This window comes from Notamacropus eugenii, chromosome 7 (assembly GCF_028372415.1).
Source record: "Notamacropus eugenii isolate mMacEug1 chromosome 7, mMacEug1.pri_v2, whole genome shotgun sequence".
In the NCBI taxonomy this organism is placed as follows: Eukaryota; Metazoa; Chordata; class Mammalia; order Diprotodontia; family Macropodidae; genus Notamacropus; species Notamacropus eugenii.
Window position 1 is genome coordinate 16,704,597 of NC_092878.1, and position 144,179 is coordinate 16,848,775.

The 144,179-nt window shown below is 37.1% G+C and overlaps 6 protein-coding genes and 2 pseudogenes across 6 annotated transcripts; all 8 read right to left on the reverse strand.

Annotated features, from left to right (window-relative positions):
• Positions 1-9,867: 9,867 nt before the first annotated feature.
• On the reverse strand, positions 9,868-11,294 carry LOC140513178 (olfactory receptor 4F3/4F16/4F29-like). Its single transcript, XM_072622577.1, has one exon. It carries the CDS (start codon positions 11,283-11,285, stop codon positions 10,347-10,349), a length of 939 nt encoding a protein of 312 aa, XP_072478678.1. The 5' UTR covers positions 11,286-11,294; the 3' UTR covers positions 9,868-10,346.
• Positions 11,295-25,907: 14,613 nt separating this feature from the next.
• Positions 25,908-27,347, reverse strand: LOC140514896 (olfactory receptor 4F3/4F16/4F29-like). Its single transcript, XM_072625371.1, has one exon. It carries the CDS (start codon positions 27,336-27,338, stop codon positions 26,400-26,402), a length of 939 nt encoding a protein of 312 aa, XP_072481472.1. The 5' UTR covers positions 27,339-27,347; the 3' UTR covers positions 25,908-26,399.
• Positions 27,348-38,897: 11,550 nt separating this feature from the next.
• Positions 38,898-40,558, reverse strand: LOC140514861 (olfactory receptor 4F3/4F16/4F29-like). The gene has a single exon (XM_072625281.1). It carries the CDS (start codon positions 40,535-40,537, stop codon positions 39,599-39,601), a length of 939 nt encoding a protein of 312 aa, XP_072481382.1. The 5' UTR covers positions 40,538-40,558; the 3' UTR covers positions 38,898-39,598.
• Positions 40,559-54,644: 14,086 nt separating this feature from the next.
• On the reverse strand, positions 54,645-56,424 carry LOC140514954 (olfactory receptor 4F15-like). Its single transcript, XM_072625470.1, has one exon. It carries the CDS (start codon positions 56,116-56,118, stop codon positions 55,180-55,182), a length of 939 nt encoding a protein of 312 aa, XP_072481571.1. The 5' UTR covers positions 56,119-56,424; the 3' UTR covers positions 54,645-55,179.
• A 14,390-nt stretch (positions 56,425-70,814) lies between these two features.
• On the reverse strand, positions 70,815-79,306 carry LOC140514627 (HAUS augmin-like complex subunit 2 pseudogene; annotated as a pseudogene).
• On the reverse strand, positions 79,280-80,282 carry LOC140514931 (olfactory receptor 4F3/4F16/4F29-like). The gene has a single exon (XM_072625435.1). It carries the CDS (start codon positions 80,256-80,258, stop codon positions 79,320-79,322), a length of 939 nt encoding a protein of 312 aa, XP_072481536.1. The 5' UTR covers positions 80,259-80,282; the 3' UTR covers positions 79,280-79,319.
• A 30,867-nt stretch (positions 80,283-111,149) lies between these two features.
• LOC140514629 (HAUS augmin-like complex subunit 2 pseudogene) lies at positions 111,150-117,479 on the reverse strand (annotated as a pseudogene).
• Positions 117,480-121,360: 3,881 nt separating this feature from the next.
• Positions 121,361-123,987, reverse strand: LOC140513449 (olfactory receptor 4F3/4F16/4F29-like). Its single transcript, XM_072623139.1, has one exon. It carries the CDS (start codon positions 123,961-123,963, stop codon positions 123,025-123,027), a length of 939 nt encoding a protein of 312 aa, XP_072479240.1. The 5' UTR covers positions 123,964-123,987; the 3' UTR covers positions 121,361-123,024.
• Positions 123,988-144,179: the final 20,192 nt, after the last annotated feature.

Consider the following 144,179-nt stretch of genomic DNA (forward strand, 5'->3'; position numbering starts at 1 on the left):
CATTCAGACAACATCAGTTTCTTTTTCTCTGAAAGCAGATAGCATTTTATTGTGAGTCCTTTAGGACTGTCTTGGATCATTGCATTGCTGAGAATAGCTAAATAATTCACAGTTTTTCATCATATACTCCTGCTGTTACTGTGTACAATGTTCTCCTGATTCTGCTCACTTCACTTTCTATCTCTCCATGTAAGTCTTTCCAGGTTTTTCTGAAATCACCCTGCTTGTCATATCTTATAGCAGAATAATATTCCATTATATGCCAATTAATGAACTACATGCCAATTATATGCCAAAACTTCTTCAGCCATTCCCCAATTGATGGGCCTCCCCTCAATTTCCAATTCTTATCCACCACAAAAAGAGGTGCTATAAATATTTTTGTACATGTGGGTACTATCCCCTTTCTTAAAAATCTCTTTGAGGTATAGACCTAGCAATGTCTTAGGGTACGTACAGTTTTATAACCTTTCAATACAGTTCCAAATTGCTCTCCAGAATGGTTCATAACTCCACCAACAGAATATTAGCATCACAGTTTTCCGACAGCCCCTGCCATAGTTATCATTTTCCCTTTTTGTCATATTAGCCAGTCTGAGGTGAGGTGGTACCTCGCAGTTGTTTTAATTTGCATTTCTCTGATTAAAAGTGATTTAGAACATTTTTTTTCCATGAGTATGGATAGCTTTGATTTTTTTGTCTGAAAACTGCCTGTTAGTATCCTTTGATCATTTATCAATTAGATTCAGTTCTCTATATATTTGAGAAAATAGGCCTTTGTCAGAAATACTTCCTATAAAAAATTTTTTTTCCAGTTTTCTGCTTTCCTTCTAATTTTGGTTGCATTGCTTTTGTTCATGTTATATGATTTTTCTTGATTCCCCTAGTTCTCTCTCTCTCTCTCTCTCTCTCTCTCTCTCTCTCTCTCTCTCTCTCTCTTCTCTCTCTCACTGTCTCTTCCCTCCCATATCCAAAACAAAAGCCCCAACTGACTACTGTCACTTCAGTGTCCCTGCAGGAACTCAATCTCAATGTTTTGATGTTCTTTTTCAGCCTTTTAAGAGATTTGCAAGCTGACTACATACTTTCTTCACTGCCATTTTCATCACTTTGTTTCTGAGGGTATAAATGACTGGACTGAGAAAATAAGTAACAGCTGCATCATAAATGGCAAGAAACTTATCTATATGTGATGTGAAGAATGGCCAAGTGTGGAAAAAGATCAAGGGGCCAAAAACCAAAATGACACAATGATGTGAGCTGACAGAGTGGAGAGAGCCTTGGAAGAACCACCAAAAAATGCTTCTGAACAGTGACCAGGATAAAGATGTAGAAGATGATCAAGATGATGAAGGAGCCTAAGGAAATGAAGCCACTATTGGCAGTGACCATGAATTCCAATCTATATGTGTCTGTAGAAGCAAGTTTGATGAACTGAGGGAGGTCACAGTAAAAACTATCCAATCCATTAGGGCCATAAAAGGATAGGTTTACAACAAAAGCCAATTGGACCACTGAGTGAATGAGGTCAATGGTCCAGGGAGCCACCAGGAACACGATGCAAATTCTTGGACTCATAATAGTCAGATAATGGAGAGGTTTACATATGGCCACATATCTATCAAAGGCCTTGGCTATAAGCAGCACCATCTCAACACCACCAATCAAGTGAATAAAGAACATCTGAGTGAAGCAGTCAGAGAATGAAGAGATTGTGCTTTTTGAAAAGGTCACACATCATCTTGGAAGAAGTGACAGAGGAAAACCCATGATCAGTCAAGGAGAGGTTGGCCTGCAGGAAGTACATGGGTGAGTGTAAATAAGGATTCAGAAGTCACTGTAAGCACAATTAGGAGGTTTCCCAACATACTTCCTACATAGAACACAGAAAGGAATAGAAAGGTGAAAAACTGCATTTACCAAGAATTGGTGAGTCCAAAGGAACACAAACTCAGTCACCCTAGTGTATTGATAATGTATTTTTTGCCTTATTATAATCAAGTGCCTCTAATTGAATAATGTGATTTAAAAAGATCTTCTCCACTCATTAGTGAGCCTGGGAAGATTTATAGGAAGTCCCACACCTTTTCCTAATGAGGCACTGATTTCAAGGATTGTGATGGTCTCTGGCTCTAAAAAGGGTATTAAGACTCTGAGATGAGATTTTACTTTGGGACTTACTGATTGGAAGTGTTTGTTTGGCCAACCAAGACTCTAGGCAGAGTCTTGCTTAGGAGAGCCCTGCCTTTGAAAACCCAGATGTTGATGCTTCTCTTTCTGGTAACTATGTATGTATATAATGGACAGACAGTTGGATCAGTCTGTAGATCTATGATGTATGTATTGCTTATGGCAGACAATTGGAAGCCAAGTCTGTTGATTATTATTTCTTTGTCTTTTTTCTGAAGTTCTTTCCCCTCTGAACTAAGTGAATGATACATGTGCTTGATTAAAGGGTTTGTTGACCCCTTGAAAGTTGCTTTTCTTTTAGAAATGCAAATCTAAGAGCTTGTACAGCAGGCCCTGCTATGTATGCTGGAGTCCTTACTTTTACATATGGTGTGATTCTTTCTGCCCATTGCCTTAGTCAGTAACACCAACTTGATAGTCATCTTTAAGGAAAGAATGAAGGGTGAATCCAAATTATTTTGAATATTAGTTCTAGAATTCAATTCAACAGTCATTATTAGGCACCTATTATATGTTGGACACAGTCCCAGCTACCTTTGGATACCAATTCAAAATACTGACCTTGCCTTCAGGGGCCTTGCATTCTATTGGGAAGAAGCAACATGTTCAGAAAGATATAAATGCAAAATATGTGAAATTATTTGGAGGGGCCAGATGTAACAGCACTGAAACCTAGGGTCATAGCAATTACTCTACTTTCTTACCACCTTCCTATTAGGAGCTTCCTTTCCTATAATTAGACTGCAAATTCCCTCTGAAAGTTCACCAGTAACATTCTAATTGGCAAAATTGCAAACCCTTTCTAAGTGTAAATCCTCATTGCTCAGCTTCTCTTTCTACCTCTCTGTCTCTTTTTAATTTCTTTCAATAGCTACTTTCTTCCTTCCAACTCATGAAGGTGAGGATGCCACAAGATTACAATCTTACCCTCTGTGGTAGAAGCAGCACTCATTTTATGTAGCCTGAGCAGAATTTCATTTTATTTTGAAATTCAGACCCACATACCAAAATGCCTGTGGTTCTTCTCCGCCTGAAGGTCCTCCAAGCACATTACAACAAACACATATAAAACTAAATTTATTTGTCCAAACATTTTCTTTCTCCTCTTTGTTGTTCTTGTTTGGTCATTTTTCAATTGTGTTCAACACTTCATGACTACTTGGGGTTTTCTAGGCAAAAATAAATGACTTACCCAGGTTCACACAGCTAGTATGTGTTTGAGACCAATTGCTTAAATGCCAATTTATTTGTAAATAGGCCAATAAAGAGTCATTTTGAGGAGAAGATTTGGTACCTGATAAAAGAAGTATACCAGGAAACCTTTAAGAAGGAGTTGACACATAAACTGGGTATATAATGAAAACAAGGAGAGAGAGAAAGAAACAGATGAGGGAGAAATTCATTTCAGACAATGGGAATGCCTTTGCAAGAAGGGAGAAGAAATGTGGAATTCAAGTAACAGCTAATAATATACTTTGATTAGAGAGCAGAATCTGTGGAGGGCAGTAAATGATGTGAGCTGAAATGAGCTAAGTAATAGAATGCTGTAGAGATCAGGCAAAGGAGTTACATTTTATACAAGAAGCCAGTGAAGACTTCTGAGCAGAACAGTAACTTCAACAAATTTGTGTCTTAAAAAGATTATAAAAAGCTAACTAACAACATAAGAAAATATAGAATAATGATTGTTGAATGAGAAATAAACCTCAGAAGGTTTGAGTTGAAAGGTCCCTTAGAAAGCGCTTAGTCCAGTCTCCTCATATTATAAATGAAGACATTGAGGCTCAAAGGGGTCAATAACAATTACAAGGAAAGTCAGTAGCAGAACTTGAGCTTGAACCAAGGACTCCCAACTGCCAGTCTGGAGGGCTTCCTACTGCACCACATACTCTAGAAAATAGGAAAATTAAGATTGCTTTGATTTGGGGTGGTACACAAGACTTCATCAAAGTAAAGAAATTTGGTTTGAGCCTAGAAAGATGGCTATGGATTGCCTAGGTGAATATGGGGGAGTTCATTCCATAGTAGAGTAGAGTTAGAGAACCTAGATTCAAATCCTGGCTCTTCAATTTGCTACCTATATTGAATTTAGGTAACTTAAATTTAGTTAATCTAAACAATCTGAACTTCAATTTCTTCACTTGTAAAATAAAGGTATTGAACCAGATGGCCTCTAACATTCCTTACATTTCTAATTCCTATGAGCTACAGAATTTTTTCTCTACAGCATACAATTAAACCCTTTTGTGTATCCTTCTTAATCTTAAATTGCTTTGCTGGTATGCCTGATTTCTTGATTAGGTATTAAACTATAGGACCAAGCCTTTTGTTAATGAGGGTGGTTCTCAAGGATTGTGATGCCCTCTGGCTCTAAAAAAAGGTATAAATATTCTGACTTGAGGTTTTACTTTTGGGCTTAGTTTTTGCAAGGTTTGAGTACCAGATGAGGACAATGGTAAGCCATTAAGGAGCCTTCCAATTTGAAAACCCAGATGTTGTGCTTCCCTCTGTGGTAGCTACGGTCAGGCACTTGTACATGTCTGTTGAATTACGGTCAGGGAAAACAAGCCATGTCTGTGGATTACTTTGGGGTTTACTGACTGGAAGTGTTTGTTTGGTCATATGAAAACTCTGGGAAGCCACTAAAGGAGCCCTGCAGCTTTGAGAACTCAGATGTCATGCTTCTCTCTCTGGTAACAATGGTCAGAAAGTTGGGGTCCAATTGTCTGTTGAATTCAGGAAGAGGAAGACATGTCTGTTGATTTTTTAATTTCTCTTATTTTCTTTGAAGGTCAGGGTGCTGTCTCCCCTGAAATAACTGAATGGTGTATGTACTTGGTTAAAGTAATGATATATGTGCTTGATTAAAGTGATTGTTAACCCCTCAAAATTCCCTTTCCTTTTATGAATGCAGATCTAAGAACTGTGATAGCGGCCCCCATGTGTATGTTGTGATGCTTATTGTTTAACTCCTCAAGGAGAAGCTACTAAAGATGAAGAAACAAAACCAAAGAGAAAAATCACAGGACTGCTCCATCTCAAGAAGGATTGGACAAGGAGTCAGACTTGAAGCAAAGGCCATTCCAAGGCATCCACATACAAGGAAAGGAGGACAAGGTCAGCGTGACTAACTGATAGGAGACCTAAGAGACAACCTAGAAGCCTGGCCTAAAGCCAGAATAATCCGGGGGTCTACTCCAAGATTTGAAGGGTAAAGGCATAGATTTACAAGCAGAGGACACTGGAAGAAAACAAAGTAAGCCTGGCCAGGGTGGAGAAGTGTGTCAGGAGACAGAAGGAAGCAACAAATTGTGGCAGTGGGCAGAACCTGTACTAAACCACTGAGTCCAGTTCCCAATTTCAGGCAAGGACTGTAGGGACAGGCCAAGTTTAAGAAAGCAGAGCCACCTTCTGGTAGATGAATAGATAGACAGAGAGACAGATGATAAATGCAAGATACATATATACCTATACCTATATTCATGTGTGGGTCTGTGAATTACTTAGTTGGCCCGTGAGTCATTTTTCCAGACATTGCCTAGATATGATTTGGGATTGGTGGACAGAAAGTATTCCCTTTGGACTTGTGTGAGGGGGAATCCGTAATGAGAGAGAATAAACTTTGGCAGGAGGACATACAGGGATAAGTCAGTTCCTCATCATGTCCCTGATTTCCAAATTCTATTGTCTCTCCTCAGATCTTGCCCTAAAGGAAGTCTGGACCTCTGTGTATTCTCTTTCAAAGCAATAAATAAGAATTTTTTTCCTCTCTAAAGGTCTTATGCTAGCCTCAATCCTCATGCGGTCATACAGCAATTAACCATTCTTTCTACCAGTTCTAAATCATACCTAAGCAAAAACATGCCCCAAATAAATGTCTTTGAGCAGGTTACATAAATAAATTAGAAATTTATGCAGAACAGCCTATCCAGACACTATAGGAAGCAATGACAAGATCAAAAGCCAACCACCTCATCCAGGATTGAGGCAAAACAGTGTCTTCCAGACTGTAGTGGGTACAGGACCTGGCGTAAGCATATTCTCCAACCACTCTGAGATATTAGCAGTGCTTATAGCAACAGACTAGGGAGCAAACATGTAGTCTGACACAATCTTAGGGAAGAATATTAACAAATATAAAACTCTTAACATGATAAATAAATACTATGCAAAGTCAGTTACCTGTGCAAAATCAGTCCCAGTGACTCCATTTTAAACCTTGTTTAGATGGGTTCCTGGACAGCCATCCTGCAGGACATGGGGGTCAGAATGCACACTCATTCCACCTCCCCGTGATATTGTAATGAAGTGGCACTAATCCCATCTCCTCATTCATGGCATATACCAATCAACATACTTTTATATGGAAGTTGTTTATTCCTGTCTATAAAAAGCAGCAGAGTCACTCACTCCAACTGCTTGCTGCCTTGAAGTGCTAATAAACTCCTTTGTCTTACTTTCCGAAGTTTGCCTAATTGATCAGGGTAAGGCTGAATCAAGATTTTCTCGTAACAATATAGTGGTAAGATTAAAGTACCAGAAGAAAGAATTACTCCAAAATAATAACAAATAAAATCTTAACCACCTTGAACCTCATGAAAAGTCATTTCAACAACAATCTCCCAAGAAGCCTTAAAATCACTCATCACCATGACCTTCCTGACCTTTCCATTTTGCTCTTCTCAACCCTAGAAAACTATATTCCCAGATTCTTCACCTATCTTCCAATGGACTCTTCCTCCTCCTCCCAGAATTTCATCTTCATTTTTACCCTTACTATTTCTGAAATTTCTTATTATTTGTCCCCAGGATCAAAGCAGTCACAGAGTTTTATAGATTTTAACTCTACACTATTTCTTATATCCTTCCCCTCTTTTTATTCCCACCACCAAACTAGATAAAACTTCCAATAACTCTCACTGGCCTGTTACAATAACTCCTAATTGCTATTTCTATATCCAGTTTCTCTCCCTATAATCCACCCTGCTATCTAGCTAATCTTCCTGAAGCACCACTCTAATATCACCTTTCTTATCAATAAACTTCAATGGCTCCCAATTGTTGACCAAACGAAGTCCAAATTTCTTTGTATGACATTCAAAACTGCCATAATTTCACAATAACCTACCTTTCCAGTTTTATCTCTTACCATTCCCCTTCTCTTCTCACACACACACACACACACACACACACACACACACACACACATATTTTTCACAAAAAAAGACTATTTTTCCCATTTCTAAAACATTGCTCCATATTTCTTCACCCTTTAGCTTCTTCTCACATTATTTCTGATACCTGTAATTGTTCTGCCTTACACCATAGCTCAGTTCATATACATTCTTTTTATCCATGCTTCACTTCCCACTTTAGGTACCACCCTTTCCATGAAGCTCTCTCTGACTCATAGTGATTTCTCCATCCACTAAACTACCAACATTCACTGACCAGAGCTACTACTATTTGGCATATATCCTAAGATTTACTCCTCTTTTTTGGCATATAATCAAACACTGCCTTTTTTTAGCTCTTGCATTGCTTACACATTGTCATTTAACATCTCTAGTGTCCTTTAACTTTTTGTGATTGCCTGCTTTCTGTCTACAATTAGATTATATAGTCCTTGAAGATCTGACAAAATATGATTCTTCTCTGCATATGCCACAATTCTTTTTAAGATATAGAGAACATGGCTTAAACTCAGTAGGTTTTGTGGAATGAAGTGATGGAATTTGATAGCCCCATGAATGAATGAATGAATGAATGAATACATAGATAGATAAATAGGTGGATGAAGAGTTAAAATATGATCACAATTTAAAGAAGTGGAATGACAGATTATAATGAAGGTTTGGAGTAGGGAGAACTGAGGAAAAACAAGGAAGGAACATAAGATTTAGACTGATAATGCATAAGACCAAAAGGATCCAAAATAGTAAGAAGCAATTCCATGCCTTGCACAACATAAGGAAAGTAGTTCATCATCTCTGCTGAGACAAATACAATTCCTGGCTTCCTTTAAAGCACAACTTAGGTCTAACTTCTACCCATGGTTTGTCCTGATCTCTCCAATACTATCACTATCTCGCTCTTAAAATTAATTTGTGTTACTTTTTGTGGACTTATTCTTCCTATGTTTTTTCCCTCTCCCTAACTCAAGTACACGCCTAGCAGTATGTAAATTTCTTGAAGGCAAGAAACATTTTGTTTTGGATTTGTATCCCTAGAAGATAACACAAATGTCCTGTTAACAGTCAGCATTTCATAAATATTTGTTCATTTGAATTTGTAGCTAGGTGGCACAATAGATAGAATAATGAGCCTTGAATCAGGAAGACCTGAATTCAAATGGAACCTTGGTAACTTATTAGCAGTGTGAACCTTCGTAAGTCATTTAATCCCTATATGCCTCTGTCATCTCAACTGTAAAGTGAGGATAGTACTACCTGTGTCATAGGGTTATTGTGAGGATCAAATGAGATATTTGTAAAATGCTTAGCGTAGTGACTAACACATACTAGGACTTAGTAAGTGCATGCTGCCTTCCCTTTCTTTTCCTCTTTTAAGTATAACAGAGGCAAACTATGAACCACCAAATTAGGATAATAAGAATGATTTAGAAATGATGAATGAATAAACTACACTACAAGACTGTTAATAATTAGAGACTTCAATTGCACAAAAAAAGATTTACAGAACTCATCTGAACAGAAATCAAAGGGGATTTACAAAGGACAGATGAGATCATTCTAGTATACCAGTGGTAATCCAAAAAAAAAAAAAAAAAAAAAAAATACAAAACATTTTACTTTGGTCCTTATTAGTTAATAAGAAGTAGTATTAGACATTAATGTGGATAGGTATCATTATAATAATAATAATCACACAAAAAAATCATTTCCAGGCAAATCAATTCATGAACAAACAGCGATTAAACACATATTATGTTCATGACACAATCCCACTACTACCTAACAAACACAAAGATGAAACCAACTGTCTCAAGGAGCCTAAACTTAATTGGATGAGAGGATGGGAAAGAACAAATAAAAATTTTGGTGGCAGATGGAAAACCAAAGGAATCTCTTGTGAAATTATGCAATTTTAGAGGAAACCATTTAAATGCAAATTTTAGTTTGGGAACTACTGATCACAAAAATTAAAATTCAAAGACTCGCTGAAAGGCTGGAGACTAGTTTTACAAATCTTATTGGAAGTCCAGAGCAAATATATGTGAAAGAGCAAAAGTAGTAGATACATGGAGTACCAAATGCAAACAAGGTAATACAGAGTACAATATTTCACACCACCTAAAAAGTTGATAAAATCTCGTGGGCAAAAAAAGTCATCTTCAAAAAAAAGTGGTGGAGAACCTAACTGAGCAGAATGGAGGAATGTTCTTTGTTGGGTACAAAGTAAATGTATGGCCAGTCAAAACCGAATCAAACAACTTCACATAGGAACTTAAAAGCAAACAATCGTAAAAATATTTTAAGATATCACAATTTGAATAGCATTAATATCTCAATTATCCAAAAATTGATCAACAAGCTTCTTTATAGGAATAGACAGAGGCAGGGAGTTTGCTTGATTATTTTGTATTGGACAAATGACTGTTTCCTAGAATAAATAATCTTAGAAATCACAAGAAAGAAGAACAAACCAAAGATAGTAATAAGGAGTTAACCCTTAGCCCTTTGCTCACCTTGAAGTATGTGAAACTGTTAAACATCATCTCTGTCTTGAAACTCTTTACATTGGAATTCTGGGGACAATACATTCTTTGTATTTCCTTTTGCCTTTCTGAACAGTGTATCTCTGTTTCCTTCTTTTGCATTTTTCCTCCTGTAACTTAAATAGAGCTGTTCTCCAAGTTTTATCATCAAATTCTTTTCTGCTCTGTCTATGCTTTCTCCTGGTAACCTAATGCAAATCTGGTTTTTTCCTATTTGTTTTATGTAGACAGTTGCCAAATGTACACCCTCAACCATTCTCCTAGCTCCAGACCCATGGTTCCACTTGTGTGCAATTCCACTTTAATATTCTTCCAGAAATTCAAACAGTGTATCTCAAATCATCATCTTGTCTTCAAATAAGTTCTCCCAAGTTGTCATCTATAATCATTAAAGATGTGTGTGTCCTCATCAAGTCATTTAGGAGATGTTACTGAAACTCACAAGCTGACTGCAGACTCTCCTCATTGCCAACTTCATATCTTTGTTTCTGAGTGTGTAGATTACTGGATTTAAAAAGGGAATCACAACTAAATCAAAGATAGCAAGATATTTATCTAAGTGTGATGGGTTGAATGGCCATGTATAGAAAGAGAAGCATGGAATAAAGAACAAAATCACCACAGTGATGTGAGATGAAAGAGTAGAGAGAGCTTTAGATGAACCACCTGATGAAGTCTTTTGAACAGTGACTAGAATGAAAATGTAAGATATGATCAAGATGAGGAAGACACCTATAGACATGAAGCCACTATTGACAGTGATCATGACATCTAGTCTATATGTATCAGTACAGGCAAGTTTGATGAACCGAGGGAGATCACAATAAAAACTGTCCAGCTCATTGGGACCACAAAAGGGCAAGTTAATTACAAAAGCCATTTGGACCACTGAATGGATGAAGCCAATAACCCAGGCAGCAACCAATAGCAAAGTGCACATTCTTGGACACATAATAATCAGATAATGGAGAGGCTTACATATGGCTACATATCTGTCAAAGGCCATGGCTATAAGCAGCACCATCTCAACAGCACCTATCAAGTGAATAAAGAACATCTGGGTGATACAGCCAGAGAATGAAATGACTTTGTGCTTTTTGAAAAGGTCACACATCATCTTAGGGGAGGTGGCAGAGGAAATCCCCAAGTCAATAAAGGAGAGGTTGGCCAACAGGAAATACATGGGAGAGTGTAAATGAGGGTCAGAAGCCACAGTGAACATAATGAGGGTGTTTCCCAGGATGCTTGCCAAGAAGAAAACTGAGGCAATCACAAAGAGCAGAAGTTGAATATTCCAAGAATTGGAAAGTCCAAGGAATACAAACTCAGATACTGCAGTGTGATTCCCTCTGTCCATTGACTCAGTCAGCAGGGCCATCTCTGAAAAACTACCTTAAGAAAAGAAAGAAGAAAGAATCCGGATTACTAGATATGCAAATAATACCCCAGAATCCAAGTCAATTCAGCAGATATGTCTTATGGGGCTACTAGAATAAAACCAATTTATATCACTGAAATTTACCTGGAAAGTCATTGACATAGAGCACTGCTCCAAGTTAATACCATGACCTTTTATGGCACTTCTCTAGCTCTTTCCTAGAAAGGCTTTCCTGAGAGAAAAGGCATGACAGCTGCATAGTAAATGGTTGAGGAGGTGGAGGAGGGGGAAAGCAGTGCAAGAGAACCAAGCAGAATCTGAAAAAAAAAAAAAAAAAAGAAAGAAAGAAAGAATTAATGAATTCATTTATTTCAGCTTATAATAGGTGATTTTGTTGATGAATATTTCCACAGAAAATTTAATGCTCTTTTCTTCTTCTTGTACTGTAGACTCCTCCTATCTTATCAAGCACATTCAGGGCCTCTGATTCACACTCTCTCCCTCTGTTAACAGAGGATCCATAGGACTTGGATCACTCATTCAGACAACAAGCATTTATTACACATCTATTATATATGTGTCAGGCTTTGTGCTAAGCACAAAAAAAGGAAGAAGGCTTGCATCAGTGTCAAATTCTGCTGTTTGCATCAGTTAGCCATGTATATATGTTCCAAAAAGTGATGTTGTTCTGATTTTTATTTCTCTTTAATCACATTCTATTCAAAGGTTGCTGGACATCTGTTTCCAAAATATTTCTTAAATTCATCCCCTCCTGTTTCGCTCCATCATCATGATTCTTAATGTTCACCTATGCAAATTGTTGAAGTAACCTCTGATTGCATTTGTCTTTTCTCCTCCACTTTCTCCCCTTTCCAATTCCTCTTTCACATCTCTTCCAGTTTATGCTTCTTGACCTATGGATCAGATGATGCGAATTAAGTACCCATAAGAGTTCAACAGGTCTAAATTAAATCCAGTCAAATTTAAGATCCGTAGACTAGAATTCAAAATTATTTACAATCTGCCACTACCCTACATTTCCTGGCTTATTTTATACTAGTCTCTTCTTAATGGCATACCCTTCTACAATACTGAACCTCTTACCCAACCTAAATATACTCTGTGCTTTGGAACATTCATAATGTGGGAAAGTCCCTAATTAAATGAAAGTTAGCGCAAGAAGTATTCCCAGCCCTTGCCCCTGGAAGAAAATAATGGTACTCTAAAACATAGCCTGATACTTTACTTGCATTTTCTTTCATCAGTTCAATTTAGTACATATTTATGCATCCATAAGAATTTGTTAGGTACCTACAACCTTGCAGCTAGGCTAGGAACTGGAGAAAAAGAAAAAAATGAAGCAATGTCTTCACAGAAGAAGTTTATAATCTACTAGGGCACTAGATCTGTGCATAATTAAGTTAATAGAATATAATTTAAAGAGGGAGAAACAACTGGCAGTTGGAGTGAGGACAAGTTTGTGAAGGATATGGCAATTGAGCTTATATTTTAAGAAAACTGAAGACCTCAAGAGGCAGAGATATGGAAGTCAGCACGTATAAGGGTGGGAGATGAAAAGAGAAAAACCTAGAGTAGCTTGATTAATGAGTTAATTTTCAATTTAACTGGAAAGGAGATTTAGTGAAGGGCAGTAATGAGGAATAAGTCTAAAAAAGGAAAATTAGAGGCAGAAAGTTGACTGAGAAATTTGAATTTGATCCTAGAAGCAAGACAAAGTCTCTGAAGATTTTTGAAAAAGGAAATAACATAGTCAGACTTTTGCCCTTAAAAGATTATTGGAAATGAACTAATAAAATAAGTAGAGGAAGATAAGTGAAGCACAGAGTTTTAGGGCTGGAAAGGACCAGTCAAACTCCCTCATGAATTATCAGCTGCCCACTGGATTTTTCTCACTGTATATCTGAGGGATTTCTACATTTTAACAGGCTCATAAAAGAACTCATCTTTCTCCACAAAAATTTGTCCTATTTCCAGCTTCTCATTTTCTTTTTCAAAAGTACCAATATTCTTCCACTCTTTGAAGTTCATAACTTTGGCATTATCCTCAACTCATCACTCACCTTCACCTCACATATCTAATTAATTGCTAAATCTTGCCATTCTGCATCTGCAGCACATCTCTTCTCTTTCCCTTTCTCTCCACTCACACAGCCAGCACCCTACTTCAGGACCTCATTACCTGTATCCTGGACTGTTATAAGTGCCTCCTTACTCAATCGAATCAATCCCACACACAGTTGTCAGTGATTTTTTTCTTAAATTCAAGTCTCAATCTATCACTCACCTACTTATGAAACTTACTTCTATGATAAAATATAAACTCTATAATTTGATTTCCAAAACCTTTACAAGATGTTCTCCTTTTTAATCATCACAAAAGTCATTCCACCACCTTTCTCTGTTCCTTAGCACTGGCCATTTTGATGTTGAGAAACCAACTTTTCCTTCAAGATGCAACTCAAGGTTCACTATCGACTCTGTCTTTTCTGATCTTTACAATATCTGTGCCCTCCCTCCCTAACTATCTTAAATTTATTTTGCATTCTTTCTATACATATACGTATATGTTGTCTCCCCACATGAAATGGAAATTCCTTGAGAGTAGGAAGTATTTGTATCAGCAGTGCCTAGAGTATTTGGTCATTGTTAAGACATTTTTCAGTCATATTCAACTCTTCATTACCCCATTCTTGGAATGGTTTGTCATTTCCTTCTCTAGCTCATTTCACAGATGAAGAAAATGAGGCAAATAAAGTTAAGCAAGTTATGAGGATCACGCACAGGTGGTAAGTATCTGAGGCCAGTTTTGTTCTCATGAAGATGAATCTTTCTGACTGTAAACCAAGTGCTCTAACTACTGTACCTAGCTGCCAAGTTTCGAATATAGCAGGTGCTGAATGAATGATTGCTGATTGATTTATTGACTGATTATTATTGTCTATTGATGGGAAGATAGAGATAAATAATAATGATGATGATGATAGCATTTACATAACTAAGATTTGCAAAGCAATTCATATATATGTATACGTATATATATGTGTGTGTATATATATATGTGTGTGTGTGTGTGTATGTATATATATTAGCTCTTTTGATCCTCACAACAATCCTATGAGGTAAGTATGTGCTATTATCCCCATTTTACCTATAGGAAACTTAAGCAAAAAAAGTTAAGTGACTTGCCCAGGGTGCACAGCTACTAAGTGTCTGGGGTAGAAGGCAAATTCAGGTCTTCCTGACTCCAAGTCAGGCAGACTGCTCCACATAGCTGCCTCAGGAAGAACACTTCATACTGTGAGGGAAAAAAAGAAATAACTTACAATTCTGGCTAACTGTTGCCTGTATGATCTTAAAAATTTCTGGGATTTCATTTGTTTCTCTATAAAATACGAGGATAATACTAAATGACAGAATAATAATAGTTAGCATTTCCATATCATTTCTATGTTCCAGGCACTGTGCTAACCATTTTACAGTTAATGCATCATTTGATATGAACAACAACCCTGCAATGTCGATACTATTGTTTTTCTATTCACCCATTTTACAGGTGAGGAAATTGTGATTGAATATCTTGCCCAGGGTCACATGGCTAGTAAGCATCAAGCGTTCTATCCATTGTACCATTTACTTCCTAATACCTAAGGTCTCTAGCTATTCTATCCCTGGGATAGACTCACCTCCTTGACATAGGGACTTTTGGTTCAGAAGCTCCCTCAGGATCTGTCAGAGATAAGTCTTGAATTCAGATCTTCATGACTCTCAGGCCAGAGTTCTATCCATCTTGTTATGCTCCTTACTTACTTCAACATAGCGGGAACTTAATGAATGCTTGTTTGATTGAATTGAAATTTAGTATAAGAAGCATTTGTTAGAAGTTTGGTAATAGAAAGAAAAAGAGAAACTAGTAAGTTACACCTCTGCCTGTAGCTTGCCTCCCAATATCAATGAAGCAATGAATTTATCACATAAGGAAGACTTCACAGACAAAAGAAAAGAATCAGTGGAGAGAGAGGGAAAAAATGAAGATACTAGAGGGGAGCTAATTAAGCACTTAAAACAGTCAATGAAGCAAAAGAACATGGTCTTACAAGTACAGGAGGAAAGATTAACCTTGCAAAGGAACTGTCTTGATCCCACCTTCTCTGATGACACAAAAGAGTGAGTGAAAACAGGGACAAATTTTGAAGTGGTAAGGAGGCAAGGAGACAAAGTAAAGGGGGAATATTAGGATGCTCTCAGTAAATGTTCTCTGTCTTTTCGGTGAAATAGGAAACAACATCACCCCATAGGAATGAAAGAATGTGTTCACTTGAACCACCTACTCTGTAAAAATAGAATAACAAGAGATTCAGTATAGTCTTTTGGACTTTTCCAGTAATGTTAAGTTAAATGGATGGACAGCAAAGAGCACAGATAATGGAGTGTTCCCATGATGGGGAGCTATCAGCTGGTTGGGGGGTGGGGTGAAGTTCTAAGGACCAGTGAATTTACCATGGATATGGTCACTCATGAGATCCAGACTACACAGAGAAACAAATTCTGTTTGTTTCTGTTTGTATTCTGAAATATACTGAGAAAATAGGACAGATATTTCCATGAAAAAAAAAGTCACAATCAAGTAAATTAAGAGACAGGACATAATCTTAATTCTTCCTTGACTCTTGTTTTTGATCCTTAACCTTGGGTTTCTGATAGCCCTCGGATCTTATAAGGAGATAAAATAAGTTCACTTTCCTGATAGATATCTATCTCCATAATGTGGAATACGTATTGACTATCCTGTTCTGTGTGAAATAGCAAAAGGAGCATTGCCTCAGCAGTTAGAGGACTCAGAATTCAATTCTGCATTTTGTCCTCTCTGTGGTATCATATTCAGAGAACCCAATTTCTCTGAGACTTCATTTTCTCATTAGTAAAATGACTGGATTGAGCTAGTTGTCCTTTTAGGTCCCTTCTGGTCTATATAATCATGTAAACTCCATCCCCATTATATTCAGCAACACTTTATTATTCTGTGCCATGGGTAAGCTTGGTCTAATATTACTTCTTCATCCCTAAAGCATTGGCATTTGGAATATCTGTATTTCCTGCATGAGATTGTATTTCAATCTCTCTCACATACCTCCTTTGTCATATTAGTCCTTCTCCTGTATCTTCAGTTTTCATCTCTTCATTTATTTTTTTCTTCTGGCTGACTTTGAAAAGTTGTCAGGAAGTTGGATGAGATCCTAGACCTCAGCCTGTTCCTGCTTATAGTGTCTAGAAGCAGGAAGAAATACATAAAACACTGCCATAGGTGGAAAGGCATCTCATTAACAACACTAACAGGGAGCAGCCAGATGAGGCTACAGAGAATGGGGTTGCCAGCCTGATATCACTTGGCCAAAAATGTTCTCTCCTAGGATTCTATTGGTTTTCCCATGATAACTCTGGAAGATACTGTTAATAAAGAGTTCTTAGGGAAGAGGTGTGAATGCTTCCTCTGAAAAGGACCCTTTGATCTTTTGACATACATACATACACACATGTATATGTTTGTAAGCATATTACGCATATATGTGCATGTGGGTACCCATAATATGTTTGTATACCTAATTATAATATAAAAACATATTATAAAAAATATTATATGTATGTTCATTTGTACATATGTATATATATGTGTGTGTGTGTGTATATATATATATATATATACACACATAGAGAGAGAGAGAGAGATTTATAGCTATATACACTTACATGTAGTGCCACCAAGGAAGAATTTACAACTTATACAACTACACTCATCTACCCATATTTGGTAGATCTGCAAGCCCCATGATTGTGTTCACAATAAGTTGGGTTTTTTTATTTTTAAGAAAGAGAGGATAATACGCTATGATCAAGGAGGATTCATACCAGGAATGCAGGGCTGGTTTAATACTAGGAAAACTATTAGCATTATTGATCATATCAACAACCAGCCTAACAGAAACCACATAATTATCTCAATAGATGCAGAAAAAGCTTTTGACAAAATACAAAACCCATTCCTATTAAAAAACACTGGAGAGCATAGGAATAAATGGAACTTTCCATAAAATAATAAGCAGCATCTACCTAAAACCTTGAGCAAGCACTATATGCAATGGAGATAAGCTAGATGCATCTTTAGTAAGATCAAGGGTAAAACAAGGATGTCCATTATCACCACTATTATTCAATATGGTACTAGAAATACTAGCTGTAGCATTTAGAGAAGATAAAGAAATTGAATTAATTAGAATGAGCAAAGAAGAAACTAAGTTATCTCTCTTTGCAGATGATATGATGATATACATATAGAATCCCAGAGATTCAAGGACAAAACTACTTAAAATAATGAACAACTTTGGCAAAAGTTGCAGGTTACAAAATAAACCCAAACAAATCTTCTACATTTCTATATATTCCTAACAGCAAGAGATAGAAAGAGAAATCCTATTTAAAGCTAGGGTAGACACTATAAAATATTTGGGAGTCTACCTGCCAAAACAAATCTAGGAACTATATGAACACAATTACAAGACACTTTTTGCACAAATGAAGTCAGATTTAAGTAAGTGGGAAAACATCAGTTGCTCATGGGTAGACTGAGCCAATATAATAAAAATGACAATTCTACCTACATTAATTTATTTATTTAGTGCCATGCCAATCAAACTATCAGATAATTATTTTCTAGGGCTGGAAAAACTAATATCAAAATTCATCTGGCAAAACAAAAGATCCAGAATATCAAGGGAACTAATGAAAAGAAATGCTAGGGAAGGTGGTCTAACTCTACCAGATCTCAGATTGTATGATAAAGCAACAATTACCAAAACCACTTGGTACTGTCTAAGAGACAGAAGGGTAGACAAGTGGAATAAGCTAGATACTTAAGACACAGTAGGCAATGAGTATAGCAATCTATTGTTTCATAAATCCAAGGACTCCAGCTTCTGGGATAAGAACTCACTGTTAAACAAAACTTGCTGTGAAAACTGGATAACAGTGTGGTGGGAACTAGGCATAGACCAATAACTGACAGCTTACACAAGAACAAAGTCCAAATGAGTACACGATCTAAGTATAGAGATTGATACTATAAATGAATTAGTGGATCAAGGAATAGTGTACTTATCAGATTTATGGAGAAGGGAAGAATTTTCGACTAAAGAAGAGATAGAAAGCATTATGAAGTATAAAATGGATAATTTTGGTTACATTAAATTGAAAAGTTTTGCACAGCCAAACCCAATGCAACCAAGATTTGGAGGGATGCAGAAAACTAAGAAAGAATTTTTGCAACTTGTGTCTCTCATAAAGGCCTCATTTCTAAAATATATAGAGAACTGAGTCAAATGTACAAGAATACAAGTCATTCCCTAAATGATAAATGGTCAAAGGATATGAACAGACAGTTTTCAGAGGAAGAAATTAAAGCTATCTATAGTCGTATGAAAAAATGCTCTAAATTACTACTGATTAGAGAGATACAAATCAAAATAACTCTGAGGTACCACATCCCACCTATCAGATTGGCTAACATGACAGAACAGGAAGATTATAAATGTTGGAGAAGATGTGGGAGAGTTGAAACACTAATTCATTGTTGGTGGAACTGTGAGTTAATCCAGCCATTCTGGAGAGCAATTTGTAACTATACCCAAAGGAATATGAAAATATGCATACCGTTGGACCCAGCAGTAATGCTTCTAAGATTGTATCCCCAAGAGATCATAAAAATGGGAAAGGGTCCCACATGTACAAAAATATTTATAGCAGCACTCTTTGTGGTGGCCAAAAACTCAAAATCAAGGAAATGTCCATCAATTGAGGAATGGCTGAATAAATTATGGTATATAAATGTAAAGGAATGCTATTGTGCTATAAGGAATGATGAATAGGAAGACATCAGAGAGGACTGGGAAGACTTATATGATCTGATACTGAGCAAAAGGAGCAGAACCAGGAGAACTTTGTGCATAGCAACAACCACAATGTGTGAGAGTTTTTTCTGGTACACTTGGAACTTCATTGCAATGCAAGGACTTAAAAAATTCCCAGTGGTCTTTTAAGGCAAAATGCCTTCCACATCCAGAGAAAGAACTATGGAATTCAATTGCAGAATGTAGCAGAACATTTTCTTTTGTGTTATGTTTTGGTTTGTTATATTATTTCTCCCATTCATTTTAACTCTTCTACACATGACTGTAGTGAAAATGTATTTAATAGGAATGTATATGTAGAACCTATATAAAATTGCATGCTGTCTCAGGGAGGGAGGAGTGAAATAAGGGGAGGGAGGAAAAAAAATCTAAGTTATATGGTAGTGATTACAGAACACTGAAAATAGATCAAATTAATATTAAAACAAAGAGAGAGATACAAAGAAAGGGACAATAATAAACTATACCTAGGTGACTGCATACCATCATACTGTTAGTCTAAATCATATGAGTTTCTGAATATGATTTCACACAAATTATTGAATGAGAACTAGAAACTGTTTCAAAAATATTGACTTATAAGTCATGTAACTTTATTCTTTCAATACCTTTCTTTTTTAGTCTCAATCTGAAAATATAAAAATATGAAGTTAATTAATCAATAAATATTTATTAAGTGCCTGCTATATGTCCAGCACTAAGATAAATCACAAAATTATTGCTCAATGTATGGTGCCCCTGGGAGATGGGTTTGGGTGTTTTATTCCCACGGTATATAATAGGTGCCTAAAATATGTTTATTGAATTATATCGGATTGGATTGAATTAAATTAATTGAGATTGCATTGGATGGGTACTACTTCAAAAGTAATAAAACATTTTATGCTTGGTGTGGATACTTTCATTAATAGCAATCATAATTACTCCCTAACCTTTATGCTTTAATTGACTATCTTTAAAATGTTTTTTTTTAAATTATGATACACCATCATTCTAGTTATGAGCCTCCATGTACTTAATTAAACTGCCTTCAGACAACAAGTATACTATTTCTCACCGAATTTTTGTCATTCACTCCCAACACTGAAGAAGCCTGGATGTCATAATAAGGAATCTGAGTAAAAGTATAGTAGAAAAAAAATGCTTTATAACTTCACAAGGTCAAACTGACCTTCCTCACACCACTTCCTATTGTGAATGGTTCCAAGTGAGAGAGACTTTGTTGTCTTTACCACATTCATATCAACCAAATACTGTATTTGGCTGCCTTACCATAAGGTATGAAGGACTTTGATAGTCCATTTTTCTCAGAGATGGAGGTAATGTCTTCTACTCCTTGTTTAATCCTTACAAGTTTAGTGATTCAAGGCAGCTGGTATCACAGTGGATAGTATGCTAGACCTGGAGTTAGGAAGACCTGGATTCAATTCTAATTTCACACACTTACTAGCCTTGTGACCCTGGGCAAGTCATTTAACCTCTCTCTCAGTTTACTGAACTGTAAAATTGGAGGTGGGGGAGGAATAGCAAGTACCTTGTAGAATTGTTGGAGGATCAAATGAGACAAAAAGCACTTAGCTAAGAACCAAAAACACAGAAGGTATTATATAAATGGTTTCCCCCATCTCTCTCTCTCTCTTCCTTGATTAGCAGAGATGTCCCAGAAAAGGATCAGAAGGTCTAGGGTAGGGACTTTGGAAGTCCTAAGTAGCAGCAGTGACCAGCTATACAGCAATACTTATAGGAGGACAAGGTACCTAGCACTTTGTTCTGTGATTCCTTAGAGGACCTACATAATATAGCATTGTAAATCTCAAACTTCAGAGTGTGGACGGGCTAACCTTGAGAGGTGAAGGTTAACATCAGGGGATCTAAGATAAGACAAAATGCAACAAACCACCTCACCTATAAGCATATCCCAAAGCCATGGCCCTGAGACAAAGCTCCAATTCACGAACTATAATTGAAAAAATGAATAAATGAAAGAAAATCCAAGAGTGTTAAAAAAAAAAACTATCTTAGATCCAGAGACTCCATCCCTGAAAATTTTTTTTAAAAATGAGCAAGTAAATCTGTAACAACTGAAAGCAGGACTCAAAGGAAAAAATGGATTTTCCAGTGAGATTAAACTGATATTAATATGAAACTAAGCAAGAAACAAAAAATGAAATAAAAGTCCTTAAGGAAATATTTCAAAGGAGAATAAATAATTTAAAAGGAAAAGTAGTGAATTTTACCCAAGTAACAGACTCCACCATCATACATATCAATGGCTCTATGAGAAATCTCAAAAGATTGAAAAAAAGCAAAAAAAAAAATAAGATATCTGATCATAAAAACAACTGACCTAAGGAAAAAAACATATAAGAAATAATTTGAGGAATCTTAGGATTCTCTGAAAACTACAATTAAAAAAAAGTCTGGACCCAGTCAAAATTGTCCAGATCTCTTAGAATCAATGGGCAAAATGAAGAGAGAAAGACTATATTGATAGCCTTCTGAACGAAACCCCAAAAGGAAAAATCCTAGGAATGATATAACCAAAATCAAGAAGTCACAAAATGACAAGCATCCAGAAACAGGTAGTTTCAATAACAAAGGAACACAGTCAGAATCTCAAAAGAAGAGCAGATCATGGAACACATTCTTCCAATAGACAAATTATACAGGTTTACAAACAAAAATAACTTACTCTAAGTAGCAGAGAGAAAAATTGGACTTTTAGTGAATTAAGGGGCATTCAAACCTTCCTGATGAAAAGACCACAACTAAGAAGGAACTTAGAAAGGTAAACTTATTTGAGTAGTTAAAAGGTATTGTGTGATGGTGTAGTGATCACATTTTCATAGGGGGAGAAAAAATAACTTTCTCTTCACAACCTTAACATCTTCAAAGAATACTGAGTGAGTTAAATTGAGAAAATGGAGGGCCTGGCAACTCATTAGTTCTTTTCTGAATGTTTGAAGGAAAAGAGAAGAGAAAGTAAAATGTAATACATTCGTGATAAAAGGAGGAAAAAAGGATTGGAACCTCCCATTTTTTACAACTGAGGTGCGTGACAATGGTACTCAAACATAGAGGAAAGAAGGAGGAAACGTATCAAGTTATTCCTATTCAGATATGAACTGAATTAAAGGTGGCTGAACATATGCAACTCTACAATTTGATGTAGACATACATTGAACAACAGGAAAATAAAGCATGGATAAGATGGGATGTGAAGAAGAATAACCCTGAGGAAGTAATAGTTTCATGCAAAACAGACTTCAAGGTCTTGTAGGGAAAATTATGAGGGGAGGATGAAAAAGAAAAGAATTAGATTCTAACAATGTGCCCATCATTTGAGGAATGGGTAAACAAATTGCTTATATGAATGAAATGGAATGTTATTATGCTATAAGAAATTACAAATGAAATTATTTCAAAGAATCTTGGATAGTATGAATTGATGCAGAGTGAAATGAGCAGAACCAAGGGGAAAATTTGTGCAAGGTGAATATTGTAAAGAAAAGTAACTTTGAAAGATTTAAGAACTCTGATCAATGCAATGACCAAGCATAGATACAGAGGACATTTAATGAAGCATGCTGCCCACATCCTCACAGAATGGTGATGGATTCAAAGTACAGAAAAAGACATAGATTTTTTCATTTTCTCAATTTTTAATTGGATACAGGACTGCTAAGAGGGAGGAGAAGGAAAAGACCTTGTTAACAGTAGTAATTTTTTAAAAAGAGAAATATTGAAATATTTTAGATATGTAGAATGAAGTTCAAAAAGTTTGAAAAAATAAATGTAATTTTGTAAGTTTGTGTGTACACATATGTAGGTGTTTGTGTATATATACATATATTTTTTAAAAGCAAGTGTGAAATGGAAATAGTTTCATGCATATTTTGTATTGTATATATTGAGAAATACTATTTTTTGGAATTTAATTCTAGATAAAAATAGTATTTAAATATAATTAAAATGTATTTTAAATTAATATTTTGATATATTTAAATGTATAAGTTTAAGTAATATATTTATATTAAAAATGTATTTAAATAAAATTAAAATTTAAAGACCTCTTAAAGAGATGTAGCTCTCATTTACACCAACTAAAGAAAATAATCATATCAAACATTCTTGCCCTTCAGAAAATCACAAAATCACAGAATCTCAGAGTTACAAAGGGCCTTCCAGGCTATCTATTACAACCTCTATTTTACTCAGGAATCCTACAATTTTCTCAGAAGAAGTCTTTTTATGATTTCCTGAAAATTCTCCATGGAAGTGAATTCATAATCTTCTGGGATAGCTCATTTCACTTTTGTATGGCTAAAACTGTTAAAATTTCTTCTCTTATATCATAGTATTCCTCACATGTCATAGCATCCAGTCTCTTATCAGTGCTCTTCAGATTGTCAATATCCTTTTAAAACTGAACTGAACTGAATTGAAATGAACAAGTATTGTAAATGCAGTTTGTTCTGTGTGGAGTACACTAGAACTTTCATCTCCCTCATTTTGATCACTATATATGCAGTAAGGAAGTCTAGGAGAGCATTTCTTTGTTTGACTGCCATCTTATATGCTGACTAATTTTGATCTTATGGTCCACTAAACCCCAAAATCTGCTTCACACATGCTATTTTCTATGAAGTCCTCCTCCATCCTAACATTATTGTTTAATTGATATCTAGGATGTTACATTTATTACTATCAAATTTCATCTTATTAAATTAATCTCATCATTCTAGCTGGTCAAAGCACTTTTTGTGCCAAGTTTATGGTATCAAATATGGTCCTTGCAGTTTGTGTTTAGCTTTAAAATGGACAACTATATTACATAAGCCTTCAGCCAAGTCAGTAATTGAAATGGTGGATGGGACAAGGATAAGGGGACATTCCTGGGCCAATCCATTAGCAACATCATTCCAAGAACAAATAGACTCATTAATAAAAACTCCTCTGTGGGTCAAGTCATACAACAAGTTCGAATGAACTTCAACATGAGTCAATGTATGAATGAAAATTTCTTCTAAGCTAAAAAATCATGAGGAAAGGAGAAGCCAGAGTTGGGTTCTCTGAAAGATGCCACCTTTTCACTTTACTTGTCCTCCTAAAGATCTTGAAGCCATCATTTAGCTCTTTCTTTTATGTTCTACCTAGGACCCTGCAATTGTTCATCAACATATTCTTCTTGACTATCCACTCTGCTGTTCCTAAACTTCAAAAACCATCCTACATGGTTTTCTGCTTTTTCAATATGTTCTGGTCCAAATAAGCAACTTTCCCCCAAAATTTGATCCTCATTTAGAATTTTCCTGTTTCTTATAATATTTCCTTATCATGTAAACTGAATGACACTTGATTCTCCTATCTCCTATGTACTCAAGATCAAAACAGTTACAATTCTGTCAATATTAAAACCCCATCTTATATATTTCCACTCCTCTTTAGTTCCACTACCAAACTAATTCAAATCCTCCCTGACTCTCACCTAGGCTATTACAACTAAGCACTAGGGAATATTCCTATGTCTAGTTGCTGCGTCCCACCCTCCATTAATCCACTCTGATATGATATTGATATTTCTAAAGCATGGCTCTTCTCAATGACTTTCAATGGCTCCCCATTATTTAATAATATTAACAAGCTTTTCCATAGTGCTTTAAGATTTTTTAATTATTTATGTACATGACCTCATTTGAGCAGATAAATTTATCAGATAAAATTATAATTCCTTGGGATGGCACTCAACACAGACCCCAGGTTCATTCCAACCCATCTTTTGAGATTTATGTCCTATTATTTTCAAATGTGTATGCTATTTTTCAAGCATCCAGGATGATCTTCCTATTTTCTATAATTATTTTTCAACTTTTACCAGGCCCTTAGCTTTTCTTCTATCTTCTCTGCCTGCAATTCTCTATCTCATATCCACAATCGATCCATACTACAAGATCCATGTTAGTTTCCACTTCCGTCATAATGATGCTCCTGACCATCCCAACCCATAAAGATCTCTCCTTCCCCTAAATGCATAGCTTTCATTACATTGTACATTCTGCTCCTTTGGTATTGAGTGATATATACTGCTTTTGGGTGGTTCTAGAATTGTTCTTATTAGTACTCTTGTTTGACATTTTCTGGGCTCCACATATCACTAGATTGTAAATTTATCAAGAAAGTATTATCCTGTACCTCCACCACTGCTGCATCCTCCTCTTCTTTCTCTTACTCTTCCTCTTTCTCCTTCTGCTTCTCCTCCTCTTCCTCACCATCACCACCATCATCTTCCTCCTTCTCCTGCTGCTACTCCTGCTCCTGCCACTGCTGCTTCTCCAGCCCCCTGCCACTTTAAAGAAAATCTAATCTAACAGAATCAAGATGACCTACAGTATGATTCGTGAGGTACACATTAAATACATGTATTAAATAAACAAAACAATTTCTTAAGTATTTTTTCAGGGACTTCAAAGTGAAGGTTTTTAAAAAGATTGCATACCTAATATTCATAGTAGTAACACTTTATTGAAAGAGAGATTGACAGTCTTCCTAAAAGGAAGCAAAACAGATAAGGATTTGTGTTTTTTAATGGCCTAAATTATTTTTTTCCTATAATTAATGCACCTAGAATCCACAAGTAAGGATTCTGTACTGAAGTTAGTGATGAGTCAACAAAAACCCATAGCTATTTCTTCATTTTTAAATTGTCAACAAATATCCTTTTACAGAAATTCTCCTCATGGTAAAGTTTTGTGACATGGAAATCTCAATCTAGTCTTACCTTTATGTCACGATTTCTTTCACTAGCTTTCATTAGCTCTCTTTCATATCAAAGTTATGGTAAATTCCCTCAATTTCCTACCCTGGATTTTCTTTTTGCTATATCTATACTCTCCAATGATGATTTAATGCATATTTATTGTTAGAGATATGTTTTTATGTAGACAATATTCAAAGCTCTCTCCCATCTCTACACTCCTGTATCTAAATCCAAATTTAAAATTCCTATTTACATTCCCTTAGGATCAAAATCTAAGTCATCCTCTCCCCTTCCACCTTCTGTTTCCAGACATTCTGATTATGGAAGTAAAAAGTTCTTGTCTTCTCATCAAGCCATTTAAGAGATTTTCCTGAAACTCACAAGCTGACTACACACTCTTCTCATTGCCAACTTCATCTCTTTGTTCCTTAGTGTGTAGATGACTGGATTCAGAAAGGGAGTCAGAATTACATCAAAGATAGCAAGAAATTTGTCCAGGTGAGATTTGTTAAATGGCCATACATAGAAAAAGAAAATTGGACCAAAAAACAAAATCACCACGATGATGTGAGATGAAAGAGTGGAGAGAGCCTTAGAAGAATCACTTGATGAATGTTTTTGAACAGTGAATAGGATGAAAAGGTAGGATATAATCAAAATGAGAAAGACACCTATAGACATGAAACCACTGTTGGCAGTGACCATGAACTGAAGTCCGTATGTGTCTGTGCAGGCAAGTTTGATGAACCGAGGGAGATCACAATAAAAACTATCCAGTTCATTGGGACCACAGAAGGGCAAGTTAATTACAAAAGCCATTTGGACCACTGAATGGATGAAGCCAATAACCCAGGCAGCAGCCAGTAGCAAAGTGCACATTCTTGGACACATAATAATCAGATAATGGAGAGGCTTACATATGGCTACATATCTGTCAAAGGCCATGGCTATAAGTAGCACCATTTCAACACCACCAATCAAGTGAATAAAGAATATCTGGGTGATGCAGCCAGAGAATGAAATGACCTTGTGTTTTCTGAAAAGGTCACATATCATCTTAGGGGAAGTGACAGAAGAAATCCCCAAGTCGATGAAGGAAAGGTTGGCCAGCAGGAAGTACATGGGAGAGTGTAAGTGAGGGTCAGAAGTCACTGTGAACACAATGAGGGAATTTCCCAGCATGCTTGCCAAGTAGAAAGCTGAGGAAAACACAAAGAGCAGGAGCTGAATATCCCAAGAATTGGTGAGTCCCAAGAACACAAATTCAGATACTTCAGTGTGATTCACTCTGTTCATAGATTCAGTCAGCACGGCACCCTCTGAAAAGGCCTACAGAAAGAGAATAAAGAGAGAATTCAAATTACTAGATAGATAATTCAATTCAATTCAATTAACACCAGCCAAGGGCCTACCATGTGCAGTGCTATGGGAATCCAATCTCATCTCACCATTTCATAGCCAGAATAAATTCTTAACCTGTGATCACATAGAACTGCAAAGTTATTGCCATATTCTGTTAAAACCCTGTCCTCTGGCACTTCTCTAGCTTTTTTCCTAGAGAGGACTGGGTGAAAGCAAAGGGATGACTGCTACACAGAAAAGAGTTAGGAGAGATAGGCAAGGCAATGCACCAGAACAGCATCTGAGAGGAAAAGAGTGGTGACTTCATTCATTTCACTTCCCTCCATTGATTGCTGAGGATAATTTGCGGAATTAAAAGCTCTGGATTTCCTTTTATTCTATTGTCTCGTATCTCATCATGAACGTCTTCTGATGCCCATTTGCCTCCCTGTGGTAGCAGAGAATGGCAGCGTCTGCTTCTCATGGAGTTGGAAAACCTGAAGTGATTGCACACTTTGCTGTTTTTTCCAGCCTGTGAGATTTTAGCCAAGTCACTTAAAGTCTCTGAGGCTCAGTTTTCTCATATGTAAATTATGAATATCACATCTTGCACTCCCTACTATAATTCACAGGATTTTTGTGAGAATCAGGTGAGATAATGCCTATAAGTGTGCATAGTGACTAGAAGGTTCACATCAAGCTATTACTATTCATACTATTTTTTTATCTTCTCCTACCATTGCACTCAGTGTTCACACAAAAACAAAATGAAGGACATTTAGTTATATCTAGCAATTGTAGCCTGTTCTAGGAGCTAGAAGGGGATTCAGGATATGAAGTACGACCAAAAAACTCTTCTATATTAGTATGAATGATTAATCTCTTGACATAGTAGCATTTTTCCAATTCACTGTGTGTTGCCATTGGTCTGGAACAAATTAACCTAATAATTTCAAAAAGTCAGATTTTAATATACAATCCTTTAATCTCACTAATCAGGACACAGCTGTTGGATATAGACAGTACTAGATTTAGAGAGAGGCAGTAAGAGGGTCAAACATCTGGTCAGGAGAATACAGGAGTGTCTTTACTGTCACAGGGAACAGGAGTCTATTGTTTTACCTATACTTGTGTCTCAGTCACAGTCCTGAGGGATAGACCCGGGGGAAGGAGGAGCACTAGCACATTAGAGCTTGGGGTCACAGTGGAACAAGAACCCTAGCCACAGACACAGAGCAAAAAAAGAGTGCTTGTGTTGACTTGCAGATCAGAACGCAGGGCAACAGAACAGGAAACACATCTCTCTCTAAATCATACCACCCTAGAAGAACGGAAATCTTATAGACCTCCCAGAGCTAGCTCTGAAAACTGCCCAAAACCCTTGAAGCTTGAGATAATGCCCCTTCCACTCTGGAAGCAGAGCCCACCTTTAGCAAAGAGTTAAAAGTCAAGAAATAGACTGTATGCAGCCCTAGCAAGTGCCAAAGAAGAAGAAATGATGGAGAAAAGAGAAAGAAAAGAACGAAAGTAAATATGGTGAGAATAAGGAAATGAAGAAATCTTCAAAAGTACATTTTGAAAAGGCAAATTATAATAATAGTAAGGAGAAAAAAAGAACTGAGCCACCAATGGGGGGGAGGGGGGAGGTGGCAAAAAAGTCCAAAGAGCAGTGAAGCTATACATTTAGATTGCTTTTGTCTTCAAGGCTTCCTAATCAATCCATAAACATTCCTTAGGCTTTTACTATGGAATGTTCCTTCCTAATTACATAATTAAGAGTCAGTTCCCAATGATAAGTAGGTGCACTCCATTCTCGTCTCTAATCTAATTCTGTGACTATTGTCGTTCATTCTGGAAGAGGACCAAAATGACACCACCATGATAAATCAAATTTTCAATGTGTCTGACAGTGACTGATCAGAGCAATAGGAGCTCGCAATGCTTTACTAAGGATGGGGCACAGACAGTCCGTGTGAATATTTGGGGCTCTTAGTCCAAATGTGTGTATCCTATGTTTCCTTTGTGCCATTTCAATTCTGCTTTGACAATAGAGTACAACACCTTTTATATCTTTAAGGGAGAAGTGTGACCACAGGTATTCCATTCTCCCACACCAGATTCTATGTACTCTCACCCCTACATCAGGTCTTTTATGATTTTAATTGACATTTTAGCAATAATCTCTTTACTGGAATCCCTAATTCCTGTCTATGGTCCTTTTCATCTCAACCATACACTAATAACACGCAATCTTCTTAAGAAGCAGCTCTAATCACATCACTCCCTTGTTCAAAAAACTCCAATAGTTTCTACTCTAGCCTCCATTACCTGATGAATAAAATTCATATGCCTTAAATGGAAGGAAAAGGAGAGGACAGGACCAAGAATGTGACCATCAAATATTCTGTCTTAGATCTTTGTATCCAGATGACTATCACAGAGAAGTACATATTTTTGATGGTTGGAAGTGGCAGGTGGAAAAGGACCTGTGATTTTATACAGATTGGGGACTACTTGCAGTGATATAATTTGGCTACAATGTACCAGAGGCAGAATTTAGCAGTGTTTGTAATATAGTAGGTGTTTTATGATGCTTGGTGCCTCTTATTTACTTGACTCAAACACAGATCTTCATGAGACCAAGTGCAGGTTTCTGTCCACTTCACCACACTACTTCTTGACTTCACATTACAGGTACTCACTGAATACTTCTGGGATAGAATTGAAATTATCTTACAACACATGTTTTGTAAATAGAATAAGCAGCAGCCTGATCACATACATCAAAGGGATTTTTTTGTGTGTGTGGTTTTTTTTATTACATGAGAAGTTTGTATATGGAGGAAAAGGAATGAATGAAAAAGAAAATTAAACATCCCAAAAGAGAGATAATGGATAAATCATTTGGAACAACTGATGAAAGCAAAAGGAGATAATCTCAAAGACACAGATAGAAGAATTAACCAAGGAAGATGTTATCTCCATAACTATTTCTCAAAAAAAAAAAGAGAAAATTGAAGAGGATAAAAGAGCTGCTTACTGAGGTGATGAACAGGTATGGTTGAAGAGAAGGAGGCTCTTAATAGATGGTCTCACTTTTTTTTTTATTAAAGTAGAAGAACAGGTCATCTACAGTATATTATAGAAAATAAGATGGGAGTTTGAACAATATGGAAAAGGCTTAGAATTACAAGGTTTACAAGAGATGATTAATTAATAGCTATAGCATTTCAGTTGAGTTTGAATAGGATAAATTTGCAATAAACCTGGCATTGGGGCTTTGTGACATTCCCAAGGAATATTAGACAGAAGAACTGAACTAAAAAAATCAGATAATAGGACATTTCCACTTTCATTACAGACAGAAGAAAAGATCTGAAAATCTTTAGACTCTAGTATTCAAAAGAGATTATCACAGAAATGCTCAACCATCAAATCCAGATAACATAAGAGAGAAAGTTAAGATGAAGAAAGGAGATAGACATTCTCAGAGAAGGAGGACAATAGGTATTTTCATCAAGAAAAAAAATTCTGTAAGTTTTGAGGAGATGGTTAAATTTTTTTTATTTTTATATTTCCATCTTACTCATTTTCTCTGCTATGTCCATCAGGAGATGAAATTAAGTTCTGTTTCCAGGTATGTATTTCCATATCTCCATAACCTGGAACCCTTCATATTAACCCTCCCTTTGTGTATTTGGCTTCTCCCTGTTGATTCTTTTCCTAGAAGAAGGCAGTTCCAGACCTGTCTTCATCATCGCCCCATCAGTGTGCCATGTAATGAGTCATACTGCTCCCAGTATCATCTATTCACTCTGAAACATGGAGGTCTGGCCACTTTAATTTTCTTACTCCCATCTCTCTCACTTACCTGTTCTATCACAGGAACTGATAGAGGAGTTGTGACAAAGGGATCCCAAAACTTGGCCTACTAACCATCTGTAGTGACTAGAAGCACTAAGAACATAACAAAATACTGCTTTAAACAGAAAGATAGCTCATTAGCAGCCAAATGATGCTGCAGAGAATGGTTTTGCCAGCCTGAGATCCTTTGGCCAAAGGACTTCTCTCCTAGGATTCTCTTGGTTTTCCCATGATACCCAAGAGTAAATGTTGTTAATAAAGGATGACTAAGAACAGAAATGAATGTTCCTAGTGAAAAAGATCCTTTCACCCTTTTCTGGATGATTTTAATGAAGTTTGAGCAAAAGTATATCTGGGAAACATGAGAAACAAACACATTTTCACACTTTTAAATGAAACCATCACTTCTATTACATGAAATTCCTTCTGGCATCCTTCAGTGAATCTGATCAAGTAAAAGAAAAAAACATAGGAATTACAGACAAAAGATTAATCCTACATTGTGGGGTCTATAGCATGAACCACACAAGCAGTTAAAAGACCTATGCTTTCATCAGCTTGGAGAAACTCCCAGTATGAGAACTTCCTCTACTCACCATAAAAAGGAATCAATGACTTTGTACAAAAGTTCTGAACTCCTTTTTAGTCTCATTGCTCTCTATTGCTTCTTCCATAGAACTGGAAACCCTAAAACCCAAGTCTGATCTTGACATTGCTGGGTTAGTAAATTTAAGTGGTTCCTGAATGTCTCAGTGTGTGTGTGTGTGTGTGTGTGTGTGTGTGTGTGTGTGTGTGTGTGTGTGTGTGTGTGTAGTGTGTGTTCATCCTTCATTGCCGAAGAAAACCATGCCATTAGAGAAATGATGACATGACTTGCACATGACTTTGTTTTGAGTGAGGGAGGGCTGTGCAGGTCACCAGCCTCACTTCTCCTCCAGAGCCATCTGAATCCAGTGACCACATATTCATCAGGATGACTGGAGGTGACCCAGGATGAGGCACCTGGGGTTATGTGACTTTCACAGGGTCACACAGCTGGTGAATGTCAAGTATCTGAGGAAAGATTTGAACTCAGGTCCTGCTGACTCCTACACTGGTGCTCTATCCACTGCACACCTAGCTGCCCCCCATCCCAAATGCCTCAAGAATAAAATATAAACTCCTAGATAATCTGCACGATTCCTATTCCCCTTCCAATCCAAGCTATGCCCTGACAGACAATCTTCCTAATGTGAACCTACTTCACAACAGTTCCCTGTTTAAGGAGATGACATAGTCAATAGAGTGTCAGACTTGTAGTCAAAAAGAACTTAGTTTGAATTCTGCCTGAGACACTTAGTAACCTTGTGACCCTGAACAAGTCACTTAACATCTTTGTGCCTCAGTTTCCTCACATATAAATAGGAATAATAATAGCACTTACCTCACATGATTGTTGTGAAGATAAGTGAGATAACATATGTAAAAACTCCACTTTCACTTCAACTGGACCTTGTACTCCAAAGACATTCCTCATTTCAGCCTGTAGAGCAAGGATTCTAAAAAACCTTCCTTCCAGGCTTACCTTAGATGACATCTCCTACAGAAAGTCTTCTCTGATCCCCTGGGTTGTTAGTGCTTTCTCCTTTCCAATTATCTATGTGTACTTACAGGTTTATATATTATATTTTAATCACATTGTGTTTTTTAGAGATTTGGTAAATTTAAGCTGGTTTTCTGCCATCTCAAATGTATGTGGAATGGGAAATTGTCCACTAGAAAGAAAATTTTAGTCAATTAGTATTACTGGAAATGCTTTAAAAAATTTTGGAAAGAAGGACAGGGGAACATTTAGATCAGCAGTTTATATAACATTATGAGTTCCATGGAACAGAAAGTTACAGTGGAAAGACTGTCAAATATGATGTTCTGAACTTAGCATCATGGAGCCTGAGTTCACATCCTAGCCAGGACAATTAAAGCCTTCCTGACACTGGAGAAATCACTTGCTTTTAATGTATCTGAGCATCAGTGAAGAAGAAAGAAAGAAAGAAAGAAAGAAAGAAAGAAAGAAAGAAAGAAAGAAAGAAAGAAAGAAAGAAAGAAAGAAAGAAAGAAAGAAGGAAGGAAGGAAGGAAGGAAGGAAGGAAGGAAGGAAGGAAGGAAGGAAGGAAGGAAGGAAGGAAGGAAGGAAGGAAGGAAGGAAGGAAGGAGGGAGGGAGGGAGGGAGGGAGGGAGGGAGGGGGAGGGAGGGAGGGAGGGAGGGGGAGGGAGGGAGGGAAGGAAGGAGAAGAAAGAAAGAAAGAAAGAAAGAAAGAAAGAAAGAAAGAAAGAAAGAAAGAAGAAAGAAAGAAAGAAAGAAAGAAAGAAAGAAAGAAAGAAAGAAAGAAAGAAAGGAGGTCAGGAAGGAAGGAAGGAAGGAAGGAAGGAAGGAAGGAAGGAAGGAAGGAAGGAAGGAAGGAAGGAAGGAAGGAAGGAAGGAAGGAAGAAAAAAAAGAAGGAAAGAAGGAAAGAGATTTTGGGGAACCGAGCCAAGATGGCAGAGTAACAGCAGCACAGACTTTCTAGAGCACTCCTGCCAAGCTCAGTCAAATACCTGTAAAAAAAAATGCTGGAGGTGGAGAACCCACAGAATGATGGAGTGAAGCAAATCTCCACCCCAAAACAACCTAGAAGGTCACTGGGAAGTGTCTATCTCACTACCATAGGGGCAAGGCATAGTCCAGTGTGGGCTGTGCTGGCCCAGAGAGAACCTGAGCAGGCCTTGAGGGGACTGAATCTCTCATATCTATGGCAGTCTCCAGAATTCAGGACCCCAAATTGCTGAGGATAAAGTGGAAGATCAGTGCGAAAAGCCTGTGGGACCAGCCCAGGAGAGTGGAGTGTACCAGCCTGAGTCCCAAGGCAGCTGAGAGGGAGAGGTGGAGTATCCCACAGTAGCAGGAGGAGCAGAGACAGTGTTTCTGGAGCTCTAGAACCACAGATTCTCGGGGGGAAATGACCAGCTGACAGTATACCTCTCACCATAACTGGACAAAGACAAGTACCTTGACAAAGAGCTCAAAAGTCAAGTAAATGGCTGGGGAAATGAGTAAAAACTGGAAAAAGAATCACACTATAGAATCTTAGTTTGGTGACAAGGATGACCAAAACATGCAAACAGAAGAAAATAAAGTCAAAGCTAATGCCTCCAAAGCTTCCAAAAAAATATGAATTGGTTTCAGGCCATAGAAGAGCTCAAAAAGGATTTTGAAAATCAAGTAAGAGAATAAGAACAAAAATTGGAAGAGAAATGAGAGTGGTGCAAGAAAATCATGAAAAATGGGTCAACTGTGTGTTAAGGAGACCCAAAAAAGTGCTGAATAAAATAACACTTTAAAAAATAGACTAATCCAAATGACAAAATAAATCCAAAAAGCCAAGGGGGAGAAGAATGCCCGAAAAAGCAGAATTGGCCAGATGGAAAAGGAGGTCCAAAAGCTCACTGAAGAAAAGAGTTCCTTAAAGATTAGAATGGAGCAGATGGAAGCTAATGACTTTATGAAAAATCTAGAAATGATAAAACAAAACCAAAGGAATGAAAAAATAACAGACAAGGTGAAATTGAAATTTTTCATTGGAAAAATAATTGACCTGGAAAATAGTTTCAGGAGAGACAATTTAAAAATCATGGGACTGCCTGGAAGCCATGACCAAAAAAGGAACCTAGATATACTCTTACATGAAATTATCTAGGAAAACTGCCCTGATATTCTAGAACCAGAGGGTAAAATCAATATTGAAAGAATACACCTATCACCTCCTGAAGAGATCCCAAAAGAAAAACTCTTAGAAATGTTGTAGTCAGATTTCAGAATTCCCAAGTCAAGGAGAAAATATTGCAGGCAGTCAGAAGGAAACTATTCAAGTATTTTGAAAATACAATCAGGATAACACAAGATCTAGAAACTTCTACATTAAGGAATCAAAGGACTTGGAATGTAATATTCCAGAAGTCAAAAGAACTGGGATTAAAACCAAGAATCACCTACCCAGCAAAACTGAGTATCATACTTTAGGGGGAAAAGAATGGTCATTCAATGGAATAGAGGACTTTCAAGCATTCTTGATGAAAACACCAGAGCTGAACACAAAGTTTGACTTTCAGACACAAGAATCAAGAGAAACATGAAAAGGTGAACAGGAAAGAAAAATCATAAGAGACTTGCTAAAGTTGAACTGTTTGCATCCTTACATGGAAAGACAATATTTGTAACTTGAAACTTTTCTCAGTATTTGGGTAGTTAGAGGAATTTTAAATACAGAGAGAGAGAGAGAGAGAGAGAGAGAGAGAGAGAGAGAGAGAGAGAGCGAGAGCACGGGTTGAGTTGAATAGGAAGTTATGATATCTTAAAAAATATAATTAAGGGGTGAGAGAGGAATATATTGGGAGCAGAAAGGTAGAAATAGAATGGGGGGGGAGGGTAGAGTCAAGATGGCTGAGTGAGAGAAACTACTCACCCAAATTCTTAGCCAAACTCCTTCAGACACCTCTAGGAAGAGAATCTGACCAGATTTTGGAGGGGCAGAATCCAATAGGAGACACACTGTGGCAGATTCACAGCCCAGGACAGACTAGAAGGTCTAGGGGAAGTATCTGTTCTTCAGGGTTAGAGGAGCTCACAGCACATCCCTGTCACAGCAGGGCTGAACAGGAAAGCCCTGAGGTGATCTGAGGCAGCAGAAGGACTGCAGAATCTCAGGAAACACAGCCCAGGACAGAAGTCCAACAGAACCAAGCAAGTGAGAGCCCCAGAGCCCTAGGTATCTGCAGCAGATGCTCTTGAGACTATCAGACCACAGATTAAATGTCTGCAAGTCACATACTTGAATTTCCTGGAGTAAAAATGGCAGAGAGATCAGTAAATGCTCTCTCCCCCTCCCCTTGTTGACACTGAGAAATATAATGGGGTGAATTATCTCTCATGAAAGAGGCAAGAAAGAATTTTTTCAATGGAGGAGAAAAGGAGGGAGGTGAGAGAGAAAAAAGTAAAGCTTACTCTCATCATGTTTGGCTTAAGGAGGGAATAACATGAACACTAAATTGGATATGAAAACCTATCTTACACTACAGGAAAGTAGGGGAGAAGGGGAGAAGTGCCATGGGGGAATGATAGAAGGGAGGGCAAATGGAAAGAGGGAGTAATAAGAAGTAATCACTTTAGGGGAGGTACAAGGTCTAAAGAGAGAATAGAATAAATAGTGGGCAGGATAGGATGTAGGGAAATATAATTAGTCTTTCACAACATGACTGCTATGGAAATCTTTTGCAAAACTACACATGCATAACTGATATTGAATTGTTTGCCTTCTCAGGGGGGATGGGTGAGGAGGGAGGAAGGGAGAAAATCTGGAACTCAAAGTTTAAGGATTGAATGTTGAGAATTGGTTTTGCATGCAAATGGGAAATAAGAAATACAGGTAATAAGATATAGAAATATATCTTGCCCTACAAGAAAAGAGAGAAGATGGGGATAAGGGAAAGGAGGGGCATAATAGAAGGGAGAGCAGATTGGGGGAAAGGGTAATCAGAATGTACCATGTTTTGGGTGGGGGAGGGGAGAGATGGGGAAAAATATGGAACTCAAAATCTTGTGGAAATGAATGTTGAAAACTAAAAATAAATAAAAAGAAAAAACAAAACAAAAATAAAAAATTGATAAATTTTCATGGGTAAAAAAAGCCATCTTCAAAACAAAACGAAGGAGAATCTCACTGAGCAGAATGGGGGAATGTTCTTTGTTAGGTACAAAATAAATGTTAGGCAGATCAAAACTAAATCAAACAACTTCACAAAAGGACTTTATAGCAAACAATGGTAAAAATCTTTTAAAATATCACAATTTGAAGAGTATTAATGCCTTAATTATCCAAAAATATATCAAAAAGTTTCTTTATAGGAATAGACAGAGGTAAGGGAATTTGTTTGATTGTTTTGTATTGGACAAATGACTGTTTCATAGAATAAATAATTTTAGAATCTACAAGAAAGAAGAGTAAACCAAAGCTGGTAATAAGGAGTTAACCCTTAGCTCTTTCCTCACCTTGAATTATGTGAAAATGTTAAGCATCATCTCTTTCTTGAAATTCTTTGTATTGGAATTTGGGGGACACTAAGTCCTTTGTATTTCATTCTCTAACTCATTTCACAGAAGAGGAAAATGAGATAAATAGGGATAAGCAACTTATCCAAGATCATACAGCTAGTAAGTGTCTCAGACCAGATTTGAACTCATGGAGATGAGTCTTTCTGACTGCAAGCCCAGTGCTCTATCCACTATACCACCTAGCTGTCCAGCTTGGAATATAGCAAGTGCTGAATAAATGACTGCTGATTGATTTATTGACTGATTATTATGGTCTATGGATGGGAAGATAGAGATAAATGATGATGATGATAGCAATTACGTAATTATTTAAGATTTGCAAAGCAATTTCTATATGTTAGCTCTTTTGATCCTCACAACAATCCTGTGGGGTAAGTAGGTGCTATTATTCCCATTTTACCTACAAGAAACTTAAGCAAAAAGAAGTTAAGTGACTTGCCCAGGGTACACAGCTACTAAGTGTCTGAGGTAGAATGAAAATTCAGGTCTTCCTGACTCCAAGTCAAGAAGACTATCTCCTGCTCCACATAGCTGCCTCAAGAAGAACAGTTTACAATGTGAGGGGGCAAAAAGAGAAGTAACTAAGTTCCAGTTCTGGCTCAATCACTTATTGCCTGTGTGACCCCACAGGAAAAAGAAAAGAAAGAATATCCTTGTAACAAAAATGTAGTCAAGCAAAATAAAGTCCCACATTGACCAATTAGGTCTTATTCCAAGACAAACAAGTTCAAAAAATTTAAAAACTCAATTCAGTAGTGTGACTAGTCATGATTCCAGAAAAAAAAAAGAATTCATCGTCTTCTTTAAAATATATAGTTCAATTTCCAGCTCATATTCCTCCTGTTTCTGATTCCTGCTCCTGATTCCTCCAGTTACTACCACTCTCTCCACCTATTACTATGCATATTCTGTCCTTATTAATTAAAATACATACATTTAAATGTAGATATATAATATACATATATGTATATATATGTATATACATATACATATGTGCTGGATCCACACCACCCTGAATGGAATGTAAATTACTAAAAGCATGACTTTCCTTCTTTTTTTATTCATATTCATAGCACTTATTAGAGGCCCTAACATGTGAGTATCATTTAAACTTATTTCAGTTGAATTAAACTTTGTAAATGAATAAATGAACATTTTGGTTGGTGAAGGAAAGCCAACAGAATCCCATGAAAATATTAGATTCTAAGTTAAGACCTATATACAAATTCAAATTTTAGCTTGAAGAGCAGAGATTAAAAATTCAAAGATTAACAAAAGGTCCAGATACTATTTTTACAAAAATTTACAAAATGGAGGCCCAGACCAAATGCATGTAAAAAGTTAGAAGTCACAGGAAGGGTTACATGGCAAACAAGTTAACACAGAGTGTTTGAAGTCACTTAGAAGCCTGGTTTCTTCACATAAAGAAAAGTCCTTTTTCAAAAAATTTAAAGAAAGTCTAATCTAGCAGAATCAAGATGACCTTACAGCAAGATTTATGGAGTACATATTAAATACATGTATTTATCAAACAAAACAATGTCTTAAGTACTTTTTTAGAGATCTTAAAGACAAGTTCTTTAAAAATATTGCATACATAATGTTCATGGTAGTAATACTTTATTCAAAAAGAGAATGACAAGCTTCCTCAAAGGAAGCAAAAAGGATATGGATCTGTGTTTTTTAATGGCACAGATGATTTTTTTCCTATAATTAATGCACCTGGAATCCACAAGTAGGGATTCTGTATTGAAGCTGGTGATGAGTTAACAAAAACCTGTAGCTATTTCCTCATTTTTAAATTGTCAACAAATACCCTTTTACAGATATTTATACAGATATAACTCTTCATGGTAGAGTTTTTGTCTCGGAAATTTCAATTCAGTCTTCCCTTTATGTCTCTGTTTCTTTCACTAGCTTTCATTACCTTCCTTCCACATCAAAGTTAAGGTAAATTCCCTGAAATTTGTGCCCTGGATATCCTTTCTACTACATCTATACTCTCCAGTGATGATCTCATGTGTATTTATTGTTAGAGCTATGTATATATGAAGACAACACTCAAAGCTCTCTCCCATCTCTAGACTCCTTTATCTAAATTCAGATTTGAAATTCCTGTTAGAAATCCCTTAGAATCAAAATCAAAGTCATCCTCTCCCCTTATAACCTCTGTTTCCAGACATTCTGATTGTGGAAATTAGAATTTTCTGTCTTCTCATCAATTATTTAAGAGATTTTCCTGAAACTCACAAGCTGACTACACACTCTTCTCATTGCCATCTTCATCTCTTTGTTCCTTAGAGTGTAGATAACTGGATTCAGAAAGGGAGTCAGAATTGCATCAAAGATAGCAAAAAATTTGTCCAGGTGAGATGTGTTAAATGGCCATGCATAGAAAAAGATAATTGGACCAAAAAACAAAATCACCACAATGATGTGAGATGAAAGAGTAGAGAGAGCCTTAGAAGAACCACTTGATGAATGCTTTTGAACAGTGATGAGGATGAAAATATAGGAGATGATCAAAATGAGAAAAACACCTAAGGACATGAAGCCACTATTGGCAGTGACCATGAACTGAAGTCTGTATGTGTCCGTGCAGGCAAGTTTGATGAACCTAGGGAGATCACAATAAAAACTATCCAGCTTATTGGGACCACAGAAGGGCAAGTTAATTACAAAAGCCATTTGGACCACTGAGTGGATGAGGCCAATGATCCAGGCAGCAGCCAGAAGTAAAGTGCACATTCTTGGACACATAATAATCAGATAATGGAGAGGCTTACATATGGCTACATATCTATCAAAGGCCATGGCTATAAGCAGCACCATCTCAACACCACCAATCAAGTGAATAAAGAATATCTGGGTGATGCAGCCAGAGAATGAAATGACCTTGTGTTTTCTGAAAAGGTCACATATCATCTTAGGGGAAGTGACAGAAGAAATCCCCAAGTCGATGAAGGAAAGGTTGGCCAGCAGGAAGTACATGGGAGAGTGTAAGTGAGGGTCAGAAGTCACTGTGAACACAATGAGGGAATTTCCCAGCATGCTTGCCAAGTAGAAAGCTGAGGAAAACACAAAGAGCAGGAGCTGAATATCCCAAGAATTGGTGAGTCCCAAGAACACAAATTCAGATACTTCAGTGTGATTCACTCTGTCCATCGATTCGGTCAGCAGGGCACCCTCTGAAACGGCCTACAGAAAGAGAATAAAGAGAGAATTCAAATTTCTGAATGTGATAATGATATTTCAGAACTCAATTCAATTCACTTAACACTATCCAAGGGCCTACTATGTGCAGTGCTATAAGAATCCAATCTCATCTCACCATTTCCTAGCCAGAATAACTTCTCAATCTGTGATCACAAAGAACTACAAAATTATTGTCATATTCAGTTAAAACCCTGTCCTGTGGCACATCTCTAGCTTTTTTCCTAGAGAAGACTGGGTGAAACCAAAGGGATGACTACTACACAGAAAAGAGTTAGGAGAGGTAGGCAAGGCAATGTACCAGAACAGATTCTGAGAGGAAAAGAGTGGTGACTTCATTCATTTCACTTCCCGCCTTTTGTTAGTGAGGATGATTTGGTGAATTGAAAACTCTTGATTTTCTTTTATTCTATTGATTCCTTCTATCTCATCATAAACATCTTCTGATTCCCATTTGCCTCTCTGTGGTAGCAGAGAATGGCAGCCTATGCTTCTCTTGGAGTTGGAAAATCTGAAGTGATTGCACACTTTGCTGTTTCTTCCAGCCTGTGAGATTTTAGCCGAGTCACTTAAAGTCTCTGAGGCTCAGTTTTCTCAAATGTAATTTAGGAATAATACATCTTACACTGCCTACCATAATTTACAGGATTTTTGTAAGAACCAACTGAGGTAAGGTCTATAACTTTGCAGAGTAATACATCAAGTTATTAGTACATATATTATTTTTTCATCTTCTCATACCATTTTACTCACTGTTCAAATGAAAACAAAATGAAGGCGACCTAGTTAGGTCTAACAATTGTAGCCTGTTCTAGGAGGTGGAAAGGGACCCAGGATATAAGTAGGACCACAGATTACGCTGATATTAGTATGCAAAATTAATCTCATAATGTAGTAGCATTATTCTAATTCACTGTATGTTACCATTGGTCTGGAACAAATTAACATATTTTATATAATAGTTGCAAAAGGCCAGATTTTGATATACATTTCTTTAATCTCACTAATCAGGATCTAGTTGTTGGATACAGACGGTACCAGATTTAGACAGAAACAGTAAGAGGGTCAAACATCTGGTCAGGAGATTACAGGGGTGTCTTTGCTGGCACTGGGAACAGGAGTTTGTTCTTTTATCCATACTTGCTTCTGAGTCACAGACCTGAGGGACAGACATGGGGTGAGGAGGAGCACTAGCACACCAGAGCTTGGAGCCACAGTGCAAAAGGACCCTAGTCACAGACATAGAGCAAAAAAAAAAGAGTGCTTGTGTTGACTTGCAGACCAGAACACAGTCCAGGAGAACAGAAAACACATCTCTTTCTAAATCATACCACCCTAGAAGAACGGAAATCTTATAGAACCCCAGACCTAGGTCTCAAAACAACTGCCCAAAACCCTTGAAGCTTGAGACAATACCCCTTCCGCTCAGGAAGCAGAGCCCACCTTTAGCAAAGAGTTAAAAGTCAAGAAATAGACTGTATGCAGCCCTAGCAAGTGCCAAAGAAGAAGAAATGATGGAGAAAAGAGAAAGAAAAGAACTAAAATAAATATGGTGAGAATAAGGGAATGAAGAAAGCTTCAAAAGTACATTTTGAAAAGGCAAATTATAATAATAGTAAGGAGAAAAAGAACACTGATGGGGGGAAAAGGTGGCAAAAAAGTCCAAAGAACAGTGAAGCTATAAATTTAGATTGCTTTTGCCTTCAAGGTTTCCTAATCAATCTACAGACATTCCTTAAGCCTTTACTATGGAATGTTCCTTCCTAATTACACAATTTAGAGCCAGTTCCCAGTGACAAGTAGCTGCACTCCATTCTGGTCTCTAATATCATTCTGAGGTTGTTGTCCTTCATTTTGCAAGAGGAACAAAATGACATCACCATGATAAAGTGAATTTTCAGTGTGTTCAATGTGATTGATCAGAGCAATATGAGTTCAGAATGTTCTACCACAGATTGGGCACAGATAGTTAGTGTGAACATTTAGGGGTGTTAGTCCAAATTTGCACATCCTACCTTTCCTTTGTGCCACTTCAATTTTGCCTTGCTCATAGAGCACAGCACCTTTTATATCTTTAAAGGAGAATTGAGATCACAGGTATTCTATTCTCCCACACGAGATTCTGTGTACTTCCATCCCTACTTCAGGCCTTTCTTATTTTTTATTGACATTTCTGCAATAAGCTCTTTACTGATCTCCCTGATTTCTGTTTATGGCTCTTTCTATCTAAACTATGTACTAATGACATGCAGTCTTCCTAAGAAGCAACTGTAATCACATCACTCCCTGGTTCAAAAACCTCCAATAGTCTCTACTCTAGCTGCCACTACTCAATTTATAAAATTCAAATGCCTTAAATGGCAGCAAAAGGACAGGACAGGATCAAGAATGTGACCTTCAAATATTCTGTCTTAGATCTTTGTATTCATATCACTATCACAGGGACTTAGACATTTTTGAGGGTCGGAGGGGCAGGAAGAAAAGGATCTGAGATTTTATCTAGATTAGAAACTGCTTGCACTGATATAATTTGGCTACTATTACCAGAGGCAGAATTTAGCAGTGTCTGTAATATAGTGGGTATTTTATAATGCTTGATGACTCTTATTTACTTGGCTCAAACACAGATCTTCATGAGGTCAAGTACAGGTTTCTGGCCACCTGATCATACTACTTCTTGACTTTCACATTACAGGCACTCAGTGAATAGTTGTGGGACTGAATTGAAAGTAGTTTATAACACACATTTTAAAAATGGAAAAAGCAATAACCTGATCACCTACATCAAGGAGATGTTTCTGTTTTGTTTTGTTTTTTATTACAGTGGAAGTTTGCATATGGAGGAAAAGGAATCAATGAAAAAGAGAATTAAATATCCCACGAGAGCTAATTGATAAATCATTTGGAACAACTGATGAAGGCAAAAGGAAATAAACTCAAAGACACAGATAGAATAATTAACCAGGGAAGATCATATCTCCATACCCATTTCTCCAAAACAATGGGAAAATTGAAGAGAATAGAAGAGCTGCTTACTGAGGTGGTGAAAAGGTGTGGTGGAAGAGAAGGAGGCTCTTAATAGATGGTCTCAGTATTTTTTTTATTAAAGTAGGAGAAAAGATCATCTTCAGGATGTTAAAGAAAATAAGATGGGACTTTGAAGAATACGGAAAAGGCTATGAATTACATGGTTCATAAGAGATGATTAGCTGATAACAATAGTGTTTCAGTTGAGTTTGAATAGGATAAATTTGTAATAAATCTCGCATTGGGGTTTTGTGACATTCTAAAGGAATATTAGAGAGCATGACTGGACTAAAAAAAATTAGATAATAGGACATTGCCACTTTCATTACAGACAGAAGACAAGATCTGGAAATCATTAGAGTCTAGTATTCAAAAAGATTGTCATAGAAATGCTCACCCATCAAATCTAGACAACATAAGGGAGAAAGTTAAGATGAACAGAAGAGATAGACATTCTCAAAGAAGGGGGAAGATAGACATTTTGATCAAGAAAAAATCCATAAGTTTTGAGGAAATGGTTAATTTTATTTTTATTTCTATATTTCCATCTTTACTCATTTCTCTGCCATGTCCATTAGGAGATGAAGTTAAGATCTGTTTCCAGGTATGTATTCCCATATCTCCATAACCTGGAACCCTTCACATTAACCCTCCCTTTGTGTATTTGGCTTCATCATCTCTCTGTTGATTCTTTTCCTAGAAGAAGGCAGTTCTGGACCTGTCCTCATCACCAGCCCATCAGTGCTCCCAGCATCATCTATTCACTCTGAAACATGGCTAGTCCGATCCTCTGCTGGAAAAATTTGTCTTCTAGAGAATTTATGACCATCCCTCTCACTTACCTGATACTGTAGTTGTGCTGAAGGAATCCCAAAACTTGGCCTATTAACCATCTGTAGTTACTAGAAGCACTAACAGCATTATGAAATGCTGCTTTAGGCAGAGAGACAGCTCATTAAGCAGCCAAGTGATGCTGTAGAGAGTGATTTTGCCAGCCTGAGATCATTTGACCAAAGGACTTCTCTCCTAGGATTCTCTTGGTATTCCCATGACATCTAAGAGGAAATATTGTTAATAAAGGATGACTAAGAAGAGAAATGAACGTTCCTTGTAAAAAAGATCCTTTGACCCTTTTCTGGACCACTTTAATGAAGTGTGAACAAAGGCATATCTGGGAAACATGAGAAACAAACACATTTTCACACTTTTAAATGACATCATTTCTTCTATTACACCAAATTCTATCTGGCTTCCTGCAGTGAATCTGATCAAGTAAAAGAAGAAAACATATAGGAATTCCAGACAAAAGATTAATCCTTCATTGTGGGGTCTATAGCATGAACCACACAAGCAGTTAAAAGAGCATTGCTTTCAGTAGCTTGGGGCAACTCTCAGTATAAGAACTTCCTCCACTCACCATAAAAACAGAACGATGACTTTGTAGAAAAGTTTTGAAGTCATTTCTAGTCTCTTCCCTCTCCAATCCTTCTTCCATAGAACTTCCAAATGAATTTTCCTAAAGCCCAATTCTGATCATGACATTGCTAGGTTAGCAAATTAAAATGATTCCTGAATGCCTCAAGGATAAAATAAAAACTCTTGGATAGTCTGCCTAATTCCTATTTTAGAGCAAGGATTCTAAAAAACCTTCCTTCCAGGTTTACCTTAGGTAACACCTCCTACAGAAAGTCTTCCTTGATCCCCTGAGTTGTTACTGCTTTCTCCTTCTTCAAATTATCTATGTATACCTACAGTTTTATATATTTTAATCACTTGTGGATATTAAAGAATTTGGTAAGTTTAAGCTGGTTTTCTGCAATCTCAAATGTACATGGAATGGGAAATTGTCTACTAGAAAGAAACTTTTAGTCAGTTAGTATTACTGGAAAAACTTGAAAGAAATTTGGAAAGGAGGGCAGGGGAAATTTTAGGTCAGTGTTTTATATACCATTATGAGTTCCATGTAGCAGAAAGATACAGTGGAAAGACTACCAAATATGGGGTGCTGAATTTAGAGTCATGAGACCTGAGTTCACATCCTAGTTGAGTCAATTAAATCCTTCCTGACATTGGAGAAATCACTTACTTTTAATTTATCTGAGCATCAGTGAAGAAAGAAAGAGACAAAGAAGGAGAGAAAGAAAAAGGAAAGAAACAAAGAAATGAAGGAAGGAAGGAATTAAGGAAGGAAGGAAGAAAAATGAAGGAAGGAAAAAAGAAAAGAAAGAGAGAAGGAAAAAGGAAAGAAAGAGAGAAAGGAAGAAAGAAAGGAAGAAAGAAAGAAGGAAAGAAAAAATGAAGAAAAGGAAGAAAAAAGAAAGGAAGGAAGGAGGGAGGAAAAGAGGGAAGGAAGAAAGGAAGGAACTGTGCTAAGTGCTAGGGATACAAATACAAGCAACAAGAAAGACATTCCCTGTCCTCAAGGAGCTTACATTTTAATGACAGAACTCATTTTGACCTTCTTTGGCTTCTCCACCACAAGCCCAGTGAACTCATCAATGGAAATCTCATCATCTTGCAATTTCCAAAAAGGTCTATTGCACTTTACTGGTACTCTCTCTTTGATTGGAGAATAGAGCCATAATCTCCTACATTTAAGTAGAGGAGACAGGATAGATATCTCCTCATGCATCTCATTTCCCAAAGCTATGCTCATTTGGAATTATTTGACTTTGCTATATCCCAAAGTTACGTACCTCCTCCCTCCCCTACACCCTTGCTTTTCAGCGTTTTTGTGTGTGTTATCTTCCTCCATTTAATTCCATCTAAAGTAAAGTGCAAGCTGTTGTGTTTTTGTCTTAGCTCTCAAAGAGGACCATGACATCAAGATGATGATGACTTGCAGATGACTGATTTGAGTGAGGGAGGACTGTGCCAGGTCACCAACCTTGCTTTCTTCTACTGAGCCATCTGGGTCCAGTGGCTTGATAGTCATCAGGAACACTAGAGATGGCCCAGGATGCAAAGTGAGACTCTGGCCCTTTCAGGCTAAGGTCTTATCATATGCTTACTTTGAGTGAGATTCACCCACTCAATGAATAGGCTTCTTTAAATAGTTACTCAAAGGATAGCCCCTTTAATTAAAAAAAAATCAAACTGGGAAGGGAAGATCTCACGGTTCCTGGATAAAAAAAAAACAAGTACTATTTAGTAATTACATTCACTCTGTGCTTGGTGGGTGGGGGCTTTTTGTCCAGTCTATGAGCTCCAAAGTGAATCAGGTTTAAGGCTTGACCTTTGAACAAGAAATGTAGTTAGTAAACTCAGAGGAAAAAAGGCAGCTTTGGGGCATGGAGAACACCTTCCCCTGGATGGAACGCAAGAGGAGAGGAAAGCTTAGAGAGGTGCTGGATTCCTGGTTCTGTAAGAAGGCAGAGGAAATTCAGTTTTATGTTGATAGTAACAATCCAAAGCACTTTTATGATTCTCTGGAAGCTATTTATGGTCCAAAAACATATGGTGCATCACAACTACTCAGTGCTGATGGAACCACATTAATTAGTGATAAGGACATGATCCTAGAGAGATGGGCTGAATACTTCCATAGTGTTCTCAACAGACCATCATCAATCAATGCTGAGACCACTGACCATTTACCTCAGGTTGAAGTCAATCTCTTCTTAGCTGAATTTCCAACTGAAGAAGAAGTTTTGAGGGCCATTAGGCTTCTTTTACGTGTCATAGCACCTGGTGCTGATTTTATTCCAGCTGAGATTTACAAAGTAGGGGAACCATTGCTCATACAAAAGGTGTCTGAAATTTTTCAGGCTATATGGCAAGAGGAGGTTATCCCCCAGGAGTTCAAGGATGCTTCCATTGACCATCTCTGTAAAGGTAAAGGAAATAGGTTGTCTTGTGATAATCACAGGGGGGTCTCTCTCTAAGTCTTTGCTGGCAAGATTCTTGCTAGAGTCCTCCTCAATAGACTGATCCTTCACCTGGAAGATGGTCATCTCCCCGAGAGCCAGAGTGGCTTCAGAAGGGGCCAAGGAACAGTCAATATGATATTTGCTGCCTGACAACTCTAGGAGAAATACCAGGAGCAGAACAGAGATCTGTATACAACTTTTATAAATCTGACCAAGGCCTTTAACACTGCTAGTCTTGAGGTCTTATGGAAAATTATATCAAAATTGTGTTGCCTAGAGAAGTTCATCAATATTGTACATCTATTTCATGATGGCATGCTTGCTCAGATTCTGGATGGTAGACAATGCTCTCATGTCTTTCCAGTCACCAGTGGGATGAAACAAGGCTGTGTGTTTGTTCCTATGCTTTTCAGCATGATGTTTTCAGCCATGTTATCAAATACTTTCAATGAGGATGAACACAGCATCCAGATCAGCTACCATACTGATGGTAAATTCTTCAATTTAAAAGTTGTTGTGTTGGTGCATGATTTTCTGTTTGCAGAAGATTGTGCACTCAGTGAAGCCTCTGAAGCTGAGATGCAACAAAGTATGGATCAATTCTCTGTGCTAATTTTGGCCTAATAATTAACATCAAAAAAAAAAAAACAGGTGTTCCTTAGCCACCACTACACCATCCATATGTGGAACCATTAGTTACAACAAATGGAGAAGTTTTGAGTGTTGTGGATAAGTTCATTTACATTGGTAGTGTGCTTTCCAGGGATGTACACATTGACAAGGAGGTTGACAGATGCATTGCCAAAGCTAGCTCAGTGTTTGGGAGGTTCCGAAGAAAAGTATGGGAGAAAATGTTTTAGGCTGACTGCCAAACTGAAGGTCTACAGAGCCGTTGTGCTGACCTCATTGTTGTATGCCTGTGAAACATAGACAATCTACCAGTGCCATGCCAGGACACTGAATTGCTTCCATTTGAACAGTCTTAGGAAGATTCTGAGGATCATCTGGCAGAATAAGGTAAAAGACACTGAGGTCCTTGCTCAAACTAAACTGCCAAGCATTGAAACTGTTTCAGAGAGTGCAACTCCAATGGGCCGACCACGTTGTTCAAATGCAAAATGTACACTTGCCAAAAAGACTGTTTTATTCAGAACTCTCATGGGGCAGGTAATCACATGGTGGTCAGAAGAAGTGATACAAGGACACTCTCAAGGTCTCTCTCAAGAACTTTGAATTTATTTGATTGGGCAACTTGGGAGACACTGGCACAGGACCACTCAGCATGATGTGCCCACATCTGAAAGAATGCTGTGTTCTATGAACAAATGCAGAATTGAAACAGCACAAAGGAAACATAGGATGTGCAGATTTGGAATATCCACCCCAAATGTTCACATGAGCTATCTGAGTCCAATCTGTGGTAGTGCATTCTGAGCTCATATTGGTCTGATCAGCCACAGTCAGACATATTGAAACTTGACTTTATCATGACTTTGTCATTTTGGGCTTCTACAAAGGACAGCAACCAACTGACCAATTATCTTCCTCCTTAGACTGTAAGCTCATTGAGGATTTCTTTCTTTTTTTGTATTTGTATCCCAAGCACTTAGCACAATGCCTGGCATATAGCAGGTGTTTCAAAAATTTTTATAGACTACTGATTACTGTTGACCAATGACAGAAGACAACAACACAAAAGGAAGCTAAAAAGTAGTGGGAAGGAAGCAGAATGAAGGTATCCCATGCAGGCATGGCCAGAGAGGAATGAAAGCCATCCTGGTCCTGAGGAAGAATTCATCACTGGCAGACTGCAGTGGGGAAATAGAGGTGTAGTTCAGGTTGAAAAACCTTCAGGAATGGCTGGATGCTCCAGAACGATAAGGTCCCAGTCACAGAGGGAAATTCCATTATAAGACAGCAGAAAAGGCATGGTTTTAAAATCTGGAAGTTTGAAATAGATGAATTTAAAGTTGCTCTTCAACTCAAAGGCTGTTTATCCAGTGACCCTAGGGGTTTCCTGAGGCACATAGAGATGAAATGACTTCCAGAGAATCCTTAGCTATAAAGTGATAGAGGCAGATTTTGACCCAAGATCTCCTTGAGACCAAATCCAATACTTTGTCTACTATGACATCACCACCTTTACATGCATGAATCAGAACTTCATTCAGATAAAATAAATCCCCTTAATCAGAAAGTTTAAAACAGATGATTGCCATTTCTATTACTTCTTCCCCTAAAGCAAGTGTTCTCCATGTATTTGGTATCATGCATCACAATATCTTCTTTCCTTAAAATCATAGTACTTACTCCCTGTACCACCAATATGGCATTGAATTAGACATTATTTTGATAGCTCCTGCGCCACTTCACATATTATTTGACTTTTAACATTTGCATTCCCATTTGCGTTATCATGGATATCTATACTCTCTTCCCAAATATATTTCAAGCTCTTTATGGGTTGGATCAGGTGTTTTCCTTTTTTTCATTACCTACAGTCCCCAGAAAAGATCAGAGCACATGATACAAACTGAATAAATATTTGTGGAATAAATTATGGGAGAGAATCTAATAGCAAAGTCAATCAATAAATGAAACTCAATGAGAAAATAGAACGACACAATGTAATAAACATTTGAGGCTGGAAAAACTAAAATAAAAAAAGAGAGAGTGAGGAGGCAACAAGTGGGGTGAGGGGAATGACAGAAGGGAGGGCAAATGGGAGAAGAGAGTAACTGGAAATAAACACTTTTGGGAAGGGTCAAGGTCAAATGAGGGAGTAAAAAGCAAAGGGGGATAGAGTAGGATGAGGGCAATATAGTTACTATTGCACAACATGATTATTATGGAAGTCTTTTGCAAAACGACACATATTTAATCTATATTGAATTGCTCACCTTCTCAGTGGCGATGGGGAGGGAGGGAGGGAGAGAAGTTGGAATTCAAAGTATTAGAAACAAATGTTGAGAATTATTATTGCATATAGCCAGGAAATTAGAAACACAGGTAATGGTGTATAGAAATGTATCTTGCCCTACAAGAAAAGAGAGAAGATGGGGATAAGGGAAGAGTGGGGTGTGAAAGAAGGGAGGGTACATTGAGGGAAGAGGTAATCAGAACACAAGGTATTAGGGGTGGGGGGAGGGGAGAGATGGCAAGAAAAATTAGACATGCCACAAAGTGATGTAAAAGCAATTAGTATTACAACAATTGACTGAATTAATTACTGAGACTAAATCAGAGACATCTTTAGTTTGGGGAAAAGAATTTTAGTCTAAGTTTCCTAGAGGCAGGGAACCTCAGGTAAAATTTGTCATTGATGGAAAAGTTAAGGTTTTAATGGTAAATTTGATTTTATGATTGTTATTTAATCAGGAACTAGAACTTGTATAGAAAAGCATGTAAGCCACTTAAGACTTGTCTCCAAAGATGTTCCTTAGCCAGTGTGAAATTATAGTCATATCTGAAGCCTGGTTATTGGAACTTGCCATTTTAAGATCCTATGGGACTGTTAACTGATTGTTCTTCTGAGTTTAGCTCCAGGTATGGACAGCAAGAAAGACGATCAGAGCCTCCAATCCATGCTGCTAGTAAGGCTGTGAGATGTTGGTATGAACTGCAAAAGGTGATCTCATAGGAAGGGTGGGAGAGCGGCTGTTCAGCCTGGGCTGAGGTAAGATTCTCCTGGCTCAGTTTCCCCATTGACACCTGGCAGACTTTAAGCCTGACTGAATGCGAGTTGACAATCTACTCCTGCCTGGAAGTGACATGAAGTTGGGGAGATATTGTTTCCATGCAATGTCCCTACGCTTAGTGGCAATTTCCTATAGTCAAAAGGTTTGTAAGCTCAATAACACATCCATTAAATTATAGATTGCTGGTAGGGGAACATCCAAGGTTAAGTCTAAAATTAAACTATTAGGCTTAGGACTTTAGACCAACAATAAGTTAGGGCCCTTTAATTCTTAGCAATAGTGTGGAGACAATTAGGTCAAGGGCTTGTGAAGTTAGCACACATAGTTATTATTTGTGTCTCAGTTAATGTTAAAAAAAAATTCGTTTGTGGTCTATATTGCAAAAGTTTTAAAAAGAAGTGTCACCTGACCAAAAGTTGGAATTGTTTTATGTGATATGAACCGTGTTAAAAATGAAAAAAAAAGAAAGAATATGAGACTTAGTGTGACCAAAATCCTGTTCTAGGAAACCAAAAAAAGATAGTAGAAAATCCCTCTGGGGAAAAATGAAAGCCTTAATTTCTTCAGAAGCACAGCACAAGTGTCCCCTTCTACATAATCTTTTTTTTTCATTTTCAAATATGTTTTTATTTTTTAAATAACATTTTAGTTTTTCTCAATTACATATAAAAGCGATCAGTTCTTTCTCTGGAGGCAGACAGCATTTTTCATCATGAGTCCTTTGTGATTGTCTTGGATCATTATATTGCTGAAAATAGCTGAGTCATTCACACTTCTTCATTATACAATCCTGCTGTTATTGTGTATAATGTTCTCCTGGTTCTGCTCACTTCATTTTGTATCAGTTCACGTAAGTCTTTCTGGGTTTCTCTGAAATCATCCTACTTGTCATTTCTTATAATAGAATAATATTCCATTACAATCATATGCCAAAACTTCTTCAGCCATTCCCCAATTGATGGGCCTCCCCTCAGTTTCCAATTCTTAGCCACGACAAAAAGAGCTGCTATAAATATCTTTGTACACATGGGTCCTTTCCCCTTTTTTTAAAATCCCTTTGGGACATAAACCTAGCAGTAGTTTTGCTATGTCAAAGGGTGTGCACAGTTTTATAGCCTTTGGGCATTATTCCAAATTGCTCTCCAGAATGGGTGGATCAGTTCACAACTCCACAAACAGAACATTAGTGTCACAGTTTTCCCATACCTCCTGCAATATTTATAATTTTCTTTGTTTGTCATATCAGTCAATCTGATGGGTGTGAGGTGGTACCTCAGAGTGGTTTTAATTTGCATTCCCTAGTTAATAGTGATGTGGAGCATTTTTTCCCATATGAGTATAGATCACTTTGATTTTTTTGTCTGAAGGCTTCCTGCTTATATCCTTTAATCATTTATCAATTAGAGAATGACTTGTATTCTTATAACTTTGATTTAGTTCTCTATATATTCAAGAAATTAAACTTCTATCAGAGATGATTCCTATAAAAATAAATTCCCAGTTTTCTGCTTTCCTGCATTGGTTTTGTTTGTGCTATATAATTTTTCTTGACTCCCCTAATCTCTCTCTGTCTCTCTCTCTGTCTCTCTCTGTCTCTCTCTGTCTCTCTCTGTCTCTCTGTCTCTCTGTCTCCCTGTCTCTCTCTCTCTCTCTCTCTCTCTCTCTCTCTCTCTCTCTCTCTCTCTCTCTCTCTCTCTCTCTCTTTCTCTGTCTCTATCTATCTATCTATCTACCTATCTCTCCATCTCTGTCTCTCCCCTTTGTATAACTTTGCTCATACCTTACATTAACTTAATATATACTGAATGGATCTTCATCTTTGCTATAGAATATGAAATTCATGACTGAAGTAACTGTTTTATTTTTTATTTGCATAAACAGCATCTAACCCAGTGCCAGGCATATTGGAGGCACCCAATTAGTACTTCTTGAAATAGATTGAATTGAATTTAGCTGAATTATATAACAAAAAAAATGTGAGTTATGTATATGTGAGTCCATATAATGAGGACAATGAGATTGAGCTGGAAGTGATGGAGGCAATGAAATTACAATTCTAAGCTGATAGTAATAATTATAGACTTTAATTTTACAAAAAAAAAATAAATTAACAGAATTTCTCATTAGAACATGAGGAATAGGGAAATTGGGTGACTGGAAAAATGGCAGGCTCCCCGGCTAGTCATCATAACATAATCATTGCTGAATGAAGAGAGGTCACTTTGGAGACAGAATGAAAACCAAAGAAATATTTCAAAAAATACTGAATTTTAGAAGAGAAGTAATATTCAAATGCAAGCATTAGGTAGAACACTGAAAAGACTAAAAATTCAGAAACTCATATGATATAATGGATATTTTTCATAATACCACAATGAAAGCCCAGGACAAATGTGTGTCTTACAAATTTTAGAGAATGTGGAAAAGGTAAGAAATACCAGGTAGTGAAAGAGCTAAATGGTAAATAGTATAATACAGAATATGATGTCTAACATCAAAAAAGCTTTTAGGTTTATATCAAAGTGATCTTCCTAAAATCATGTCTTACCATGTCACACACATACCTATATACATACATACATACATACATACATACATACATACACACACAAACACACACCCCTCAATAAATTCCCTCCATGACTCCTTATCACCTCCTGTATCAAATGTAAATTCCTCTATTTGGCATTCCAATTCTTTCAGACCCTCCCTTCCCCACCTTTGCAATCTTCTTATGTCCTTCTGCACCTTCTTCCACCCACATGCTACAATCTAACCTCCTTGCTATTCTTTGCACTAGATACATCATCTCCCTTCTCCTGGCATTTTCACTGTCTATTTCCAGTGCCAAGAATGCTCTCTCCCCTCATTTATACCTCCTAGCTTCCCTGACTTCCTTCTAGACCCAACGAAAATAGGTGAAGTCTTTTCTAATCCTTCTTAATTCTAGTGCCTTCCTTCTATTCTCTCCAATTTACAGATATATATAGATATAGATATAGATATAGATAGGTATAACTTGTTCATAAATAGTTCGTATGTTGTCTCCTCCATTATAGGACTCTGAACTCCTTATGAACCAAGACTGTTGTACATTTCTTTGAATCCCTAGTCTTAGCTCAATACCTAATACATAGTTAGATGCTTAATAACTGTTCAGTATGCTAAGCACTGAGGATACAAGGGAAGGCACAATGCAATCCTGGCTCTTATGGAGCTCAAGGTTGCCTAATGGGGAAGATGATATGACAGCAACTATGCACCCAACCAACAACAGGGAAGATCAGAAATGATAGTTTATCAGATATGAAGTAGAAATTACGCAAACCAAAAGAAAATGTTAGGAATATCTCACAGGGGACTTCAAAGTCAATACTAAAAATTTATTGAAATCATATATACAATATATACTTATCAGCAATATTTAGTTATGCAAAATAGATTAACAAACTTCCTTATGGGAACCAAATATGCAGGAAGTTGGGCTTACCTGAATATTGGCATTGTTTTATTTGAATTAAACAAGAGGCTATTTCTTAGAATATATACTTCTAGAAGTATATATTCCTTTCCTAAGAAAGGAAATTTTGTTGGAATAGATAGGAAGAAATTTAGAGAACAAACTACATCAGTAACTCTCTATTTCTGGTGGAACATTTCAAACTGTAAACTATCATCTCATTCTTGAAACTTTCCTTCCATTGTTCTTTTGTGTCACAGATATCTTTTTGTTTTCTTGCCTTCCTGACTGCAACTTCATTGTTCTTTTTCTTTCTAGGGCAATTCTTCTATTATCAGACCCATCTCTCTGCACCATCCACACTGTCAAATAATGATCTTGAATAAAACCATTATTTCAACCAAAATATTTATGTAAACAACTTATAATTACCTCTCTCTCTCCTCTCTTTTTCTCCCCACCCATATCCAAAACAGTACTTTCACTTCAGTGTTCCTGCAGGAACTCAGACTCATTGTTTTTATGTTCTTTTCCAGTCTTTTAAGAGATTTTCTTGAAATTTGCAAGCTGACTGCACACTTTCTTCATTGCCACTTTCATCTCTTTGTTTCTGAGGGTATAAATGACTGGATTGAGAAAAGGAGTAAGAACTACATCAAAAATGGCAAGAAACTTATCTACATGTGATGTGGAGAATGGCCAGGTATAGAAAAAGATAATGGGGCCAAAAAACAAGACCACCACAGTGATATGAGCTGACAGAGTGGAGAGAGCCTTGGCAGAACCACTTGAAGAATGTTTCTGAATGGTGATCAGGATAAAGATGTAAGAGATGACCAAGATGCAAAAAGAGCCCAAGGAAATGAAGCCACTATTGGCAGTGACCATGAATTCCAGTCTATATGTATCTGTGCAAGCAAGTCTGATGAACCGAGGAAGGTCACAGTAAAAACTATCCAATTCATTAGGGCCACAGAAGGGTAGGTTTACAACAAAAGCCAATTGGACCACTGAGTGGATGAGGCCAATGATCCAGGCAGCCACCACGAACATAATGCACATCCTTGGACTCATAACAGTCAAATAATGGAGAGGTTTACATATGGCAATATATCTGTCAAAGGCCATGGCTATAAGCAACAGCATCTCAACACCACCAAACAAGTGAATAAAGAACATCTGAGTGATGCAGCCAGAGAATGAAATGACTTTGTGCTTTTTGAAAAGATCATATATCATCTTAGGGGCAGTGGCAGAGGAAATCCCCAAGTCAATGAAGGAGAGGTTGGCCAACAGGAAGTACATTGGAGAGTGCAAGTGAAGGTCAGAAGCCACTGTGAACATAATGAGGGAGTTTCCCAGCATGCTTGCCATATAGAACACAGAAGAGAATAGTAAAATGAAAAGCTGCATATACCAAGAATTGGTGAGTCCCAGGAATACAAACTCAGTCACCGCAGTGTGATTCTTTCTGTTCATTGTTTTAGTCAATGATACCACCTTGATAGTCACCTTTAAGAAGAGAATGGAGAATCTGATTTATTTTGAATAATATTAATGTTCTATAATTCAATTCAACAAGCATTATTAGGCATCTACTATATGTTGATCACAGTGCTGACTACTATGGATACAAATTCAAAATACTGACCTTGTGTTCTATTAGGAAGAAATACCATGTTCAGAGAGAAGTAAATACAAAATATGTAAAGTTATTTGGAGGAGCCAGCAGTAACAGCACTGAAAACTGGGGATATCTCAATTACTATACTTCTTACTACCTATCCTCCCATTAGTAGTTTCTTTCCCTATAATTAGACTCACAATTCCTCTCAAAGTTCACCAGTAACATTCTTATTGCCAAACCCTAAGTGTTCATCCTGCTTGGTCTCTGAAATTTTTTTAACTATTGAACAGGATAATAGATGAGATCTTTAAGTAGAAGGAAGTAGTACATCAGAGATCTTTCCAATCAATCCAACAAATATTTAGAAAACCCAACAGAATTATGATCAGGATTTTTTTCTTTTTAATCACAGTATGTCCTTTTTCTAGCCCACATTGGTGTGGAAAATAGATCTGCAGACATTAAAGGAACTAAAGCATGCCTGCCTGAAACTCTGCCCTAAAATCAGAAGGGTTTCCACATCTGTCATGGATGGACCTTACCTTGTACTGGAAGAATAATCAACTAGCAGCTGGCAGTTCTATACCTCACTACATTGTGCTGAGTCACAGCAACTTGAGGAGGTAATCTGCTTCTAGAGATTAAGGGAAATCAGGGCAGAAAGAATTGTGGACACTGATCTATGCATACAGCAAGAAGTAAGCTTAAAATACAGTCCCAGTTCAATTTGAAGTTTTCAATGAAATAATGATGAATGTAAGTGAAAACCAAAAGGACCACCCTGAATCTATTAAGCTCCTAGCTGCTGTCAATGGCTGAATCCAGCAGCAATCCACTGGCATCCCAAACAAGAACAAGCTCAAATATTCCCTCCAGAAATCTGTCAGAATGCAGACCTAATATCAAGTACCTGGAGGAATGGGCAAGCAAAAAAATTCACCGTAATGAACAATATATTATGGTGGCAACAGCAAGACACAAACACAAAAGAGAATGTCTTCAAAATATCTGTAAGCATTTCCTCACAGAAAAATACAATGTGGGCACAAACTCAAACTAGATTCCTGATGAAATGAAGCAAGAGTTTTAAAAGGAGTTTTAATTGTTTTTGTAAATGCAATGCAGTGTTTGCAGGGGGTAAATCAAAAAGAAATGAGACCTATGGAAGAAAGAAGTGCAAAGGAAATTAACAGCTTAGCACAAGAAGTATAAAATCTGGTCCAAGCAACAAACTCCATGAAAATTAGAATAGATCAAATGGAAGGCAATGACTCCATGCGGCAACAAGAAATAGTAAAACAAAATCAAAAGACTGAAAAAAAGAGAAAGAAATATAAAGTATGTAATAGCAAAAAGCAACTGATCTGGAATATAGACTGAGAAGGAAAAATATTAAGGATCATTGCATTCTCTGAATGCCATGGGTAAACTAAGAACCAAAATATGACATTTCAAAAAAATTGTAAAAGAAAATTGCACAAATCTCTTAGAGCCAAAGGGCAAAGTGGAAACAGGAAGAATCTACTAATCACTTCCTGAAATAAACTTCCAAATTAAAACTCCTACAAATGTAATAGCCAAAATTCAGAGCTTCCAGGTGAAAGGAAAAATATTGCAAACAGCCAGGAAGTTAGGATCACACACAACTTCGCAGCCACCATATAAAGGACCAAAGATTTTAGAATGTTATATTCCATGAGGCAAAGGAATTGATCAAGAATAGCTTAATAATCAATCCTAAATAATATGATTTAAAATAATTCTAATCCTAAATATAGGAATTTTAATTTTTAATGAAATTAATTATTTCCAGGCATTCTTGATGAAAGGACCAGAGTTTCAAGTTTTGAAATATAAACATAGGAGTCAAAAGAAAAAGGCAAGTAATGAGCAGGTAATCATATTGGAATAATAGGAATATGATATAGGAAAATGATATATGTATTGGCTCAGAACCCGATCAGTGGTCCCTAATGAGCCTGAGAGTATGAGAATAGTTTTTCAATATTTTGATGATCTTAAAAGAAGGAAAAAGAAGGGGAAGAAAAACACCAGGGATGGGGGGAAAGTAGAATAAATGTAAGAGAAGTTATCAAATATAATTTGATGATCAAGTAGCCTATACAAATAATAAGGAAGAGGTGGAGGAAGCTAACCCTGACAAAGTTTAGGGGTGCTCAGAACTGCAAAATGTCACAGTATCACCTGGAATGAATTCAGGAGCTCAAAGTGGCAAAGTTTATTGTGCCAACAACAAAGCAGATTAAGTTCTTTAGGGAATCTACAACTTAATGGGGGTGATACTAAAGATTATATGGAAAAGGGAGAGCAACTTAAGGGAGATCCCAGCTTAAGCAGGGTGCAGCTCCTTAAGAGAGACAGCCCTACCCCAAGGGAAACAGCTGCTTCAGGGAGACAGGTCCTTAAAGGAGATGGCCACTGGCCTGAAGCTAGGAATTCTTACAGAGGAAAACATACTGTGGGCAAGGAGATGAGGGAACCAGAGACACATAGACAAGGGGCAGGGGTAGTTCAGAGTTTCAAGTATATCTAAGCACATTCCATTGCTCAGTCCAGGGTGGAGGGTCTGAGAGGCCCCATTAGTTACACACACACACACACACACACACACACACACACACACACACACACACAGAGTTGGTTACAGAAAAATGTTACATTCAACAGGGAGAAAAAAATTCAAAAGAAAGACATGGAAAAGTAATAAGAGGGAGAGTAGGTAAAGGGAAGTAATAGTCCTAAGCGAAATAAACTTTAATAAATGGGGAATGTGTAGACCTCTCCCCAAACCTCATTGAACCCCAATAAGGGTCAAAGCCTAAACTAATCAGACTATGTGACTTTGCTCTTAAAAATGCCTTTTCCTGTGTCAACAACTTCAAAGACCTGTTTGTGACAGGATGCCTGCAAGCAGAGCGGTGGGATTCTTCTTATCTTAGTATTCCAAAGGCATATACTACACAGGGAAAAACAGATATCCTGGGATCATAATTTCCAACTGGCAGTACTTTGTCAATTTGTATTTACAACGTATTCAACTAAGAAACTTCTTCTTCATGGTATGGTTAAAAACATATGGAGACCATGTACCTGAGGGATACAGACATCCTGGGATTGTCCTAAAACATATAAAAGCTTTGTCATTCTTTTATCAGACAGTCAGAATTTATGTTTTGGCTCTTTGTACATACAAGCTCACTAGCTTAGACTAGCTTTAAAGGCATAAACAATATGAATTTACATGTCACCTAGCCTGTTTGCCTCTTTAACCAAACTTTTAGGTAGACAACTGGAACATAAAGAGGTGTTTAAAAGTAAAACAAGTTAAGAACCTGTAATAATCTCTTCATTACCATCTGCAGCATCTGCTTAAATATACCTTCTTTCTGCCCTTTGTCTATTCTGCTATGCCATACTCTCCTTTCTTCATACACAAACTGATTCATTCAAATATGCCAGACACCCTTGAATTTGGAGTCGGTCACCCTCACTCAAAAAATAAGAATAGTCTTACTTTCTTTCATGACAAAAAAGAGAATGCTATTCTCTCTGAAAATACAATTCCTAAGATCTACCTTTAGGATTTATGAGCTCTTTCCTATGTCTGTATGAAAAGCCCACTCTGGCTGTCAATGAATGGTCAATAAGAGCTCCCAATCCTAGCCTTTTGGTGGCTCCTTGTTAAGGTTTTGATGGTTTGGACTCTAAGCCTTAAAACATATTCTAAGCCTTAGAACATAAACTGCCCAAAGTGAGCAATACTGCCCCCTGGGGGTGCTACAATGATGGAAGGAAGAGAGGCAGTAGTAGCCTGTGGTGCATTTCAGGTATTGAGTAAAAATAAGGAAACAATGGAAGCATAAGGAAAGAAAAAAAATTTTAAAACCTTACATACATTTCATCTGTTGTGTAACAGAGTCAGAGTCTTAGTGATTACATTATTTTCCAAATAAATACTAAAAATTCAAGTTATAACTGATCAGTGGTCAAGTCTACTAACAGGTCTTAACAAACAAGTGTTAGCAAGCAAGGGTGTCACATGTTGTTTAGAAGCCCAACATGTATTGGCAGGAATATATGTGTGTGATGACTTCTTTACAAAGTGACACTATACAGATACATGATACACAATATTGTGTCACCAAACTTTCAATGCAGGGAAAAAACAAAAATTTTTAATAAATCATTAAATTTAAAGTCATTATTTTAAGAAAATATTACATTTTTTTAAATGATGCAAATTTCAAAACAATTTGAAGGGTTAAAAGAAAGTAGATTTCCAGGGGGTGCTGAGTAATATTTTTAAAGGAGGAAGTAGGCAAAGAAGTTTGGCAATCACTGCCTTAGAATGACTATATTGGGATTTGGAGTCCTTGGGACCCCAAAATACTGGCACCCCAGGTTCTGCCAGAATGAATTCAACTCAAGCCTTCTTTTAGTCAAAAAAAAAGTATATTTAAAATTCACCATATTGGTTGACTCTTAAGAAACCTCACCATTTATGAGGCTTGTATTGACAAGCGGGCCAGAAAGAATCTAAGTTAGATTGAATCTCAGCTAGATTGAATCTGAATGCCTTCTTGGAGGCAGACAGAATTTATATACAGAAAGATTGTGGAAGGGATCTGGGGGTGACCAAGCAGTCTGGAGTGATGGGAGAAGGGGATTTAGGGACAGTCTTGAAGAAGAGTCTAAGAAGGATCTTGATGAGATTGGGATGAGTAGAGGTCAGGACCAAGAAAGTGGGAATTTGATGAGATTAAGGACAGGAAGCAGCCAGGCATTTGGGCAAAGCAATAATGAAAGGCTTATGGCCTCAGAAGAATGCCAGATAAACTGGGAAAGAGAATTTAAGGGGGTTCCCAGAGCCAACACCCCATCAAGTGTAAATAACACTTGTTTTTTGTTCTGGCCAGAAACTCCAAGGGTCTTCGCCTTCCAGACTGAGTGTTCCAAGGCAAATTGAGCCATCTTTTGTCTCAATTCTAACCTAAGTCTTTAGTCAACGAATGGGCTCAACTTCAGACAAACTAAAACCTGGGAAAGACACTCACTGCCATTGCCACTCCTCATCACTTTTGTCCTGCCACTGGAATTAAATGGCTCTAAAAGAGACAGTGAGGCTAAGCAACTCTGCATCACTTAAGTTCAATTAAGTGCAAGTCCAGACATCACTCTAACGATTTCATTGCTCCTCTTCAAAAACAAAGGAGGAGCAACACCAGCAAGTTCTGTGCAAGGGAAGGAGAACGGAGGAGGGAACAGAAGCATATTGCATCAAACCTAGAGCACTAGTGCCTAACACACTCCCCCCACCCATCACTTCTTTATAAGGAGAAGGTGGGAAACTAATGAATATAATGAGCAACCAATGTCAGATGCTGCTCATCTCCTGACAGAAAAGTAATAGATTCAGGGTATAGATCAAGCATATACTTTATTGGACATGGCCAATGCAGAAATTTGTTTAACTATGCATATGTGCTACAAGAATTTTCTTTCTTCTTTCTTGTTCAGTAGGGAGCGGGAGAGAAAATGGGAAAGAGAGAAGATTCATTTTCTTTAATCAAAAAAATAATTTTAAAAATGGCAGATGTGAATTGAATTTAGCTAAATTAAGACAGGAAATAGTTAAGTGGGACCAATTTTGATATCAACTTTCTCTGATTAAGGTCTCACTGCCAAGATGAATAAGGAACTGATTCAAAGTTATAAGAACCATTCCCCAGTTGATAAGTGGTCAAATGTTATGAACAGACAATTTTCAAGGGTAAAAAATTCAACACTACATGAAAAAGTGTTTCAAATTGCTAATAATTAGAGAAAATGCAAATTAAATCAACTCTGGAGTTCACTTACATCTCCAAGATCATGAAAGTTGACAAGAAAAGGAAAATGACAAATGTTGGAGTGTCTGCAGATAGGCAGCCACATTATTGTACTTTTAGTAGAGCTATTAATACATCTAATCATTCTGGAGAATGATTTCAAACCGTGCATATCTTTTGGTATAATAACCACTAATAGGCCCATAACCTCAAAAATATGAAAGGAAAAGGAAAAAGACACATATACACAACAATATTTATTGAAACTCTTTTTGTGATGGCAAAAATTTGGAAACTAAGGGAGTGCCCATCAACTGGCAAATTGGCTGAATAATTTATGTAGTATAAATGTAACAGAATATCACTGTACTGTAGGTGAGCTAGCATAGCTGAAGTAGTTTGTTAACTTGTGGGAGGGATAGAAGGAAGTATGTGCCAGACTAGTCAAACCTCTATCAACACCACCACCACCACCATCTCCCTTCAGACCCTGATGGAGCCCAGGACTCTGAATTCAAGAACCTTAGAGATAAAAGTGTCCCTCAAGCCACTGGACCTTCTTCCAGCCAAGACCTCACAGCTATTAAATCCAAGAAACTAATTCCTGTGGAGAAAGGCTGGCCAACACCCCCTCAACTGCCAACTAACTTCCATTCACAGAGCAGACAAGATGATGGGCCAGATGAAGCAGCAGAACACCCTGAGAAGATGATGAAAGACCAGGAAAGTATAACCACCACTACCACCACCACCACCTTGACCACTATCTCCACTCAGACACTGAAGAGAATACCTCAGGACCATGTGTACAAGAGCTTTAGAATTACTCCTGCCCAATTTCCATGACATCATCCTGGGAAACAAACATTATGAAGATGCAGCCTGGCCACAGCTCCTGCAGGTGGTACAACCATATCTACTAAAGATTCAGCAGTGAATAGTCTTGCCACAAAAGCCTATGGCACTGTCAAATGATTTGGTATCAAAAAATGATATGATTTTATTAGTGAAAATGATGTGAAATACTACTGTAGCTTAAGGACCATTGGACCTTCCCATCTGACTTGCAGTTGAAACTTTCGCTGTGTGTTGTCTCCCGCATTACAGTGTGGTCTTCTTAACAGCAGGGACTTTTGACTTCTATGTGTACCACATAGCTTAGTTCAGTGTTTTCTACATAGTAAGCACTCAATAAATGCTTTATTCATTCATTCATTTATGGGATTTGCAAAAAGGAGGGAACTGAGAAACCTCAGAAGACTTATATGAACCAATGAAGAATGACATGAACAGTACCAAGAAAACAGTTTGTACAATAACAACATTATAAAGACAAGCAGCTTTGGAAAAACAGAAGAATGTTGATCAATTCAATTACCCATCATGATTTCAGAAGACTGATGAAGAACATCTCATATCTCTTGACAGAAAGGCAATAGATTCAGGGTGCAGAATGGGACATACATTTTACAGGGTCAATATGGGAATTACTTTGTTTGATTAGGTACATTTTACAAGGGTTTTGTTTTTGGTTTTGTTTTTTTATTGGGACTGTGGGTAGGTGGTGAGAGGGAAAAGTGCTTGCTAATTGAAAAAATAAAATTACTGACCACCCCTTTCCTATTCCCTTGACTTTGAAGACACTGTTCAGATTCTCTTTCTACCTCTCTACTCTGTCTCTTTGTAATGTCTTTCAATATTTACTTTTTTCCTTCCAACTTGCAAAGGTAAGGGTTCCACAAGATTCCTTCCTTACCTCTCTAGTAGAAGAAGCACCAATTTTATGTAGCCTGAGCAGATTTCCCTTTTATTTTAAATCTCAGACCCACATACCAAAATGCCTGAGCACATTACACTGAGCACATATAAAACTCAATTTTTCTGTCCCAAAATTTTCTGTCCCCTCTTGTGGCTGTTCAGTCATTTTTCAGTTGTGATCAACACTTCATGACCCCATTGGGGGTTGTCTGGGCAGAGATAAAAGTCATTTTACAGATGAGGAAGCTCACGCAGAGTTAAGTCACATGCCTATGGTCACACAGACTGTAAGTGTCTGAGGCCAGATTGGAACTCAGGAAGATGAGGCTTCCTGACTCCAGACCTGGCATTCTGGCCACATTCCACCTAAATACCCCCTTTCTCTTTTTATTTCCCCATTTATTTTGGGAAAGAAAATTTTAACATTTTGATATTTCTTTTACTTTTCTGTTTCACTCCTATAGCCTATTTACAAAGCTTTGTTCATCTGCCTCGAAAATAGCTCTTAAATTCTTCACCTCCTTTTTATCCCCACAGTCACCAACAGCTCTCTATTGCCATTAGAATCAAATGTAAGTTTATCTACTCAGATTTTAAAACCCTTTCCAATATGGTCCAAACGTAGCTTTCAAAATTAAATATATTTTACTGACTTCCCACACTCCAATTCCTTGTTTTACTTCATATGCCGTACACTATGTCCCATATCCAAGCCTTCAGCAAGCTAGCTGTCTCCCCATCCTTGAAATATATACTTACATCACCTACGGCTCTCAAAATCCCTTGTTCCTTTCAAAATTCTGCTTCTGAAGCACCTTCTATGCAAAGATTGTCCTGATTCCTCACCCAATCTATTAAAAATAATAATAGTTAGCCTTCATGTGGCACTTCAAGATCTTCAAGGTACTTTACAATATTATCTCTTTTTATTTTCATAACAGCCTTGGAAGAAAAATGCTATTATAATCCCTATTTTATAGATGAGGAAACTGAAGCAGAGGTTTAGTAACTTGATCAGGGTCACACAGTGACAGGATTCAAATTGAGGCTTTCCTGACTCCTGGCGCAAGATCCTATCCACCATACCACCTAGATGACTGAGGTCTGCAACCTCCAAAATTTTCCTGTATGGGATATACTTACGTACGTGATGCTCTCTCCAACAGAATATAATCTCCTTGAGAGCAGAGGATATTTCATTTTTGTTTTTAAATCTTTACTGCCCCGTTCAGTTCCAGACACATAACAGGTGCTTAATTAATGCTTCTTAGTTGATAGATCTATACAAGAATAAAAATAAAAAAATCTCTGACCTTCAATAGCTTACATTTTACTATAAGGATGCAGTATACCCACAAAACCAACTGTATAATGAGAATTTATTTGCCAGTAAGGTTTGAGCAGACCAGCAGTAGTTACCTGAGAAAAGTAAAAGGTGTATATATACCAGGAAGGCTTTATGAAGGAACTGGCACCTAAATTCTGTATTTAAGGAAAGCAAGGAGGAGGGAAGGAGGGAGAGAGACAGAGAGATAAAGACAGAGAGAGACAGAGACAGAGAAATGAGGAAGAAGTCCTTTCTACACAATGTAAATGCCTTTGCAAGAGGGGAGAAGAAATGGCAAATTCAAGTAACAATAACATACTCTGATTAGAAAGCAGAATGTGTGAAGGGCAATAAAAAAATGTGAGCTGAGACTAGAAGGAAAATGTGAGCCACATAGCACAAGGCTTTAGAGATCAGGCAAGGGAGTTACATTTTACATAGGAAGCCAGTGAAGACTGTTGAGCAGAACAGTACCTTGGACAGATGTGTGTCTTTAAAAGATTTTAAAAAGCTAACTAACAACATAAGAAAACATAGCATAGTGATTGTCGAATGACAAATAAGGCTCAGAATGTTTGAGTTGGAAGGTCCCTTAGAAAGCATTTAGTCCAATTGCTCATATTACAAATGAGGACATTGAGGCTTAAAGGGTTTGATAACAATTACAAGGGAAGCCAGTAGCAGAACTTGAGCTTGAACCTAGGACTCCCAATTGCTGGTCGAGAGGGCTTCCTACTACACCACATGCTGTAGAAAGTAGGAAAGTGGAGATTACTTTGGTTTGGGGTGGTAAACAAGGCTTTATCAAAGAAATTTGGTTTGGGCCTTGAAAGATGATTATGAATTGCCTAGATGAATATGGGGGAGATCATTGAGATCATTCCATAGTAGAGTAGGGTTAGAGAACCTAGATTCAAATCCTGATTCTGCAATTTGTTACCTATATGGAATTTAGGCAACTTCAATTTAGTTAATCTAAAGAATCTGAACTTCAGTTTCTTCACCTGTAAAATAAAGGCATTGGACAAGATGATCTCCAACATTCCTTACATTTCTAATTCCTATGAGTTACAGAATCTCTCTCTATAGCATACAATGAAACCCTTCTTTGCATTCTTCTTAATCCTAAATTGTTTTGTTAGTAAGCCTGACTTCTTAATTAGGTATTAAGTTTTTTGTGGGAAAAGACCATAACTTCTCCTTCTTTTGAATGTCCAGCATATTGCTAGGTACATATCAGACATTTGATAAATGCTCACTGATTGTTTGCTTGGCTTATACTACATGCATGTTCATTCCCTCAATAGAATTCAAGGTACTTGAGGATGGGGACTCTACCATTTTTGTCTTTATGTCCTGTCATTGTTATGTGCTTAATAAGTACTTCTTAACTGATTAATTGATCTCTAAGAATTTCAAGTTCAAGGAACTTTCAGCATTCCTACTTGCTCCTTTCTTCACAACAGGCTGAACACATAAAGAGATCAAAATTGGAGATCACCAGATCAAATGACCCACAAACCAGAAGGCAAATAACTCGTGGTATATCTCTAGGTGGGTACAGGGACAGTTTTATGGTCTTATATAATGTGCAGCCCAAGAGTCACAGAAAGAGATAGAAAGATTGAAGAAAGAAAAAGAAAAGAAATAGAGGGAAATAGGATCAAAAAGCATTTAAATGACCCTTTAGCTAGAAGTTAGACCTTTTGCTTCTTCAGCAGCACAATAGATAAGTCACAGAGCCTGTAGGGAAAAGAGACCTGAGATAAACCTGGTCCCAAATATTTACCAGCTGTGACCTGGGCAAATTACTTAACCTCTGAATGTCTCAGACACCTCATCTAAAAAACAGGGATAAAAATAAGCAACTATTTCCCATGATTGTTGTATATATAAAATGAGATGATATTTATAAACCACTTTGTAAATCTGAAATCATTATGTAAATATTAGATATTATTGCTGTTATTTTTTCAAGGTTTTTTAATTGCATTTATAGGATCAATCCCCCAGCTCAGAGAAGCTGTACTCACCACTGGTCCTGAATCTAATCCTAGACTATCTTTAAAACACAGAAATAAGAAATGCCTGTCACTCATATGAGTTTCAATTCATTACATTCATTTATTTCATGCTCTTACCTAATTTCCCTGAGACTGTCATAATATTCCCCTAATGTGTCTGGCTTAGTCCTGTCTATCTTTCTTCATATCTAAGCTATGTGCTACTGTCACACAAAGTTCCCAAAGTTCCCAAATGTACAGGTCTAATCACATCACATCATTGTCCTACTCAGAAATCTCCAGTCACACTAACAGATCTTTCCAATTGCCAAGATAGGATTTCATTTTCACTGGCTTGCTAATGAATGATTTTTCCTACCAATGAATAGGTGCCACTTCATGGAAATAAAGGAGGATCAGTAGGAATGGGAACCTATGAAGTAGCTGGGGTAAAAATGGGTTTTATTTTGAGCTTTGTGTTAAGTTCAAGGAGAAAATAAGTCTGTCAGAATTATTGAAAGCATTTTTGGCCACGTATGAGGGTGAGAAGAACAAGGAGAACCAAAAACATTTTCTAAGTTGAATTATCTCTGCTTGACGCAGAAGTTAATTGAAAGGATGACTAAAGGATCTTGGTATCTTTTATATAAAATGCTCAATATGTAACATAATCAATAATTTGCAATTTTTAATCAATAACATGAACATTTATTTTGATACCAAGTCTAATGGAAAGAGAAATGAAAGGAATTGCATTCAAATTCTGACTTACTATTGGACAAGTCATTTCACTTTTATGAGAGTTAATTCTTTCTTCTATAAATTGAGAGAATTAGAATAAATGTGCTCTAAAGTCACTCCCATCTCTAAATTTATGATTGTGGTCATTTGGAAGAAAATAAAGTTCTTACTTTTCATTTACAGTCCTGCACAAACCATCTTCACAGTTTCATATCAAAATACCTCAATAACACACTCTATACACCTGGCAAACTAATTTTATTTCTTCCATAGTCCCTTTATTCTCACAGTTCTCTCTCTATTTACAAGTCATTCAATATTCTGTGGATGTTCTAGACATCATACCTAAATCTCTACCTGATGATCTTCTATTCATCTTTCAAGATTGAGCTCAGATACTTCCAAGAATATTCATTTGAAAACGAGGAGGTTTGACTATGTGATATCTGTGAAATATAATGATTTGAAAGCTAATCTTCTGTGGTCCCATAATTCATTCTCTAGTGTCCCGTCTAGAAGTGCCATTCCTGTGAATTCTCAAGGCAGATTGCTGGACCTTTCTTATGCATTTATTTCATGCTTATGTATATGTATACATATAAATATGTATGTATTTGGGCAGCTAACTGACTACCCCTACTAAATTATAAACCTTTTTAGGGCAAGAAGTGGTGATATTTATTTTTATATTTCTTTCATACCCTAACTTACTACCTTTCCTATAAATTGTGCTTTTTTAATTTAATAAAATGTAATTAATAAGACTAGGATAATAGTTTAGAATCAAGTTATAGAGGATATGAAATGTTCATGAAGGCCGTGGGGAGTAGGAAACAACTAAAAGTTTTGTTTTGTTTTTAGCAGTGAATTAACAGATAATCAGGAAAATGACTGGTACCCCAGGAAAATTAGTGTGGCAGTGAGGTAAAAGCATATAATCAGGTTTTAAGACAGAGAGAACATCAAGGAAGGAAATGTAATTGCTTAAGAGGAAAAAAGGGACAAAAAGGGGGTAATGACAGTGGAAAGGAAGTCATACAACCTGACATCAAATCTTGACTCTGCTATTCACTACCAATATTACCTTTGGCAAAATATACAAAATCTATGGACCTCAGTTTCCTGATCTATAAAATTTGGAGACGGAACTTGGTTCTACCTTACAGCACTAAATCTTATAATCCTCTAACTGGATTTAAAGAATCATTCTAGCAATCCCAACATAAGCATTTCTCCCTACATGAAGTACTCATTGATTTCCCCAACTGATAATAATCTTATGTTTTGGACTTACGAAGAACTTTGCTTTACCCCTTTCTAATGTCGTAGAAACAGCATGGTCTAGTACATAAAGAATTGTCCTAAGAGTGAGAAAGGTCTGGTTTCAAATATTGTCTCTGACATGCACTAGCTATATAACTCTAAGTAAATTACCTAACTTCCCAGTACCCTAAACCCTTCTAAAAATGAAGGTTTCAACTAAACTGGCTTTCTCTGCATTCTCTAATCACAATGCTCCATCTTCCTTTCCCATTCCTTCACACTATCCATGTGCCACACCCAGAGCACAATCCTTTTTTACCTTCATCTGACACCAGGACACTTCATGGAATCTTTTCTGATCCCCAAATGTTAGTGTCCTCCCTCCTGAACTACCTTACAGCAAATAGTTTTCTGTGCGTGTGTGTATACGATGTATGTTTATGCAGTTTATTTTCTCACATGGACTTTCTTTCTCTGCATTAGAATAAAAGTAACTAGGGGTTGTTTCATTCTTTGTACTTTTATCCCCAGCATCTAACACATTATGGACACTTAATAAATGCCTATGGATTGATGGATTGATAATTCGCAATGGTGAAAGAGTTTCTTTTCATAAATTTCCCACACCACTGAAATTGAGGTCTATTCTAAATAAAAGTATTTGGCATGAAGTAACTGTCTATCATACTTATCTATTTTTCTATCTTCTCTCCCTATTCAAAGAATAGTAAATTCTGTAACTGCAGAGAACTGATACTATCCATTTAAAACATTACCTCATCTAGGAACTGGCCATGGTGCTATAAATGCAGTAGAAGTTTAATATATATTTGCCAAATGTTGGATAACAGAAGTATGGAAAAAGCAATCTCAAGTTTCTTTTTCTCTTATGCTTGAAGACACATAATAAGTCCTTTTTACTTAATAAAAAAAAAGCCAAAAATATGAAAGGACAGTAATGCACTAGTAGGCCTGATTATACTCTGAAATAATTATTGGCACCAATTCCTATCATTTGCACCTATTTCTTCTCCCTTTCTTCTTAGTCTAACTTGTTTCTACTTTTCTTCTTCCTCAGTGACTATCTCTTCAGACCTGCCAGGGCCAACAATCAACCTATTCAGCCTTTCTTCTCACTCAGGGAGTTGCTCACTACCTGTGAGAGAGATCCAAAAGCAGTACAGGCAACTTCAGATTCAAGTACCTTTCCTAATTCCAGAGCTTTGTGTTTGTAAAGATTTTTACTATTTTTGGTCAGTTGTAAGTACGATAACTTAAGTATCAAAGTGTATGTAATTACTGTCTTGTCGTGTGCAGGTGCTGTCAGTGACCATGAAATGCATTTTTCTTCATGTTAATATCTCTTATTCCCTTCATGTGAAAAAAAGAGATAAAAATCATGTTTGGTCAAGATCAAGTCCCAATAAAACTAAAAAAAGAGGTCTCATGAATACAATTAGCAAGAAAACATATAAATTCCCCCCTGATAATCAATTATGAATGGACATCAACCATACATGTAAGTAACCAAAAATAAAATAGTCACTGGTTACTTCATATCAAGAATTAGATGGCTGTGAGTTCTGGACTGGAAAGGTGGAAGGGGGTTATAGTCTTATGCTACTTTTGAAAAGATATCCAGAAAATATTTTGGTGATAGAAGAAGAAATTTCCTTTTGTTGCTCCCTCTGCTTCAATATATTTCTTTCAGTTCCTGTCTTTCCCACAAGACAACAATTTTTGTCAAAGTCTTATCCAAATTTTTCACACTACAATCTAAACCAGGAATATTTCTTATGTCTTCAGTATGGGCTTCTGGTTTATCAATGAAAGTTAGTTCCATTTCCAACAATTGTACCACATACCTGTGGTAAATGACTTCTACAGGCAAGTTCTGGCACAGGAGATTCATCAGTCAATGTCAGAGGAGCCCTCTTCTCCTTCAGTACAGTCTCCAAGTGTCGATTCATGCTTTACACAGTCTCACACTTTTGAGCTAGAAAGAAAGGATGAATGACATCTGTGGCATCCTTTTCTTGTGTTAAAAAGTCAGTTTCCAGGGCCTTCTCTGATTTTAGTTTGAATATCTTTAATGTGCATGATTCTGGAGAAGTTTACAAAAAATTGAGTAGGATTATTACATGGATCTAGTATCTCCTAAGTGACAAACTCCAAAGTTTCGATTTGGTCAACAGCAGCACCTGGATGGTTGGGAAAGTTTCCAAGACCCTAAGGCTTGGCAGCTTCTATGCCTCCCCTAACCACCTTTAACAAGCTCAAGTATCAACCCAGAGTGTTAGGAAAAATAGATGTGCAATTAAAAGAAATTCAGAAGGGGAAAAGTACAAAGAGGAAAGTCATGAGTTCTGTTTTAGATACATTAAGTTTGAGGGTCTGAAAAGACACGTAAGAGATTAAAATGTTTAGTAAATAATTGGAAATATAGGACTGGAACTTGAGGAAATGTAGGGAGAGGAGAGAAGAGGAAGTAGCTACTACCTTCAAAGGAGGATTTGTCTCCTGTACAAATTTGTTTATGTCCACTCTGTTTAGCACAGTGACTTACAAATAAGTGATTAATAAATTTTGAATTGAAAAGAAAAAACACTATTCTTTTGAGAAGGTTGACAAAGGAAGGAATGGGAGGGAATAATAACTGGATGGATGAAGGGTTTAGGATAATTGTTAAAGTATGGAGGGGAAACTTGAAGACAGAGGAAAAGAAATGAGTAAAAAAGGGAAAAATAGAAAATATTAGAGGTGAGCACTTAATAGGTCTCTCACAGGGATTAAATGTTAAAAGCAAAAGAGCATGGTATCAAAGGCAAAGTGAGAAAATGAACCTTGCAGGGGGAAATGTCCCCTCCGTAGGTCTTCCATTGAAATTAAAAAAATAAGGAGAAGAGAATGGGGAGAAGATATGGAATACTTTTGAAGTGGAGATGAAATGTCATGACAGAAGAAGGCAAGGAAGATTAGGGAGATTTCAGAAGATGGTCACAAACTTTTCAGTAAACCAAGAGAAGGTCAAACATAAAAGAGAAGTTGAGTAACATTTGGTGACTTTAAAGAAAAGATGTTGCACAAGTATTATAAGCAAATAGAATTAACAAGAGATAAAGAATAGCCTGGCAAAGTAACAGTAGGGAACTGATGGATTTGATTAGTATTAATTTTGTGGGGAACCAGGTAATCAAGGATTTGTGTCTAGCAACATTAGATAGTCAAGGCTCAGGGTGGAGGCCATCAAAGAAAACACATCATAGGGGATAACCAGGACTGGGGATTTTCATGACAGAAAAGGTGAAATATCCAAAGAGCAAAAAATTCTATTGTATATCAGCTCTTACTACAGAAATGGTCAGGCCTAAAACCTGTGCAATTAGAACAATGGAAATCAAAAGGGATAAGATGCACTGAAATTCTCAGGAAGGACAGACATTTCCTTCAAGAAAAAGGGAAGGGGTGTTCAGTAAGTGCTGATGAGTGGAATAAACTAAAGTTATCTTTGACTATTGATTTTGATCCTAACATTTGGATCACTAATACAACTCCCAAAGGTCCACTTTCCAGGTATGTACATGCACATCTATAACCTGAAATTCTTTGACTCACCTCTACTGTATTCACTTCTTGCTCCGTTCCCCCATTGTATTCTACCCTCAGAGAATCCAATCTTTGATTGATCTGAGCAAAGTGTTCTTCTGATCAGTAAATTTTTTCCTGTCTCTTCCACATATTCTGTCACAGGACCTGAGATTTCAGGAAAACCAAAGAACTTCAGAAGTTTGCTTTTCTCCAACAGGTAATTACTAACAAACTTAAGACCTGTACAAAATTCTGCCCCACAAGGAAAGGGAGCTAATAAATGGAACTGAAAGAATAGTGACCAAAGGTTGCTGCAGAGACTAGGGTTGCCAGCCACACCCCATTTGGCTAAAACAAATGTCTCCTAGGATTGATTGTTTTCCTAGGGTAAACAAGAGGAGATGGTGTTATGAAGAGTAGATAAGTTGATAATGATAAAAAAAATATTTTTGTTCCTTTATGTAAAACTATTTCCTTTACTCCCCCAAAACCCAATGTGTTTCCTATATGAGTAAGTTAGGGTAAGTAAAAAAATAAAGTACATAGAAGTTTCAAGGGGAAAAAGTACTTCTCTAATGTGGAATCTCAAGCAGGAACCATCGCTTAATTAAAATAAAGTAGTATTTAGAGGAGAAAGTGTGAAAACTGATTTTTTAAAAAGAAGTTTGTTTAAAATGTTAATATAAGAATCAGCAAAAATCAATGATTCCTCCAAGAAATCATCAGATGAAAAGAATCAATCTAATCAATAATTTTTCAGATCCAAGACTCAAAGAACAGGGATTCTTTTAATAAGCATTCAGCTTCTGAGTGTAGGAATTAATACATGCATACATTCATTGAAATGTTAATCAATAAATTCATTATATCATTATTTATGATTCTCTATTACACAATATAGGTAGATTCATAATTTTCATTTTTCCATTTATGTTCATATGTTCTGTGTTTCAAGAGTCAATCATGGAATGTTGGGTGAGCCCCTTGTGTGTTCCCTAATGAATACTGAGGTAAAAATATAAATAAATTGCTAATAAGATTATACCACTATATCACGAGGATTATACGCTCTGACTAAGTGTCATTTATACCACAAATGCAGAACTAGTTAAATGTTAGGAAAACTATTAGCATAATTCACCATAATAATAACAAAACCAACAAGAATCATATGATTAGATATCTCAAGAGATTCAGAAAAAGCTTTTGACAAAATACAACAACCATTCCTATTAAAAATGGTAGAAAGCATGAGAATAAATGGAACTTTCCTTAAAATGATAAGTAGAACCCATTTAAAGTCATCAACAAGCAATATATGGAATGAGGATTAGCTGGAAGCCTTGTGAGATCAGGTGTCAAACAGGGATGCTTGCTGTCACCAATATCATTCAATGTTTTTTTCAGAAGTGCTACCAATGGCAATAGGAGAAGAAAGAAAGTTGAAGGAATAAAAATGGCCAATGAGGTGATAAAACTATCTGAGAAGGGCAAAGTCTATCAAAATCAGTCATCACACACTATGACTGTTTCTGTGAACGATGATCTCCTGGTTCTGCTCACTTCACTAAGCATCAGTTCATAGAAGTCTTTCCAGGATTTTCTGAAGTCAGGATGTTCATCATTTCTATAGTACAATAGTCCATTACATTCATATACCATAACTTGTTCAGTCATTCCCCAATTGAAGGGCATCACCTTGATTTCCAGTTCTTGGCCACCACAAGAGGAGCTATTATAAATATTATTGTACACGTGTGTCTTTTTCCCATTTTTCATATCTCTTTGGGACACAGACTATAATATATATATATATATATATATATATATGTGTGTGTGTGTGTGTGTGTGGTATTACTGGGCCAAAGGTTATGCACATTTTTGTAGCCCTTTGGGCATAGTTCCAAATAGCTCTCCAGAATGGTTGGATAAGCTCACAGCTCCACCAACAGTGAATTAGTGTCTCAACTCTTCCACATCTTCTCTAGAGTTTATCATCTTCCCATTTTGTCATGTTAGCCAAACTGATGGATGTTATGTGGTACCTCAGAGTTGTTTTGATTTGCATCTCTCTAATCAATAGTGGTTTAGAGCATTTTTACATATAACTATAAATAGTTCTAATTTCTTCTTCTGAAAAATGCCTGTTCATATCCTTTCACCATTTATCAACTGGGGAATGACTTCTCAGGTCACTTCTTTCACTATTGTTGTTACTATATTTTTTTTTTGAGTAGTAGTATACTAGTAGTATCCTGAAAATATGATTCAGTACTTCAGCATAATCTTGTTGATGTGAGCACTTCTTTCACAAATGTAAATTACATCCTGTCTTAGATTTTCAAGTCTCAAAAGAACAACATTATAAATTTTTGTGGCATTTTTCATCACAATCAGATAACCACCATATTGGAAATTACTCTGCTTTCATTTAATATTACTCCCAGATAATAGATAAACTATCTCTTGCCAAACCCTTTTCAAAACCTTTCTAGTCTTTTAACAACCTTGGTGACCTCGAAGCCACAATGTGACATTTAAAAAGAACTTTTGTGGAGCATACTTTGCAATTTCACAGTCAAATTGATCCTCCCCAAAATCTCTATTGTGAAAGTTTCCCAATGAAAATTTGCTATCACCGTAACATGCACAATAATCAACAAAAGAGCACATGTAAGCTGCCTTACCTAGCATGGAGAAGGTGTTTTCTAATGGCTCCCTGTGGCCTCTGGGACAAAATACAAGCTTTGCACTTAGAACCCTTCACAATCTAGCCTCAACTACCTTATAGGTTTACTGAATATTGTACCTCTTCATAAACTTTGTACACTACCCAAAATGGCCTACTTGCTGTATCCTGAGTGGATTAGCACAGGCTGTCCCCATACATGGAGTGAAGTATCTTATGGCCAAATCTTTCCTCCCAAACACTCCCCTCTTCCTTTTCTTCCATTTACTGTTGAAGTTATCAACATCCTCCCAGTCCCTCAAACTCTCAAGCTGAGTGTCATCTTTGGCTCCTGACTCTTTCTCACCCTACCCCATATCCAACCTGTTGCCAAGGTTTGTCAATTTTATTCTTATAACATCTCTTGAATGCACCCTGTTCTCCCCTCTGATACTGCTACCACCCTGGTTCAGACCCTCATCACCTCATTCTAGGACTATTACACCTGTCTGCTCATTGATCTGCCTATCACAAGTCTCTTCCTATTCCCCCCTATCCTCCATTCAACTATTAAGCAATCTTCTTAAATGCAGGCATGGCAATGTTATCCACCACCATCCCTATTCAATTAACTCCAGTGATTCCCTATAACCTACAGGATCATGTACAAAATCCTCTGTTCAGTATTCAAGGTCCTTCAGAACCTGTTTCCCTAATCTTTCAAGCTTCCTTACATTTAAAGCTTCCACCCCCACATACCCTGTGACCTAGTGACATAGATCTCCTTTCTATTCCTTTTATATGACATGATTTCCCAACTCTATGAATTTTCACCAACTATGCCCCATGCCTGAAATACTCTGTCTCCTTGTTTTCAACTCCTGGTTTCCCTGAATTTCTTTGAAGTCCCAGCTAAAATCCCACCTTGTGCAGGAAACCTTTCTCATTCCCCCTAATTCTAGTACCTTCTCTCTGTTGATTATCTCTAATTTACCCTGTAAATATTATGTTGGTACATAGTCTGCATAGGGTTTTCCTCACTAGACTGATCTCCATGAGAGCAGGGACTGTCTTTTACCTTTTTTGTAGTACTGAAAACAGTGTCTGGCACATAGTAGGTGTTTAATAAATATTTATTTATGGACTAACTTTGAATCCATAATTTCCTTCAAGGCTCAGTTCATGTGATATCTTCAATGAAGTCCATCCTGACTTCCAGGATGAAAAAGGAGAAAGCTAGACATATGGAAACATGATCTCGCGATTCTACAAAAGGTCATTTCAAGAAGTTTAGAGAAAACACAGGTGTGATGCCATGACCACAAATTCTTAAAAAGAATGAAGGTAAAGAAGGAAAAAACAATTTTTGAAATGAAATTATTATTGTATGATTGTAAAAAATCCACAAGGAAGAAAAACAGGAAGCACTTAAGGCAGCTAATGGCACAGTGGATAGACTGTTGGGCCCAGACTCAAGAAGATAAGTTCAAATCCAGCCTCAAACACTTACTGTTTGATCCTGAGCAAGACGTTCAACTTCTGATTGCTTCAGTTTCCTCAGTCATAAAATGGGGATAAGAAGAGCACCTACCTCTCATGGGTCTTGTGAGGATCAAATGAAATAACATTTTTAAATAGTACATAATACAGTGACTGGCACAAAATAGGAGCTATATAACTGCTTATGCCCTTTGCCTTTCCTTCCCTTCACTCATCTAAGGAAACTGATATGTGTAGAAGAATATTCTTTGAAAGCCAGAAATATAAAATATATGAAATAAAGCAAGTCCAATAATCAGTAGGACTAAGGTAGTATGGAAGACACCTGGCTTAATAGCAGTTTATCTGAAAAAAAAATCTTGAAGATCTCAACTAAATGGAAATTCCATATGTCTCAACAAAATGCACATACTTCCTACAGATCTAATGCAAACAGATGACAAGGCAACATAGATGTGAAAGTTGTAGGAACCCCAAAAGGCATCAGGTCCAGTCTTCTCATTGTTGAAACCAAGAGAGGTTAGATTACTTGCCTACACAGGGGCAAGGTATGAACCCAAGTTCTCTTATATCCAAACCAGAGGAAAAGGCCAGTAATCAGTGGGCATATCAGCTTCAGCATACTCTGTGCTTTTCAGACTTTGCATAGAGAATATTGTCCAGTGCTATATACTAGACGTTAAGAAGCATGTTGTCAAACCTGAAAGTCCAGAGAATGGAGACAGAATAGTGAAGTGTTGCCAACATATTCTAGGTATGGATCACATGTCATTTGATCAATAAATAAATAAGCATTTATTAAGTGCCTACTATTTACCAGGCATTGTGCTAAGTATGTAGAAAAGAGTAGGGCACACAAACAGCTCTCTTAAAATATTTCAAGGATAATTAAGTGAAAGAGTGATTATGCTTGACTGACAGTGGTGTAAAAGATAAAGACAGGATCAATTGAGTGTAAGGTAGAGAAAGACAGATTTCAGCATGATATAAAGAAAAATTTCCTTATATTGAAAGACTACAACTGTCCAAATGGATGGGTTGTGAGATGTAAGTTCCTTAATCATGAAAATCTTCAAGCAAACTCTGAATGGTTATTTGGCCTCAGAGATGGTGTAGAGGTGTTCAAGTGTTTCTTAGGAGCAGGATGCATTGATCTTTAAGGTCCTTTCCAAATGATCTAATTGTAAATAATCAACTGGGTGAATGGGGGGAATATTGACAACAACTAAGAATCTTGTTATAGTTGACAGCTCAAACATTTCCTTGAAGGGTTCACAAGTTGAGTGTGATACTTCCAGGCTACAAACAATAGAGGAAGGCCAGAGTTGAGCAGATGAAAAAGAGGAACATGATAAACAAAAGTACTGAAGATTCTGCAACAACGTAGGTCCTTAAATGATAAAAACATGATAGAAGTACATTACAGACCACCACATGAGGTCTATGAGGCAAGTTAGAAATGATGGAGCCTGAGGGAAAATGCATCAATAAAAAGAACATTCACAAAACTTTATTGCTTTGGTTTACCTTAATTTTCAAATGTAACACTATGCATGTACATATATTTAGGGAAAAACATAGAAATAGATACATACATACAGATACAAAAATATAAATACAGATGTGTTTTTAGATAGGTAAACAGAGAGCAGCAGTAGACATCAAAAAATATATTAACTTAAAACTAGGCAAACCTAAAGATAATTTTGGTAGCTCTTTGTAAGAAGTCCAAAACCAATAATAAGATCTTTAAAAATATCAAATATGTAGTACTCATGGTAGGTATACTTTAATTATCAAAAAATAGATTTATATATTTCTTTATGGGAAAAAAAGTGAAGGGAGCCATCTTTCTTTTTGGGGGAGGAGGGATGGCAATTTCCTAGAATGAGTAATTCTGGGGCAAAAAAAGGATATTGTATTCAAGTTGATCAGAAGGGATTAACAATTGCCCCCAAACTCTCTCCTCATCTTGCAGTATTTGAAACTTATTGTGAACAGTACTTTGTTGCAACTGTAGTCACCAAAAACATTCTCTGTCCTCCTTATCTTATTTTTGTTTCTAGCATTAACTTTTACCCTTCTTCAATATAACATCTTTGCCCTTGACAATCTCATCTGCCTTCAAGGTTGTGACTAGGATCTACATTTAGACAATATCTTAATTTATATTTCCAGTATCTGTATTTCTCCCGGCTCCATACCTACATTTCTTGCTGACCACTGAGTATTACCACGCAGAAGTCTCTCTAGGACCTCAAATTCCACCTGTCCAAATACTAGCACATGATTTCCTTCTGCAAATAAGCTCCTCAATAAGGCTTTCTGTTTCTTCAGGTTCATGCTATAAAGTCATCTAAGAGATTTTCCTAAAACTTCCAATCTGGCTGCACAGTCTCCTCATTGCCACCTTCATCTCTTTGTTCCTGAACGTGTAGATGACTGGATTCATAAAAGGAGTGAAAACTGCATCAAAAATGGCAAGAAATTTATCCAAGTGTGATGTGGGGTGTGGCCATGTATAAATAAAGAACAATGGACCATAAAACAAAACCACCACAGTGATATGAGCAGACAGAGTGGAGAGAGCCTTGGAAGAACCACCTAAAGAATGCTTCTGAACAGTCACCAGGATGAAAATGTAGGAGATTACCAAGATACAGAAAGAGCCCAATGAAATGAAGCCACTGTTGGCAGCAACCATGAATTCCAGTTTATACGTGTCTGTGCAGGCAAGTTTGATGAACCGAGGAAGGTCACAATAAAAGCTGTCCAATTCATTAGGGCCACAAAATGGAAGATTTACAACAAAAGCCAGTTGGACCATTGAGTGGGTGAAACCAATGGTCCAAGCAGCCACCAGGAACACAGTGCACATTCGTGGACTCATAATAGTCAGATAATGGAGAGGTTTACATATAGCCACATATCTGTCAAAGGCCATGGCTATAAGCAGGACCATTTCAACACCACCAATAAAGTGAATAAGGAACATCTGAGTGATGCAGCCAGAGAATGAAATTACCTTGTGTTTTCTGAAAAGGTCACATATCATCTTGGGGGAAGTGACTGAGGAAATTCCCAAGTCAATGAAGGAGAGGTTAGCCAGGAAGAAGTACATGGGAGAGTGTAAGTGAGGGTCAGAAGTCACTGTGATCACGACGAGGGAATTTCCCAGCATGCTCGCCACATAGAATACGGAGGAGAGAACAAAGAGGAACAGTTGGATGTACCAGGAATTGGAGAGCCCCAGGAATACAAACTCAGACACCACAGTATGATTGGCTCTACTCATTGTCTTTGCAGCATTGCATCTGCAGCCACCTTTAGGAAAAGAATAAAGAGAAAATCTAATTTATTGGGAATAATATTAATATTTGGGAATCAATCCAATAAATATTTATTAACTGCCTATTCTGTGTGATGCATAAACATTTCACATTATGGAAACCCAGCCTTGTCTCACAATTTCACAGCAAAATAGCAACCCTTTATTCTATGATTCCATGAAGCTTGGAGGGCACTACCAGGGAGTATTGTTTTTAATTAAAACTGTGCCCTCTTATAACATTTCTCTAGTTCTGGTCTGAGAGAACTGGGCAAGAACAGAGGTAGGACTAATACATACCAGAAGGCTTTTGAGGAACACGTGGGGCAACGAGCTAGAGAAGAGTGAGAAGGAAAAGGATAAGACGAATGATTTTGTTTCAGCCTGTACTTCATATCTATTGTAATTCACCTAAGCTATCTGAGCTCATGTTTTCTCATGTGTCACACTGGGATAATACTATCTGCATATTTGTATCAAAGCATTGTGAGGAACAAATGAGCATTTTACATGAGTGTAGCATGTGAGCATGGCCCTTTGGACCTCTTATTTTCTCTCTCTTCCTCTGGGTTGACTTGCTTGTCCAAGCTATATTCATGCTGACATGTTTGGAGTTCCAAGGGAGGGGCAAAACTTTTCCACCATCTGTTCTCAGCAACAAAACTTTTCCTCTAAGTAAATCTTCCCATTAAGAACTCTGTTCTGAGCCCTAAGCTCAGCTCAACTATCAACAATCAATGACAAAGTAGTGTCTGAGGTATTTCTGTGACCCAGCTCTGAGTTCCTTTTCTGGACCCAGCTCTGAGAATCCTTCTAAGACCCACTGAAAGGTATGGTCTTGATCAAAGCTATTTCTCCAAAGTAGAGTCTCTTATACAATGACTGAACTCTATCCTGTGATAAAAAACCAAAAGTCAAATTTCCGTTAGCCACACCACAGACAGGTAATATACAGTTGGTTTATAAAATGGTTCTAATTGTAGAAAATTCACCAAATCCTGAGAAATAGGACATTTTGAGTATCCTTATACTGAATCTCATCTCTATTGCACTGCTTTTTAAATGTTCCTAAAATAACTATCACTGAATCTGCCCCTGTTCAAACAAAAAAACCAACCTAAATAGAAATGGGAGTCACCTTACATACATAAAATGTTTTATAATTAGGAAACATTATGTAAAATATGAGTAAGTATTGTTTTTGTTATTACTGTTATTTTGCATTGTTGGTTTATATAAGGACATGGGGAAAATATCTATTTTAATCTAACAGTTGAAGTCTATCCAAGGGATTGTGATATTACTCAGAATTAGGGTAAAAAGATATATAGGAAATGTGTGACAGAAGGAAAACCAAGAATACAAATGGGAGAAGATATAAGCTGTTCAGAGAATAAGGATAAGCACAATTTTTCCTCCTTTTTGCTCTTCTGCTCCAGACTTTTTCTAGTGTTTTGACATCTTTAACACTGAAAAGCCCCTCTCTAGATATGGATGACACTTAATAACCCAATGTCACTATTTCTCAACCACATTCAATCCGATAAATTGCTTTACATCCCACTTTATCCCACACTACTATGATCACAATTCATAATTGAGTGTCACCCAGAACTTTGCCAATGCAAAGATTCTAAACTGCAAAGTTCTCACTTCCAACTGCAAAGTCCTCCCTTTAAAACTTTCCCACTCTCTCATGCCCCTCAAACCTGGTCTTCACATATATTATTATCTCAAATTGCCCATGCCTCCCCAAGGTCAAATCCTCCTTCTGACTTCACTTGCCCATGCACTCAGTAACATGCTATGCTGTTTCAGTGACTCATTTGCCAAAACTCTATAATCCTCAGACCTCATGTCATGTTAAAGGAGCTAATTTTTAACTGGATTCCCTCCACCATCTAACAATTCCTACTCTCATACTGTTAAGAATATATGAGGGAAGGGGTGTAGCCAAGACAGTAGAGTAGAAGCAGGGACTCCTACAGCTCTCTGTCAAATTCCAGCCAAACATGGCCTGAAAGCTTGAGGGAAACTGCTTATCACACCACACTGGCACCAGAGCACTGTCGAGCATGGGCTGTGCCAGCACAGACAGGAACTGAGCAGGCCTAGGGGAAATAATTTCTGGCACCTGTGGCTGTTTCCAGACTTCACCACCCCAAAGCACCAAGCACAAATTGGAATGTCACTGAAAAAAACCTGTCTGACCTGTATGAGAGAGTAGAGTGGTCGAGCCCCAGACCCAGGGTGGCAGAAAAGGTGGAGGAACATGTGGCCACCACAGAAGCAGCAGGGCAGTGGCTATTTCAGGAGCTCTAGGCTTGCAGATTCTGGAGGGATTGAACTGCTGACAGTACACTCCCAACCCCAATGGAAGTAGAGAGCTACCTTGACAAAGAGATGAAAATTCAAGTAAATTGTTGAGGAAATTAATAAAAACTAGGAAAAGTATCAGATTTTAGAATCTTATTTTGGTGACAAGACCAAAATATACAAACAGAAGAAGACAACAAAGTCAGAGCTCCTACAATCAGAGCCTCCAAGAAAAATATAAATTGGTTTCAGACCGTGGAAGAGTTCAAAAAGGATTTTGAATATAGAGTAAGAGAAGAAGAGGGGAAATTGGAAAGAGAAATGAGAGAGATGCAAGAAAATCATCAAAAATGAATCAACTTCTAGCTGAAGGGGACCCAAAACAATGCTGAATAAAATAAGACCTTAAAAAATAGACTAATCCAAAAGGCAAAAGAAATCCAAAAAGTCAATGAGGAGAAGAATGCCTTAAAAACAGGAATTGGCCAGATGGAAAAGGAGATCCAAAAGTTCACTGAAGAAAATAATTCCTTAAAAAAAAAGAAAGGAGCATATGAAAGCTAATGACTTTATGAAAAATCAGGTCATTATAAAACACAACCAAAGGAAAGAAAAAAATAGCAGACAATGTGAAATAGGTCATTGGAAAAACAACTGATCTGGAAAATAAATCCAGTACAGACATTTTAAAGTAATTGGACTACCTGAAAGCCATGATCAAAAAAAAGAGCCTACATATCATCTTTCAAGAAATTATGAAAGAAAACTGCCCTGATATTCCAGAACCAGAGGGTAAAATAGATATTGAAAGCATTCACCAGTCACCTCCTGAAAGAGATCCCCAAAGGAAAACTCCTAGGAATATGGTAGCCAATTTCAGAGGTCAAGGAGAAAATATTGCAAGAACCTGGAAAGAAACAATTCAATTATTGTGGAAACACAATTAGGATAATACAAGATCTAGCAGCTTCTACATTAAGGGATCACAGGACTTAGAATATGATATTCCAGATGTCAAAGGAACTAGAATTAAAACCAAGAATCACCTACTCAGCAAAACTGAGTATATTAATTCAGGGGGGAAATAGTCATTCAATGAAATAGAAGATTTTAAAGTATTCTTAATGAAAAGACCAAAGATGAATAGAAAATCTGACATTCTAAGAGAAGAATCAAGAGAAGCATGCAAAGGTAAACAGGAAACAAAAGTAAGGGACTTACTACAGCTGAACTGTTTACACTGCTACATGGAAAGACACAATTTGCAACTCTTGAGACTTTTCTTCATATTTGGATAGTTGGAGGGATGGTATTGATATAGAGAGAAGGCACAGGGTGAGTTAAATATAAAGGGATATCTAAAAATATATAATTAAGGGGTGAGAAAGGAATATGTTGGGAGAAGGAGAAAGGGGAAAAATAGAATGGGGTGAATTATCTCCCACATAAAAGAAGGAATAAAAAGCTTTTTAAATGGAATAGAAGAGGGGAGAGGGGAGAGAGAAAGAGTGAGCCTTATTCTTATCAGATTTAGCTTAAGGAGGGAATAACATGCACAATCAACTTGGTATGAAAATCTATCTTACACTGCAGGAAGGTAGGGAAAGGGGATAAGCAGAGGGTTGGAGGATAATAGAAAGGAGGGCAAAAGAGAGGAGGTATAATTAGAAGTAAATTCTTTTGGGGAAGGACAGGGTCTAAACAGAGAATAGAATAAAAGGGGAGCAGGATAGGATGGAAGAAAATATAGTTAGTCATTCACAACATGACTGTTATGGAAGTTTTTTGCATGATTACACATGTATAGCCTATATTGAATTGCTTGCCATCTCAGTGAGGATAGGTGGGGAGGGAGGAAAGCAGAGAAGTTGGAGCTCAAAGTTTTAAAAACAAATGTTAAAAATTATTTTTGCATACAATTGGAAAATAACACATATAGGCAATGGGATAAGAAATCTATCTTGTCCTACAAAAATTATAGAGGGGAAGGGGATGAGAGAAAGAATGGGTGCGATAGAAGCGAGGGAAAATTGGGGAAAGGGGTCATCGGGATGCAAGATGTCTTGGAGTGGGTAGAGAGAAGAGATGGGGAGAAAATTTGGAACTCAAAATCTTATGGAAGTGAATGCTGCAAACTAAAAATGAATAGATTTTTTAAAACACGATGAAAAATCACAAAATCATGCAAGTTTATTCCTGAGAAAATTTTAATGCATAGCCTTAGTTGAGCCTCCAGTGTTGTTGTACAACACTTCTATGCAAATCTCATTGATTTCCTAGTTTCTTCACCAAAAAATTACTTTTACAAAACTTTTCCTATTTCCTCACCTTCTACCCCTATGAACTTAGTCAATCAATGAGCATTTATTATGTGCCTTCTATGTTATAGACACTATACTAAGAGCTGGGAAAACAAAGAAAGACAAATGATAGTCCCTACCCTCAAGAAGAACACATTCTAATAGAGGAGAGAAACTGAAAACAGCTATGGACAAACAAGATACATATGGGATAAATGGGAAACTATTAACAGAAGGAAAGCATTATAATTAAGAGAGATTGAGAAAGGTTTTCTGGGACCTGAAGGACATGAGGTTGGATAACATTCCAGGCATAGGATAAAGCCAGCAAAAATGCCCAGAGTCAAGAGATGGAGTATCTTGTTGAAGGGACAAGCAAGGAGACCAGTATCACTGAAAGAAAGAGTACACTGGGGACTAGGAGAAAGGGGGAATGAGAATGTCACAGGTAGTAAGTATAGAGCTTATTGACTAGTGGGGAGGGATTACATAGTTAGATCTGGAGACAGAATGGAGGTTGAACTAGATTGAGGAGAGACTTGTGATAGGCAGACAACTAGCAAACTATTGCAATAGACCAGATATGAGGAGATAAGGCCCTGTAAAAGGATGGTGGTGCTATTAAAAGAGAGAAGGTGGTATAGTCAAGAGATATTGCAAAGGTGAAATAGACAACAGATTAAATATGGGAGTGAGGGTCAAGGATGACAAATAGATTACAAGCCTTTGGGAATTAGAATGATGGTGCCCTCAACAATAACAGGGAGATTTGGAAAGGGGAGTGGTTTTAGAAGCAAAGAAATTGAGCTCAGATTTGGACATGTTGGTTTAAGATGTCTCCTGAACATCCAGTTTAAAATGTCTCACAGGCACTTAGAGTTATAAGGCTAGAAGTAAGCAAAAAGGTTATGGCTACATACGTTGATTTTAGAATGATCAGCATAGAGACATTCACAGCAGATCAACTTAGCTACCAAATCATTAAGAAGATTAAAAATCATCGTGAACTGCCTTAATACACTTCAATACCTGAAAATGTCTCAGTATTTTAACCCATTCACTCTGAAGTCCTTATTCAATCTAGACTCAAATGGATATAGGCTATATTAATTAAATATACATACATACATATGTATTTTGTACATGTATATACTATAGATAGATGATAGGTAGACAGACAGACAGATAGATAGATAGATAGATAGATAGATAGATAGATAGATAGATAGATAGATAGATAGATAGATAGGTAGGTAGGTAGGTAGGTAGGTAGATCTACACATGTGGAGAGAGAAATAGTGATAGATATATTGTCTTCAAAGATCCCTTTTCAGTCTGCTTTGCTGACTCCTAGACAATTTAGGCAGCTGAGTGGATAGAGTGCTGGGCCTGAAGTCAACAAGGCCTGAGTCCAAATCCAGCCTCACATAATTAGTTGTGTGATCCTGGGAAAATCATTAAATCTGTTTTCCTCAGTTTCTTTAACTATAAAATGAGAAAATAATAGTACCTACCTCCCACGGTTCTTGTGAGGATCAAATGAGATAATAATTATGAACGACTTAGCACAGTGCCTGGCACATACTATGAATGATATAAATGTTAGCTATTATTATCTTCTTTCCATCCCTATAAGGTGTGCTCTCCTTGGTTCTGCTCTTGCCTTCTTTCTTCTCTCTAGTCTTCTCCTTGGTAATATCATTTAGGCTCATAGCTTTAACTCTCACATCTCCAAATTCCTGAAAGAAAACAACAAAGAAAAATGAAACTCTAATTCAATGATCAGTCAGGACTTCTGAGGACTTGATGATGGAGCAGGACTCCTATTTATATTGACAAAAGTAGTGGACAGTACAAACAGAATGAGACATACATTTTCATGCATACTCATTGTATTGATTCATCTTGCTTATGTATATTTATCTTTTACGAGGAAGGGCTCTTGAGCTGGGGGGAAGAGTCATTGGAAAGTGTTGGTGAAGGCTAAAAAAGAGAGAATATCAATTTTAAAAGTTTAAGATTGGAAAGCATATTATTCTGATAACAATATAAGAATGAAAAAATGTGAAATTGAAAGAATGTAACTGCTGAGGCTAAATCTCACATCTCCACTCCTAACTTTTCACCTGAGCCTCAGACTTCTGTCTCAAATGTCTACAGAATATTCCACCAAATTATCCTCTGTCAACTTACCTCTCAAACATCTGTACTTAGTTCACATCTTTATTACCTGTCATCTAGACTCCTCTGGAGACTATTGTCATAGACTCCTACCAGTCTTCCTACTTTCTGATTTTCCCCCTTCCAATACATTCTGAACATCACTGCCAAATAAATCTCCCAAATACACAGATCTATTCATATTGTTCTCTTATTGAAAAATGTTCAGTTGCTTTTTTATTACCTCATGAAAATATCCAAGCTAGTTAGCCTTTTATTCATTGCTCTGTGCAACCTGACCCCAAGCTACTTTTTCAGAATCCCTTTCATGCATCCTACCCTCCAGACAAACTGGACAAAATATTTCTCATATTCTCCAGGCTGTGTGACTTTAGTCAAAATAATCCTTAACCTTGGAATTCCCTACTCATCTACCACCTACTGAAATTCTCTTAAAGCACAACTCAAATATAATTGTTTCCAAAAAATTCTTGCCCAGTAATTCTACCTATAAATGATCTCTTACTCCTCCTCTGAACCCTCATAGTACTTCAATGAATCTCTCTTATATGGTAATTTCATTCTAGTTTGTATTACACTTTTTTGTGCATGGATAGAGAGAGAGGGAGAGACAGAGACAGAGAGAGAGAGACAGAGAGAGAGAGAGAGAGAGAGAGAGAGAGAGAGATTAACAGTTATAAAACATGTCCCAAGGTAGATAGCAAGATCCTTAGAGATAGAGAATAGTGACTTCATCTTTGTATCTTGCTCAATTGCTAACATATAATAGATGCTTCTTTAGCCTCTCTATGCCTCAGTTTCCTCATCTGTAAAATTAGAAGATTGGACTTAACAGCTTCTAAGATGTCTTCCAATTCTACATATATGTTCCTATGAACTAATGGAGCTAGCATGATAAGCAGACCCCTGTGGTAGAGGGTATGAATGGTAGTTGAGGTATTTGAATTTTATTTGGTGGACAAGAGGGATCAATTCAAAGTTTGAAGGAAAAAGGGGGACACGATCAAAGTAGTGCTTTAGGAAGATTAACCTAGTGGTCAGATGGCCGTGTACAGTACAAATAGCATGGTACAGTGACTGGATAAAGAGAGAGCAAATGAAAATGCAATGCCAATGGTAGGTAGGTAAAGTGATAAGAAAGAAAAGTGGGGTGGTGGTAGAAGGAATGAAAGGATAGGATAGCGAGTCATGAGATACTGAAATGCTATGATCAATATGATCCTATGACAAATTGGAGAGAGTTAAGGTGATAGAGGATAGAAAGATATTACTAAGGTTTCAATCCCTGATAGGGAAATAAGCAAGTTATGAGAAGGAGATGATTGGGAACAAGATATAGAAAATGATAGAGTCAGCTTTAGAAAAACTGAAAATGATAATACAATCATAGATTTAGAGTTAAAGGAACCTTAGGTATTATCATATTATAGGTCAAGAAGCTGAAAGGTTGAGTCACATAGATTGTAAATGACAGATTCAGTCCTCTTTTAGATGTAAGTGACCATTAAGCACTTTAGAAATATAGTAGAAGAACTTGGAAAGAGAAAGAGAGAGCAAGAGAGAGAGGAGAGAGAGAGAGAGAAAGAGAGAGAGAGAGACAGAGAGAGAGAGAGAGACAGAGAGACAGAGACAGAGAGAGAGAGACAGAGACAGAGAGAGAAGAGGTAGTGATCTACATAGTCCCATTCTCATTACTTTCTTGATCAAAAACATTAAGCAGCTTTCCATTGACACTAAATAAAATCCATGCTAGTCAAGCTGTCAATCAAAGCATTTTACAACCTGGCCCCAGCCTAACTTTTCAACTTTGTATCATACTTTTCCTCTATACTCTGTCCAAATTGGTCTTATTACACATAGGATTTCTACCTTGGGGAATGCTCACATTAAAGAGAAAGAAAAAGAGTCAGTCAAGCAACAAGTAGAGGAAGAAATGGAGTAAGGCAACTCCATAGAAAACAAGAAAAAAGAAAATTTCAAGAAACAATGCATGACTGATAGCATCCAGTGGAGGTGCCACTCTTAGGTGCAGCTTTTGCTCTCTCTCTATTCTAAGTTCACCACTCTCCTAAAAGGATAACAAAGATCTCTTTCTGCTCAAAATTTCTCTAAACTTCTCCAAACTTCTCTCTTGAGCTGTCTCCTGTTTCCTTCTATCATAGTTATTTCTGTACACATTCTACCCACAAACACACATGCACATCGCCCACATTAGACTATAAGTTCAATGAAATCAGACCTTGTGTCGTAGCTATTTTTGTGTCCACAGTATATAACAGGTACTTAATAAATACTTGAAAAAGTGACAGGAAATGAAATGTACTAGTGTAAACTTCTACACTGAACGGAAGGAAAAGCAGGCAATATAGTTCAAAGACTGAATCTGGTCAAAACAGGACATTTTTCAGGAAAAGGAAAAGGAACAAAGAAAAGGTGGAGATGAAAAGAGGGGAAATGAAGGGAATATGCATTTACATAACAATTACTATATGACACACACTGTGCTAAGAAATTCCAAACTATCTCATTTGATCCTCACAACAGCCGTGTATGATAGATACTGTTGTTATCTTCATTTTACAGTTGAAGAAACTGAGGCAAACAGAGTTTAAAAGATTTCCCCAGGGTCACACAGCTACTAAGTATCTGAGGTTAGGTTTGAACTCTCACCTTTTAGCCAGCTTTAGCCAACTCTAGTCAGTTTTTCCTGACTCTAAGCCCAAAACTCTATCCAATGTAGCTGGACCAATTAGAGGAAGCAACCAACAGAAAGGGAAGGGGATGGATAAAAAGTAGATGGGAAAACAGGAGTAATGTCATTTTTGTCTTTTCTATCCCAAACACCTAATACAGTTGCTGTAACAGAGTAAGTCTTTAGTGAATCATTAGAAATTAAACAGTTGATGAAAAGGAACTGTACTTTCTTTCCCATAGATATGAGACAGAGAGAAATGAGTAAGGACAAACACATCAATCAATTTTGAAGTAGCAAGCAGTGTGTGGTGACAGACAAAAAAGAGGAAGATTAGGAAGACCTCAAGAAATGACATCAATCTATTCACTAAAATAGGAGGCTGTTATACACTGAAAATTTTGGAAGATGGATAGGATTAGGAGTGTGAGGAATATGGAAAAGGTTTAGAACAAGGATTGGATAAATAAAAAAAAATTTAAGAGATAAAGAAAAGTTATGCTAATTAGAAAGATGGACAAGTTGACTTTGGGAGAGCATGGATTTGGATTAAATTCAGTCATCAGGTTTTTATCACCCTCTCCAGAAATATTTGGGATTGTGAAAAGGGAGCAAAAAAAAATTATAACAAAGACACTCTGGAATTGAGAATTGACATGGTAAGAACTTGAAGGACAAACAGACTTCAGTCTAATTCAGAGCCCAGCATGGATGTAATCAAGCATGAAGATGAGGCACCTTAAGGAACCAAATCAAAAGTGAGATGATTAACTAGGAGAATAGGAAAGGACAGATATATCAATGAAGAATGGAAGTACTTAAGGGATGACTGGACCTGTGATGAAGTGGTATAGGAAATTTCCAGATGAGGGAGCTTCCTCTACCAATGCAAGGCACAATTTTCTCTGCAACTTCTATTCTTTTTTATTCATTGCTTTTATTTTTAACTTAACAAATACCAAATAAAGTGAAGAATCTGCCTAACATTCTGCAACTTTTACTCTTAGCTAATTGAGGAGTTAAGTTATATGCCCAAGGTCACACAGTCAGTATATGTCAAACAAAGGACCCAAATCCAGATTTTCCTGGGTTCAGCCCCACTTCTTTTCCACTATGGGAATTGCCTCAAATAAATAAGAAGGAATGGAATATTCTCATTCTTATTGGAATTTTATTCTTACCCTTTAATCCTGAAACATCTCCCATCAAGAAACTGGGATCTCTTTCATTTTCTAGGGATGTCCATAATTCAAAACCTTCACGCTATCTTCCAGGTGTCATTCTAAATTCTTGTTGCTTCCCTGCCTCCATTGCATTCTGTGCTGTCAGAAGACAACAGTCCAATCAATTTGTTTTGCACAATGAATAATCTTGTCTTTGGAATTATCTCTTCATCATGGGAACACAGAGTTTCTGATGGTCAGTCTGTTCTTCATAGGGGAGAATTCCTTCTTTGCTTTCCCACCTACCTGTACTGCCTCTGAATATGTTATGGTAGCATTGCCCAGAAGTTGAAAGTTTAGCCTCTTCTTTGTGTAGTGACCAGAACTACTGAGATGTATAAAGTGCTTCCATAATAAGAAAGGCAGTTAATTATCAGCACTGGAGGGAACTAGCCAAATGATGCTACAGAAAATAGGATTGCTAGCCTGTCATTGTTTGGCCAAGAATATAGTCTCTTAGGGATCCGTTTTCCCCAGACAGCCAAATGGAAAGGATATTAATAAAGCATAGCTAGAGAAAGGTGTAAATGTGAAAAAGAACCTTTTAATCTTTTACTGATCAACTTTGAAATGTTTATTTTAAAGCATAAATACTGAAGAAATTTTTAATCATATTTTTTATCAAAATCATATACTCTTCCAACATTGCTGCCTGCTTCTTGAACCACTGAAAAAAAGAAAATACATGAAAATTCTAGACTAAATAGATAATTTTAAAATACATAGCATATAACATCAATCAACATTACGTAACAGATAAATCATTCTTACTTTCAACAAAAATTAAATACCCCATGTAAACATCAAACCACCAGAGTTAATGAAAACACTCATCTATTAACCATCAAACTATATTATTCTAAGTAATCTTTGAATCTTCACTGTAAAGAATAACCAAAGCCTTTCTTTTGGCATTTGTCAGATAATTTAAGAGTGATAATTCTATGAGAATGTTAAAATTAGCTGAAATATTTTCCTGACAACAACCACATAAAATATCCACCTAGGTCAAAATGTCCCCAAAGAACATAGAGCATAATAGATAAGACCCTCAGGATCCTCATTGTTAGCCAAGCTTGAGTAAATCAGAAAACACTTCATTTCATTTTTATCTTCTTCGACCAGGCACTGAACCTGGAAATCCCAAACTGTACATCTGAACATAGAAACAACAGATATCCCATTGCTTCCCAAAAATCACTGTCCTAAAACTTCCAAAAACGAAAAAACCATTCTAATACATGTCAGAGAAAGGACTTTACTTATACAAAAATAAAGGACTGGGAAATTATTTTAGCAGATTGTAACAGTAAGAACCAAGGCATACACAGGAAAACCTACTTCACAGTTTCTTAGATCTGCTTCTCTAAAAGGAAAGCAACTCTTGGGCTGGGGGTCAACAATCTTCTTTAATTACATTCACAGACAGACAAAATACAAGCATAGAAATAAAGACTAACAGACAGGACTTCCAACTCTCTGATCATAAGCAATACATACATTACACAGCAATAGACAGATCCAACTGTCTGACCATTACATACGTACATAGTTACCAGAGAGAGAAAAACACTTCCATCTGGGCTTTCAAAGCCAGGGGCTTTTTAGTGACTCCCTGGAGTCTCATCTGACTCATGAACTTTCTTCCAAAAAGTAAGCCTCAAGAAAAACCTCACCATAGACTATACATGTGTGTATGTGCATGTACATATGTATCTGTATGTACGGATGTATACAAATACATACAGATACATATATATGTATATATATACACACACACACACACTTTTCAGAGCCAGAGGGAATGATCCTCATGACCCAGTGTCTCATTAGAAATTAACAAAAGGTATCTGAGACCTATTAATAGGTGGGGAAGATCTTTAACTCTACTTAACATTACACAGATGCCTCACCCATCACTCCAATTTGGACATGAATTTTGAGGATTACAGCAAACTAAAACTATCTCCAACCCCTCTGAGGTCTTGTTTTCCTATATAAATATGTTTTCATAAATCTTTTGTTCAACACTCAAGTCTTCTTCATGGGTTTTTTTTTCCTTTATCCTCCCAATGAGGATGCTGAGTTGCCACACAGTCATGTGTTTGGATAGCTCTTTGCTGCCAAACATAAGAACTCATGAAGAGAGCCCTCAAATTCAATGAATGCTCCACAATTTATAGATTGAAAGAACTAGGGGCATTTAGTCTGGAGAGGAGCATTCTTAGATACAGCATTTTAGCCATTTTCAGATATTAGAATGGTTATGTGTGTAAGAGGTATTAATATTATATGATTGACCCCAGAGTACAGAACCAGGAGTAATAGATTGAAGTTAAAAAGAGAGTAATTTGATGAAAAGAAAATTTTCCTAAGTCATCCAAGAGTGTAAAGAATTACATTCAAAGACAGTGAATTTGACCCCCCAAAAAATTTTAAGGCAAAAGCTAGATGGTCACTTTTGGGTAATGTTGTAAAGAGAATTCCTATACAGAAATGGGCCTTGGAAAACACTCACAGTTAAAAGATATTATGTGAATTATGAACTACAGAAGGAGAATAAGGACTCATTATGCAGGTAAGAGGAGAAGCAAGAGCAGTAATGAGAAATGAATGGGTGCAAGATAAATTATGGAGTTAAAATAGAAGGACCTAGAAATCAAGTGCATGTAAGGTTCAGTGAAGAAAAACTTTAGGTTCTTCCAAGGTTTCAGTGCTGAATGATAAGGAGTATAGTAATGACAAAAATAAAAACAAGACACTTGAGAAGAAGGACAAGTTCAAAAGAGAAGAACAAAAGTTCAGTTGTAGATAAGCTGAGTTTAAGATACTAAAAGGATATCCAGATGAAGATTTCTAGTGGGTAGCAGAAATGAAAGAAAAGAACTCAGAAGAGAGACTGGAGTTACATAAGGAGATTTAGAAATTGAGTGCCATAAGAGAAGCAACTAGTTTTGGAAATAAACATGCTGTATGTAACATCAGAGAACTTAATGGGATCTTCAATATTGTCTATGACAATCTTGCCTTCCCCTTCTCCTCATTTTGCATATGACAAAACTGAGGTTCAGAAATGTGAAGTGACTTTATCCTGCTTACACAGCTTCTATCTCTTCATTGAATGCCCCATTCATTGCACATGTGGCCCACATTGATTTAGCACTTAGGTTTTACATAGTGCTTTTCTCAAAGGAGCTTGGTGATTCAGTGGATAGAGCACTGGTCCTAGAATCAGTAAGACCTTGGTTCAAATACAGTCTCAGACACCAGCTGTGTGAGCAAGTCATCTAACCTGTTTACCATAATTTCCTCATCTGTAAAATGGGAATAATAATAGCACCTATCACCCAAGTTTGTTGTGAGAATCAATTGACGTAAAAATTGTAAGATTTAGTATACCACCATGATTGAGAAGCAAAAAGCTTACAACAGATTTTGCAGAGGACAAAAGTCTAGACTTACAAGCACAAATAACTTACCTAGAAAATGGGGCAGAGGAGGTGGAGCCAAGATGGCAGAGTAGAAAGATACACATACTCTAGCTCTTCCCCCATGGCTCACAAAATACCTGTAATGAAAGACTCAACAAATTCTTGAGCAGCAGAAGCCACAGAACAACAGGGTAGAGGAGATTTCCAGCCCAGAGTGACCTGAAAGGACAATGGGAAAGGTCGGTAGCACCAGGCAGAGCAGAACACAACCCAGCCTGGGACATGTGACACAGGAGGAGCAGGCCTTGGGGGCAGAATCCCCAGCAGCATCAGAGGTTCACAGATCCCTCAACCCACAGGCACCAAAGGCACCTTCAAATGTCAGTGAGAGAGATTTTTCACCTCTGTAACAAGGGAGCAGGGTCCTCCCCTAGCCCAAGCCCTAGGTGGTGGCTATGGCAGCAGCCAACTTCCTTTGTTGAAGCCCTTAGCTTCAAGCCCCTGAGGGAATTGAACAAGTGATATTAGACCTTAGCCCTGAGCCAGGTTGTGAAGTAAACTCCTCTCCCTTGATTGTACCAGCTTACAGGTCCGTAGAGTATACCCTACTCTCGACAAAGGACCTAAAAGTCAAGTAACTGGTAGGGAAAAAGGCTAAAAAAGGGGGGGGGAAAGTAAGACCATAGAAGGTTACTTTCTTGGTGAACAGGTATTCTCCCCTAACCACTCAGATGAGGAAGAACAATGTTTACCATCAGAGGAAGACATAAAAGTCGAGGCTTCTGCATCCAAAACCTCCAAAATAAATATGCAATGGTCCCAGGCCATGGAAGAGCTCTAAAAGGATTTTGAAAATCAAATCAGAGAGATGGAGGCAAAATTGAGAAGAAAAATGAGAGAGATGCAAGAAAATCGTGAAAAGCAAGTCAACACCTTGCTATAGCAGACCCAAAAAATGCTGAAGAAAAGAACACCTTTAAAAATAGGCTAACCCAATTGGCAAAAGAGGTTCAAAAAAGTCAATGAAGAGAAGAAGGCTTTAAAAAGCAGAATCAGCCAAATGAAAAAGAAGGTTCAAAAGCTCACTGAAGAAAATCGTCCTTTCAAAATTAGAATGGAGCAGATGGAACCAAATGACTTTATGAGAAACCAAGAAATTACAAAACAAAACCAAAAGAATTAAACAATGGAAGATAATGTGAAATATCTCACTGGAAAAAAACTAACCTGGAAAATAAATCCAGGAGAGACAATTTAAAAATTAAAGGACTACCTCAAAGCCATGATCCAAAAAAGAGCCTAGACATTATCTTTCACGAAATTGTCAAGGAAAACTGCCCTGATGGTTTAGAAACAGGGGACAAAACAAATATTGAAAGAATCCACAGATCACCTCCTGAAAGAAACCCTAAAATAGAAACTCCTAGGAATATTGTGGCCAAATTTCAGAGTTCCAAGGTCAAGGAGAAAATATTGCAAGCAATTAGAAAGAAACAATTAGAGTATTGTGAAAATAAAATCAAGATAACGCAGGATCTGACAGCTTCTACGTTAAGGGATCACAGGGCTTGGAACAGGATATTCTATAAGTCAAAGGAACTGGGATTAAAACCAAGAATCACCTACCCAGAAAAACTGAATATAATACTTCAGGGGAAAAAATGGTCATTCAACAAAATAGAGGACTTTCAAGCATTCTTGACGAAAAACCAGAGCTGAAAAGAAAATTTGACTTTCAAACACAAGAATCAAGAGAAGCATGAAAAGGTGAACAGAAAAGAGTTATCATAAGGGACTTACTGAAGTTGAACTGTTTACATTCTTACATGGAAACATAATACATGTAACTCTTGAAACTTTTCTCAGTGCACCTGAGTAGTTGGAGGGATTATACACAGAGAGAGACAGAGAGATAGACAGAAAGAGAGAGAGACAGACAGGCAGGCAGAGAGACAGAGATGGAGAGAGATAGAGAAAGAGAAAGAGATAGAGAGAGACAGAGAGAGAGCACAGGGTGAGTTGAGTAGGAAGGGATCATATCTAAAAAATAAAATTAAGAGGTGAGAGATCAAACCAGAGCTGAAAAGAAAATTTGACTTTCAAACACAAGAATGAAGAGAAGCATGAAAAGGTAAACAGGAAAGAGTATCATAAGGGACTTACTAAACTTGAACTGTTTGCATTCCTACATGGAAAGACAATATTTGTAACTCTTGAAACTTTTCAGTATCTGGGTACTGGGTGGGATTACACACACACACACACATGCACATACACACGCACACACACATAGAGACAGAGTGCACAGAGTGAATTGAAGAGGATGGGATCATATCTTAAAAAACTGAAATCAAGCAGTGAGAGAGAAATACATTGGGAGGATAAAGGGAGAAATGGAATGGGGCAAATTATCTCTCATAAAAGAGGCAAGCAAAAGACTTATTAGTAGAGGGATAAAAAGGGGAGGTGAGAGAAAAACATGAAGTTTACTCTCATCACATTCCACTAAAGGAAGGAAAAAAATGCACACTCATTTTGGTATGAAAACCTATCTTACAATACAGGAAAGTGGGGGATAACGGGATAAGCAGGTTGCAGGGGAAGATGGAAGGGAGGGCATGGGGAGGACTGAACAATTTGACATCAACACCCATGGGGAGGGACAGGATCAAAAGAGACAACAGAAGTAATGGGGGACAGGATAGGATGGAGGGAAATATAGTTAGTCTTATACAACACAACTATTATGGAAGTCATTTGCAAAACTACACAGATTAGCCCTATGTTGAATTGCTTGCCTTCCAAAGGGAAGGGTTGGGGAGGGAGGGAGGTAAAGAAGTTGGAACTCAAAGTTTTAGGAACAACTGTCGAGTACTGTTCTTGCCACTAGGAAATAAGAAATACAGGTAAATGGGTATAGAAAGTTATCTGGCCCTGCAGGACAAAAGAGAAGATGGAGACAAGGGCAGAGAGGGATGATAGAAGAGAGAGCAGATTGGTGATAGGGGCAATTAGAATGCTTGGTGTTTTGGGGTGGAGGGAGGGGATAAAAGGGGAGAAAATTTGGAACCCAAAATTTTGTTAAAATGAATGTGAAAAGTTAAATAAATTTTAAAAGAGCAGAAAAAAATATCTGCAAACATTTCCTCAGAGAAAAATACAATGTGGGCACAAACTCAAACTAGATTCCTGATGAAATAAAGTAAGAGTTTTAAAAGGAGTTTTAATTGTTTTTGTAAATGCAATGCAGTGTTTGAGGGGGGTAAATCAAAAAGAAATGAGAGCTATGGAAGAAACAAGTGCAAAGGAAATTAACAGCTTAGCACAAGAAATATAAAATCTGGCCCAAGCAACAAACTCCATGAAAATTAGAATAGATCAAATGGAAGCCAATGACTCCATGCGGCAACAAGAAAGAGTAAAACAAAATCAAAAGACTGAAAAAAAGAGAAAGAAATATAAAGTATGTAATAGCAAAAAGCAACTGATCTGGAATATAGACTGAGAAGGAAAAATATTAAGGATCATTGCATTCTCTGAATGCCATGGGTAAACTAAGAACCAAAATATGACATTTCAAAAAAATTGTAAAAGAAAATTGCACAAATCTCTTAGAACCAAAGGGCAAAGTGAAAACAGGAAGAACCTACTAATCACTTCCTGAAATAAACTTCCAAATTAAAACTCCTACAAATGTAAAAGCCAAAATTCAGAGCTTCCAAGTGAAAGGAAAAATATTGCAAACAGCCAGGAAGTTAGGATCACACACAACTTCGCAGCCACCATATAAAGGAGCAAAGATTTTAGAGTATTATATTCCATGAGGCAAAGGAATTGATCAAGAATAGCTTAATAATCAATCCTAAATAATATGATTTAAAATGATTATAATCCTAAATGTAGGAATTTTAATTTTTAATGAAATTAATTATTTCCAGACATTCTTGATGAAAGGACCAGAGTTTCAAGTTTTGAAATATAAACATAGGAGTCAAAAGAAAAAGGCAAGTAATGAGCAGGTAATCATATTGGAATAATAGGAATATGATATAGGAAAATGATATATGTATTGGCTCAGAACCCGATCAGTGGTCCCTAATGAGCCTGAGAGTATGAGAATAGTTTTTCAATATTTTGATGATCTTAAAAGAAGGAAAAAGAAGGGGAAGAAAAACACCAGGGATGAAGGAAAGTAGAATAAATGTAAGAGAAGTTATCAAATATAATTTGATGATCAAGTAGCCTATACAAACAATAAGGAAGAGGTGGAGGAAGCTAACCCTGACAAAGTTTAGGGGTGCTCAGAACTGCAAAATGTCACAGTATCACCTGGAATGAATTCAGGAGCTCAAAGTGGCAAAGTTTATTGTGCCAACAACAAAGCAGATTAAGTTCTTTAGGGAATCTACAACTTAATGGGGGTGATACTAAAGATTATATGGAAAAGGGAGAGCAACTTAAGGGAGATCCCAGCTTAAGCAGGGTGCAGCTCCTTAAGAGAGACAGCCCTACCCCAAGGGAAACAGCTGCTTCAGGGAGACAGGTCCTTAAAGGAGATGGCCACTGGCCTGAAGCTAGGAATTCTTACAGAGGAAAACATACTGTGGGCAAGGAGATGAGGGAACCAGAGACACATAGACAAGGGGCAGGGGTAGTTCAGAGTTTCAAGTATATCTAAGCACATTCCATTGCTCAGTCCAGGGTGGAGGGTCTGAGAGGCCCCATTAGTCACACACACACACACACACACACACACACAGAGTTGGTTACAGAAAAATGTTACATTCAACAGGGAGAAAAAAATTCAAAAGACAGAGATGGAAAAGTAATAAGAGGGAGAGTAGGTAAAGGGAAGTAATAGTCCTAAGCAAAATAAACTTTAATAAATGGAGAATGTATAGACCTGTCCCCAAACCTCTTTAAACCCCAATAACGGTCAAAGCCTGAACTAATCAGACTATGTGACTTTGCTCTTAAAAATGCCTTTTCCTGTGTCAACAACTTCAAAGACCTGTTTGTGACAGCATACCTGCAAGCAGAGTGGTAGGATTCTTCTTATCTTAGTATCCCAAAGGCATATACTACACAGGGAAAAACAGATATCCTGGGATCACAGTTTCCAACTGACACTACTTTGTCAATTTGTATTTACAACCTATTCAACTAAGAAACTTGGTCTTCATGGTATGGTTAAAAACATATGGAGACCATGTACCTGAGGGATACAGACATCCTGGGATTGTCCTAAAACATATAAAAGCTTTGTCATTCTTTTATCAGACAGTCAGAATTTATGTTTTGGCTCCTTGTACATACAAGCTCACTAGCTTAGACTAGCTTTAAAGGCATAAACAATATGAATTTACATGTCACCTAGCCTGTTTGCCTCTTTAACCAAACTTTTAGGTAGACAACTGGAACATAAAGACATGTTTAAAAGTAAAACAAGTTAAGAACCTGTAATAATCTCTTCATTACCATCTGCAGCATCTGCTTAAATATACCTTCTTTCTGCCCTTTGTCTATTCTGCTATGCCATACTCTCCTTTCTTCATAGACAAACATTCATTCAAATATTCCAAACATTCTGGAATTTGGAGTCAGTCACCCTCACTCAAAAAATAAGAATAGTTTTAGTTTCTTTTATAACAAAGAGAACGCTATTCTCTCTGAAAATACAATTCCCAAGACTACCTTTAGGATTTATGAATTCTTTCCTATGTCTGTATGAAAAGCCCACTCTGGCATTCAATGAATGGTCAATAAGAGCTCCCAATCCTAGCCTTTTGGTGGCTCTTTGTTTAGGTTTTGATGGTTTGGACTCTAAGCTTTAAAACGTATTCTAAGCCTTAGAACGTAAGCAGCCCAAAGTGAGCAATGCTGCCCCCTGGGGGTGCTACGATGATGGAAGGAAGAGAGGCAGTAGTAGCCTGTGGGGCATTTCAGGTATTGAGTAAAAATAAGGGAACAATGGAAGCATAAGGAAAGAAAAAAAATTTTAAAACCTTACATACATTTCATCTGTTGTGTAACAAAGTCAGAGCCTTAGTGATTACATTATTTTCCAAATAAATACTAAAAGTTCAAGTTATAACTGATCACCGGTCAAGTCTACTAACAGGTCTTAACAAGCAAGTGTTAGCAAACAAGGGTGTCACATGTTGTTTAGAAGCCCAACATGTATTGGCAGGAATATGTGTGTATGTAATGACTTATTTACAATGTGACACTATACAGTTACATGACACACAATATTGTGTCGTCAAAATTTCAATGCAGGGAAAAAACAAAAATTTTTAGTAAATCATTAAATTTAAAGTCATTATTTTAAGAAAATATTACATTTTTTTAAATGATGCAAATTTCAAAAGACTTTGAAGGGTTAAAAGAAAGTAGATTTCCAGGGGGTGCTGAGTAATATTTTTAAAGGAGGAAGTAGGCAAAGAAGTTTGGCAATCACTGCCTTAGAATGACTATATTGGGATTTGGAGTCCTTGGGACCCCAAAATACTGGCACCCCAGGTTCTGCCAGAATGAATTCAACTCAAGCCTTCTTTTAGTCAAAAAAAAAGTATATTTAAAATTCACCATATTGGTTGACTCTTAAGAAACCTCACCATTTATGAGGCTTGTATTGACAAGCGGGCCAGAAAGAATCTAAGTTAGATTGAATCTCAGCTAGATTGAATCTGAATGCCTTCTTGGAGGCAGACAGAATTTATAAGCAGAAAGATTGTGGAAGGGATCTGGGGGTGACCAAGCAGTCTGGAGTGATGGGAGAAGGGGATTTAGGGACAGTCTTGAAGAAGAGTCTAAGAAGGATCTTGATGAGATTGGGATGAGTAGAAGTCAGGACCAAGAAAGTGGGAATTTGATGAGATTAAGGACAGGAAGCAGCCAGGCATTTGGGCAAAGCAATAATGAAAGGCTTATGGCATCAGAAGAATGCCAGGTAAACTGGGAAAGAGAATTTAAGGGGGTTCCCAGAGCCAACACCCCATCAAGTGTAAATAACACTTGTTTTTTGTTCTGGCCAGAAACTCCAAGGGTCTTCGCCTTCCAGACTGAGTTTTCCAAGGCAAATTGAGCCATCTTTTGTCTCAATTCTAACCTAAGTCTTTAGTCAATGAATGGGCTCAACTTGAGACAAACTAAAACCTGGGAAAGACACCCACTGCCATTGCCACTCCTCATCACTTTTGTCCTGCCACTGGAATTAAATGGCTCTAAAAGAGACAGTGAGGCTAAGCAACTCTGCATCACTTAAGTTCAATTAAGTGCAAGTCCAGACATCACTCTAACGATTTCATTGGTCCTCTTCAAAAACAAAGGAGGAGCAAAACCAGCAAGTTCTGCGCAAGGGAAAGAGAAGGGAGGAGGGAACAGAAGCATATTGCATCAAACCTGGAGCACTAGTGCCTAACACACTCCCCCCACCCATCACTTCTTTATAAGGAGAAGGTGGGAAACTAATGAATATAATGAGCAACCAATGTCAGAGGGCTCATGATGAAGGATGCTACTCATCTCCTGACAGAAAAGTAATAGATTCAGGGTATAGATCAAGCATATACTTTATTGGACATGGCCAATGCAGAACTTTGTTTAACTATGTATATGTGCTACAAGAATTTTCTTTCTTCTTTGTTGTTCAGTGGGGAGTGGAAGAGAAAATGGGAAAGAGAGAAGATTCATTTTCTTTAATCAAAAAAATTGTTTTAAAAATGGAGGATGTAAAGTGAATTTAGCTAAGATAAGAAAGGAAATAGTTAACTGGGAAAAATTTTGATATCAAGTTTCACTAATTAAGGTCTCACTGCCAAGATAAATAAGGAACTGATTCAAAGTTATAAGAACCATTGCCCAGTTGATAAGTGGTCGAATGTTATGAACAGACAATTTGCAAGGAGGAAAAATTCAACACTACATGAAAAAGTATTTCAAATCACTAATAATTAGAGAAAATGCAAATTAAATCAACTCTGGAGTTCGCTTACATCTCCAAGATCATCAAAGTTGACAAGAAAAGGAAAATGACAAATTTTGGAGGGTCTGCAGACAGGCAGCCACATTATTGTACTTCTAGTAGAGCTATTAATACGTCCAGTCATTCTGGAGAACGATTTTGAACCGTGCATATCTTTTGGTACAATAACCACTAATAGGCCCATAACCTCAAAAATATGAAAGGAAAAGGAAAAAGACACATATACACAACAATATTTATTGAAACTCTTTTTGTGATGGCAAAAATTTGGAAACTAAGGGAGTGCCCATCAACTGGCAAATTGGCTGAACAATTTATGTAGTATAAATGTAACAGAATATCACTGTACTGTAGGTGAGCTAGCATAGCTGAAGTAGTTTGTTAACTTGTGGGAGGGTTAGAAGGAAGTATGTGCCAGACTAGTCAAACCTCTATCAACACCACCACCACCACCATCTCCCTTCAGACCCTGATGGAGCCCAGGACTCTGAATTCAAGAACCTTAGAGATAAAAGTGTCCCTCAAGCCACTGGACCTTCTTCCAGCCAAGACCTCACAGCTATTAAATCCAAGAAACTAATTCCTGTGGACAAAGGCTGGCCAACACCCCCTCAACTGCCAACTAACTTCCATTCACAGAGCAGACAAGATGATGGGCCAGATGAAGCAGCAGAACACCCTGAGAAGATGATGAAAGACCAGGAAAGTATAACCACCACTACCACCACCACCACCTTGACCACTATCTCCACTCAGACACTGAAGAGAATACCTCAGGACCATTTGTACAAGAGCCTTAGAATTATTCCAGCCCAATTTCTGTTACATCATCCTGGGAGACAAACATTATGAAGATTCAGCCTGGCCACAGCTCCTGCAGGTGGTACAACCATATCTACTAAAGATTCAGCAGTGAATAGTCTTGCCACAAAAGCCTATGGCACTGTCAAATGATTTGGTATCAAAAAATGATATGACTTTATTAGTGAAAATGATGTGAAATACTACTGTAGCTTAAGGACCATTGGACCTTCCCATCTGACTTGCAGTTGAAACTTTCGCTGTGTGTTGTCTCCCGCATTACAGTGTGGTCTTCTTAACAGCAGGGACTTTTGACTTCTATGTGTACCACATGGCTTAGTTCAGTGTTTTCTACATAGTAAGCACTCAATAAATGTTTTATTCATTCATTCATTTATGGGATATGCAAAAGGGAGGGTCTCAGAGAAACCTCAGAAGACTTATATGAACCAATGCAGAGTGACATGAACAGTACCAAGAAAACAGTTTGTACAATAACAACATTATAAAGACAAGCAGCTTTGGAAAAACAGAAGAATGTTGATCAATTCAATTACCCATCATGATTTCAGAAGACTGATGAAGAACATCTCATATCTCTTGACAGAAAGGCAATAGATTCAGGGTGCAGAATGAGACATACATTTTACAGGGTCAATACGGGAATTACTTTGTTTGATTAGGTACATTTTACAAGGGTTTTGTTTTTGGTTTTGTTTTTTTATTGGGACTGTGGGTAGGTGGTGAGAGGGAAAAGTGCTTGCTAATTGAAAAAATAAAATTACTGACCACCTCCCTTCTGTTCCCTTGACCTTGAAGACGCTGTTCAGATTCTCTTTCTACCCCTCTACTCTGTCTCTTTGTAATGTCTCTCAATATTTACTTTTTTCCTTCCAACTTGCAAAGGTAAGGGTTCCACAAGATTCCTTCCTTACCTCTCTAGTAGAAGAAGCACCAATTTTATGTAGCCTGAGCAGATTTCCCTTTTATTTTAAATCTCAGACCCACATACCAAAATGCCTGAGCACATTACACTGAGCACATATAAAACTCAATTTTTCTGTCCCAAAATTTTCTGTCCCCTCTTGTGGCTGTTCAGTCATTTTTCAGTTGTGATCAACACTTCATGACCCCATTGGGGGTTGTCTGGGCAGAGATAAAAGTCATTTTACAGATGAGGAAGCTGAGGCAGAGTTAAGTCACATGCTCATGGTCACACAGATTGTAAGTGTCTGAGGCCAGATTGGAACTCAGGAAGATGAGGCTTCCTGACTCCAGACCTGGCATTCTGGCCACATTCCACCTAAATACCCCCTTTCTCTTTTTATTTCCCCATTTATTTTGGGAAAGAAAATTTTAACATTTTGATATTTCTTTTACTTTTCTGTTTCACTCCTATAGCCTATTTACAAAGCTTTGTTCATCTGCCTCCAAAATAGCTCTTAAATTCTTCACCTCCTTTTTATCCCCACAGTCACCAACAGCTCTCTATTTCCATTAGAATCAAAAGTAAGTTTATCTACTCAGATTTTAAAACCCTTTCTAATATGGTCCAAACATAGCTTTCAAAATTAAATATATTTTACTGACTTCCCACACTCCAGTTCCTTGTTTTACTTCACATGCCGTACACTGTGTCCCATATCCAAGCCTTCAGCAAGCTAGCTGTCTCCCCATCCTTGAAATATATACTTACATCACCTACAGCTCTCAAAATCCCTTGTTCCTTTCAAAATTCTGCTTCTGAAGCACCTTCTATGCAAAGATTGTCCTGATTCCTCACCCAATCTATTAAAAATAATAATAGTTAGCCTTCATGTGGCACTTCAAGATCTTCAAGGTACTTTACAATATTATCTCTTTTTATTTTCATAACAGCCTTGGAAGAAAAATGCTATAATCCCTATTTTATAGATGAGGAAACTGAAGCAGAGGTTTAGTAACTTGATCAGGGTCACACAGTGACAGGATTCAAACTCAGGCTTTCCTGACTCCTGGCGCAAGATCCTATCCACCATACCACTTAGATGACTGAGGTCTGCAACCTCCAAAATTTTCCTGTATAGGATATACTTACGTACGTGATGCTCCCTCCAACAGAATATAATCTCCTTGAGAGCAGAGGATATTTCATTTTTGTTTTTAAATCTTTACTGCCCCGTTCAGTTCCAGACACATAACAGGTGCTTAATTAATGCTTCTTAGTTGATAGATCTATACAAGGATAAAAATAAAAAAACTCTGACCTTCAATAGCTTACATTTTGCTATAAGGATGCAGTATACCCACAAAACCAACTGTATAATGAGAATTTATTTGCCAGTAAGGTTTGAGCAGACCAGCAGTAGTTACCTGAGAAAAGTAAAAGGTGTATATATACCAGGAAGGCTTTATGAAGGAATTGGCACCTAAATTCTGTATTTAAGGAAAGCAAGGAGGAGGGAAGGAGGGAGAGAGACAGAGAGATAAAGACAGAGAGAGACAGAGACAGAGAAATGAGGAAGAAGTCCTTTCTACACAATGTAAATGCCTTTGCAAGAGGGGAGAAGAAATGGCAAATTCAAGTAACAATAACATACTCTGATTAGAAAGCAGAATATGTGAAGGGCAATAAAAAAATGTGAGCTGAGACTAGAAGGAAAATGTGAGCCACATAGCACAAGGCTTTAGAGATCAGGCAAGGGAGTTACATTTTACATAGGAAGCCAGTGAAGACTGTTGAGCAGAACAGTACCTTGGACAGATGTGTGTCTTTAAAAGATTTTAAAAAGCTAACTAACAACATAAGAAAACATAGCATAGTGATTGTCGAATGACAAATAAGGCTCAGAATGTTTGAGTTGGAAGGTCCCTTAGAAAGCATTTAGTCCAATTGCTCATATTACAAATGAGGACATTGAGGCTTAAAGGGTTTGATAACCATTACAAGGGAAGCCAGTAGCAGAACTTGAGCTTGAACCTAGGACTCCCAATTGCTGGTCGAGAGGGCTTCCTACTACACCACATGCTGTAGAAAGTAGGAAACTGGAGATTACTTTGGTTTGGGGTGGTAGACAAGGCTTTATCAAAGAAATTTGGTTTGGGCCTTGAAAGATGATTATGAATTGCCTAGATGAATATGGGAGAGATCATTCCATAGTAGAGTAGGGTTAGAGAACCTAGATTCAAATCCTGTTTCTTCAATTTGTTACCTACACGGAATTTAGGCAACTTCAATTTAGTTAATCTAAACAATCTGAACTTCAGTTTCTTCGCCTGTAAAATAAAGGCAATGGACTAGATAATCTCTAACATTCCTTACATTTCTAATGCCTATGAGTTACAAAATTCTCTCTATATAGCATACAATGAAACCCTTCTTTGCATTCTTCTTAATCCTAAACTGTTTTGTTAGTAAGCCTGACTTCTTAATTAGGTATTAAGGTTTTTGTAGGAAAAGACCATAACTTCTACTTCTTTTGAATGTCCAGCATATTGCTAGGTACATATCAGACATTTGATAAATGCTCACTGATTGTTTGCTTGGCTTATAGTACATGCATGTTCATTCTCTGAATAGAATTCAAGGTACTTGAGGATGGGAACTCTACCATTTTTGTCTTTATGTCCTGAAGACCTGTCATTGTTATGTGCTTAATAAGTACTTCTTAACAGATTAATTGATCTCTAAGAACTTCAAGTTCAAGGAACTTTCACCATTCCTACCTGCTCCTTTTTTCACAACAGGCTGAACACATAAAGAGATCAAAATTGGAGATCACCAGATCAAATGACCCACAAACCAGAAGGCAAATAACTCGTGGTATATCTCTAGGTGGGTACAGGGACAGTTTTATGGTCTTATATAATGTGCAGCCCAAGAGTCACAGAAAGAGATAGAAAGATTGAAGAAAGAAAAAAAAAGAAATAGAGGGAAATAGGATCAAAAAGCATCTAAATGACCCTTAAGCTAGAAGTTAGACCTTTTGCTTCTTCAGCAGCACAATAGATAAGTCACAGAGCCTGTAGGGAAAAGAGACCTGAGATAAACCTGGTCCCAAATATTTACCAGCTGTGACCTGGGCAAATTACTTAACCTCTGAATGTCTCAGACACCTCATCTAAAAAATAGGGATAAAAATAAGCAACTATTTCCCATGATTGTTGTATATATAAAATGAGATAATATTTATAAACCACTTTGTAAATCTGAAATCATTATGTAAATATTAGGTATTATTGCTGTTATTTTTCAAGGTTTTTTAATTGCATTTATAGGATCAATCCCCCAGCTCAGAGAAGCTGTCTCTCCACTGGTCCTGAATCTAATCCTAGACTACATTTAAAACATAGAAATATGAAATGCCTATCACTCATACGAGTTTCAATTCATTACATTCATTTATTTCATACCCCTACCTAATTTCACTGAGACTGTCATAATATCCCCCTAATTTGTCTAGCTTAGTCCTGTCGATCTTTCTTCAAATCTAAGCTCTGTGCTACTGTCACACAAAGTTCCCAAATATACAGGTCTAATCACATCATTGTCCTACTCAGAAATCTCCAGTCACACTAACAGATCTTTCCTTACAATCTACCTCTCTCCAATTGCCGAGACAGGATTTCATTTTCACTGGCTTGCTAATGAATGCTTTTTCCTACCAATGAATAGGTGCCACTTCATGGAAATAAACGAGGATCAGTAGGAATTGGGAACCTAAGAAGTAACTGGGGTAATAATGGGTTTTATTTTGAGCTTTGTGTTAAGTTCAAGGAGAAAATAAGTCTGTCAGAATTATTGAAAGCATTTTTGGCCACGTATGAGGGTGAGAAGAACAAGGAGAACCAAAAACATTTTCTAAGTTGAATTATCTCTGCTTGACGCAGAAGTTAATTGAAAGGATGACTAAAGGATTTTGGTATCTTTTATTATAAAATGCTCAATATGTAACATAATCAATAATTTGCAATTTTTAATCAATAACATGGACATTTATTTTGATACCAAGTGTAATGGAAAGAGAAATGAAAGGAATTGCATTCAAATTCTGACTTACTATTGGACAAGTCATTTCACTTATATGAGAGTTAATTCTTTCTTCTGTAAATTGAGAGAATTAGAATAAATGTGCTCTAAAGTCACTCCCATCTCTAAATTTATGATTGTGGTCATTTGGAAGAAAATAAAGTTCTTACTTTTCATTTACAGTCCTTCACAAACCATCTTCACAGTTTCATATCAGAATACCTCAATAACCCACTCTATACACCTGGCAAACTAATTTTATTTCTTCTATAGTCCTTATATTCTCAAAGTTCTCTCTCTATTTACAAGTCATTCAATATTCTGTGGATGTTCTAGACATCATACCTCCATCTCTACCTGATGACCTTCTATTCATCTTTCAAAATCGAGCTCAGATACTTCCAAGAATATTCATTTGAAAACGAGGAGGTTTGACTATGTGATATCTGTGAAATATAATGATTTGAAAGCTAATCTTCTGTGGTCCCATGAATTCATTCCCTAGTGTCCTGTCTAGAAGTGCCATTCCTGTGAATTCTCAAGGCAGATTGCTGGACCTTTCTTATGCATTTATTTCATGCTTATGTATATGTATACATATAAATATGTATGTATTTGGCCAGCTAACTGGCTACCCCTACTAAATTATAAACCTTTTTAGGGCAAGAAGTGGTGATATTTATTTCTATATTTCTTTCATACCTTAACTTACTACCTTTCCTATAAATTGTGCTTTTTTAATTTAATAAAATGTAATTAATAAGACTAGGATAATAGTTTGGAATCAAGTTATAGAGGATATGAAATGTTCATGAAGGCCGTGGGGAGTAGGGAACAACTAAAAGTTTTGTTTTGTTTTTAGCAGTGAATTAACAGATAATCAGGAAAATGACTGGTACCCCAGGAAAATTAGTGTGGCAGTGAGGTAAAAGCGTATAATTAGGTTTTAAGACAGAGAGAACATCAAGGAAGGAAATGTAATTGCTTAAGAGGAAAAAAGAGACAAAAAGGGGGTAATGACAGTGGAAAGGAAGTCATACAACCTGACATCAAATCTTGACTCTGCTATTCACTACCAATATGACCTTTGGCAAAATATACAAAATCTATGGACCTCAGTTTCCTGATCTATAAAATTTGGAGACGGAACTAGATTCTACCTTACAGCACTAAATCTTATAATCCTCTAACTGGATTTAAAGAATCTTTCTAGCAATCCCAACATAAGCATTTCTCCCTACATGAAGTACTCATTGATTTCCCCAACTGATAATAATCTTATGTTTTGGACTTACGAAGAACTTTGCTTTACCCCTTTCTAATGTCGTAGAAACAGCATGGTCTAGTACATAAAGAATTGTCCTAAGAGTGAGAAAGGTCTGGTTTCAAATATTGTCTCTGACATGCACTAGCTATATAACTCTAAGTAAATTACCTAACTTCCCAGTACCCTAAACCCTTCTAAAAACGAAGGTTTCAGAGAAGCCAGCCTAGTAGGATGCTACTCCTTCTTCTAACTGCAATAAGTCTAAACTGGCTTTCTCTGCATTCTTTAATCACAATGCTCCATCTTCCTTTTCCATTCCTTCACACTATCCATGTGCCACACTCAGAGCACAATCCTTTTTTACCTTCATCTGACACCAGGACACTTCATGGAACCTTTTCTGATCCCCAAATGTTAGTGTCCCCCCTCCTAAACTACCTTGTAGCAAATAGTTTTCTGTGCGTGTGTGTATAAGATGTATGTTTATGCAGTTTATTTTCTCACATGGACTTTCTTTCTCTGCATCAGAATAAAAGTAACTAGGGGTTGTTTCATTCTTTGTACTTACATCCGCAGCATCTAGCACATTGTGGACACTTAATAAATGCCTATGGATTGATGGATTGATAATTCGCAATGGTGAAAGAGTTTCTTTTCATAAATTTCCCACACCACTGAAATCGAGGTCTATTCTAAATAAAAGTATTTGGCAGGAAGTAATTGTCTCTCATACTTTTCTATTTTTGTGTCTTATCTTCCTATTCAAAGAATAGGAAATTCTGTAACTGCAGAGAACTGATACTATCCATTAAAAAAATTATCTCATTTAGGAACTGGCCATGGTGCTATAAATGCAGTAGAAGTTTAATATATATTTGCCAAATGTTGGATAACAGAAATATAGAAAAAGCAATCTCTTTTCTTTTTCTCTTATGCTTGAAGACACATAATAAGTCCTTTTTGCTTAATAAAAACAAGAGCCAAAAATATGAAAGGACAGTAATGCACTAGTAGGCCTGATTATATTCTGAAATAATTATTGGCACCACTTCCTATAATTTGCACCTATTTCTTCTCCCTTTTTTCTTAGTCTAACTTGTTTCTACTTCTTTTCTTCCTCAGAGACTATCTCTTCAGACCTGCCAGGGCCAACAATCAATCTATTCAGCCTTTCTTCTCACTCAAGTTGTTGCTCACTACCATTGAAAGAGATCCAAATGCAGTACGGGCAACTTCAGATTCAAGTACCTTTCCTAATTCCAGAGCTTTTTGTTTGTAAAGATTTTTACTATTTTTGGTCGGTTGTAAGTATGGTAACTTAAGTATCAAAGTGTATGTAATTACTGTCTTGTCATGTGCAGGTGCTGTCAGTGACCATGAAATGCATTTTTCTTCATGTTAATATCTCTTATTCCCTTCATGTGAAAAAAAGAGATAAAAATCATGTTTGGTCAAGTTCAAGCCCCAATAAAATGAAAAAAAAGAGGTCTCATGAATACAATTAGCAAGAAAACATATAAATTCCCCCCTGATAATCAATAATGAATGGACATCAACCATACATGTAAGTAACCAAAAATAAAATAGTCACTGGTTACTTCATATCAAGAATTAGATGGCTGTGAGTTCTGGACTGGAAAGGTGGAAGGGGGTTATAGTCTTATGCTACTTTTGAAAAGATCTCCAGAAAATATTTTGGTGATAGAAGGAGAAATTTCCTTTTGTTGCTCCCTCTGCTTCAATATATTTTCTTTCAGTTCCTGTCTTTCCCACAAGACAACAATTTTGTCAAAGTCGTATCCAAATTTTTCACACTACAATCTAAACAAGGAATATTTCTTATGTCTTCAGTATGGGCTTCTAGTTTCTCAATGAAAGTTAGTTCCAGTTCTAACAATTGTACCACATACCTGTGGTAAATGACTTCTATAGGCAAGTTCTGGCACAGGAGCTTCATCAGTCAATGTCAGAGGAGCCCTCTTCTCCTTCAGTACAGTCTCCAAGTGTCGATTCATGCTTTACACAGTCTCACACTTTTGAGCTAGAAAGAAAGGATGAATGACATCTGTGGCATCCTTTTCTTGTGTTAAAAAGTCAGTTTCCAGGGCCTTCTCTGATTTTGGTTTGCAGACCTTTGATCTGCATGATTCTGGAGAAGTTTACAAAAAATATGAGTAGGATTATTACATGAATCTAGTATCTCCTAAGTGACAAACCCCAAGGTTTGAATTTGGTCAACAGCAACCACTGGATGGTTGGGAAAGTTTGCAAGACCCTAAGGCTTGGCAGCTTCTATGCCTCCCCTAACCACCTTTAACAAGCTCAAGTATCAACCCAGAGTGTTAGGAAAAATAGATGTGCAATTAAAAGAAATTCAGAAGGGGAAAAGTACAAAGAGGAAAGTCATGAATTCTGTTTTAGATACATTAAGTTTGAGGGTCTAAAAAGACATGTAACAGATTAAAATGTTTAGTAAATAATTGGAAATATAGGACTGGAATTTGAGGAAATGTAGGGAGAGGAGAGAAGAGGAACTAGCTATTACCTTCAAAGGAGGGTTTGTCTCCTGTCCAGATTTATTTGTGTCCACTCTGTCTAGCACAATGACTTAAAAATAGGTGAGTAATAAATTTTGAACTGAAAAGAAAAAACACTATTCTTTTGAGAAGGTTGACAAAGGAAGGAATGGGAGGGAATAATAACTGGATGGATGAAGGGTTTAGGATAATTGTTAAAGTATGGAGGGGAAACTTGAAGACAGAGGAAAAGAAATGAGTAAAAAAGGGAAAAATAGAAAATATAAGAGGTGAGCACTTAATAGGTCACTCACAGGGATTAAATGTTAAATGCAAAAGAGCATGGTATCAAAGGCAAAGTGAGAAAATGAACCTTGCAGGGGGAAATGTCACCTCCATAGGTCTTCCACTGAAATAAAAAAAGATGGAGAAGAGAATGGGGAGAAGATATGGAATACTTTTGAAGTGGAGATGAAATGTCATGACAGAAGAAGGCAAGGAAGACTAGGGAGATTTCAGAAGATGGTCACAAACTTTTCAGTAAACCAAGAGAAGGTCAAACATAAAAGAGAAGTTGAGTAACATTTGGTGACTTTAAAGAAAAGGTGCAGCACAAGTATTATAAGCAAATAGAATTAACAAGATATAAAGAATAGCCTGGCAAAGTAGCGATAGGGAACTGATTGATTTGTTTAGTATTAATTTTGTGGGGAACCAGGTAATCAAGGATTTGTGTCTAGCAACATTAGATAGTCAAGGCTCAGGGTGCAGGCCATCAAAGAAAGCACATCATAGGGGATACCCAGGACTGAGGATTTTCATGACAGAAAAGGTGAAATATCCAAAGAGCAAAAAATTCTATTGTATATCAGCTCTTACTACAGAAATGGTCAGGCCTAAAATCTGTGCAATTAGAACAATGGAAATCAAAAGGGATAAGATGGACTGAGATTCTAAGGAAGGACAGACATTTCCTTCAAGAAAAAGGGAGGGGGAGGTTCAGTAAGTGCTGCTGAGTGGAATAAACTAAAGTCATCTTTGACTATTGATTTTGATCTTAACACTTGGATCACTAATACAACTCCCAAAGGCCCACTTTCTAGGTGTATACATGCACATCTATAACCTGAAATTCTTTCACTCACCTCTACTGTGTTCAGTTCTTGCTCCCTTCCCTCATTGTATTCTACCCTCAGAGAAGCCAATCTGTGATGGATCTGAGCAAAGTGTTCTTCTCATCAGTAAATTTTTTCCTATCTCTTCCACATATTCTGTCACAGGACCTGAGACTTCAGGAAAACCAAAGAACTTCAAAAGTTTGCTTTTCTCCAACAGGTAATTACTAACAAACTTAAGACCTGTACAAAATTCTGCCCCACAGGGAAAGGGAGCTAATAAATGGAACTGAAAGAATAGTGACCAAAGGTTGCTGCAGAGACTAGGGTTGCCAGCCACACCCCATTTGGCCAAAATAAATGTCTCCTAGGATTCTGATTCTTTTCCCAGGGTAAACAAGAGGAGATGGTATTATAAAGAGTAGATAAGTTGATAATGATAAAAAATATATACTTTTGTTCCTTTATGTAAAACTATTTCCTTTACTCCCCCAAAACCCAATGTGTTTCCTATATGAGTAAGTTAGGGTAAGTAAAAAAATAAAGTACATAGAAGTTTCAAGGGGAAAAAGTACTTCTCTAATGTGGAATCTCAAGCAGGAACCATCGCTTAATTAAAATAAAGTAGTATTTAGAGGAGAAAGTGTGAAAACTGATTTTTTAAAAAGAAGTTTGTTTAAAATGTTAATATAAGAATCAACAAAAATCAATGATTCCTCCAAGAAATCATCAGATGAAAAGAATCAATCTAATCAATAATTTTTCAAATCCAAGACTGAAAGAACAGGGATTCTTTTAATAAGCATTCAGCTTCTGAGTGTAGGAATTAATACATGTATACATTCATTAAAATGTTAATCAATAAATTCATTATATCATTATTTATGATACTCTATTACACAATATAGGTAGATTCATAATTTTCATTTTTCCATTTATGTTCATATGTTCTGTGTTTCAAGAGTCAATCATGGAATGTTGGGTGAGCTCCCTGTGTATTCCCTAATGAATATTGAGGTAAAAATGTAAATAAAATGCTAATAAGATTACACCACTATATCACAAGGATTATACCCTCTGACTAGGTGGCATTTATACCACAAATGCAGAACTAGTTAAATGTTAGGAAAACTATTAGCATAATTCACCATAATAATAACAAAACCAACAAGAATCGTATCATTAGCTATCTCAATAGAGTCAGAAAAAGCTTTTGATAAAATACAATAACCATGCCTATTAAAAATGATAGAAAGCATGAGAATAAGTGGAACTTTCCTTAAAATGATAAGTAGAACCCATTTAAAGTCATCAACAAGCAATATTTGCAATGAGGATTAGATGGAAGCCTTGTGAGATCAGGTGTCAAACAGGGATGCTTCCTGTCACCAATATCATTCAATGTTTTTTTTTAGAAGTGCTACCAATGGTAATAGGAGAAAAAAAGACATTGAAGAAATAAAAATGGCCAATGAGGTGATAAAACTATCTCTTTTTGCAGATTATGTGATGATATACTTGTAAAATCATAGAGATTCAAATAAAAAGTTAGTGGAAACAATAATTTCAGCAAAGTAACAGGATATAAAGAAAATCCACATAAATCATTAGCATTTCTATGTGTCATCAACAAAAGCCTGCAAGAAGAGATAGAAAGAGATAAACCCATTTAAAATAACTATAAACAGAATAAAATATGAAAGAATACATTTGCCAAGCAAACCAAGGAACTGCATGAACATAATTATAAAACATTATATATAAACAGAATCAGATTTAAGTTGGAGAAATGTTAATTGCTCATGGGTGGAAGAGCTGACATTAAAAAATGACAATTCTACCTAAACTACTCTACTTATTCAATGCCATCCCGATTAAATTACCCCTGAAAAAAAATGTATTGTGCTAGAAAAAAGATAAACAGTTCATTTAGAAGATCAAAAGGTCAAGAATATCAAAAAACTTAAATGAAAAAAATGTAAAGGTAGGAGGCTTAACAGTACCAGATCTTAGATTATATTGGAAGGTGATAATTATCAGAACTACTGAGTACAGGCTAAGAAACAGAAAGGTAGCTCAGTGGAAAAGAGTAGACATAAAAAACATAGCAGCAAATTATTATAGTAACCTAGTCCTTGGCAAATGTAAAGATTTAAGCTTTGAGAATAAGAATTCAATACTTGGTAAAGAAAATTGTTGGGAAAACCAGAAAGGAGTGTGGCAGAAATTGAGTCTATACCAGCATTTTATACCCTATACCAAGATAAGGTCTAAATGCATATATGACCTAGATGTAAAGGGAGAATAGCATAAGAAAATTAGAAGAACATGGAAAATATTGCCTATAAGAGTCATGGTTAAGAGAAGAATTTATGAATAAACAAGAGATAGTATGGTGAGATGTAAAATGGATAACTATGATTGCATTAAATTAGAAAGTTTTTGTACAAATAAAAACAATATAGCCAAGATTAGAAGAAAAGCAGTTATAAACAGTTTCTCAGATTAAGTTTTCCTACCTCAAACATGTAGAGAACTTTGCAAATTTATAAGAATATGAGCCATTCCCCAATTGATAAATGGTCAAACCATATGAACAAGCAGTTTTTCTATGAAGAGATCAAAACTATAAGTAGTCATATAAAAGTGCTTTAAATCATTATTGATTAATTAAATTAAAATGACTTTGAAATGCTATCTCACACCTATCAGATTGACTAAAATGATAGAAGAGGAAAATAACAAATGGTGGAGGGGATATGAAAAAGTTGGGGCACTAATACACCATTGGTAGAATTAAGAATGGATCCAACCATTTTGGACAGTAATCTGGAATTATGCCCAAAGAGTTATAAAACTGCATATCCTCTTTGACCCAATAATGCCACTATTAGGTCTTCTTCACAAGGTGATCTGGGTGAAAAAAAAGAACGTATATAATCTATAATATTTATAGCAGGTCTCTTTGTAATGGCAAAAAAACTGATAATTAAGGGGCTGTCCATCGACTAGGGAATGGATAAAGAAGTTGTAGCATATGATTTTCATGGAATACTACTGTGCTATGAGAATTTATGAACTGGTTTATTTCCAGAAAAACATGGAAAGACTTGCCTAAAATAATGAAGAGGGAAATGAGGAGAACCAAGAGAACTTTGTATACAGTAACAACAATGTTGTTCAAAGAACAGTGGTGAGTGATTAAGTCATTCTGTATTGAGTATTTATAATATGCAAATCAACTACAAAGGACATATGAAGGAAGATGCTCTCCATTTCGAGAGAAAGAACTGATAAACAGAAGTATGCATCATATGGTTTGATAGATATGCACACACGCTCGCACATGTGTGTGTGTGTGAAATGGTGACTTTCCCTAGTGCCTTGTGGGAAGGGAGAGAGATAGTCCAGAACTAAAATACAACAAAAAATAAAATTTTAAATAAAATAAAAAGAAAAATGGGATTAGATTTACTTCTTAGAGAAAGCTAGTAAAGTGTTTTACTAATTTGAAGTGGAGAGAGCACCAGATCTGAAGAGAAGATGAACTGGGTTTGAATTCTAGTTTTAATTCTTACTCTTAGTCTACATGACTTAACTAGGTCTAGTTTTCCCCTTTTCTAAGATGGGATAGAGACTTGATTTGATAGTCCCTTTCAGCTCTATACCTATCATCCTATGATTTGAGTAATTCATGAATTCCTGTGAAGCATCATAACCAATAGCTATGGATTTTATTTGGCCCTGGCATTTTCCAAGAGTATCAGGTACTTCTCTTGACATAACTATTTAATCATTTTCTATATTAATACTGGGGCAACTAGGTAGTACAGTGGATAGAGCACCAGTGCAGGAGTCAGGAGGACCTGAGTTCCATTCTCACCTCAGACACTTGACACTCACTAGCTGTGTAAGCTTGGGCAAGTCACTTAACCCAAATTGCCTCATCCTGGGTCATCTGCAGCCATCCTGATGAATATTTCTGGTCACTGGATTCAGATGGCTTTGGAGGAGAAGTGAGGCTGGTGACGTGCAAAGACCTCCCTCACTCAAAACAAAGTCAAGTGCAAGTCATGTCATTATTTCTCTGATGGCATGGTCTTCTTCAGCAACAAAGGACAAACACACACACATATTAGTACTGCAAAAGCTTTCTGTTCTCATTTGATCCCACTAGCATTCTTATTGCATTGGTATTTTTAGGACAAAGATAGATGACCAGAAAATTTTCACATTCTCCTTTTTCAGGAATTCTATCTTGGCCCTGGTTTCTTTACTTTTCAAGCCTCTGTAAAAGTCCTTGTTAATTTGTTTATTTTGCTTTTTGCACTGTTTTACCTTCTTGTATCATCTTAACATTTTAACTTTTTCTTTCATTTGCTGATTAAGAGAATCTAGATTTCAGGTATCATTTACTTTTCTGGACTCCTTTCCACATGTTTCCTTTTTGTTGCCTTTAATTAATATAGTATTCAAGTTTTCTGCTGCATTTACCACCAAATACTAGCATAGTTTTCCAAAGAACTTGCATGTATCTTCAAAAGCTCTCAAGTCACTTCTCTTTTTTTGCTTTTTTTTCAACCTTACTTATTTTTAGTTTTCAACATTCACTTCCTTAAGTTTTAAATTTTTGCTCCCTTTTCACCTCTTCCCTCCCCAGGATGGCATGCCATCCGATATGGGCTCTACACATAAATTCCTATTAAACACATTTTCACATTACTCATGTTGCACAGAAGAATTATAACAAATGGGAAAAACAATGAGAAAGTTTAAAAATCAAAACAAAAGACAACAATCTGCTTTACTCTGCATTCCAACTCCATCATTCTTTTTCTGGATTTTCCATCATGAGCCTTTTGGAATTCTTTTAAGCCCTTGCATTGCTGAGAAGGGCTGAGTCAATCAAAATCAGTCATCACACACTATGACTGTTTCTGTGAACAATGATCTCCTGGTTCTGCTCACTTCACTAAGCATCAGTTCATAGAAGTCTTTCCAGGATTTTCTGAAGTCAGGATGTTCATCATTTCTATAGTACAATAGTCCATTACATTCATATACCACAACTTGTTCAGTCATTCCCCAATTGATGGGCATCACCTTGATTTCCAGTTCTTGGCCACCACAAGAAGAGCTATTATAAATATTATTGTACATGTGTGTCCTTTTCCCATTTTTCACATCTCTTTGGGACACAGACTATAATATATATATATGTGGTATTACTGGGCCAAAGGGTATGCACATTTTTGTAGCCCTTTGGGCATAGTTCCAAATAGCTCTCCAGAATGGTTGGATAAGCTCACAGCTCCACCAACAATGAATTAGTGTTTCAGCTCTTCCACATCTTCTCTAGAGTTTATCATCTTCCCATTTTGTCATGTTAGCCAAACTGATAGGTGTTATGTGGTACCTCAGAGTTGTTTTGATTTGCATCTCTCTAATCAATAGTGGTTTAGAGCATTTTTACATATAACTATAAATAGTTCTAATTTCTTCTTCTGAAAAATGCCTGTTCATATTCTTTCACCATTTATCAACTGGGGAATGACTTCTCAGGTCACTTCTTTCACTATTATTGTTACTATATTTTTTTGTTTTGAGTAGTAGTATACTAGTAGTATCCTGAAAATATGATTCAGTACTTCAGCATAATCTTGTTGATGTGAGCACTTCTTTCACAAATGTAAATTACATCCTGTCTTAGATTTTCAAGTCTCAAAAGAACAACATTATAAATTTTTGTGGCATTTTTCATCACAATCAGATAACCACCATATTGGAAATTACTCTGCTTTCATTTAATATTACTCCCAGATAATAGATAAACTATCTCTTGCCAAACCCTTTTCAAAACCTTTCTAGTCTTTTAACAACCTTGGTGACCTCGAAGCCACAATGTGACATTTAAAAAGAACTTTTGTGGAGCATACTTTGCAATTTCACAATCAAATTGATCCTCCCCAAAATCTCTATTGTGAAAGTTTCCCAATGAAAATTTGCTATCACCGTAACATGCACAATAATCAACAAAAGAGCACATGTAAGCTGCCTTACCTAGCATGGAGAAGGTGTTTTCTAATGGCTCCCTGTGGCCTCTGGGACAAAATACAAGCTTTGCACTTAGAACCCTTCACAATCTAGCCTCAACTACCTTATAGGTTTACTGAATATTGTACCTCTTCATAAACTTTGTACACTACCCAAAATGGCCTACTTGCTGTATCCTGAGTGGATTAGCACAGGCTGTCCCCATACATGGAGTGAAGTATCTTATGGCCAAATCTTTCCTCCCAAACACTCCCCTCTTCCTTTTCTTCCATTTACTGTTGAAGTTATCAACATCCTCCCAGTCCCTCAAGCTCTCAAGCTGAGTGTCATCTTTGGCTCCTGACTCTTTCTCACCCTACCCCATATCCAACCTGTTGCCAAGGTTTGTCAATTTTATTCTTATAACATCTCTTGAATGCACCCTGTTCTCCCCTCTGATACTGCTACCACCCTGGTTCAGATCCTCATCACCTCATTCTTGGACTATTACACCCATCTGCTCATTGATCTGCCTATGACAAGTCTCTTCCTATTCCCCACTATCCTCCATTCAACTATTAAGCAATCTTCTTAAATGCAGGTATGGCAATGTTATCCACCACCACCCCTATTCAATTAACTCCAGTGATTCCCTATAACCTACAGGATCATGTACAAAATCCTCTGTTCAGTATTCAAGGTCCTTCAGAACCTGTTTCCCTAATCTTTCAAGCTTCCTTACATTTAAAGCTTCCACCCCCACATACCCTGTGACCTAGTGACATAGATCTCCTTTCTATTCCTTTTATATGACATGATTTCCCAACTCTATGAATTTTCACCAACTATGCCCCATGCCTGAAATATGATTTCTCCTTGTTTTCAACTCCTGGTTTCCCTGAATTTCTTTGAAGTCCCAGCTAAAATCCCACCTTGTGCAGGAAACCTTTCTCATTCCCCCTAATTCTAGTACCTTCTCTCTGTTGATTATCTCTAATTTACCCTGTAAATATTATGTTGGTACATAGTCTGCATAGGGTTTTCCTCACTAGACTGATCTCCATGAGAGCAGGGACTGTCTTTTACCTTTTTTGTAGTACTGAAAACAGTGTCTGGCACATAGTAGGTGTTTAATAAATATTTATTTATGGACTAACTTTGAATCCATAATTTCCTTCAAGGCTCAGTTCATGTGATATCTTCAATGAAGTCCATCCTGACTTCCAGGATGAAAAAGGAGAAATCTAGACATATGGAAACATGATCTCGCGATTCTACAAAAGGTCATTTCAAAAAGTTCAGAGAAAACACAGGTGTGATGCCATGACCACAAATTCTTAAAAAGAATGAAGGTAAAGAAGGAAAAAACAATTTTTGAAATGAAATTATTATTGTATGATTGTAAAAAATCCACAAGGAAGAAAAACAGGAAGCACTTAAGGCAGCTAATGGCACAGTGGATAGACTGTTGGGCCCAGACTCAAGAAGATAAGTTCAAATCCAGCCTCAAACACTTACTGTTTGATCCTGAGCAAGACGTTCAACTTCTGATTGCTTCAGTTTCCTCAGTCATATAATGGGGATAAGAAGAGCACCTACCTCTCATGGGTCTTGTGAGGAACAAATGAAATAACATTTTTAAATAGTACATAATACAGTGACTGGCACAAAATAGGAGCTATATAACTGCTTATGCCCTTTGCCTTTCCTTTCCTTCACTCATCTAAGGAAACTGATATGTGTAGAAGAATATTCTTTGAAAGCCAGAAATATAAAATATATGAAATAAAGCAAGTCCAATAATCAGTAGGACTAAGGTAGTATGGAAGACACCTGGCTTAATAGCAGTTTATCTGAAAAAAAAATCTTGAAGATCTCAATTAAAGGGAAATTCCATATGTCTCAAGAAAATGCACATACTTCCTACAGATCTAATGCAAACAGATGACAAGGCAACATAGATGTGAAAGTTGTAGGAACCCCAAAAGGCATCAGGTCCAGTCTTCTCATTGTTGAAACCAAGAGAGGTTAGATTACTTGCCTACACAGGGGCAAGGTATGAACCCAAGTTCTCTTATATCCAAACCAGAGGAAAAGGCCAGTAATCAGTGGGCATATCAGCTTCAGCATACTCTGTGCTTTTCAGACTTTGCATAGAGAATATTGTCCAGTGCTATATACTAGACGTTAAGAAGCATGTTGTCAAACCTGAAAGTCCAGAGAATGGAGACAGAATAGTGAAGTGTTGCCAACATATTCTAGGTATGGATCACATGTCATTTGATCAATAAATAAATAAGCATTTATTAAGTGCCTACTATTTACCAGGCATTGTGCTAAGTATGTAGAAAAGAGTAGGGCACACAAACAGCTCTCTTAAAATATTTCAAGGATAATTAAGTGAAAGAGTGATTATGCTTGACTGACAGTGGTGTAAAAGATAAAGACAGGATCAATTGAGTGTAAGGTAGAGAAAGACAGATTTCAGCATGATATAAAGAAAAATTTCCTTATATTGAAAGACTACAACTGTCCAAATGGATGGGTTGTGAGATGTAAGTTCCTTAATCATGAAAATCTTCAAGCAAACTCTGAATGGTTATTTGGCCTCAGAGATGGTGTAGAGGTGTTCAAGTGTTTCTTAGGAGCAGGATGCATTGATCTTTAAGGTCCTTTCCAAATGATCTAATTGTAAATAATCAACTGGGTGAATGGGGGGAATATTGACAACAACTAAGAATCTTGTTATAGTTGACAGCTCAAACATTTCCTTGAAGGGTTCACAAGTTGAGTGTGATACTTCCAGGCTACAAACAATAGAGGAAGGCCAGAGTTGAGCAGATGAAAAAGAGGAACATGATAAACAAAAGTACTGAAGATTCTGCAACAACGTAGGTCCTTAAACGATAAAAACATGATAGAAGTACATCACAGACCACCACATGAGGTCTATGAGGCAAGTTAGAAATGATGGAGCCTGAGGGAAAATGCATCAATAAAAAGAACATTCACAAAACTTTATTGCTTTGGTTTACCTTAATTTTCAAATGTAACACTATGCATATACATATATTTAGGGAAAAACATAGAAATAGATACATACATACAGATACAAAAAGATAAATACAGATGTGTTTTTAGATAGGTAAACAGAGAGCAGGAGTAGACATCAAAAAATATATTAACTTAAAACTAGGCAAACCTAAAGATAATTTTGGTAGCTCTTTGTAAGAAGTACAAAACCAATAATAAGATCTTTAAAAATATCAAATATGTAGTACTCATGGTAGGTATACTTTAATTATCAAAAAATAGATTTATATATTTCTTTATGGGAAAAAAAGTGAAGGGAGCCATCTTTCTTTTTGGGGGAGGAGGGATGGCAATTTCCTAGAATGAGTAATTCTGGGGCAAAAAAAGGATATTGTATTCAAGTTGATCAGAAGGGATTAACAATTGCCCCCAAACTCTCTCCTCATCTTGCAGTATTTGAAACTTATTGTGAACAGTACTTTGTTGCAACTGTAGTCACCAAAAACATTCTCTGTCCTCCTTATCTTATTTTTGTTTCTAGCATTAACTTTTACCCTTCTTCAATATAACATCTTTGCCCTTGACAATCTCATCTGCCTTCAAGGTTGTGACTAGGATCTACATTTAGAAAATATCTTAATTTATATTTCCAGTATCTGTATTTCTCCCGGCTCCATACCTACATTTCTTGCTGACCACTGAGTATTACCACGCAGAAGTCTCTCTAGGACGCAGATAACACCTGTTCAAATACTAGCACATGATTTCCTTCTGCAAATAAGCTCCTCAATAAGGCTTTCTGTTTCTTCAGGTTCATGCTATAAAGTCATCTAAGAGATTTTCCTAAAACTTCCAATCTGGCTGCACAGTCTCCTCATTGCCACCTTCATCTCTTTGTTCCTGAACGTGTAGATGACTGGATTCATAAAAGGAGTGAAAACTGCATCAAAAATGGCAAGAAATTTATCCAAGTGTGATGTGGGGTGTGGCCATGTATAAATAAAGATCAACGGACCATAAAACAAAACCACCACAGTGATATGAGCAGACAGAGTGGAGAGAGCCTTGGAAGAACCACCTAAAGAATGCTTCTGAACAGTCACCAGGATGAAAATGTAGGAGATTACCAAGATACAGAAAGAGCCCAATGAAATGAAGCCACTGTTGGCAGCAACCATGAATTCCAGTTTATACGTGTCTGTGCAGGCAAGTTTGATGAACCGAGGAAGGTCACAATAAAAGCTGTCCAATTCATTAGGGCCACAAAATGGAAGATTTACAACAAAAGCCAGTTGGACCATTGAGTGGGTGAAACCAATGGTCCAAGCAGCCACCAGGAACACAGTGCACATTCGTGGACTCATAATAGTCAGATAATGGAGAGGTTTACATATAGCCACATATCTGTCAAAGGCCATGGCTATAAGCAGGACCATTTCAACACCACCAATAAAGTGAATAAGGAACATCTGAGTGATGCAGCCAGAGAATGAAATTACCTTGTGTTTTCTGAAAAGGTCACATATCATCTTGGGGGAAGTGACTGAGGAAATTCCCAAGTCAATGAAGGAGAGGTTAGCCAGGAAGAAGTACATGGGAGAGTGTAAGTGAGGGTCAGAAGTCACTGTGATCACGACGAGGGAATTTCCCAGCATGCTCGCCACATAGAATACGGAGGAGAGAACAAAGAGGAACAGTTGGATGTACCAGGAATTGGAGAGCCCCAGGAATACAAACTCAGACACCACAGTATGATTGGCTCTACTCATTGTCTTTGCAGCATTGCATCTGCAGCCACCTTTAGGAAAAGAATAAAGAGAAAATCTAATTTATTGGGAATAATATTAATATTTGGGAATCAATCCAATAAATATTTATTAACTGCCTATTCTGTGTGATGCATAAACATTTCACATTATGGAAACCCAGCCTTGTCTCACAATTTCACAGCAAAATAGCAACCCTTTATTCTATGATTCCATGAAGCTTGGAGGGCACTACCAGGGAGTATTGTTTTTAATTAAAACTGTGCCCTCTTATAACATTTCTCTAGTTCTGGTCTGAGAGAACTGGGCAAGAACAGAGGTAGGACTAATACATACCAGAAGGCTTTTGAGGAACACGTGGGGCAACGAGCTAGAGAAGAGTGAGAAGGAAAAGGATAAGACGAATGATTTTGTTTCAGCCTGTACTTCATATCTATTGTAATTCACCTAAGCTATCTGAGCTCATGTTTTCTCATGTGTCACACTGGGATAATACTATCTGCATATTTGTATCAAAGCATTGTGAGGAACAAATGAGCATTTTACATGAGTGTAGCATGTGAGCATGGCCCTTTGGACCTCTTATTTTCTCTCTCTTCCTCTGGGTTGACTTGCTTGTCCAAGCTATATTCATGCTGACATGTTTGGAGTTCCAAGGGAGGGGCAAAACTTTTCCACCATCTGTTCTCAGCAACAAAACTTTTCCTCTAAGTAAATCTTCCCATTAAGAACTCTGTTCTGAGCCCTAAGCTCAGCTCAACTATCAACAATCAATGACAAAGTAGTGTCTGAGGTATTTCTGTGACCCAGCTCTGAGTTCCTTTTCTGGACCCAGCTCTGAGAATCCTTCTAAGACCCACTGAAAGGTATGGTCTTGATCAAAGCTATTTCTCCAAAGTAGAGTCTCTTATACAATGACTGAACTCTATCCTGTGATGAAAAACCAAAAGTCAAATTTCCGTTAGCCACACCACAGACAGGTAATATACAGTTGGTTTATAAAATGGTTCTAATTGTAGAAAATTCACCAAATCCTGAGAAATAAGACATTTTGAGTATCCTTATACTGAATCTCATCTCTATTGCACTGCTTTTTAAATGTTTCTAAAATAACTATCACTGAATCTGCCCCTGTTCAAACAAAAAAACCAACCTAAATAGAAATGGGAGTCACCTTACATACATAAAATGTTTTATAATTAGGAAACATTATGTAAAATATGAGTAAGTATTGTTTTTGTTATTACTGTTATTTTGCATTGTTGGTTTATATAAGGACATGGGGAAAATATCTATTTTAATCTAACAGTTGAAGTCTATCCAAGGGATTGTGATATTATTCAGAATTAGGGTAAAAAGATATATAGGAAATGTGTGACAGAAGGAAAACCAAGAATACAAATGGGAGAAGATATAAGCTGTTCAGAGAATAAGGATAAGCACAATTTTTCCTCCTTTTTGCTCTTCTGCTCCAGACTTTTTCTAGTGTTTTGACATCTTTAACACTGAAAAGCCCCTCTCTAGATATGGATGACACTTAATAACCCAATGTCACTATTTCTCAACCACATTCAATCCGATAAATTGCTTTACATCCCACTTTATCCCACACTACTATGATCACAATTCATAATTGAGTGTCACCCAGAACTTTGCCAATGCAAAGATTCTAAACTGCAAAGTTCTCACTTCCAACTGCAAACTCCTCCCTTTAAAACTTTCCCACTCTCTCATGCCCCTCAAACCTGGTCTTCACATATATTATTATCTCAAATTGCCCATGCCTCCCCAAGGTCAAATCCTCCTTCTGACTTCACTTGCCCATGCACTCAGTAACATGCTATGCTGTTTCAGTGACTCATTTGCCAAAACTCTATAATCCTCAGACCTCATGTCATGTTAAAGGAGCTAATTTTTAACTGGATTCCCTCCACCGTCTAACAATTCCTACTCTCATACTGTTAAGAATATATGAGGGACGGGGTGTAGCCAAGACAGTAGAGTAGAAGCAGGGACTCCTACAGCTCTCTGTCAAATTCCAGCCAAACATGGCCTGAAAGCTTGAGGGAAACTGCTTATCACACCACACTGGCACCAGAGCACTGTCGAGCATGGGCTGTGCCAGCACAGACAGGAACTGAGCAGGCCTAGGGGAAACAATTTCTGGCACCTGTGGCTGTTTCCAGACTTCACCACCCCAAAGCACCAAGCACAAATTGGAATGTCACTGAAAAAAACCTGTCTGACCTGTATGAGAGAGTAGAGTGGTCGAGCCCCAGACCCAGGGTGGCAGAAAAGGTGGAGGAACATGTGGCCACCACAGAAGCAGCAGGGCAGTGGCTATTTCAGGAGCTCTAGGCTTGCAGATTCTGGAGGGATTGAACTGCTGACAGTACACTCCCAACCCCAATGGAAGTAGAGAGCTACCTTGACAAAGAGATGAAAATTCAAGTAAATTCTTGAGGAAATTAATAAAAACTAGGAAAAGTATCAGATTTTAGAATCTTATTTTGGTGACAAGACCAAAATATACAAACAGAAGAAGACAACAAAGTCAGAGCTCCTACAATCAGAGCCTCCAAGAAAAATATAAATTGGTTTCAGACCATGGAAGAGTTCAAAAAGGATTTTGAATATAGAGTAAGAGAAGAAGAGGGGAAATTGGAAAGAGAAATGAGAGAGATGCAAGAAAATCATCAAAAATGAATCAACTTCTAGCTGAAGGGGACCCAAAACAATGCTGAATAAAATAAGACCTTAAAAAATAGACTAATCCAAAAGGCAAAAGAAATCCAAAAAGTCAATGAGGAGAAGAATGCCTTAAAAACAGGAATTGGCCAGATGGAAAAGGAGATCCAAAAGTTCACTGAAGAAAATAATTCCTTAAAAAAAAAGAAAGGAGCATATGAAAGCTAATGACTTTATGAAAAATCAGGTCATTATAAAACACAACCAAAGGAAAGAAAAAAATAGCAGACAATGTGAAATAGGTCATTGGAAAAACAACTGATCTGGAAAATAAATCCAGTACAGACATTTTAAAGTAATTGGACTACCTGAAAGCCATGATCAAAAAAAAGAGCCTAAATATCATCTTTCAAGGAATTATGAAAGAAAACTGCCCTGATATTCCAGAACCAGAGGGTAAAATAGATATTGAAAGCATTCACCAGTCACCTCCTGAAAGAGATCCCCAAAGGAAAGCTCCTAGGAATATGGTAGCCAATTTCAGAGGTCAAGGAGAAAATATTGCAAGAACCTGGAAAGAAACAATTCAATTATTGTGGAAACACAATTAGGATAATACAAGATCTAGCAGCTTCTACATTAAGGGATCACAGGACTTAGAATATGATATTCCAGATGTCAAAGGAACTAGAATTAAAACCAAGAATCACCTACTCAGCAAAACTGAGTATATTAATTCAGGGGGGGAAATAGTCATTCAATGAAATAGAAGATTTTAAAGTATTCTTAATGAAAAGACCAAAGATGAATAGAAAATCTGACATTCTAAGAGAAGAATCAAGAGAAGCATGCAAAGGTAAACAGGAAACAAAAGTAAGGGACTTACTACAGCTGAACTGTTTACACTGCTACATGGAAAGACACAATTTGCAACTCTTGAGACTTTTCTTCATATTTGGATAGTTGGAGGGATGGTATTGATATAGAGAGAAGGCACAGGGTGAGTTAAATATAAAGGGATATCTAAAAATATATAATTAAGGGGTGAGAAAGGAATATGTTGGGAGAAGGAGAAAGGGGAAAAATAGAATGGGGTGAATTATCTCCCACATAAAAGAAGGAATAAAAAGCTTTTTAAATGGAATAGAAGAGGGGAGAGGGGAGAGAGAAAGAGTGAGCCTTATTCTTATCAGATTTAGCTTAAGGAGGGAATAACATGCACAATCAACTTGGTATGAAAATCTATCTTACACTGCAGGAAGGTAGGGAAAGGGGATAAGCAGAGGGTTGGAGGATAATAGAAAGGAGGGCAAAAGAGAGGAGGTATAATTAGAAGTAAATTCTTTTGGGGAAGGACAGGGTCTAAACAGAGAATAGAATAAAAGGGGAGCAGGATAGGATGGAAGAAAATATAGTTAGTCATTCACAACATGACTGTTATGGAAGTTTTTTGCATGATTACACATGTATAGCCTATATTGAATTGCTTGCCATCTCAGTGAGGATAGGTGGGGAGGGAGGAAAGCAGAGAAGTTGGAGCTCAAAGTTTTAAAAACAAATGTTAAAAATTATTTTTGCATACAATTGGAAAATAACACATACAGGCAATGGGATAAGAAATCTATCTTGTCCTACAAAAATTATAGAGGGGAAGGGGATGAGAGAAAGAATGGGTGTGATAGAAGTGAGGGAAAATTGGGGAAAGGGGTCATAGGGATGCAAGATGTCTTGGAGTGGGTAGAGAGAAGAGATGGGGAGAAAATTTGGAACTCAAAATCTTATGGAAGTGAATGCTGCAAACTAAAAATGAATAGATTTTTTAAAACACGATGAAAAATCACAAAATCATGCAAGTTTATTCCTGAGAAAATTTTAATGCATAGCCTTAGTTGAGCCTCCAGTGTTGTTGTACAACACTTCTATGCAAATCTCATTGATTTCCTAGTTTCTTCACCAAAAAATTACTTTTACAGAACTTTTCCTATTTCCTCACCTTCTACCCCTATGAACTTAGTCAATCAATGAGCATTTATTATGTGCCTTCTATGTTATAGACACTATACTAAGAGCTGGGAAAACAAAGAAAGACAAATGATAGTCCCTACCCTCAAGAAGAACACATTCTAATAGAGGAGAGAAACTGAAAACAGCTATGGACAAACAAGATACATATGGGATAAATGGGAAACTATTAACAGAAGGAAAGCATTATAATTAAGAGAGATTGAGAAAGGTTTTCTGGGACCTGAAGGACATGAGGTTGGATAACATTCCAGGCATAGGATAAAGCCAGCAAAAATGCCCAGAGTCAAGAGATGGAGTATCTTGTTGAAGGGACAAGCAAGGAGACCAGTATCACTGAAAGAAAGAGTACACTGGGGACTAGGAGAAAGGGGGAATGAGAATGTCACAGGTAGTAAGTATAGAGCTTATTGACTAGTGGGGAGGGATTACATAGTTAGATCTGGAGACAGAATGGAGGTTGAACTAGATTGAGGAGAGACTTGTGATAGGCAGACAACTAGCAAACTATTGCAATAGACCAGATATGAGGAGATAAGGCCCTGTAAAAGGATGGTGGTGCTATTAAAAGAGAGAAGGTGGTATAGTCAAGAGATATTGCAAAGGTGAAATAGACAACAGATTAAATATGGGAGTGAGGGTCAAGGATGACAAATAGATTACAAGCCTTTGGGAATTAGAATGATGGTGCCCTCAACAATAACAGGGAGATTTGGAAAGGGGAGTGGTTTTAGAAGCAAAGAAATTGAGCTCAGATTTGGACATGTTGGTTTAAGATGTCTCCTGAACATCCAGTTTAAAATGTCTCACAGGCACTTAGAGTTATAAGGCTAGAAGTAAGCAAAGAGGTTATGGCTACATACGTTGATTTTAGAATGATCAGCATAGAGACATTCACAGCAGATCAACTTAGCTACCAAATCATTAAGAAGATTAAAAATCATCGTGAACTGCCTTAATACACTTCAATACCTGAAAATGTCTCAGTATTTTAACCCATTCACTCTGAAGTCCTTCTTCAATCTAGACTCAAATGGATATAGGCTATATTAATTAAATATACATACATACATATGTATTTTGTACATGTATATACTATAGATAGATGATAGGTAGACAGACAGACAGACAGATAGATAGATAGATAGATAGATAGATAGATAGATAGATAGATAGATAGATAGATAGGTAGGTAGGTAGGTAGGTAGGTAGGTAGGTAGGTAGATCTACACATGTGGAGAGAGAAATAGTGATAGATATATTGTCTTCAAAGATCCCTTTTCAGTCTGCTTTGCTGACTCCTAGACAATTTAGGCAGCTGAGTGGATAGAGTGCTGGGCCTGAAGTCAACAAGGCCTGAGTCCAAATCCAGCCTCACATAATTAGTTGTGTGATCCTGGGAAAATCATTAAATCTGTTTTCCTCAGTTTCTTTAACTATAAAATGAGAAAATAATAGTACCTACCTCCCACGGTTCTTGTGAGGATCAAATGAGATAATAATTATGAACGACTTAGCACAGTGCCTGGCACATACTATGAATGATATAAATATTAGCTATTATTATCTTCTTTCCATCCCTATAAGGTGTGCTCTCCTTGGTTCTGCTCTTGCCTTCTTTCTTCTCTCTAGTCTTCTCCTTGGTAATATCATTTAGGCTCATAGCTTTAACTCTCACATCTCCAAATTCCTGAAAGAAAACAACAAAGAAAAATGAAACTCTAATTCAATGATCAGTCAGGACTTCTGAGGACTTGATGATGGAGCAGGACTCCTATTTATATTGACAAAAGTAGTGGACAGTACAAACAGAATGAGACATACATTTTCATGCATACTCATTGTATTGATTCATCTTGCTTATGTATATTTATCTTTTACGAGGAAGGGCTCTTGAGCTGGGGGGAAGAGTCATTGGAAAGTGTTGGTGAAGGCTAAAAAAGAGAGAATATCAATTTTAAAAGTTTAAGATTGGAAAGCATATTATTCTGATACCAATATAAGAATGAAAAAATGTGAAATTGAAAGAATGTAACTGCTGAGGCTAAAACTCACATCTCCACTCCTAACTTTTCACCTGAGCCTCAGACTTCTGTCTCAAATGTCTACAGAATATTCCACCAAATTATCCTCTGTCAACTTACCTCTCAAACATCTGTACTTAGTTCACATCTTTATTACCTGTCATCTAGACTCCTCTGGAGACTATTGTCATAGACTCCTACCAGTCTTCCTACTTTCTGATTTTCCCCCTTCCAATACATTCTGAACATCACTGCCAAATAAATCTCCCAAATACACAGATCTATTCATATTGTTCTCTTATTGAAAAATGTTCAGTTGCTTTTTTATTACCTCATGAAAATATCCAAGCTAGTTAGCCTTTTATTCATTGCTCTGTGCAACCTGACCCCAAGCTACTTTTTCAGAATCCCTTTCATGCATCCTACCCTCCAGACAAACTGGACAAAATATTTCTCATATTCTCCAGGCTGTGTGACTTTAGTCAAAATAATCCTTAACCTTGGAATTCCCTACTCATCTACCACCTACTGAAATTCTCTTAAAGCACAACTCAAATACCATTGTTTCCAAAAAATTCTTGCCCAGTAATTCTACCTATAAATGATCTCTTACTCCTCCTCTGAACCCTCATAGTACTTCAATGAATCTCTCTTATATGGTAATTTCATTCTAGTTTGTATTACACTTTTTTGTGCATGGATAGAGAGAGAGGGAGAGACAGAGACAGAGAGAGAGAGACAGAGAGAGAGAGAGAGAGAGAGAGATTAACAGTTATAAAACATGTCCCAAGGTAGATAGCAAGATCCTTAGAGATAGAGAATAGTGACTTCATCTTTGTATCTTGCTCAATTGCTAACATATAATAGATGCTTCTTTAGCCTCTCTATGCCTCAGTTTCCTCATCTGTAAAATTAGTCTTCCAATTCTACATATATGTTCCTATGAACTAATGGAGCTAGCATGATAAGCAGATCCCTGTGGTAGAGGGTATGAATGGTAGTTGAGGTATTTGAATTTTATTTGGTGGACAAGAGGGATCAATTCAAACTTTGAAGGAAAAAGGGGGACACGATCAAAGTAGTGCTTTAGGAAGATTAACCTAGTGGTCAGATGGCCGTGTACAGTACAAATAGCATGGTACAGTGACTGGATAAAGAGAGAGCAAATGAAAATGCAATGCCAATGGTAGGTAGGTAAAGTGATAAGAAAGAAAAGTGGGGTGGTGGTAGAAGGAATGAAAGGATAGGATAGCGAGTCATGAGATACTGAAATGCTATGATCAATATGATCCTATGACAAATTGGAGAGAGTTAAGGTGATAGAGGATAGAAAGATATTACTAAGGTTTCAATCCCTGATAGGGAAATAAGCAAGTTATGAGAAGGAGATGATTGGGAACAAGATATAGAAAATGATAGAGTCAGCTTTAGAAAAACTGAAAATGATAATACAATCATAGATTTAGAGTTAAAGGAACCTTAGGTATTATCATATTATAGGTCAAGAAGCTGAAAGGTTGAGTCACATAGATTGTAAATGACAGATTCAGTCCTCTTTTAGATGTAAGTGACCATTAAGCACTTTAGAAATATAGTAGAAGAACTTGGAAAGAGAAAGAGAGAGCAAGAGAGAGAGGAGAGAGAGAGAGAGAAAGAGAGAGAGAGAGACAGAGAGAGAGAGAGAGACAGAGAGACAGAGACAGAGAGAGAGAGACAGAGACAGAGAGAGAAGAGGTAGTGATCTACATAGTCCCATTCTCATTACTTTCTTGATCAAAAACATTAAGCAGCTTTCCATTGACACTAAATAAAATCCATGCTAGTCAAGCTGTCAATCAAAGCATTTTACAACCTGGCCCCAGCCTAACTTTTCAACTTTGTATCATACTTTTCCTCTATACTCTGTCCAAATTGGTCTTATTACACATAGGATTTCTACCTTGGGGAATGCTCACATTAAAGAGAAAGAAAAAGAGTCAGTCAAGCAACAAGTAGAGGAAGAAATGGAGTAAGGCAACTCCATAGAAAACAAGAAAAAAGAAAATTTCAAGAAACAATGCATGACTGATAGCATCCAGTGGAGGTGCCACTCTTAGGTGCAGCTTTTGCTCTCTCTCTATTCTAAGTTCACCACTCTCCTAAAAGGATAACAAAGATCTCTTTCTGCTCAAAATTTCTCTAAACTTCTCCAAACTTCTCTCTTGAGCTGTCTCCTGTTTCCTTCTATCATAGTTATTTCTGTACACATTCTACCCACAAACACACATGCACATCGCCCACATTAGACTATAAGTTCAATGAAATCAGACCTTGTGTCGTAGCTATTTTTGTGTCCACAGTATATAACAGGTACTTAATAAATACTTGAAAAAGTGACAGGAAATGAAATGTACTAGTGTAAACTTCTACACTGAACGGAAGGAAAAGCAGGCAATATAGTTCAAAGACTGAATCTGGTCAAAACAGGACATTTTTCAGGAAAAGGAAAAGGAACAAAGAAAAGGTGGAGATGAAAAGAGGGGAAATGAAGGGAATATGCATTTACATAACAATTACTATATGACACACACTGTGCTAAGAAATTCCAAACTATCTCATTTGATCCTCACAACAGCCGTGTATGATAGATACTGTTGTTATCTTCATTTTACAGTTGAAGAAACTGAGGCAAACAGAGTTTAAAAGATTTCCCCAGGGTCACACAGCTACTAAGTATCTGAGGTTAGGTTTGAACTCTCACCTTTTAGCCAGCTTTAGCCAACTCTAGTCAGTTTTTCCTGACTCTAAGCCCAAAACTCTATCCAATGTAGCTGGACCAATTAGAGGAAGCAACCAACAGAAAGGGAAGGGGATGGATAAAAAGTAGATGGGAAAACAGGAGTAATGTCATTTTTGTCTTTTCTATCCCAAACACCTAATACAGTTGCTGTAACAGAGTAAGTCTTTAGTGAATCATTAGAAATTAAACAGTTGATGAAAAGGAACTGTACTTTCTTTCCCATAGATATGAGACAGAGAGAAATGAGTAAGGACAAACACATCAATCAATTTTGAAGTAGCAAGCAGTGTGTGGTGACAGACAAAAAAGAGGAAGATTAGGAAGACCTCAAGAAATGACATCAATCTATTCACTAAAATAGGAGGCTGTTATACACTGAAAATTTTGGAAGATGGATAGGATTAGGAGTGTGAGGAATATGGAAAAGGTTTAGAACAAGGATTGGATAAATAAAAAAAAATTTAAGAGATAAAGAAAAGTTATGCTAATTAGAAAGATGGACAAGTTGACTTTGGGAGAGCATGGATTTGGATTAAATTCAGTCATCAGGTTTTTATCACCCTCTCCAGAAATATTTGGGATTGTGAAAAGGGAGCAAAAAAAAATTATAACAAAGACACTCTGGAATTGAGAATTGACATGGTAAGAACTTGAAGGACAAACAGACTTCAGTCTAATTCAGAGGCCAGCATGGATGTAATCAAGCATGAAGATGAGGCACCTTAAGGAACCAAATCAAAAGTGAGATGATTAACTAGGAGAATAGGAAAGGACAGATATATCAATGAAGAATGGAAGTACTTAAGGGATGACTGGACCTGTGATGAAGTGGTATAGGAAATTTCCAGATGAGGGAGCTTCCTCTACCAATGCAAGGCACAATTTTCTCTGCAACTTCTATTCTTTTTTATTCATTGCTTTTATTTTTAACTTAACAAATACCAAATAAAGTGAAGAATCTGCCTAACATTCTGCAACTTTTACTCTTAGCTAATTGAGGAGTTAAGTTATATGCCCAAGGTCACACAGTCAGTATATGTCAAACAAAGGACCCAAATCCAGATTTTCCTGGGTTCAGCCCCACTTCTTTTCCACTACGGGAATTTCCTCAAATAAATAAGAAGGAATGGAATATTCTCATTCTTATTGGAATTTTATTCTTACCCTTTAATCCTGAAACATCTCCCATCAAGGAATTGGGATCTCTTTCATTTTCTAGGGATGTCCATAATTCAAAACCTTCACGCTATCTTCCAGGTGTCATTCTAAATTCTTGTTGCTTCCCTGCCTCCATTGCATTCTGTGCTGTCAGAAGACAACAGTCCAATCAATTTGTTTTACACAATGAATAATCTTGTCTTTGGAATTATCTCTTCATCATGGGAACACAGAGTTTCTGATGGTCAGTCTGTTCTTCATAGGGGAGAATTCCTTCTTTGCTTTCCCACCTACCTGTACTGCCTCTGAATATGTTATGGTAGCATTGCCCAGAAGTTGAAAGTTTAGCCTCTTCTTTGTGTAGTGACCAGAACTACTGAGATATATAAAGTGCTTCCATAATAAGAAAGGCAGTTAATTATCAGCACTGGAGGGAACTAGCCAAATGATGCTACAGAAAATAGGATTGCTAGCCTGTCATTGTTTGGCCAAGAATATAGTCTCTTAGGGATCCGTTTTCCCCAGACAGCCAAATGGAAAGGATATTAATAAAGCATAGCTAGAGAAAGGTGTAAATGTGAAAAAGAACCTTTTAATCTTTTACTGATCAACTTTGAAATGTTTATTTTAAAGCATAAATACTGAAGAAATTTTTAATCATATTTTTTATCAAAATCATATACTCTTCCAACATTGCTGCCTGCTTCTTGAACCACTGAAAAAAAGAAAATACATGAAAATTCTAGACTAAATAGATAATTTTAAAATACATAGCATATAACATCAATCAACATTACGTAACAGATAAATCATTCTTACTTTCAACAAAAATTAAATACCCCATGTAAACATCAAACCACCAGAGTTAATGAAAACACCCATCTATTAACCATCAAACTATATTATTCTAAGTAATCTTTGAATCTTCACTGTAAAGAATAACCAAAGCCTTTCTTTTGGCATTTGTCAGATAATTTAAGAGTGATAATTCTATGAGAATGTTAAAATTAGCTGAAATATTTTCCTGACAACAACCACATAAAATATCCACCTAGGTCAAAATGTCCCCAAAGAACATAGAGCATAATAGATAAGACCCTCAGGATCCCCATTGTTAGCCAACCTTGAGTAAATCAGAAAACACTTCATTTCATTTTTATCTTCTTCGACCAGGCACTGAACCTGGAAATCCCAAACTGTACATCTGAACATAGAAACAACAGATATCCCATTGCTTCCCAAAAATCACTGTCCTAAAACTTCCAAAAACGAAAAAACCATTCTAATACATGTCAGAGAAAGGACTTTACTTATACAAAAATAAAGGACTGGGAAATTATTTTAGCAGATTGTAACAGTAAGAACCAAGGCATACACAGGAAAACCTACTTCACAGTTTCTTAGATCTGCTTCTCTAAAAGGAAAGCAACTCTTGGGCTGGGGGTCAACAATCTTCTTTAATTACATTCACAGACAGACAAAATACAAGCATAGAAATAAAGACTAACAGACAGGACTTCCAACTCTCTGATCATAAGCAATACATACATTACACAGCAATAGACAGATCCAACTGTCTGACCATTACATACGTACATAGTTACCAGAGAGAGAAAAACACTTCCATCTGGGCTTTCAAAGCCAGGGGCTTTTTAGTGACTCCCTGGAGTCTCATCTGCCTCATGAACTTTCTTCCAAAAAGTAAGCCCCAAGAAAAACTTCACCATAGACTATACATGTGTGTATGTGCATGTACATATGTATCTGTATGTACGGATGTATACAAATACATACAGATACATATATATGTGTATATATACACACACACACACACTTTTCAGAGCCAGAAGGAATGATCCTCATGACCCAGTGTCTCATTAGAAATTAACAAAAGGTATCTGAGACCTATTAATAGGTGGGGAAGATCTTTAACTCTACTTAACATTACACAGATGCCTCACCCATCACTCCAATTTGGACATGAATTTTGAGGATTACAGCAAACTAAAACTATCTCCAACCCCTCTGAGGTCTTGTTTTCCTATATAAATATGTTTTCATAAATCTTTTGTTCAACACTCAAGTCTTCTTCATGGGTTTTTTTTTCCTTTATCCTCCCAATGAGGATGCTGAGTTGCCACACAGTCATGTGTTTGGATAGCTCTTTGCTGCCAAACATAAGAACTCATGAAGAGAGCCCTCAAATTCAATGAATGCTCCACAATTTATAGATTGAAAGAACTAGGGGCATTTAGTCTGGAGAGGAGCATTCTTAGATACAGCATTTTAGCCATTTTCAGATATTAGAATGGTTATGTGTGTAAGAGGTATTAATATTATATGATTGACCCCAGAGTACAGAACCAGGAGTAATAGATTGAAGTTAAAAAGAGAGTAATTTGATGAAAAGAAAATTTTCCTAAGTCATCCAAGAGTGTAAAGAATTACATTCAAAGACAGTGAATTTGACCCCCCAAAAAATTTTAAGGCAAAAGCTAGATGGTCACTTTTGGGTAATGTTGTAAAGAGAATTCCTATACAGAAATGGGCCTTGGAAAACACTCACAGTTAAAAGATATTATGTGAATTATGAACTACAGAAGGAGAATAAGGACTCATTATGCAGGTAAGAGGAGAAGCAAGAGCAGTAATGAGAAATGAATGGGTGCAAGATAAATTATGGAGTTAAAATAGAAGGACCTAGAAATCAAGTGCATGTAAGGTTCAGTGAAGAAAAACTTTAGGTTCTTCCAAGGTTTCAGTGCTGAATGATAAGGAGTATAGTAATGACAAAAATAAAAACAAGACACTTGAGAAGAAGGACAAGTTCAAAAGAGAAGAACAAAAGTTCAGTTGTAGATAAGCTGAGTTTAAGATACTGAAAGGATATCCAGATGAAGATTTCTAGTGGGTAGCAGAAATGAAAGAAAAGAACTCAGAAGAGAGACTGGAGTTACATAAGGAGATTTAGAAATTGAGTGCCATAAGAGAAGCAACTAGTTTTGGAAATAAACATGCTGTATGTAACATCAGAGAACTTAATGGGATCTTCAATATTGTCTATGACAATCTTGCCTTCCCCTTCTCCTCATTTTGCATATGACAAAACTGAGGTTCAGAAATGCGAAGTGACTTTATCCTGCTTACACAGCTTCTATCTCTTCATTGAATGCCCCATTCATTGCACATGTGGCCCACATTGATTTAGCACTTAGGTTTTACATAGTGCTTTTCTCAAAGGAGCTTGGTGATTCAGTGGATAGAGCACTGGTCCTAGAATCAGTAAGACCTTCGTTCAAATACAGTCTCAGACACCAGCTGTGTGAGCAAGTCATCTAACCTGTTTACCATAATTTCCTCATCTGTAAAATGGGAATAATAATAGCACCTATCACCCAAGTTTGTTGTGAGAATCAATTGACGTAAAAATTGTAAGATTTAGTATACCACCATGATACAGAAGCAAAAAGCTTACAACAGATTTTGCAGAGGACAAAAGTCTAGACTTACAACCACAAATAACTTACCTAGAAAATGGGGCAGAGGGGGTGGAGCCAAGATGGCAGAGTAGAAAGATACACACACTCTAGCTCTTCCCCCATGGCTCACAAAATACCTGTAATGAAAGACTCAACAAATTCTTGAGCAGCAGAAGCCACAGAACAACAGGGTAGAGGAGATTTCCAGCCCAGAGTGACCTGAAAGGACAATGGGAAAGGTCGGTAGCACCAGGCAGAGCAGAACACAACCCAGCCTGGGACATGTGACACAGGAGGAGCAGGCCTTGGGGGCAGAATCCCCAGCAGCATCGGAGGTTCACAGATCCCTCAACCCACAGGCACCAAAGGCACCTTCAAATGTCAGTGAGAGAGATTTTTCACCTCTGTAACAAGGGAGCAGGGTCCTCCCCTAGCCCCAGCCCTAGGTGGTGGCTATGGCAGCAGCCAACTTCCTTTGTTGAAGCCCTTAGCTTCAAGCCCCTGAGGGAATTGAACAAGTGATATTAGACCTTAGCCCTGAGCCAGGTTGTGAAGTAAACTCCTCTCCCTTGATTGTACCAGCTTACAGGTCCGTAGAGTATACCCTACTCTCGACAAAGGACCTAAAAGTCAAGTAACTGGTAGGGAAAAAGGCTAAAAAAGGGGGGGGAAAAGTAAGACCATAGAAGGTTACTTTCTTGGTGAACAGGTATTCTCCCCTAACCACTCAGATGAGGAAGAACAATGTTTACCATCAGAGGAAGACATAAAAGTCAAGGCTTCTGCATCCAAAACCTCCAAAATAAATATGCAATGGTCCCAGGCCATGGAAGAGCTCAAAAAGGATTTTGAAAATCAAATCAGAGAGATGGAGGCAAAATTGAGAAGAAAAATGAGAGAGATGCAAGAAAATCGTGAAAAGCAAGTCAACACCTTGCTATAGCAGACCCAAAAAATGCTGAAGAAAAGAACACCTTTAAAAATAGGCTAACCCAATTGGCAAAAGAGGTTCAAAAAAGTCAATGAAGAGAAGAAGGCTTTAAAAAGCAGAATCAGCCAAATGCAAAAGAAGGTTCAAAAGCTCACTGAAGAAAATCGTCCTTTCAAAATTAGAATGGAGCAGATGGAACCAAATGACTTTATGAGAAACCAAGAAATTACAAAACAAAACCAAAAGAATTAAACAATGGAAGATAATGTGAAATATCTCACTGGAAAAAAACTAACCTGGAAAATAAATCCAGGAGAGACAATTTAAAAATTAAAGGACTACCTCAAAGCCATGATCCAAAAAAGAGCCTAGACATTATCTTTCACGAAATTGTCAAGGAAAACTGCCCTGATGGTTTAGAAACAGGGGACAAAACAAATATTGAAAGAATCCACAGATCACCTCCTGAAAGAAACCCTAAAATAGAAACTCCTAGGAATATTGTGGCCAAATTTCAGAGTTCCAAGGTCAAGGAGAAAATATTGCAAGCAATTAGAAAGAAACAATTAGAGTATTGTGAAAATAAAATCAAGATAACGCAGGATCTGACAGCTTCTACGTTAAGGGATCACAGGGCTTGGAACAGGATATTCTATAAGTCAAAGGAACTGGGATTAAAACCAAGAATCACCTACCCAGAAAAACTGAATATAATACTTCAGGGGAAAAAATGGTCATTCAACAAAATAGAGGACTTTCAACCATTCTTGATGAAAAACCAGAGCTGAAAAGAAAATTTGACTTTCAAACACAAGAATCAAGAGAAGCATGAAAAGGTGAACAGAAAAGAGTTATCATAAGGGACTTACTGAAGTTGAACTGTTTACATTCTTACATGGAAACATAATACATGTAACTCTTGAAACTTTTCTCAGTGCATCTGAGTAGTTGGAGGGATTATACACAGAGAGAGACAGAGAGATAGACAGAAAGAGAGAGAGACAGACAGGCAGGCAGAGAGACAGAGATGGAGAGAGACAGAGAAAGAGAAAGAGAGACAGAGAGACAGAGAGAGAGCACAGGGTGAGTTGAGTAGGAAGGGATCATATCTAAAAAATAAAATTAAGAGGTGAGAGATCAAACCAGAGCTGAAAAGAAAATTTGACTTTCAAACACAAGAATGAAGAGAAGCATGAAAAGGTAAACAGGAAAGAGTATCATAAGGGACTTACTAAACTTGAACTGTTTGCATTCCTACATGGAAAGACAATATTTGTAACTCTTGAAACTTTTCAGTATCTGGGTACTGGGTGGGATTACACACACACACACATGCACATGCACACGCACACACACATAGAGACAGAGTGCACAGAGTGAATTGAAGAGGATGGGATCATATCTTAAAAAAATGAAATCAAGCAGTGAGAGAGAAATACATTGGGAGGATAAAGGGAGAAATGGAATGGGGCAAATTATCTCTCATAAAAGAGGCAAGCAAAAGACTTATTAGTAGAGGGATAAAAAGGGGAGGTGAGAGAAAAACATGAAGTTTACTCTCATCACATTCCACTAAAGGAAGGAAAAAAATGCACACTCATTTTGGTATGAAAACCTATCTTACAATACAGGAAAGTGGGGGATAACGGGATAAGCAGGTTGGAGGGGAAGATGGAAGGGAGGGCATGGGGAGGACTGAACAATTTGACATCAACACCCATGGGGAGGGACAGGATCAAAAGAGACAACAGAAGTAATGGGGGACAGGATAGGATGGAGGGAAATATAGTTAGTCTTATACAACACAACTATTATGGAAGTCATTTGCAAAACTACACAGATTAGCCCTATGTTGAATTGCTTGCCTTCCAAAGGGAAGGGTTGGGGAGGGAGGGAGGTAAAGAAGTTGGAACTCAAAATTTTAGGAACAACTGTCGAGTACTGTTCTTGCCACTAGGAAATAAGAAATACAGGTAAATGGGTATAGAAAGTTATCTGGCCCTGCAGGACAAAAGAGAAGATGGAGACAAGGGCAGAGAGGGATGATAGAAGAGAGAGCAGATTGGTGATAGGGGCAATTAGAATGCTTGGTATTTTGGGGTGGAGGAAGGGGATAAAAGGGGAGAAAATTTGGAACCCAAAATTTTGTTAAAATGAATGTGAAAAGTTAAATAAATTTTAAAAGAGCAGAAAAAAATATCTGCAAACATTTCCTCAGAGAAAAATACAATGTGGGCACAAACTCAAACTAGATTCCTGATGAAATGAAGTAAGAGTTTTAAAAGGAGTTTTAATTGTTTTTGTAAATGCAATGCAGTGTTTGAGGGGGGTAAATCAAAAAGAAATGAGAGCTATGGAAGAAACAAGTGCAAAGGAAATTAACAGCTTAGCACAAGAAGTATAAAATCTGGCCCAAGCAACAAACTCCATGAAAATTAGAATAGATCAAATGGAAGCCAATGACTCCATGCGGCAACAAGAAAGAGTAAAACAAAATCAAAAGACTGAAAAAAAGAGAAAGAAATATAAAGTATGTAATAGCAAAAAGCAACTGATCTGGATATAGATTGAGAAGGAAAAATATTAAGAATCATTGCATTCTCTGAATGCCATGGGTAAACTAAGAACCTAAACATTACATTTCAAAAAAATTGTAAAAGAAAATTGCACAAATCTCTTAGAACCAAAGGGCAAAGTGAAAACAGGAAGAACCTACTAATCACTTCCTGAAATAAACTTCCAAATTAAAACTCCTACAAATGTAAAAGCCAAAATTCAGAGCTTCCAAGTGAAAGGAAAAATATTGCAAGCAGCCAGGAAGTTAGGATCACACACAACTTCGCAGCCACCATATAAAGGAGCAAAGATTTTAGAGTATTATATTCCATGAGGCAAAGGAATTGATCAAGAATAGCTTAATAATCAATCCTAAATAATATGATTTAAAATGATTATAATCCTAAATGTAGGAATTTTAATTTTTAATGAAATTAATTATTTCCAGACATTCTTGATGAAAGGACCAGAGTTTCAAGTTTTGAAATATAAACATAGGAGTCAAAAGAAAAAGGCAAGTAATGAGCAGGTAATCATATTGGAATAATAGGAATATGATATAGGAAAATGATATATGTATTGGCTCAGAACCCGATCAGTGGTCCCTAATGAGCCTGAGAGTATGAGAATAGTTTTTCAATATTTTGATGATCTTAAAAGAAGGAAAAAGAAGGGGAAGAAAAACACCAGGGATGGGGGGAAAGTAGAATAAATGTAAGAGAAGTTATCAAATATAATTTGATGATCAAGTAGCCTATACAAACAATAAGGAAGAGGTGGAGGAAGCTAACCCTGACAAAGTTTAGGGGTGCTCAGAACTGCAAAATGTCACAGTATCACCTGGAATGAATTCAGGAGCTCAAAGTGGCAAAGTTTATTGTGCCAACAACAAAGCAGATTAAGTTCTTTAGGGAATCTACAACTTAATGGGGGTGATACTAAAGATTATATGGAAAAGGGAGAGCAACTTAAGGGAGATCCCAGCTTAAGCAGGGTGCAGCTCCTTAAGAGAGACAGCCCTACCCCAAGGGAAACAGCTGCTTCAGGGAGACAGCTCCTTAAAGGAGATGGCCACTGGCCTGAAGCTAGAAATTCTTACAGAGGAAAACATACTGTGGGCAAGGAGATGAGGGAACCAGAGACACATAGACAAGGGGCAGGGGTAGTTCAGAGTTTCAAGTATATCTAAGCACATTCCATTGCTCAGTCCAGGGTGGAGGGTCTGAGAGGCCCCATTAGTCACACACACACACACACACACACACACACACACACACACACACACAGTTGGTTACAGAAAAATGTTACATTCAACAGGGAGAAAAAAATTCAAAAGACAGAGATGGAAAAGTAATAAGAGGGAGAGTAGGTAAAGGGAAGTAATAGTCCTAAGCAAAATAAACTTTAATAAATGGAGAATGTATAGACCTCTCCCCAAACCTCTTTAAACCCCAATAACGGTCAAAGCCTGAACTAATCAGACTGTGTGACTTTGCTCTTAAAAATGCCTTTTCCTGTGTCAACAACTTCAAAGACCTGTTTGTGACAGCATACCTGCAAGCAGAGTGGTAGGATTCTTCTTATCTTAGTATCCCAAAGGCATATACTACACAGGGAAAAACAGATATCCTGGGATCACAGTTTCCAACTGACACTACTTTGTCAATTTGTATTTACAACCTATTCAACTAAGAAACTTGCTCTTCATGGTATGGTTAAAAACATATGGAGACCATGTACCTGAGGGATACAGACATCCTGGGATTGTCCTAAAACATATAAAAGCTTTGTCATTCTTTTATCAGACAGTCAGAATTTATGTTTTGGCTCCTTGTACATACAAGCTCACTAGCTTAGACTAGCTTTAAAGGCATAAACAATATGAATTTACATGTCACCTAGCCTGTTTGCCTCTTTAACCAAACTTTTAGGTAGACAACTGGAACATAAAGACGTGTTTAAAAGTAAAACAAGTTAAGAACCTGTAATAATCTCTTCATTACCATCTGCAGCATCTGCTTAAATATACCTTCTTTCTGCCCTTTGTCTATTCTGCTATGCCATACTCTCCTTTCTTCATAGACAAACATTCATTCAAATATTCCAAACATTCTGGAATTTGGAGTCGGTCACCCTCACTCAAAAAATAAGAATAGTTTTAGTTTCTTTTATAGCAAAGAGAATGCTATTCTCTCTGAAAATACAATTCCCAAGACTACCTTTAGGATTTATGAATTCTTTCCTATGTCTGTATGAAAAGCCCACTCTGGCTTTCAATGAATGGTCAATAAGAGCTCCCAATCCTAGCCTTTTGGTGGCTCTTTGTTTAGGTTTTGATGGTTTGGACTCTAAGCTTTAAAACGTATTCTAAGCCTTAGAACGTAAGCAGCCCAAAGTGAGCAATGCTGCCCCCTGGGGGTGCTACGATGATGGAAGGAAGAGAGGCAGTAGTAGCCTGTGGGGCATTTCGGGTATTGAGTAAAAATAAGGGAACAATGGAAGCATAAGGAAAGAAAAAAAATTTTAAAACCTTACATACATTTCATCTGTTGTGTAACAAAGTCAGAGCCTTAGTGATTACA

What these genes read in the sequence shown, in the direction of transcription:
- LOC140513178 (XM_072622577.1), bottom strand. Translation starts at nt 11,285, where the DNA reads ATGGACAGAGGGAATCACACTGCAGTATCTGAGTTTGTATTCCTTGGA.
- LOC140514896 (XM_072625371.1), bottom strand. Translation starts at nt 27,338, where the DNA reads ATGAACAGAGTGAATCACACTGAAGTATCTGAATTTGTGTTCTTGGGA.
- LOC140514861 (XM_072625281.1), bottom strand. Translation starts at nt 40,537, where the DNA reads ATGGACAGAGTGAATCACACTGAAGTATCTGAATTTGTGTTCTTGGGA.
- LOC140514954 (XM_072625470.1), bottom strand. Translation starts at nt 56,118, where the DNA reads ATGAACAGAAAGAATCACACTGCGGTGACTGAGTTTGTATTCCTGGGA.
- LOC140514931 (XM_072625435.1), bottom strand. Translation starts at nt 80,258, where the DNA reads ATGAGTAGAGCCAATCATACTGTGGTGTCTGAGTTTGTATTCCTGGGG.
- LOC140513449 (XM_072623139.1), bottom strand. Translation starts at nt 123,963, where the DNA reads ATGAGTAGAGCCAATCATACTGTGGTGTCTGAGTTTGTATTCCTGGGG.